At 44.0% G+C, this 144,179-nt stretch overlaps 3 protein-coding genes across 4 annotated transcripts; 2 read left to right on the forward strand and 1 right to left on the reverse strand.

Moving 5' to 3' along the window:
* Window positions 1–13,040: 13,040 nt before the first annotated feature.
* BAIAP2L1 (BAR/IMD domain containing adaptor protein 2 like 1) lies at window positions 13,041–74,540 on the forward strand. Of its 2 annotated transcripts, XM_079953861.1 has the most exons (14): window positions 13,041–13,488; window positions 30,327–30,402; window positions 35,537–35,623; window positions 52,172–52,233; window positions 52,351–52,422; window positions 55,280–55,417; window positions 56,076–56,228; window positions 56,707–56,874; window positions 57,659–57,809; window positions 58,130–58,337; window positions 59,147–59,224; window positions 60,405–60,582; window positions 66,381–66,421; window positions 70,568–74,540. In XM_079953861.1, exons 1-14 carry the CDS (start codon window positions 13,438–13,440, stop codon window positions 70,641–70,643), a joined length of 1,539 nt encoding a protein of 512 aa, XP_079809987.1. In that variant the 5' UTR covers window positions 13,041–13,437; the 3' UTR covers window positions 70,644–74,540. The 2 variants fall into 2 exon arrangements, with proteins under 2 accessions (XP_079809987.1, XP_079809988.1); XM_079953862.1 differs by lacking the exon at window positions 30,327–30,402 and having other exon boundaries at window positions 13,042–13,488.
* Window positions 74,541–74,677: 137 nt separating this feature from the next.
* Window positions 74,678–88,872, reverse strand: BRI3 (brain protein I3). Its single transcript, XM_079954092.1, has 3 exons — window positions 88,246–88,872; window positions 81,523–81,637; window positions 74,678–75,096 (listed from the first exon to the last, which is right to left on the reverse strand). The coding sequence occupies exons 1-3, from the start codon at window positions 88,415–88,417 to the stop codon at window positions 74,964–74,966; spliced, it is 420 nt and encodes a 139-aa protein (XP_079810218.1). The 5' UTR covers window positions 88,418–88,872; the 3' UTR covers window positions 74,678–74,963.
* A 4,549-nt stretch (window positions 88,873–93,421) lies between these two features.
* TECPR1 (tectonin beta-propeller repeat containing 1) lies at window positions 93,422–134,812 on the forward strand. The gene is made up of 25 exons (XM_079953681.1): window positions 93,422–93,912; window positions 97,704–97,936; window positions 99,547–99,729; window positions 101,955–102,077; window positions 102,764–102,889; window positions 103,490–103,664; window positions 105,437–105,537; window positions 106,133–106,234; window positions 107,188–107,333; window positions 107,691–108,196; window positions 109,723–109,868; window positions 111,391–111,546; window positions 113,301–113,450; window positions 114,489–114,646; window positions 115,184–115,311; window positions 116,706–116,808; window positions 119,236–119,332; window positions 120,323–120,402; window positions 121,617–121,673; window positions 123,327–123,501; window positions 125,141–125,276; window positions 126,407–126,499; window positions 127,336–127,442; window positions 128,925–129,044; window positions 131,317–134,812. The coding sequence occupies exons 2-25, from the start codon at window positions 97,706–97,708 to the stop codon at window positions 131,512–131,514; spliced, it is 3,597 nt and encodes a 1,198-aa protein (XP_079809807.1). The 5' UTR covers window positions 93,422–93,912; window positions 97,704–97,705; the 3' UTR covers window positions 131,515–134,812.
* Window positions 134,813–144,179: the final 9,367 nt, after the last annotated feature.

Below are 144,179 nucleotides of genomic sequence, written 5' to 3' on the forward strand. Positions count from 1 at the left end.
AGAGTGGTGGCAGTGGTAGTTGCTTCTTTTTACTTCTTCAGCGGCAGTGGCAGAGGTGGGCAGGGCACCGTCACTTGGGATTCCGCCACCAGAGGTGGCTGCCTCAGTCCACCTTATGGGCGGGCCGGCCATCCTAGTCTCAGAATGTTCTTCTGACTCAGCCATTTCACCAGTTTTTTGTTTTTTTCCTGAAGAGGAAGAGAATCCTAACCTGTTTCCCCACATACTCATTATTTTGGGTAGTAACCTCAGAAGAGCCAAGTCACTCTGCTTTTGCCAGTATATCATTAATCCACCTTCCACCCACCCAATGTAAACAGTCAAGCAGCAGATTATCCAGGTCCTTTTAACCCTCTTCAACTTAGATTGACCCCTTGGGCCTGTCGAAAGCTAAAAGGTTACTGCATGTGGATAACTGCATGCACAAGTTCTCAGAGTTAATAGTCTATTTTGCTGCAACTGCTGCCGGTTTGATTTGATCTGGAATAGTACATTTACATGAAAAGTTTGACACGTGTGTGTGCGTGCGGGCGTGCGTGCATGCATGTGTGCAATCTAATGATCACAATGCAGCTATTCATACTTTAAAGAGTTCAAGTGGAAACTCAAGGACATTCACAAATGCTTACATTGATTTGTGAGTTTATGAGTTGTCTTGCTATGAAGTACAGTGGTACCTCAGACGACGTAATTTCAGGTTGTGAACGTGGCATGTGCAGAAGTGCTCTATCGCGCTGTGCGCAAGTGCAGAAGCAGCACCTCTGGATACGGATTTTTCGGGGTAAGTACGGACCCCCGGGACAAATTAAATTCGTATCCGGAGGGTCCACTGTATTCAAATAAGCTGGGATGGGGGTGGGGAGGCTGTAATACCAATTATACCACTCTATTCCCATAAACTCTCACAACCTATGTAAAGGTAAAAGGTAAAGGACCCCTGGACGGTTAAGTCCAGTCAAAGGCGACTATGGAGTTGCAGCACTCATCTCGCTTTCAAGCCAAGGGAGCTGGTGTTTGTCCACAGACAGCTTTCCGGGTCATGTGGCCAGCATGACTAAATCGCTTCTGGAGCAACGGGACCCCATGATGGAAACCAGAGTGCATGGAGACGCCGTTTACCTTCCCGCCACAGTGGTACCTATTTATCTACTTGCACTGGCATGCTTTTGAGCCAGTGTGGTGTAGTGGTTAAGAGCGGTAGACTCGTAATCTGGGGAACCGGGTTCACGTCTCCACTCCTCCACATGCAGCTGCTGGGTGACCTTGGGCTAGTCACACTTCTCTGAAATCTCTCAGCCCCACTCACCTCACAGAGTGTTTGTTGTGGGGGAGGAAGGGAAAGGAGAATGCTAGCTGCTTTGAAACTCCTTTGGGTAGTGATAAAGTGGAATAGCAAATCCAAACTCTTATTCTTCTTCTTCTACAGGAGCTCACCCCGTCGCGGGGATTCGAACTGCCGACCTTCTGATTGGCAAGCCCAAGAGGCTCAGTGGTTTAGACCACAGCTCCACCTGCGTGTACAGTGGTGCCCCGCAAGACGAATGCCTCGCAAGACGAAAAACCCGCTAGACGAAAGGGTTTTCCGTTTTGGAGGTGCTTTGCAAAACGAATTTCCTATGCGCTTGCTTCGCAAGACGAAAATGTCTTGCGAGTTTTTCCGACTTTTTTTTTCCTTCCCCCCCCCCCGTTTTCTAAGCCGCTGAGCCGCTTATCTGCTTATCCGCTAAAAGCCGCTAAGCTGCTAATAGCGCTAATCCGCTAATGGGCTTGCTTCGCAAGACAAAAAAACCGCTAGACGAAGAGAATCGTGGAACGGATTCTTTTTGTCTTGCGAGGCACCACTGTACAACCTATGTACACAGACCCAGTTCATGTCCTACCCTGGTCCACATCCAGCATTCATATACTTGGGCTGCAATTCTATAACTGGTTTGGGAGTAAGCCCCCCTGAACTCATAATTTTAGTGTCAGGGAAGATGATAATTATTTTGCCGACTATTGACAATGTGTTTTTGCTGCGGTTTTGCTGGGTTTGCTTTAGAGGTTACAGGTTTGCTTTACAGGTTACAATGCAAAATAACCCTGCATTGTTATTTTTCTTAAAAATCTGCTCCTTTTCCCTTATGGGGTATCCAAGAGCCCGTATAGAGGCCTTAAGTGGGTTCCCTATCGGTAGGAGAAAATAACAGAGGCCAACCAGATAATATTGAGAAGCAAAGTAGCTAGTAAGCCTGATCTTTATTAAATTGTTGCAACAGGGTCCTCACTCACCACAAGCAGGAGGGAGGAGGAACCCAGACTTTTGAAATTGCCTGCCCTGGGGGGCCACTAGGGGGCGCATTGGAAGATGGCCGACAATACCATCTCTCCGACCCACACGGGGTAATTAAGAGGCTGTTATGGGAGTAGGCAGCCTCCCTTGTTGCCCCAAGGGAATGGGGAACACTGCCCTTGCCTGCTGTGCCCATAAATCACCCCCTAATTCGAAAGAAGGGGGTGAGGGCCCTAGGCAGAATGTCCCCGTGTGGACCTCGGCTCTCCTGGACGCTGTCTCTGATCGCGCACTAGTTGCAGCAATTTGGAATAATTAATTACAAAAGAAGCAAATGCACATATTTCAAGTGAAGAAGGGGAGTGAAGTCTGCTAATTTAAGTGACCTCTGTGAAAGAAGACGACGGGTTGGAGAAACAGGAATATTTTACGATGAAGATACACCAAAGGCTGGGTATGTTTGACAACGGGACTGAATGGGGGGGGGACTTTTTTACTTTCCTTCTATGTGATTTACAAGAACCCCTCCTCATTAGAATCGTCGGTTGAACTGACCCAAGCAGGATGATTAAGGTCTGTGTGGAGATAAACTTTAACCAAAAGTATGCTTTATGGAGATTGAGAAGCAATAAGAGCTTTTGGGAATGGCGCAGCAATTAATTCGGAGTCGCCATCTTGCCAAAGGATTTATAGCCCGGAGGAAGAACGGACTTGTTTTCAGACTGCATTCCTAGTCAGTCTCCTCAGAGGTTTTGAGAAAGGAGGCAGATTGGTGAAGATTAAGGACGCTAAGACTGTTTCGATGTATGGAAGTGATGTTATATGGAAAACGTCTGGATATGGCTACTGGATAAATAAATAAAAATATCCACGCAGGATTACAAACTGTTCTAACCAGCTTGCGGAGACTATCAGAGGTCACAAAGAGAAAGGGAAAATATATGAAAATAACAACAAGAGATGTGGAAAAACAATAAGAAAGGACTGGATAGTACTGTGAACATCATAAGGTTAGATTTGTGGACATTAAAACAGCAGTAAGAAGCAAGAAGTTGATTGGATCCCCTTCGGAACTTGAAATATGGGCACCCCCAACAAAAATTTAAAATTCGGCTGTGTAATTTGGAATTTATGTAATTTGGTTTGATTTGATGTGATTGGTCGGTTAATAAAAAAATTATTCTTAAAAAAAAGAAAGAAAAAGAAATTGCCTGCCCTGTAGCTCAAGACCACCCCCAAAAACATCATACATACCGGTACATCACAGAAGGAGGCGGTCTACAGCAGAAATCCTGTCTGCCAGGATACCTGACAATGGCCAGTGATTGCTTACTTGGGCAGCCCGGCCATTCTTTTGTGATGGTAAATACGTTAATTCCTGAAACCAGGTCACAGGCTCACCCTATTCATACACAAAAATGCGCTAAAGACAGGTAAGCAAAAGACAATGGAGAGGCTTTCCCATGTCCTTCCTCCTTATTGAAAAACATTTGAAGTCAATTTGGGAGAGTCAAAATGGTTTCAGGATTGTTCTCCTGTACTACTTCATACACATGGTTTACATACTTACGTGTTTGCCTTATAAATTTATGAACATTTAACTTATATATATATGACCTTAAATTCTTATAACACCACCCTTTATGCTTTTGAACTTTGTAAGATGCTTGGAGGCATATTATGTGTCAAGCAACTAATAGAACAAGAACTACTACTGTTGTTATTTATTAGTATTGACATGTATAGGATTAAACCGTCAATCTAACAATTTGCTAGAGGGCTGCCTCAACCTCCTCTGTAACACTTTCCACCAACTGCTCCATCCAGTTCCTTGGCTTTGAGTGCAATATTTTTTTATTTAAAAAATAGTAATTCTGAGCAGTTAGAATGTTCATAAATTTCCATACCACTTCAACAGCTGAGACCATGACTTAGGAATATCTAGCTATAGATTTAAGTGAAATCACTTGTAGCCAATAGCAGCAAAGGCTCAAGCTTTCATTTACTTCCATATTGTTTTCCTTTCTCAAGTTTATCTGATTTTGGTAGCAATTAAGCAAACACACTGTTTCCCCACAAGCCTATGATTTTGTACTTTACTTTTAACTGTCATCTCTCTGTGATCACAGTAGGGGAGTGCCCCGCAGATTACCCAGCACTGCCTTTGACTTCACAGATAGATGGATAGATAACCAAACACTTCTGTTCTGCTTCTTGCATCTTTTGTGTGAATTTGGGTTGTTCTCATGTTCAACAAAGCGTTGGACATTTAAAAACAAAATTAAAAGCCAAACTTTATTACTGCAGAAGCCATTAAACATAATCTGAGCAATACTATAAATGATGAGGAAAAAGAGCCCTCAAATAATGCAAGTATGGTTATAAATTGCTTCCATACTGCTCTACATAAAAGTATTCCTAGATCTAACTTTAATAGTCAACACTGCACACCCACACACGAAGCCACAAAATAAACATAATTTTCCCCTCTCGTGTCCAGACTGTATTTCAGCATATGAACACAAGCAATAAAACTCTTTTAACAGAACAACAGATTGTTTCGGTAAATTACTTCTGTGCCTTTAGCAAAGATTCCAAGACATGGGAGTAAACATTCCTTGGTCTTTCCATTTCTGAACTGAAGCCACTTGAAAGAAAACTCATTCTTAGTATTTTGTCAGTGTCTTGAGGGGAGTTTAACTTGGTACAATGGATTTATATTAATGTTGTTTACTCCCTTGCGACATGGATTTTCCACTGCCAGCTACCCTTGTTGCAATGTTCTCACCAAGTTAAATTTATGTTAATGAAGAACCGGTCTGGTCATTTCTCAGATATGAGTATTTACACTCTGCCTACCAAACATAATAATTTCATTTTTTTTCCTGATGAAAACTAACGGCCCTGTCTGTTCGGTAACTATGAGACCTGACTTCTCCCTGTTCATCATGGCCACTTCATTCTTGCTTGCTGCTTTGCTTTTTGTGAGGATGGGCCAGGCCAAGGCAGAGTGAAGCAGAAAACAGCAACATTGGAAAGGAAGCAAAATTGTCCATGGGTTCTGGTCCCCATGGGTTGTATGCAACTAAGCCCTACTCAGAGTAGACCCTTTGAAATAAGTTACCCTTCCATGTTGGCACAATGGGTCCGTGTGTCTGGCTGTTAACCAGAAGGTTAGTGGTTCGAGCCCACCCAGGGACAGCTGTGGGCAGGATTGCAGGGAGTTGGACCAGATGACTCTGGAGGTCCTTTCCAACTCTACAATTCTATGATCCTATGCATGTTTACGTGGGAGAAAGCACCAGTGAATTCAATGCTTTCTTTGGTGATCACTTGTAGCCGAGTAAGATTGTCTTCCATAAATACGGTTTTAACAATGAGTCCGTAAGTGACTGTGGAGGCCAATTCTGGATCCACATGTCCTTCCACAGTGGGGACATTGGTTTCCAGGCAGGAGTTGATCACGGTGTGGCTTCCTCTTAGCACGTTTCTCCCTTGCGTCCTGAGTTTGAGTGTCTTCAAAGCCCATGACACCTTTGGTAAAGGCTGGTCTCCAACTGGAGCGCTTGCAGGCCAGTGTTTCCCAGTTGACAGTGTTTATACTCCCAAGTAGATATGAATATGATCGTAGCCTCGGTTTTTAAAACTAGACGCGAAAAATCAGATCTGCGGGAAAGTGCATACCTAACAACCCACCACTACTACTCTATTTAGCCATGGGACTCATTTGTGTGAAGTAAAAGATGCAACTGTTCAAACTGGAGTGGCATTCGTCCATAACCAAGAGCAGATTAATTGCATTCACAGAACATGTCTTACCGTCAACCCCCATTGTTTATTGGGGAAACATGCTCTCTGTCCTAGCAGTCCCAGCCACTAATCCCAGATGGTGATAAAGGGTTAGTGGCAGTTACTTAAAGGTAAAGGTAAAGGTACCCCTGCCCGTACGGGCCAGTCTTGCCAGACTCTAGGGTTGTGCGCTCATCTCACTCTAGAGGCCGGGAGCCAGCGCTGTCCGCAGACACTTCTGGGTCACGTGGCCAGCGTGACAAGCTGCATCTGGCGAGCCAGCGCAGCACACGGAACGCCGTTTACCTTCCCGCTAGTAAGCGGTCCCTATTTATCTACTTGCACCCGGGGGTGCTTTCGAACTGCTAGGTTGGCAGGCGCTGGGACCGAAGGACGGGAGCGCACCCCGCCGCGGGGATTCGAACCGCCGACCATGCGATCGGCAAGTCCTAGGCGCTGAGGTTTTACCCACAGCACCACCCGCGTCACAGTTACTTAGTAATCTGCTATTAAGGACCTGCTTGCTTAGGGCATGTGAGCACATGCATGTGATGTCCTGTCCTGCCATCCCTCCTCATTTCCCTCAACTGTCTCCTTTTCCACCTCTTCCCTGAAAGTAATGGCTACCAACCTACCCTGTTGTCTGAACAAGGCCCTTGCGCTACTTTGTCCAGAAAAGGCAATGAGTAGTTTGTAATACGGAATAGCAATATGCTTGCCAAAGTAAAAGCATCAAAAATCCCCCAGAGCGTGTCTAAATACCTGAGCATGCTGAATGTAGCTCTTTGGAGCCTGGCCAGTTCATTAACTAATTTACTGTTTTGCTTGCATTGTCTCACTTGCCTTGTTGTTCTCTATTGCACTGCCTTATTTGCTAAAGGTTGTTCCATCTATTTGGACGTTTTATTAATGGGGAAACTAGTTAATAAATACACCCGTTTTTTAGGTGTTACTTTTTCTAAAAAGTACCATTAATCTCCACCAAGAAAAGCTGCATTTTGAAGTAGTACAGTGGTACCTCGGGTTAAGAACTTAATTTGTTCTGGAGGTCCATTCTTGACCTGAAACTGTTCTTAACCTGAAGCACCACTTTAGCTAATGGGGTCTCCTGCTGCTGCCACGCTGCCGGAGCACGATTTCTGTTCTCATCCTGAAGCAAAGTTCTTAACCTGAGGTACCATTTCTGGGTTAGTGGAGTCTGTAACCTGAAGCGTCTGTAACCCGAGGTACCACTGTATTGGAAAAGTAGCAAGAGCTTCATTGGTGGAAGAGAAGAATATATAAAAAGGCCCCAAAGATGAGGGAAAGGGTTATTTGCATTTGTTTCATTACCTGTGCCTCCTGGACCACCCATAGTGGATCAGCTGGCAATAATCAAACAGCTGTTTGCCTAAAGTGTTTTGCTTTTACCATAGTAATCTGTTCAGTTCTATGAACTTATACTTGTGGAGCTTTCAGTGGTAGAGATTTCTTTCAAGTGTTGATTATTTAGCTTCATTCTGAATACAAATTGTGCTCCGATCAACCAGAGAACTTTGTAAGGGGGTCCAGTTTTCAAGCAAACAATGAAAAAGCAGATGGTTGTCACTTGTCCCAAAAGGAGGAACATGATACACATCTAGTGCGGATGCCGAGCAAGTCTGGTTTTAAAAAGCATCCACGGAGAAAACTACCTAAGAGCCATACTTAAACTGCTTTTAGCCCTTCAAAGGAAATACTGAATACAAATTCAATTTTTAAAAGTTTGTAGAGTCCATGTGGTCTTACCTATGCCAGATGCTGTGCTCTATTTATCAAATGTGGTGGCCTTGAGCTACAAGCTATAAAATGCATACACCCACACTATATCATGTTGTGTACGATCAGGAGAATGCTCACATAGCAAGATATAAACACCTTCAAATCTACTGAAACAATCAAGTTTTACAGTTCCTGAAACCTGATATCAACCTGAGCCTCCTCCCTGGTGTGAAAGTCTTAAGTCCACTTCTTGTTTGTGTCTTATGACTCACTGCAGGAACCAGGGAAACAAAAAAGCATTTTAGACGGTGAAGACGGAAGTTATTTTATTAGTGTCTCAAAGCCAAACCATGCATAAATGGGTGCTGGTCACTTCCCCCGTGAACATTCCTGTTCTTCCAAGTGTGGGACAGTGAGCAAAAGGCCAATTTGGTGCTACCACACTCCCCTAATGCTTCCCATGCTCTCAAGTGCATTGGTAAACAACATGGTTTTATATATTATGTTGTTAGCTGCCCTGAGAGTTCCATGGACTCATCTCCGGTGGCTTTTAAATGTTAAATTAAAATGAATAATAGAAACCTTGCATATAGTGCACAGGTCATAGTCACCTGCAGCCACATGAGTATAGGCATTATGGCAGTAACCACACAAGAACATATATTACAACAAGGCATCTAGCTACTCCTGCACACAGGTCATTGAACACCAGCGTGCTACTTTTTCTTACAACTCAGTGAGCCAGAAAGCGAAAGGAATGAGCTTCAGGACAGGAGCTGTAGTGTGAGCACCTTTCGGGCTTGTTCCAGCCTAGTAAAACATTCATCAATTATCTCCAGCGTGAAGATAGGCGGAATCAGCAGAATTCCTCCATCCATGACAAGGACTTAAGTGGAACATTTCCCCTTGCATAGAAAGGAGGAGGGTTGAGGGAAAGAGTGACAGAACTTGAAAGCCACAGGTCCGGGAAGACCCATGGCAACGTTGTTGTACAAGGATCAGATGGCTGCAGTGCTGCAACCCCAGCATTAAGGTCTCATACATTTGCTCAATCAATCAATCAATCAATCAATCAATCAATGTGTATTATGGTAAACAGCCAACATACTGCTTAATCAGAATGCTGGAGAAATGGAGTGATTGGGTCAGTCCCTTTACTGGTGTAATGCAGCAACACTACCGGTATTTATTTTTTCTTCAGCTGCGCACATTGACCACAGAGTGTAAGTTATAAGGAAGTACTATTATTCTACATATTCATCCTCTGCCTGTGTTAGATCACTAGCACAGTTAGGTCATTTTAGACTCTGGACTGAATAGCCTTATGGAAAGATTCTTCAGATAGTCACTTACATCATTTCGTTTGCTTCAGAAATTTGATAAGCCAGTCTCTCCTACCATTGTAGCCCATTCTGCTGAGTGGGGTCCTGAATGTCTGGCCCTGAGGGCACCACTATGTTAGACTACAAACATATAAAACTTTTGACCAGCTTTGGAGCCGAACTAGGGAACATGCATTCATTCCCATGCACACCTTTACAGAAGAAACAGGAATATAAAGGCACTTACAGTGGATGAATAATTGGAGAGTTTGGTACTTCACTGCTCCCTCACTCAGAGGTTCTCCCTTGCTCACTTTCTGAATTCTAGCTGGAGGGGGAAATCAATTAAAATAGCCTGGGGGATTTAAAGGGGAGAATCTTGTCCTTGCAAAAGCATTCCTATCACCACTTTAGCAGTGTTAGGAATTCCATGTCCCATGGAATGCCAAGTTTTTTCCACAGTGCGCGCACGCGCGCACACACACACAGGAATAATGCTGTTATGTTAATGAAAACTATCACAGTTCTGTCCTTTACTGTATAATATCATGCCCATCTAATTTCTGTAGAGGCTTGTTATTGAGTGCTTTAAAAAATGAAGATAAAAGTTTAAGGAGAAAATAAAATACTTGCACATCATGGGTGGGTGTTTCCCACTACCCCACCCTTTGCCACTGGCAGCCTTATAAGCTGCTGCAGGAGACGGGCTGTGAGCAACATCATGGGATGTTTCTACTAAGATGAAACTGTGTTGCCCCCTTGTTATTCTTGCTCTTGGATACTGCACATTGTTTAAGTAATCTTGTTATATTTATAGTATTGGGACGTGGGTCGTTTTTGGTATGTTATTATATTTGCTATTGTTTTGCTATATTATAAAATTGCTATTGTTATCGTTTTGCTATGTTATTATGAAATTGTTTTCGTAGTGCTTGTTTGAAATGCGTCCCTGTTTCTTTGTTGTAAGCCACTTTGAGCATGATTTTTTTGTGTGTGGGAAAAGCAGCATACTGATAAAATGAATGAATCTCTGAAACTCTGTTAGAAAGAAAAACAGCAGAATGCCATAACTTGCCCTCTCTCCAGATCTATACATTTTACCTTGTTAGTAGAGTTTCAACATCCAACGTAAGCAAGCTGACAGCTGGGACTTAAAATTGACCTGGATTCCTCTACGCTCCACGTTTCTGGCCCTCCTGCTGCTGGTATGTTGGTGACAAAGCACAGGTGAAGATAGTCACAGCTATGGTAAACCATAGCTTAATATAACACAAATGAGTTTAGGTAATCCTTGGGCTGACTTGTTCTCTTTCCTACACAGCCAGGAGAAGTTTGGAAACTTTTGTTTCCACTTTTGCTTAGCTGCAGCTTGTAATGACTTAACTCAAAGACATGGGTTTTGGAACTGGTTTGTATAAACAAACCATAAGTCAACATTCATAATAGTTTAGGGTTCAGGCAAAATGCTGAACTGTAGTTAAGTAAAAGCAGAAGTATCACAGTCCGGGTTCAACAGTGACTAGGGCATTAAGTCAGAGGTTAAAAGGGCATTGAAGGGCTCGATTAGTTTCTTGGCCCCGAACCTGATACTGGTGATCAAGGGCTCACTGAGCTTGAGGCTGATAGAAAGCAATATAATCCACATGAGCTACAGGTGAGCAGGGATCAGGACCAGTTAGTAGTGCAGCTTGAGGAGGGGGAGGGGTTTGGACAGAGTCCTGAGGGCCAGATAGAGATGACAGGAGGGCTACATTCAGCCCCCAGGCCTGAAATTCTCACTCAGACTGTAATGGGTCATCCACACCTATGACCGACCCATTGACTGGTGATATTCCTAACCAAGGAGTAAAGCAACCACCCATTTTCCCATTTCCAACCTGGAGGCAAATTCAAGTTGCCATGTAGAGTACAACATGAATCTGCCTTCAGCAGCAGTAATAGTTGCTTTCCCCTTCACTTTTGGCAGCACACCATAAAGCAAGTCTGAGCAGGACCCAAGATTCTGCAACCACCTTTTCTGAGGGATGCTTTCAGTTCATAAGATTACCTCAGACAAACACGAGAAGTGTATTGTGGCATTTTGAAGACTTTCAGTAAAACCCTATGCACATTGACTATGAAGTAGGTTACACAGTGTGTTCAAGGGGGCTTACTCCCAAGGAAAGTGTGCATTACTGCAGTGCTAAATTACCCAGAAATAAGCTCCATTGAACTTAGTGGGATTAACTTCTGAGCAAATGAGTACTGTACAGAATTGCACTGCAACTGATTTGTCGTGGCATAAATTCCCAGGGAACTTTTAAAGCAAGCTCCGGCCCCTAAAAACTTCTGCAGCCACAAAATTTTTGTCCTTTAATGTGCTTTCTTTGTTTGCTGTTATAAACTTTTGCAGTGGTCACCACTCAGGAATCTGTAAACATTTGAGCTTTGTATAGAAATGTCAACAGACTTGATGCCTTTTGCACCATGATTGAAGCTATAAATTAAGTGCTAATAGTACTTTATGTACCTGCATAACTGAGCTCTAACCGATGAAAGCACATGACAAAATAAATCTGTTACAGCTAATCTGATGCTTGTTGACTCACCCATCATACATTTAAAGAACTCTAACAGTTGTGGCTCCTCCCACCCCAAGAATCCTGGAAACTGTAGTTTCTTAAGGGTGCTGAATTTCACAAAAGCTACAATTCCTGGCACACTTAGCAAACGACACTTCCCAGGATTGCATGTGACCGTTAAGGTGGCATAAGAGTGCTTTAAATGCATCTTGTGTATACTGCAGCTTTAGAGGAAGCCATACGTGTTTACTCAGAAGTCCTACTGAGTTCAATAGGGCTTACTCCCAGGTAAGTGTACACAGGATTGTAGAATGCAGATGGCAATCAGGGCAGGGGGAGGAAAAGGCTGGCTAATGGTGAATCATGCAGTCTGTATCTGGTTCATCTTCAGCCAACTTATTCCCTTCCTCCCCTTTCCCACCCAACTTGATAGAGTTCAGCAAAAACCAGTCAATTGTTTTGCGACATTTTTGTTTGGTCTAATAAAGGTATTGTAGGGGATTTCGGATGTATTTGTTTTCACAGGCCAACACGGCTACCTTTATTTTCCTGTACCTTGAGTAATAAGTTACCATGCCACTTTTATGTTTTAAAAGCAAAAGTTGTACAAAGTGATTTATACTGGGGGGATGGGGTGGAGAGTAGAATAGGATTCCAACCAAATCATAACATAATGAAATCCAAACAATTACACGTATACCCCCCCCCAATAAAAAGTGTCATTAGACAATAAAAATATTAAAGGTGAATATAAAAGGGGAGGGGAGCAAGGAAAAGTGGTGGTGGGGAGACTGGAGAAGAAAACAATAAACAAACAAACAAGTTAGCAATCCTATATAATCTGTGGTTAAAAAATAAATAAATCCACAAACCATCACTTTTTCCCCCTGCAACAGACTAACAGAATTGCGCTGTAGGGGCTGCTGCTACAACCCCGTCAGGGACTTTTACCTGAGAGTAAGCGCAACGGAACGCAATGGGGTTTACTTCTAAGTAGACCTTACTAAGCCCTCCTTTATCTCTCTTCTTTCTTTCTTTTTCTTTTCTTTTCTTTTTCTTTTTCGGCTGTGCGCGTGTTGCGGCATAATAAAAGGCCGCCCTTCTCCCTCTTCACTTCAAAACTTTCTCACTTTCTTAATATTGGTAATAACGAAGATATTTCTTGGTGAGGGGAAGGAGGCGGAGGCGGCCTGAAGCAGCTTATAGGCCTCCTACTCCCCCCGCAGCTCAGGTAAAGAGGCGGCCGGGCAACCTCGGCGACCTTCCTCCGCCTTGCCGCTCGGCCGGGCCCGCCTTGCGGCTGCCGCGTCAGGCCGAGAAGGCCCCACCTCGCCCGACTCCGCCTCGCCGCCGCCGCCGCCGCCGCCGGGGCCGCCTCCCGAAAGGGCTGAGCCGCTGAGCTGGCCGGTTCCACGAGTTTGACAGTTTGAGGAGGAGGAGGAGAAGGAGGAGGACGAGGGCGCCACGGCAGCCAGCGCCGCCGTCCCCGCCGGTTCACCTCAGCTGCGTGGAAGGAGAAGGCGGCTCAGAGGAGAGTTTTGTTTCTTTCTATCTCCGAGGGAGTTCTTGTCCTTTCCCGGCTGGAAAAAAAAGGCGCCTCAGGGGAAGGGAAAAAGCGCGCCGGTCGCCGCCGTCGTCGTCGTCCTGAGGGAAAGTTGTCTCGGCCGCCTCAGCCGCAGTTGCGCCTTCTTGCCTCTCCTCCCTTCCCGCTCCGAGCAGCAGCAGCAGCACCACCTCCTCCTCCACCACCACCATGTCTCGGGACCCAGAAGAGGTGAATAAGTTGACGGAAAGCACCTATAAAGTAAGTTGAGGCGAGGGAAACTCGAGCGGCTTCTTTCTCCGCGCTGGGAGCGGGAGGGCGGCAGACCCAGACACATGGGAAGAAGGGGGGGGGGAGGGAAATACTCATTATCATGAGGGGAAATAAATACTCGCGATCATGAATCGAACTTCTTCGTCCTATTTACTTATGGCATGTTTCTGTCCCATCCAAGGAGCTCAAGGTGGGGCGCCATGGTTCCCCTCCTCCCCGTGTTATCCCCACAACAACCCTGCGAGGTAGGTAAGGCTGACAGGCTGTGACTGCCACCCTCCCCCAGGACGCCCCTGTGAGCTGAGGGGATTTGAACCCAGGTCTCCCAGGTCTTGGTCTGGCACCCTTAACCACGAATGCCACCCTGTCTCTTCTTGGATTATTATTTCCTTCAGTGTTCCTCCTCACAAGAACCCTGCCAGGTAGACCAAGCCTGACAACGTGTGTGTGTGTGTGTGTGTGTGACTGGCCCAGGGTTACTCAGGGAGACAGATTTGGTCCTGTGCAAACTTAACCTGGGAGTAAAGCCCAGCGAACACGGTGGAGCCATCTTCTGAGTGTCATTGCACAGCCATGCGCTGTTGTAATGGGGCGGCTGTGGGGGGGGTTTGATGTTTCAGGGTGGGAGCGGATGTGAGGTTTGCCTTGGCTGCTACGCAGGTGAGGAGTTAAGGTTTGCCTTGGCAGCTACGCAGGTGAGGTTTGCCACTCCTTTATGAGTGTGCCACACCTGCCCTATTGCCTATAAACACACAAGAGAGCACACAGAGCCTTTCACGATGCCTTTCTGGTTCTCCAAGGTCAGGTACATACTCCTGAGTGCTTAATAGAGGGAGGGGGTGCTCCCTAGCAACACACTTGAAGGCCTAGAATGCATGTAATTTCCATACCCATCTGAGTTTTTCCATGTGTACAAATGCAGGTACAAGGTGGACGTTTGGTGTCTTATTCTGACTGGCAGCAGGTCTTTAAGGGTTTGTCAGGCATCTCCCCATCCTTGCTGGGAGATGCCAGGGATTGAACCAGGAGCAAAGCAGATGCAATGTCACTGAGCTAAGGCCCTCCTTCCCCATGCTTTTTCCTAAGACCTATCAGATTCATTTAAATGGAGATTCCACTGATTGGACCAGGGACCATTCCCTTGCAAAACACTACAACCTGAAAAAAGAGACAAGGCGTGTGCTTTTGTAAACCAATAAAATCTTTAATAAATAATAATAATAATAATAGTAATATAAACACTACAGTTCCACTCCCAAAGGCATAGCCCTTCTTTTTCCATGATAGCAGCTTGCTTAAGAATTGAAACCACCCATTCAGAGTGAAGAGCAAGCCTTATATGAACTATTCCTTTCTGTCTAGTCTGACTGACCTTGGCTGTCTGAGGTCTCAGACAGTGACTCTAGCCCTAGGATCTTTTCAGGTAGTTACACCAAGGATTGAACTTCAGCCCCTCCTGTGCTATGCAAGTTGATTCCTTTCAAATACATTGCTTAACATGTTTTCATGTAGAAAGGGCTGGCAATGGATGGCAGGTGTGCTTATATGAAACAGGGCTTGTGTGGGCTGTGGAAGTGCTTTCCCTGTGGCTACTGAATCAAATGCCTGTTATGATCTTGAAACCCTGTAACAAGTTTGTAAAAAGATGGATTTGATGTATGTTTGTAGATAGGGGTGGGGTTTTTCTAATCCATGGTAGTGATTATATGTAGACCTTCTAGAGCGGAAATTATTGCAGATTCAGGCTGAGTAGAAAGGCATATACTCAAGATCACATAATGCAAGTTAGGTACTCATTAATGTAATCCAGGAGTAGCCCTAGCTATTGTTGGACAGCACAGCAGCTCCCATCAACCCTAGCTAGTAGCATAGCCATTTGTTACTGATGATAATAGTTGTAGTCCAACAACATCTGGCACCATATTGGCTAGCCCTTGTGTATAGTAAGGATCAAATGCTTGGTGTTAATGCTGCCTTTGGGGTGAAGGTGGCTTCCAATCCATTTTTTGATTGCTGGGTGCCCAATAAGGTTTGGCGGTTTTACTAGATTGTTTAAAGAGGGATACAAAGAATTTCCCTTGTGGGTTTCAAAGCATCCATATTCCCAATCTGTTCAGAATAGGAAACAAAGTTGAGGTACTTTCTGGAGTAATGTATCTGAGAGGGCAAAGATATTGAGGCTAATGTGTCCTCACTGACAAGTTCACCTCAATATAGCAGAGGTAAAGGGGGGAATTCCCACAGATGTTCCTGTTAGATGTATGAGTATGGGCCTGCAGCTCTTAAAGTGCGGTTGACCATATGTACCATATGTAACTTTCCACATTAGAGTACCTTCCAATAAAATGGGTGCTATTCTGTCAGGTACCTGTTTGGTGTAAAGCATTGCGGATGCTTACAATTCAAGGATGCTTACAATTCAAGCTGGGCTTTTTGTTTTTTTTCCCAGAGAGGATTCCAGGGTCGATAATGGTAACAGTGCTTGGGCCAATCTCAGTAGGATCCTAGTACAAGGTTGTGTGGATATTGTACTTTCAAGTTCAAACTGCAGTGTTGTAGGTAGATGCTCGATGTAATTCTGTGGAGGACCCTGGCTCGGGTATATTTGTTTGGGAATCCAAGCTGTCCAGCAGACTGAATAACCCGTAAATGAGGAAAACATGAATGCAGGTACAGTGGTATCAGTTTAAGAACAATTTGGTTTACAAACTCTTCAAAACCGGAAATAGTGTCTTGGTTTGAGAACTTTACCTTGGTCTAAGAACGGAATCCAAATGGTGGAAGGGCACCAGCGGTGGGAGGCCTCATTAGGGAAAGTGCGCCTTGGTTTAAGAATGGTTTTGGTTTAAGAATGGACTTCTGGAACGGATTAAGTTTGTAAACTGAGGTACCACTGTATATTAGAGTGATAACCCTGCCATTTAGTATGGACCCCTTTGTGGACTTGGAAGGTTAATCCAGTTTTTAAATGAAAGGTGCTGAGGCTTCACAAGCAGAACTGCCTCTTGAATTAATAATAATAATAATAATAATTCCAATATTGTGTGAAACAGACATCCTGATTGGATAGTATATGCAGGATAATAAATACAGCCTTTTCTATTGATGTTGTATCCAACTTTTCAGAACATTTCTTTTCTTTTCTCAGAAATACATTAGGTAGGGATCACCCACCTTTGCATTCACTCAATATAAAGAACATTGAAACAGCCCTGAAAAATGCTGTTTGAAAGCTCTTGAAATGATGCATAGCATGAGTAATCTATTTATTATACAAATTTTCTGTATGATTTTAAAGTGTCTGATCAATTTGGAAAGTTAGTTGCATGCATTAGTTGTATACCTCATACGTTTGTAAAATACTTTAACCACCCAATGATTTCTAATTCTGTCTTGGTTTAGAAAAAATCCAAAATATTTTGGTATGTGCTATTTTAAACCTATAGTTGGGGTTTTTGCATACCTGCCATTGTAAAGTCATTTCTTTTTCCATGGTAAAAGCTTTTAATAATGCTGAGGTATGTCTGAATTGTTAACCTACTATGGAATGCATGCTTATGTGAGCCTATGGCCACATCAAAAAATTGTAGGGTAATCCACAAGTAGGTAATGTTGACTTACTAAAAAGAAATCTTTTAATTTTATTACAGCAGATGCAATTGTTTTATATAACCAGATTTCATGCACCTTGTTCCAACACTGGATTATTTCATCGCTGGTTTTAATAAACTTCAGCATTCTTTTAAAGTCTATGCTGCACCTTCTAGCTTGTTCCCAAAATAAACTTGAATGACTGATTCTTGCTAAATATTATTTTTAAGGTTTTGAGTTATAGCATACATTTCAGTGTGAATCTTGTGGCTACTCTAGTCCCAGCAACTTCCTCTCCTTGTGTCTTGTGCACTCCAGTTATTCCTTCTTACTGTTCTAATTAAAACCTTATCACCTCCCAACTCACAGTCAGAAACCTCCTGACTCCTCCATCCATTCATCCATCCATCCATCCATCCTGCCTGTGTCACCTCACTGAGTGGATGGGCTGGCTCTGTATATAAGATTTTTTTAATACGTGCCTAAACATCAGCTACCATACCTACCGGTAATCCTTTTTGCAAAGTTTTCATATCTTGCATCTGCCATTTGAGAAGAAGATTCTTTAACATCCACCCACACTTAATGTACAGTAGTATTTGCAGAAAATAACTTCTAGGAAGGATATAATCTCAGACTAACCAACCACAGGAAAGATGTGTCCTGGTTGCTAGGGGAAAGTGAAAAGAAAACTATAGAGATTACAGTGACTACTGGAAAATAAGACAGAAGCAAGAAAAGTACACTTTCCAGGGATTTCTTTTGCCTGGTGTCCAAGCAACTCACTTTATCAAGCACAGCTCTGATTTCATTCATTGACTAAAACACTGATAGGTAGGAGCAGCTAGACCTATTCATTTAACAGAAATTGCTTAGGAGGGGACCCACACATTTTGCTTCATACATTCCTTTCTAGGAGGGCCTTCCATGGTTCCTACAGGCATCAGACTGGCAACCCCCATTTGGGCTGTCTCTTAGTGTAGATCCAGGTTAACAAACCTGACCATGAGCTAGAGAATGCTGTTGCAAGACTTCACTTGTGCATTTGGTTATCCACTGTCAGGCTATATGCTAGGACTAAATAAGCCATTGGTCTGATCCATCAAATGGTCCTTATGTAAATTTAGCCTAAGCTATTAAGCAACCCCCAAGTTGTTTAATAAGACTCACATTTCTTGAGTACACATAAGAATCCTAGATATTGCAGTAGTCAGAAACTGTGTTGTTTCTGAGGCAAGCACATCTTGGACTATGCATTTTACTTAACTAATCCAGGCTTCAGACCTCCTGTGATATATTTACATAAGATTACAACTTGCCTTGGACAATATGCTAAAATTCTGAGAAGATAAATAGCTTGAGATGGATTTTGAGGCTCATAGAACACCACAAATATCTGACACAGACTGTATTTTGCCCAAAATATCTGAGAGGCAATATATCCAATGTATTAAGCCCTTTGCAAATGTGCAGAGAAGTAAAACTTATCATCAAGGCCATCTATTTGTGCTGAAGTCAAAATTCCACGCCCAGACCATCCCCCCCCCCCATATCTTTCACTATAGGTTATGCAAATTCCAGTTTTTCCACAAAGTTAGATCCGAATGCAAATACGAGCTGAGTGGAAAGATGAGATGCAGTAACCCAGGCCTTTCTAGTTGTTATGATAATAGGACTGTACAAATCTAGAAAAGTCAAGTAGCATGAAACTAAAGCTGCCCACTGAAAGGATGGGGAAATTGCTGTAGTTCCCAGTCTATCTACTGAGGAGAATAAGAACAGCGCAACAGCCCACTCTGTACGTTGTATGCATTCATTGGCCACATGTCAGTGAGGTTTTCAAACTGGGATAAAATATCCCGGGATAAAAGAGTGGAATAATAAATGCCTTCTGTAATATTAAATAAAAATGTAGCTGTTCAGTTTCTTTGCACATAGAGCTTCCCATCATATATCCATGGATCTTTTAGTCTTGTGATGGGGGCAGGGCACCCAAAACTCCTACAGAAAAAGCTCCTACCGAAAAGAAGTTTTAGAGGACAGAATTATTTGGCACAGTGTTGATTTCATGGCAATAAAGCATGCAAGATGATGCCGTCTATTGGACCAACTTCTGTTGATTCAGTGTTTGTTACATTAGCTACTATGCACATCTACTTCTCTAGCATCAGCTTAAAACCAGCTCTCTAAAAACTAAATATAGTGTGGCTAAATGGGAAGGCAAAGAGTTGTAAGGGGCAACTAAGAAGTTAAAGTTAACAGTGGGTTAATAGAGCAATTGATTTGGCAAAAATGTATATGCTATGTGACATGTAAAGTAAATTATGTATCTCAAATACATATACATGTAGTCTACCTACTGTGTATGCCATTATCAAACATTTGAAGCAGTTTTCCAAGGAGGAAATGTTCTTTTTCCAAAAAAAAAAAAAAAAAAAAAGGTTCATAAGGGAGGACATGACAGAACATTATAATATAGGTTTCCCCCCTCAAATTACTATTACCCAACTATTTCTTGAAATGCCTGTTTTGGTATCGTCATACCAAGAGGCCATTTTGGTATCGACATTTCCAGTGGAATTGGCATTTAATATTCTCATTACTAGAAAGACATAGCCCTTGTCTCCACTTTAGCTCCCAGGTTGTATAAGGAAATTAGCATACTGGTGAAACTTGCCAAGGTTCATGAGCCTTGTCAACAGCACCTGCTAGAACTGATGCCTTTCCTGTGCCCGCAGTGCCAGCCTTACACTTGCAGGCAGGCATCCCTAGAGACTGTGCTGTAATGGGCACTGTGTTTCTGGTGCTGTGTATGCTGGCAGTGCTGCCAGTGGGGTGATGGCAGTGTGCACTGAGGGGCAGTTGGGGTTAAGAGGGGCCCACTAAGGGCAATCTGCGCTCCAGTCCTGGAGCTGGACCTGATAATAAGTCATGGACAAACAGCATTGAATGATTTTCTGCAGAAGACTTACTATCTTACCTTGGACAAGTTATTTTCCATTAGCATGGGGGGTGCCGGATGGAAACAGCTGTTGTGGGTGAGGCATAGGTCAGAGCAAAGATGGAGCTATACACTCTTGCATTTGTTCGGGGCGCTAATCATGTGGCTTGCAAAATCAATAAATAAGCCCCTTAAATCCCAGGTATAAAATGGATTTGGAATAACTCTAAAAGAAAATAAGCTATGTTTGTTCTAGACCTCATGATTCCTTTTTCACATACAGTACACGGCCTGTTTGGCTAACATGGTATCCATTTATTGGATTCCCATCAAAACATATTTATACAAATTGCATAACATCCTTAAATATACTTTACACAAAGCTCAGAACACCCGATGGAAGAGTTTAAATCCTACCAGCAGAGTTTCTTGAGGTGTCATGGGCACGTTTTAAAAATATTATGAAATGAACACCCCAGGTATTTTCAAGTGATTCCATTATTATAAGAATAAGACACAAATTTATGCAGGAAAGAAAACAACTTGAAAATCATATTTAAAGCTAGTTTTCAAAGCTAGCTTTATAAGTCAGTTATTAACATAATTTTGTACATGGGCTTATATTAATGTACCAGGTAAACCACATACAGTACAGTTAACATACATGGTATTACAGCTTGCATGTGTTGTAGAATGTATATTTTTTCCCATGGATGATGTACCACATACAACTAGTTTCTCTTCTGGAACAGTTATGGGCCATTGTCATTCCACACCCCCATTTAGGGCTATAGTAATTAAAGTGATCCATGAATGCTTCTTTCTGGTAATCATATGGTTAGCCATGTCAGCAAATAAGTGTTTAAATGGTGTACATTGAAGTACATCAGCATAAAGGAATGATAAAGCATAATTGTATGCAGCTTCTTCAGGCAGATACTCCACCACATATGTTTATGGTTTGACTGCTAGTTGGATATTACAATATTTAATGATATTACCAAGATGGAGATTTCATATGATTAAATACCTTTTATATAAAAAAATACCTAATGACATTGCTGTGAATTTCCTTGCAAACCAATGATTGGCAAGTTTGTTTAAGGTGTCATTGTTAGCTTGAGGATCTGACTATATCGGCAGGATATAAGCCTCAACTTTGTAAACTGCTGGGTCTTTATGCATTGTTGATCTGTGTCAATACATGCTGAGCTATTGTGTTCTTGGAAGGTGTGTCCTGCATAAGAGCAAAGCTGAACATGTATAGGAAATTAGAAAAGCTTTCATTTGATTGGAAAGTGAAAATGTTTTTGTAGTACTTATAGAGGACAGTGTATCTAGCATATAACTACACTTTGACATTCTTTTCACATGTGTGTATATAAAATCCACAGCAGGAGTGAAAGCACAAGGTCGGTTTCTATCAGCCTGGTTTTTGCACAGTACTTGCTACTTGTGCTTCTGATTAGGAGTACAAGGTGCTTGATAAGATAAATCTTTTCAAGTGGTTCTCTTGTGTCTGCCATGAGTCTTACTCTTAGTCTTAAAAAGACTAGTGGAGAATGTCCAGTGCTGCCCAGGAATTTTTAGAAACTAAAAAATACTGTGATTTTTAAAACGCATAATGTAATTTGTGAGTTTGGACCCATCACTCCCAAAATCAGGTGAAGTCACACCAAAGTTTCATTTTCGTCTGCCATCAAAATGGCACCCAGCAACCAAACAATGACCAAGTCTGCCATCCCCACCTCGAGAAGCCTCATGCTGAGTTTTGAGGCAATATCTTTAGAGGTGGCCAAACCTATGCCAAAAAATAGTGAAGTCATGCTAGCTTCACATTTCCAAATGTCAACCAAGACTGCCAGTCACACTTCAGGAAGCCTCCTACCAAGGTTGGTGACCATATCTCAAGCGGTGGCCAAACCTATGCCAAATAATAGGTGCAGTCATTTCAAAGTCATGTTTTGGTCTGTCTTCTTGGTTCAAAATGGCAGCTGACACCCAAATATTAAGATCTTCGCCTCAGGAAACCTTGTACCAAGTTTGGCTCTGTTGCTTTTCACAGTGCAGGGGGTTGGACTAGATGACCCTCATGGTTCCTTTTAACTCTACAATTCTATGATCTCAAGAGGCAGCCAAACCTATAGAGAACAGACTGAAAGATAGGCAAAGCACTTTCCAAAATATATAGTAGATGAGGGCCTATTTATTACATTTTTATTTCACTCTTCTAAAGAATGCAGCATCCATTGTCATTTCTTCACCCCAGTGTATCCTGACAACAGCCCTGTGAAATATATTTGGCTGAGAGGAGATAACTATCCCAAGCACCATTTAAGCATTATGCTTAAGTGGGGATTTGAATCTACATCTTCCCATAGCCCAACATTCTAATACTGTAATTACACTGCATCAAACTCCAGCTTTCAATCGTGGCTTGTAAGGCAGGCAAAAACTGTAGTTTGTTTGAGTCAAACAGTGCGGTGGTTTGCTACAAATTAGGGAGAGAGGCGCTCATAACGCATGAGGGGAGGACATAGGTGGAGCAGAATGCGCACAACCCCAGGACTATTCTCACAATGTCAAAAACCATGGCTTGGCCCAACATACAGTATGGCTTGAGCCATTAAATCTATATGACCATGTCTCTACTTATTTATGTGTCTAGTTTCTTAAAAACATCTACTGTATTTAGCTTCCTTATTGATTGTGTTGCTATTGTGTAAGATATCAGTTACCTTTTTAAACAGATCAGTGAGAGATCACAAATGTTTGTTTGCTGTTGTTTCAGTTCTTTCAATTTAAGGAAGGAAATCTGAAATGATGTGATTGTTTCAAAAAGGAATGTACTGAGTGTTTTTCTTTTGGTGCTGTCTGGGAGTATTTATTCTGCAGAAAGCTATAAAAAGCAGTTATTAATCTGAAATCTTGGCAATGCAACTTCCAACTGATGGAAAATATTCTAATAATATTCGTATTGGGCTGGTGCAGGCATAATGTTGACTTCCTGCTAACTGTGGTTAGCAAGTTGGGAGCAAGCCTGGGGAACGCTTGCTCACCAGCTCAATCCTCCCTCCCTCTTTGTGGTCTTTCTTTTGCCTGATGTAAATATTCCCAATTGCTGTTAACCAGTTTGTCAGCACCAGTGTTAACTGTGGTGTACACTTGCTAGGGTAAGCCTCAGCTACAGTTAATACAGACAAATTGCTTAACATGAAATTATATATGTGGGTGGGGGATCTGTTTCAGGAAGAAGGATTGCGGAAAAGCAGCATAATGTTATATAAGATAAATAATTCATTCTTATGATTATTTTGTATTGCTTTATGGTATCTTATGTTTTACTGTGTTTGGCTATATTGTTGTTAGGGGTGTTAAGGGAGGGGTAGTACTTCTGGTGAGGGACACTTCCTTCTCTTTCCATCCTGCACTCAACTCTCCCCTGTGTTAGCATGTGACAGTGGCCACAGCCCGGGAAATGGCTTCAACTGGCTGGTTAAATCAGGTGAGGTGTAGTCTATGGATCTCAAACTCTCAGTGAGTTAGGGACTTCCCCTGCATATGAAGACAAGCTCTGGTGGGTTGAGCAGATGAGACCAATAGTGGGTCCAAAGGTAATGAAGGAGGTTACTACATGTGCTGTAGAGGGAAGTGAGGGGTAGATGGGGCTCGTCAACCTGGGAAGGTAGCCCATCTAGGAGAAAGAAAATAATCTTAAACCTCTGCTGCTTTGTGGCTATGCTCATTTGTGAGAAAGGCTTTGGGAGTAAACACTGAGGGAAAATCCATATCCACTGCCTTGTTGGACATCTTCAGGAGAAGAAAAGACTTAGTAGTAAGCCCTACACAAATCTGGAGTCCCTGATGTGGTTGGATGGTATCTTGTACATCTCCTTCTGGCAACATCTGCAGCCAATCTGATGCCAAAGGTATTGTTCTGCTTTCCTTTGGACCTCATCAGTGAGGCCGAGAGGGGAGTCTTGTCATCTGGGCAGCCCAGGACCTCCAGACACACTGCCCAGGCTTGCACTAGTGAGGCCACTTCGGTGCAGCTAACACAGCAAAAACAGTGCGGGAGGCAGCAGTTACATGTTACCAGTCTCTGTGCATGCTGTAATTCTCCAGCAATTTGGCTTCACCCCAGAAGGTGCAGACAGATGCCAACAAACAAACAAAAAGTACACCACCTTGATATTTTATATGTGGGTGCTATATAAATAAAGGTAAAGGTAAAGGTACCCCTGCCCGTAGGGGCCAGTCTTGACAGACTCTGGGGTTGTGCGCCCATCTCACTTAAGAGGCCAGGGGCCAGCGCTGTCCGGAGACACTTCCGGGTCACGTGGCCAGCGTGACATCGCTGCTCTGGCCAGAGCCAGAGCCAGAGCCGCACACGGAAACGCCGTTTACCTTCCCGCTGGTAAGCGGTCCCTATTTATCTACTTGCACCCGGAGGTGCTTTCGAACTGCTAGGTTGGCTATATAAATAAATGATGGTAAATATCTGCATTGGATTGTTGTTCAAGCTTCATGGTGTGAGTCACATAAGAATTATTTTTAAAGAAAACAGTCTAAAAATAATATTTCTTACATGCCATGCATTCTAACACTGTAACAAACAGTGGCCTAATGAGTTCTTAGCACTATCTGGGATGAAGCACTGATCTGGTAATAAAAGAAATTGCACAAAGTGATTTGACACCTTTGATTCACCTTAGTCACAGAGATAAAACTTACCGTATATCTAAACATTCCTCCAGAAGAGGAGGATTGGATTATACTTCTGTTGCTTTTCAAACTGAGCACCATAGCATTTCGCCATCCTAACTTGTCTGCACTTGTTATAAATGACTGAGATGCTATTAAAGCACTGTAATCACGGAAAACCAATGCTGGCTAAAGAATCAACATGAAAGGAGGAAGGTCAGAAGTATGTGACCATTCAAAATCACTACATAGTGAAGATAAGTAAATATGGAACATTCTAGAGACAAATATTGTCTCTACTTATTTTGCCTTTCCCCACAGGAAATATTTAAATAACACAGCAGAACAAATTGCAGCAAATTAGATTAGTTGAAGATTGCCATGGGTGTATATCTGAAAGATGTTTGGGATCTGTTGCTGAAGAAGTGGATCAGGACAAGAAGCTTAGAACAGTAGTTGACAGCAGTACGGTAAATTTATTTAAATTATCAGAAAATCAATTGTTGTAGGTAAGAGTTCAGCATACTGATAATGAATAAAAAAAGGTATCAGAAGATATATCCCAGTCAAGGGTAATACAGCCAGTCTTCCAACCACATACATTCTAAAAACCCAGTGGGTCATAAGGGGGAAACTCTTTTCTAATGTGAGCTATGATAAACAATCAGTTGGAAAGCATGTGTGATGAGCTTTATGTATTGTATTTCTATCACGTGCATCTAGCCAACTAAAACAATTTAAAAGAGCTGCAACTCATTTCAATTTATGCAACAATATAACCTAAATTTATAGAAGTTGTCCAAGCAAAAGAAAACACAAAATTATTCAAGCAAAAGAAAAGCACATCTTCATAAGTAGAAAGTAGTGTAAAACAATTTCAAGCTATTTTCAGTGAAAAAGTTACTTTGTTTTTGGCAGTGTAAGCCTTCCTAGACAGGCACTGAAACCCAACAGGGAAGATCATTCACCACCTAGAACTGCTGCTGCTGCCACCACTGCATAGTAACTCAGATAAGATCAGTGTCATGATGCATCAGACTTGGCATAAATTGACTGATTATTATTCTGCTGGCCTCAGAACTGGATGCATTCAAAAGTAGGTATCTGCAAAAGATAAAACCTATTGAGGTGGGAAATTTTCATAGCATTCTATTCATCAATCCTACTTTAATGTTAGTCCCAGTCAAATTTAGTCCTCACCATCGCATAGTCAGGTCTCCCTGGTACAAATGAGGTTGGCTGTGTTGTATGGAATTAAATTACAGATTGTGGGTATTTTTATTAAAATTTCTACTGCAACATTTAATACATGGAGTCAGCCGAGTTTACTCAGAGTAGGCGCACTGAAATGAATGAACACGACTAAGTTAAGTCTATTAATTTCAACAGATGTACTTTGAGTAAAACTTAGTAGAATATCACACATGGATTTTAGCATGCAGAGTTCTTGGATGAATTCCTGTGCCATTTGTGTTAGTTGGTCAGTTGATGTTCCAGCCAATCATTTAAGAACATAAGAAGGACCTGCTAGATCAGTCCAAATGCTCATCTAGACAAATATCCTGTTCTCACAGTGGTCAGCCAGATGCCTGTGGGAAATCTGCCAACAGCACCCAAGCACAAGAGCTCTCTTCTCCTCCCATGGTTTCCGGCAACTGGTATTCCAAAGTATTAATGCCTACAACCATTGGAAGCTATCCAGGTTGGTGGTCATCACTGCCTCCTGTGGGAGTGAGATGCATTTGATCTCAGTTCACGTCTGTATAATGATCATTTAAATAGTTATTGCCCTGGTCTCTAGTAAGAAAGAGGCTCCCAGAGCACCTTACAAATATAAATAATAACAATATGCTATAACACAAACACTATTCCATCTCGTAGAGTTCTGTGGGAGGGACCATAAGAAAGGAATAAAAAAAAATTATTCCAGTTCAAATACCGTACATACAGTCATACCTCGGGTTGAAGTAACTTTGGGTTGAGCGTTTTCGGGTTGCGCTCCACTGCGACCCGGAAGTAACGGAACATGTTACTTCCGGGTTTCGCTGCTCACGTATGCACAGACGCTCAAAATGACATCATGTGCGGAAGCGGCAATCACGGCACGCGCAGGTGCGGGTTGCGTTCACTTCAGGATGCAAACAGGGCTCCGGAACGGATCCCGTTCGCATCCAGAGGTACCACTGTATTCATTATTTCCCAAATATTGCTCACCTTACATAAAGATCTGAGCCCATATGACAGTAAATATACAGTATGTACTGGTTCTGAGGTTCTTACTGTATTCTATGGAGAAGGTATATAGAAGAAAGCAGTTTTGAGTCATTTTGTTTTTAATGTGATGATCAAAGTCCTGATTCCTAATATAATACATCCAAATGTTTGTGTGACCATGAAGAAAAGTTGAAGGGAAAGATCAAGCGCACTGCAAGATAGCTGTGAGATACTGGAAAACTTCAGCTGTTCTTTCCCTCTGACAGACTTAAGGTTGTAAACTAGTATGTAGTGAGGGAGAGCTATGACAGGGCAAAGGCATTGTCTGGACATTACAGTATTATCTTGTATCAACAAGGCGTGTGTGGTATGAAGCAGTATTCCCAGAATAGTTAACTATTTCAAATGTAGACAAAAGGTCAATTTACCACATGCACTTACTGTAAATAGGTTATACCTATTGTGATGTGAACTGCTCAGGTAATCTAACTAAATACATTTATTTTATATCGTTCTATGTGTATTGTCATTGGGTATGTTTAAACATGCATACATAATTTTATTTGTATGCTGTTTTCCCATAGTTAAAACCATGCTCAAGGCGGCTTACTGCAGGAAAAAAAATACAGAATTATAAACAACAAAAGCAGTCATAAACAATAAATAAAATATCAAATAGTACATGACCAAATTGAAACAATTTCCACATAAATCATAATAAGATCTAAAATAAAGATACAGAAAAATAATATCAGTAACAACAACAGCTCTGTCCCACCACCCCAAGCAGCGGCGTAGCTAGCCACTTGGGCACCTGGAGTGGCACACATGCCGTGCACCCAGGGTGGGGTGAGCCTGCCATGGAGGCAGGCGGGGCAGCGATCCCCACCCAGGGGAGCGATGAGCTCAGCGATACCCGCCCAGGGGGATTTTGTCACCCCCCTCAGAGATGACACCCGGGGTAGACCTTACCCACCGCCACCCCTTTCTACGCCCCTGACGCCAAGGCCCCCTAAACAATACCCCAGCCCCAAAGTCTGTCCAGCAGCTTCAGCTGAAGTTGTCAGGGTCCTGTCCTCCCAGGCTAGATGGGAAAGGAGCAGGTCTTCCAGGACTCACAGCCTTGATGGTCTCATTTTTAATGTTTTTATCAATTGTTCAGATAACAGGAACAACCTATAGTATATTGCCATTGTCAGTGTTTCTCCTGCCCAATTAGTTTCACATTTTTGGCCTTTGACATAGGTAAAGAAAAGCTATGAACATGAACTTTTAATAACAGCTTTTTCCATAACTTTGGCAAGTTTAATATTTGAATTTAAAAGTTGGGTTCAAGTAAGTTGGGTCCAGTTAATGTTATTAATATTTCATTAGGGCCATAAAATCACACACACACACAAAATAGTATTTGAAATCTACTGTTGCCTTCATTCATTCTTTCTAAAGTGAGTGCTTTAGACTTTATCCCAGTGTTCCAGTCTGATACAATGGTTAGTTTTTCAGAACACAAATATTTCATATTTGGAATAAGTGAATTGTTTCGGTCAAAGAGTGAGTAGATAAAAAGAATACTTCAAAATTCTGGTCAGGATCCAAAGAACTGTGAAACTATTTCTGTAAGATGTACTTTTCTAAGAGCAGTCCTGCCCCCATGCTGCAAGGCAAGCTGCTTTTCAGTCTGAGGAAAGATATTGCATAGGGAGGTTGGCTGTTAGAGGGGGAAAGCCAAGTTACATTCTACCACTGCATACCCCTTGCATAAGATTGAGCTGGCTTTCAGATGCTGTTTTTTAAACCTTATTTTGGTGTTATTGAGGGTTTCAATTTCTCTGCGTAAGCTTTTGAGTTCAGGAAGAGAAATCTTTTCCGTGCATAGTGTATTAGGAAATTGTATGGTCAAAATAGGATAGATTTCCCTTATTAGGAACAGAATGCTTTTTGCACCAATGAAACATGTTCAGTGGTACCTCGGGTTACATACACTTCAGGTTACATACGCTTCAGGTTACAGACTCCGCTAACCCAGAAATATTACCTCGGGTTAAGAACTTTGCTTCAGGGTGAGAACAGAAATCGTGCAGTGGCGATGCAGCGGCAGCAGGAGGCCCCATTAGCTATAGTGGTGCTTCAGGTTAAGAACAGTTTCAGGTTAAGAACAGACCTCCAGAACCAATTAAGTTCTTAACCTAAGGTACCACTGTACTTATTATCTTATTAAAATAAAATAAATGACATTGGGTGACACTTAACAGCTGCAGTGTATTTTCACTACATAAGCCAAAATTCAGCACTGGAAATCAATTTGGCTTTTACTTAGGTGATCAAGGTTAAGGTCAACATCTCAGAGCTCCAGAGAGGGTGGGAAGTATGAAATACCTGGTGTTATATAGTTTTCATGAGAAAATTCATCATTAAGATCATGGTGCTATTGAGTTACAGTACACTGCACAGACCTGGCCAACATCCCCTTCCCTGGCAGCCCCCATCAGTACCTACCTGAGCCACAACACCCTACAACATGCTTGAGACAAGGTTTGTTGTTAGATCTTTGTTTCAGATAAGAAACAGCACTGGCTTCCTTTATTTTTCTTTATTTGCTCGTTGCAGGTCACTGGTCACTTCTGAAAAGTGTGGTTTGCAGAAACTGGCTTTGGTTTCATTTGCTGTTGCCTGGATGGTGGGGTTTTTGTGATCAAACATATAATGGTAGACCACAGTTTAATTCCGTTTGTGGTCAGTCCCATTTTCTGTCTTGCGACATTGGTTTCAAAAACCATAAAAACTTGAAATAGGTTTTTACTCTAGGTACTGGCACCAGAGTTCTAGCATCAAACTTGCAGAGGCCAGAAGAAATGAGGCACAAATATCAACACAAATAATCGGGAATGTGGGTATAAGATATATGTCCCCTATTTGGTTATGGGTGTTTGTTACTTCTGTCATTGTTTTTCTTGTAAGAAGATATTTGAGGAAATGATGGTTTCATTTTGGCTTATAAATATGTGAAGCCTTACAGAATCAATGAACATTGCACTGCTCTGATCTTAGGTCAAACCTTCTCTCAGACATACTAAAACACATGTTCAAGGTGTGAAGCAATCCTCCCGCCCCCGAAACTGAAGTCATTATTGTAAATTGCTTAGAAGTTTTATTGTAACCAAGCAGGATATACATTTTGTTAAATAAATAAAAATGTCAGGCCACTTCAAAGGCCTGTAGATGGAAAAGCAATGTATATTTTAAAATGATTTCCATGCAGTTGAGCTAGAAATGTGACTCAATTTAAGTGACATGCATTGCTAAAAAATGTTCTAGACACTTTAAACTACATTTTTATGCCAGTTTAATGATATCTCTGATTTTGTTGTTTCACCAGAATGTTATGGAACAGTTCAATCCAGGGCTGCGGAATTTAATAAACCTGGGGAAAAACTATGAAAAAGCTGTTAATGGTAAGCCTCCTGACTTTTAAATCAATGCACTAATTTAACATAATATCCGGTGTTTTAATTCTACAGTATTAAAGTCTAATGAATGTCTCGCAACAAAGTCCTCTCCAAAAGTTATTAGCCTTTACACAGATTACTTGCAAGAAAGCAAGATCAAGGCTATAATCCTGTGTAGTCTTAAAAGAGCTCAAACCCACTAATTTCAAAGGGGCTGAGCACACCATTTACTGTTTTTGGATTGTTGTAAATCAAAACTACTGCCTAGTTTATTCCAATTATTTATGTAAGAGAAAAACATTCTGATTTTGTTTTTCAGTCTGTTCTGACCCTTCATCTCATTTCCCTAAGTATCTGTCATGCCCCTGGGATTGGATCAGGCAGATGGAAGCCTGAAGGGGACTTGCACACATGACCAGAAGCACATCCACAAGATGAGCACATGGTCTAGTGGCCCTTCAGCCTCAGGATGCCATATTGCTATCCTCTGACTCAGAGGACCTTGTCACAGAAGCCCTGATACAATCAGCATTTTCCTCCACTTTGTCAGAGTAGAAGACTTGCTAGAATGGGCTGAGTGAAGGCATCTTTCAGGAAAGGTGGAACTTGCAATTGGGACAGAATGGTGCTCATGTAGGAGGCTCAGTCTAAGGCTGACTTTTACTGAAACAACTTCAGAGAACTGTTCTCTTATAGCATTTATTCTGAGCCACCCACAAGGCCTTGCCTCTGCTAAGATCAGCACTTTCATCATAACAGTATCTCAGGTCATAGCTTAAGTTGGAACAGTTCCCTGGCTGATGAATTTCTGACCCATGGGCCTGACAGAAAACCAGGCTGAAGTGAGCCTTTGACTGATGGTGACTGGGAATTGACATTATTTCACCCAAGGATTTCTCCTTCCCAGTTTTCCTCCCAAAGGATGTAATGGTGGTGATAGCACATTTAAAGTGAAGGTCAAGAACAATCAAAGAAAGGCAAGAACAATCAAAGAAAGAAATTCTAAATCTTCCACAATTTCCCATTTTGTTTTATTGTATGAAAAATATTATAACATTGATCCTAATAACCTTGCATTCCATAGGAGTTTAGGTCAGAAGGACCTTGTTTCTGTGACTCTTATTTAGAATGGCGATCTTGTACATGTTTTAAAGAGCTCTTAAAGATAATAATCTTCTGAGTACTTTTTGTGACTAAGTATTGCACAATATTTATCTGCATGTGAATTGTTTTTGTTTTAAATTGAGTCCGATTGAGCTTTGGGGGATTAAGCTTTGCAATCCTTGCAGGTACTTCTTCATCTGCACTACCTTTTTTTACCATAACCTTTGCCCTGACATATTAGCCTATAGTGGCACAATAGCATCCTGCCATGCTGATAAACAACTTTAGGATAATAATAATAATAAATAATAATTTTTTATTTATATCCAGCCCTCCCCAGCCGAAGCCGGGCTCAGGGCGGCTGTAGAAGCGAAATCAGGTTTGTAAGTAAACGCTCAATGACTCACCTGTGATAATAACTTTCTCTAGGTGACCAGGCCTGAAAGCTTTGCAAAACCTGGTTTTGTTTTATTTTAAAGAAATAATATAAGTATGTGCAGGCAGCTACTTAAATACTTGATGGGTTATTAAAGTATGTCCTTATTTACAAGCCTGGATAAACCCATTCTCAAGAGTGGTTTGCTGGTGCAGCAAGTGTTGGGCTGTATCAGTGCTGATTTTAGTGAAACTAAATATGAAATATTTTTGGAAAATGAAATTGTGCATTGGAGATTTTATCAGAAGGCCTTACACTCATACCACACAATTTATTACCACAAACGGCACTTCAGGTGCTAGAGTGATAACTTTGATTAAGCCATTCACTTCCCTTTGACTTGCCTCAGTACCATATTTCCACTTCATTTATGCAAATCAATTTGGCACCATCTCAAGGGGATGTTCCTCCTTAGAGATGATTTCCTTGTTTGGTATATCTGTGACTTTGGATCACATTTCTTTTCTCATGGTTACAATCCAGAGTGTTGAGAAGACTTGTCAGAAGTAATACATGTGGCTTTCTTCCAGTAAGCCTGTGGAACATATTTTTCTGCTAAAACTGCTTTTTGGAAACTAATAAATTAAAACATGATGGAAACAGAGGAGAGAACCCTGTTTGTCTGAAAAATGCCCATTTATATTCCATTGGTTTCAAATTGTTGTGTTTGTTTGCTCTTTAAAAATGACAAAACTATACTGAGAGACATCTTTAAAATCTTTTCAGTAAACATGGTATTGACCATTTTTGTGCTGTCCTTTAATGGGTTGTTTAGTATGAGATGTCCACTGTAAATTTAGCATAGTCATCAGTACTTTAACTGGTTTGTGTGTAACACTAAGTCCGCATAGCTCTAAGCCAAATAATGGCTTCATGTGCATGAGCAAACGTGAGTTCATGGAGTGAGGGAACATGGGTGACGCTATGGTCTAAACCTCAGGATTATATCTAACTAAACTCAGAATAGATCCAATGCATTGCATTCAGCTAAATTTTACTCAGAGATGACCCATTGAAATTAATGAAACTTAGATAGTCATGCCCATTCATTTCAATGGATTTACTTGTGAGTAGGACTAGCATTGGATACAACCCACTGTGTACAATTTTCTCAGTACACATTACAGCTGACTAAGTGAAACCACTGTTTGCTCTGCTACCCACCCACTGTTCATCATTTGAGATGAGTAATATTTTTCCATGTGCCACCTTTCCTTGTGCTTTCTTTCAGCATAAAGGAAAACCCAGCATTTCACCATGAGACCAGTGACAGCATACCTTGGATTTCCATGACATTACTACAATCTGAGGGCCGATATTTGGTCACATGAACCAGACACTAGCTTCTTGCTTACTTGTTCAGACTTTGAAGGTGTATCCCCTCAAAGCACTGCAAAATCTACATGCCCCCAAGCAAGCTAATTAGAAGGCATCTAAGACATGCAGTATGTTCCTAGAAATGGTGACTCAGAAGTAAGTTCCACTGTGATCAGAGGAACTTATAGGTATTCATACATACAGCCTTAAGCTTTTTAGAACATACTGAATTTTTTTCCATTTTGCCTGGGTCATAGGCTATTTTCTATACTGGTTTCCTTAAAGCAAAATTGAATTTAGATTTTCTGACTCGATAGTAGCGGCAAGCATTTGATCCTCTCACTGAGGCTGGTTTGCTGAAACTGTAAACAGAGTTCAAAGCTATTGTGTTGGTATAGGCTGGATCTCGTCTGGATTGTTTCAGTGCATATCAGTGACTTCATGATGACAAACATTGTTCAGAAACATATTACCATGGAATAAGAGACATGAAAATGACAGTGGTGGCTTTTCTTGACTTGGTACAAAGCTACTTATATTCTAAGGTTGCTGTTAATAAAACAAGGAGTGACATTACCAATGGCACTTAAGAACTGTAGTAATTACAGCTTTGTAGGCTTAATCTTGTTGCCTTTTATAATATTCTTCCTTCTAAAGCTTGCTACATCGCTTGTCTCTGATTTGTTCTTTTTCTCCTCCCCCAATGCCACTTTGCTTGAACTTATACTATGCAGCACCTTAAAGTGATTCCCTCTTAAAATTGTCTGAAATAACTTATCCAAGCTCATTAACAAAATATATATAATCATCTTAATGAACCAGTTAACATTTGTAACATTTCCTTCATTGCATTCCCTTCATTACAAAGATCACTGGTGTAGAACAAGCACCAGTTTATATAATAGTATTTGTTATGCAACCAGTACTTTCATGATTTAAAAGGAGAAACTCTCCTAGCTCAGAAACTTCCTGTTCTCATAGAACCAGGCAGGGAGAGGAAGGCAAGTTCACTTTTTTACTGCCATAACAATGTGGTCCACCAAATTAGTTCATCTTTCCTAAATGAAACAATAACATACAACAGGTATCATGGGCTTGATTATTCTCTGCTAATGATTTTCATGTTATTTATATATCTATAATTTGAATAACAAGGTCTGTTCTGCCGGATGGGTCACAGAATCAATATTCATGCTAGAGAGCACTCAGAAGGCGATTACACATGTTAAAGTAGCTTTATATATATGAAAATCTGGTTTCCCAGATCTTAAGGGCACTTGGAACAGATACAGTACATGTATCATGAGCATGAAGAGCAACTGCAAGATGTAGCAAGTTACTTTGCAATGAACAAAATAGGTAGTTGCCTCACGTTACCTTTTCAAGATAAGGGTGATCCAAGGCACATACATTTGAAGATGTATGAACTCTGTCTTTGGAAAAGTAATACATACTTGTGTTTTTTTATTGTTTTTATGTATTTAGCGGCTTCATATATGTTTTTGTAAATCACTTTGGGATGGGAGGTGATTCATAAGTGAAATTATTTATTTAGTTATTTTCTTACATTTATGTCCCACTTTCCTTCTGCCATTGAACTCTAGACAGTGTAGCCTCTGGCCGTGCTGCACCCTCCATTTGGTGTGGGCCATGCCTGTCAGGCCAATCGGGGGGAGTGGCAGGGGGGCTCTGCCCTGCCTGCCCCTGACATATTTAAGGTGGCACCCAGGTGCAGGCCGCCCTCTTTGCTCACCCCTTTTCACTTCTTACACATATCTGAAGATATTTACTACTCAAAGGCCTCCTCTGACTTCTGAAGCAGCTATGTGAGTTAATTGACAACAAGCTTCCTATTAGATAAAAAGTGAAAGACTCTTTAGCTTCATAATTGATTTATTTGTAATTATTATAGCATAGCTGCAACTTGAAACACAGATTCCCCATGCTTGGGGTAAGGGAAAGAGTTTTTAAGTTTTTTGCTTTGCGTGCATTTAATTTGTATGAGTGCAGCTGACCAGCCACCCAGAATATAAAGCTGTAATTGTGCAGGTTAAATGTGTGCAAGTTGTGAGTTGACTGCATACACTTTGTACCACTGTTACTAACACTCTTTCCCCTCCTTGGGGTGGCAGAGAATGAAACCGTAAGACACAGAATCATAGAATTATAGAGTTGGAAGGCATCCTGAGGGTCATCTGGTCCAACATATATAGCTGATCAATAAATCTGCTCATTTAGATTACAACTCATAATATATTTGCTTTACTCCTTTTGTCTCTTTAGGTATGATTCTTGCTGGCAGAGCCTACTATGATGGTGTTGCTAAGATAGGAGACATTGCAGTTGCATCACCTGTTTCTAAAGAATTGGGTAAGTATATTAGATTATTCAGATGCACACTCTTGATACATAGAACAAATGTGGGAGTTTATAAGTTTTTTTTGGGGGGGGCAAACCTAGGTTCTCAGTTGATTATTGAGCCTATGAGAATATTTGTGAATGCCTTTACATTCCATATATAGTTCTCCTTCTAGATTCTGTGAGGGCTGGATTGAATGGTGTTCCCTTCCCGCCACCCTGGGCCATCCAGCCCCATTAGGTGGAGGGGAATGGGAGCACACCTATCTGCCCTGGCTGCCTAGTGCATCTGCCCTGCCTAAGATTTCCACATTTTTTTCTTGGGAACCGGCCACACTGTTTTGGCATATGTGCATTGATTTTTGCACACATTTTTAAGTGTCCTGCTTAGATGTGCAGGGGTGTCTTCTAAGAGTTGGGGAAGACAAGTTGAGTTGAGTGGGTGAGAAGAGCAGTCGTCATCTCCATGTGATGGTCCAGATCTCGGAAATTGTCTAATCCCTCCCTCAGCTAAGTAATTCAAACAATGAATTCCCTAATGTACTTTAAGACTGAAATGTGTGCTTCTTGTCAGTTAGACCAAGTAGTGCTGCAGCATTGGGTACATCCTGTATTTTCTTTCTTGTGAAGTTTGAAATGAAGCATGCAACTTGTTGGCAGAAAAATTAGCAGAAAAACAACATTTGCTTTTCATCATGCCTTTCCTGCCGTCTTTTCTATTGATCGTACTTTGAATGGGATAATTCAAGATTGTGTTCTCCATATTCTTTCTTCTCCTGATCTACCAACTAATCTGTTCAAAATTCCTTGCACAGAATAAATTTGAGGAGGAGAGATTTGCCTAATGTAAAAGAGAAAAACAACAGCTCATGTAGAATACAGAGAGCTGTTGAAAAGGGGATTGTAGCTCTACAGTCTATGGATTTTTTCTAATTTACAAAAGAAAACAGGGCTTAGGGACTCCTCATATTCTCTTCCCATCCTTTGATTATCAAAGGTGAGTTCAAGAATATATTGATATCATCTTCAACTGGCTAGATTAAAGTTTGCTCCTGAATAATGCTGACTCCTTTGCAATTGCTTATCTTTTTTGGTTTCCTTCTGAAAGCCATCATTGTGTGATTTGACATTCTGAATTCAGTCAAAGGGAGTGGCAGAACAGCAAACAGTAAAAGGCAAATAATTCATAATGTAGTCACCTTATTTGCTTTACGAGTTAATTTAGCAAGACCTGGATAAATATGACTATAGAAAAAAACCCAGGTACTTGAATACACTTATGTGTCTGAGATGTATCAAGCCTTCTAAGTTACAAGAATAACAATGTAATGAATGACAACTATTTATTATCAATATACATGGGGTTTTGCATAACCACATAAGCAGGAAAAGGAACCTGCAGTCTAAATTTGACAACTGGCAAAGCAACAAAAGTAGATGAAGGGCTGACAAGGGAAGAAGGAGAATAACTAAAGTTATTTCTATTCTGTTCTTTCCACAAAGACTTTGTTTGTGGGCATAGAAATCTTGCTTCCATGGCATACCGTGGGACCAGAAGATTCAGACAAATGATTATGTGAGATGTGTAATGTCTAGCTAGCTACCTATATTTTTGTTGGTGATTGTACTTCTTTTGTAGGTAATAAGTACGAAAAAAATAAAGGTCTTCAGTATGAATACTGAACAGCTTTTAACTAAATCTCATGAGGCCCATCGCTGGGCATGTGTACTGTGAAACAAATGGCACTGTGTTCAGTGGGATATGCTCCTAAGTAAGTGTGCACAGGACTGTAACCTTACATTAAATTTGCACATGCCTTCAACGTGCTAAGGTCCTGCCACTTTAAAAATGCATACTGTCCCCAATACAGATGAATGTGAACAGAAGAAATTTCCGTATTTTTGAGTAACATAGTTGTGGGGGTGGGTGGGATAATGGTGTGGTATATCTGTCCATTTTGCGAAAAGGTTATTTTGCTTATGCACTTGTATTTTGGAAAAGGAGGGGAACTATGCATATGAAGTCCTGTAAACTATAGCATATTAAGCACGAGTCATTTACAATTTTAATGTGTCACTTGAAGAGCAGTGAATAATACTAGCATGGCTGAGTATTGTTCATGCCTTCTGCCCTTGCATGGCTGATAATTTATTTATTTCTATAAGCGGTTAGGGGAGCAAGGTGGAATGAGACCTTGGCAGGAGGGAAGGACTTTAATTCTTCGTCCCCTCTGTTCTCTACCTGAGTTGCAGGGTATTGGGGGAGACACACGCATCAGCAATGGAAGGAAAGCTCTCATTGATGTCAACGGGAATTTTTCTCCCATTAAAAATAGCAGATATGTGACTTTATTTAGAATAGGACCATCACAGAGCTAAAGAATTAAAGCCCACCCCCCTCACTCATACCATATTCCTGATCCAGTTTCCACTCCAACTATTTATAAAGGAAGAGGGTTGAATCGGCTACACAAGGGCTATATATATTTTTGCAGGCCACCCCAGTCTCCCAAGTGGTGCAATATTCCAAGGGTTTCAGGTGCTTACCCAGAGTTTGATTTCCTTGGAATGAGGAACAGTGGAGATGACTGGTGTCTTTAGGATATATTGTTTATTTGCACATATATACCACCTGAGACTGAAGGGATGCGGGTGGCGCTGTGGGTAAAAGCCTCAGCGCCTAGGGCTTGCCGATTGAAAGGTCGGCGGTTCGAATCCCCGCGGCAGGGTGCGCTCCCGCTGCTCGGTCCCAGCGCCTGCCAACCTAGCAGTTCAAAAGCACCCCCGGGTGCAAGTAGATAAATAGGGACCGCTTACCAGCGGGAAGGTAAACGGCGTTTCCGTGTGCGGCTCTGGCTCTGGCCAGAGCAGCGATGTCACGCTGGCCACGTGACCCGGAAGTGTCTCCGGACAGCGCTGGCCCCTGGCCTCTTAAGTGAGATGGGCGCACAACCCCAGAGTCTGTCAAGACTGGCCCGTACGGGCAGGGGTACCTTTACCTTTACCTTTACCACCTGAGACTACGATGGGGCCGGGGCTCACAGCATTAGCACTCAAGAAGATCTTGATTCTCTCACAGCCACAGCCTTGGGTTCAAACAAAAATCTAGCATGTCTCTCCCTCTCTGGCTTTTGCCTCTTCCTAGGCCAGCTCCCTCTCGCACCCAACTCTGGCTTTTTCCTTCTCACTACCAGCCAGGTGAGGGAGGAGGGTCCACATCATTGCCCTCTGCCATACAGAGCAGGTTCTTTTCTTATTCTTAGGGTTGTTACCAAGAAGCTGTTGGCTATTCCAACAACTGAATCCTCCATTAGAGTTTAACCCTTGCTGGCTTGAGGAATTAGAAGGGACTCAGGCATACAGCCTAACACCCCGCCCCCCCCCCAAAGCTCACAACACTATGAATTATGCTGCATCTAAGTTTGGCTCTCATCCACATCAGTCTCCACTACTTTCCTAAAAATGTGCAACTTATATTTTGGATGCTCATGTATGATTTTCTAACTGAGAACTTAAACTATCCCATAGGAGATCCTGTGCACCATTTTTATGTTAGTTGAAAATATGGTTTTGGACTACCTCCAGTTTCATCTCAAATAAAGTGCTTACTGTAGAAATACAAAAGGTCAGAGAACTCTGGACAAAGCACTGTAATATTTTTAGGCATGTGGAAGTAAGCCCTTGAAACACCAGTGATGCAGTAATCAAAATTCAGCACTTCCAAAGCAAGGAATAGATTCAATATTTAAAGTAGAGATGCTTGAAGAATTTGCCCTCTGCAAATTCCTCTAGAAAATGACCTGATCCAAACCTCTCAAATGACCATAGCTGTCCAACAGATTTTCCACTTTTCTGAGTGTTGTGCTGCAATTTAAAAGTGTAAAAATACATATTGTGATATATGTTTTGAGGTTGTTGTTTTTTAATCACTGCTTAATGTGGAAACAATGGAATTATGGGTAAAACATATGACAGCGACACAAACCAGAAATAGAAAGGTTCTTCCATCTCTATTTTAAAGCAGTCTTGAAAGGGATAGAGTGCTCTGTTCCTCTGCACACAGCATAGAAATTTGGTTCTCAGTCGTTTCTCTGCCAGCACCCATCATATAATTTCTTTTCTTTTCTTTTGCAGGCTACTAATTTTGGGGGCTGTATTAGCCTAATTTTTTTATCTCTAAACTAAGTCACTGCCAGATATGCTGCAATAAGGGAGACTTTTCTATGTAAATGACAGATGTGATAATTTCTCAGAAATGAATATTTGCACTTCCACCTACCAAAAATAAACTGTCCTAGTCAACCCAGTAGCAATCAACCCTGCTTTGCCCTAACAGTCTTGAGCCCCTCATTTTTGTTTTCCCCTCTCTTTTTTGTAAAGGTTAATTAAGGGAAGCAAAAAGGAGCAGCACGGGATTGGAAGACAAAATTGTGCAGCGCATAGTTTTCTATACTCTCCTACTTAGGCGGCAATCTTATACCCACTTCCTTGGTAGAAAGCCACATTAAATCCAAAAGGGTTTACTTCTGAGTTGATAAGGTTGTTCTGTTCATCTTGCAAGCTGCTATGGGTTCTGGTCTAATTAAAGGACCTATGTGGGAATATTTTTAAGATATTCCCTATATATGTAAAAAAGGAAAAGATGCAAAATGTATACAGTGCAACTAAGAAATGCAAGGCTTAATTGTAAGAATGAAGCAAAGTTTAGTTGTAAACCAACATAAGAGGTTTGATTTAAATCAATGATCGAGACCTGCCTTTTTTCTTGCTGAATTAAAGGACTTATTTAAACCAGGTATGAGGAACCTCAGGCCTGGGGGCTGAATGTGGCCCTGCAGGTATCTCTTACTGGCCCTGCTCCCTGAGTGCTTTTGTCTGGATAGGGAGGGGTATGGGTGGGTAGAATCTTCTGACTTTTGCATGGATGGAATGTAGCCTACTCTGCTAAGTTGAGTCACACCTGATGCTGTACCTGCTTTCACCTCTTGCCCGTACCACTTCTGGCATGTGGCCCCTGAAAGATTTTCCATGACAAAGTGGCCCTTGGACTGAAAAAGTTCCGCACCCCTGATTTAAACCCTGACTTGAAGAGTCAGGATAAATTTCTACTTGATTCATAGTACATGTTTTCTTTCTGACCAGGCTGAACCTCCTCCCTTGAGATCCCTAGAAATGGAAAAAAACATTCTCTGCTAATGATATGGAAGCTGTGTCATGTGCACACTGTCTGCTTAGGAATCTCAGAATTTGTTACAAATGGGATCAAAGGTCAATTGTCGTGTACTGAAAAATTTTAAAAACGAAGGAAAAACTTGGACCTGACCGTATGGGAAACTAAATTGATTGTTTGTAATTTAAATGCTGATCCAAATGGAAACTTCTTTTATGTGATTAGCTCAGTACATGGTGGTAGCTTGAAATAAAAGGTCAAAAGACTGAAGTGAATGTTACATTTGCTATGGAGTGCTGCTTGGTACTGGATGATTAAGAGCTGAAACTGCACTGCAATTTACTTGCAGTCATATAGCAAATCTCTAGTCTGCGATTTGCGTCCTATGACTTGTCTATACATCTGACCATAGCCAATGCTTAGTCTACCAGTGGTGCATTAAAGGCTGAATCAACTAATGGTTCAGCTTAGACTTGGAGTCCTGGGGACTTGTGCCAGGATGGACATGCCACAGTTAAATAGGAATTGTATACTGTACTACCAAGCAGGTGTGACAGCATTTTCCACACTCAAATGAGGCAAACTCAGTTTTTGATTATGTTTTTGATAATAAGCCTATGAATAGACAAGGCCTAGGTTTTTCTGAGAAGAATAGAATTAAAGTCTCTGACTGCTGCATCCCCAGTTATCTCAGTAAAGCTTCAAAGATGGAAGAAAAGGTGAGGTATGGGAAGTTGGATGTAGGAGTTGCTTTGTGGAGGCAGGGGGATATAATAAATGGAGAAGACATAAGATGCCGGGTTGGTATACCCAGTGGGCAAGTGAAATACCTAATTTTTTTTAGAAGTGGAGAGCAATTTAGTAAAGGTTGAGAACTACTGAATTATAAGATGACAGCACATAACTACTTACCGTCAAACAAAAGGTATACTACTAGTTTGTATTAGATTTAGTCAAGCATTCATAGAATGTTGATGTGTAGGATAGCCTGAAAAGAAAATGGGTATCCCAGAAAGGGAAGCATTAAATAAACTCAGTTACAAAATAGGAAGCTAAACTTAAGACAGAGTACTAGTGAAAAGGGAGAATGGAATGTATTTTGTATGGAACTACGGTTTCTGAACTGAATATTAGCATTTTTTCAAATAGAGAAAATGGAGTTTGGTTATCTTCCTTATCTTACTATATTCACCACTTAATATTTATTTATTTAAAAGCATGTATAAATCACTTAATATTTCAAAACCATTAAGCAGTGGTGAATATGGTAGCCAACAATAGCACAAGATGTATTTTAATGTAACACAACAGATTAGTATTTCAAGCTTCCTCTTCCTAAAGTAACGATCCAGTCTCCATTCTCCCAGTGGATTATACAGTATTTCTTGTTTAACCAGTTGACAGATTTAAGATTTCAGTTCCAATCCTGTAGCATTTTGAAAAATAATATGTATAGCCCTGAGCATATGTACTCGGTGTGTGTGATACTGCTCTTGAAAAACTAAAAACGTGTGTAAGTGGTTGGCAACATCCAGTAAGAATGCAGTACCTTAAACTTGCTGTCCTAGTACATTTGCACTGAATGCCTACTCTGAATAAATATTTTCTAAACAACATGAGCTGTTTCCCTTCCAGGTATGAAATATGATAAAAACTTCCTGGTTGCTTGTCCTCTGAGTACTGTAAGAAAGCTAACACTTCTAGTACATTAATACCAAGTTGCATAATTGTTTGCATTTGCATTTTAAATAAAGTTCCTCATAGTCTTTTGGGATGGTAGATTATGCTTTTGGCCACAACATTATGCTGGTTATACTAGTCAGTAAAAATCTGAGGTCTATAAAACACGATTGCCGAGACATGAAGCTTTTCTGCTCAGGACTTGTCTACAGAGTTGTTTTGCTTTGTTTTCCTTTGTTTGCTTTTGATGGAACTTATGCAGGCCACCCATGTCACTCTGTCCATAGATCTTGCATGATCGGAACAGCTGATATTCTTCATATGAATTAATTTTGCAGCAAGGATTTATTTACACATACAAACAATCTGTATCTTTATCAAGGGGCAGCGCTACAGGACAGAGAAATATTTGAAATTATATTGGAAAACATGGCCATTTGTTTTTCAAAATAACTTTGGAAAAGGCTTTCTCCATATTTCTCTATTAATTCCCCCATAACACACTATAACCCTGAGCTAAAAAGATCTTACTGTATGTGTTGGTCAAGTACACATGTATACAAGGCATATTGGCATGCATGTGCGATCAAAGACAAATAATCATGGAGATAAATAACCATAGGGCAAATATTCCAGAACTATTTAAATTATTCGGACATCTTCCTTTCCTCTGTAACAAGGATGGGGAACCTGTGTTATCCTCAAACCAGGGACAGCCTCCCATCAGACAGTGAGGCACTGAGGAAGTCACCCCAACCAGGCAGCAAACCTGGGCCTGGGGAGCATGCCTCCACCACCTCTTCCACTGCCAGCACCATGCTAAGGCTTCCCCGGGCTACTGCTAGACAGCTGGAGGAGGGAGGGGCAGGGTGGCAGGGGTTTGCCTCAAACAGCAAAATGTATTAGGACTACCCTGCCTGAAGCCCTTCATAGTATATAGGCAAGCTTTGAGAAACAGTTGAGAGAGACGGTGTCCTACATAACACTTGGGTGTACTGTCCTCTTGACTTTCCAAGCACAGGAAGAACAGTCTCGCCATAGAATTCACATTCTGAGGCCTGGAACAATTTCAAGGACCTGACACCTGTGAGCATCTGGTCCAATTGAGCATTATATCTGATTTCTTCCATCACCCTTCTAAAACAGATTAGGACTTTAAATCTAAAATAGTTTCCCCCCAGGGCTGTTTATGAGCTTTCAGAATAATCTGCAGCTGAAAGAAGACATTTAACTTCTGTCAAAAAGAATAAGCAGTGTGAGTTTATCAGTTTTCCATTAAGCCAGAATTAAGGTCAATTTTAAAAAATACTACGTACTTTTTATCACTTTTTAATCAATCCACAGTATTGATGTTTTTGGATAATACACACCAGCATTACAAGAGAATCCTGTTTGCAGATCATACAATATTTTGCAATGGCCACTTTACATAGGACTACCATGAAGGCAGTTTGGAAGCTGTAGCTGGTACAAAATGTGACCACTCAGTTATTGGGTGGGGGGCAATAAAGAAAATGTCCTCATTTTGTATTGGTTGTACTGACTATGGGTGTATTTCTGGGTCCAATGCAAAGTGCTGGTTAATACTTTTAAAGCCCTGAACAGCTTGGGGCCAAGTTACTTAATGGACAGCCTATGCCCAATATCTTAAGAACTGGCTCAGCCCTGCTTCACTACTTAGATTGACGAATGTGTGTAATAGGGCCTTATCAAAGGTAGCTCTGCAATTATGGAATACAATTCCTGCAGAAATTAAGAAGGCCAAATTTCTTGAGCTCTTCAAGATGGCTTGAGAATCCTTTTTCCCCTTCAAAAGTTTTTGTTGCCGGAGATGTGAGTGAATGTAGCTAACTGGGATGTGACTAAGTTATAATTGTGCTATGCTTGTGATTGCAGTATTATTTTGTTGCTGACTGTGTTTTCAGACTTCATGAAATTTGTATTTTAAAATATAGTAAGCCATTTTATGGAGGATTTCCTCAAAGCAGAATATAAATCTCTTAAAGCAAGCAAGTGTGCTCAGCACTGAATGTTCAAAAAACGATGACTCTCATGAAGGAGATGCTTACCCATTGCAACCCATCCTTAGAATTGCAGTTGCGATGGGCTCCGGAGTTCATTCCCTGACATTGTGTTGGATGCCTTGGTGGCAGAGTATGAGAATGCTGTTCTGTTTCTTTTATACTTGGAAAGGATGCACCTCTGATTTATTACCTATGCTCCTATTCTGATCATTACCTTCTCTTGACAAGTCCATTGTGTGTGACAGGAACAAAATAATATTTTTAAACCCTGCATTTTAGAGCTTTGTCATTGGGGGCCCTAGTGAAAGAAGGAATGTGGCAGAACAACCTACTGGAGACCCAGGAGACATGTTCATCCCCTCTCACCACTGCCTGTGAGAATTATTCTATAGGCTCACTTTCATGGGGCTCAGTTTCACCACCAAGATTCAGAGCTTATCTTAAGTTCCTTATTGTGATGTTCACGAACAAGGAATTCCAAGTTTCCAACCACATCCTGTTGCTGATTATCTTTGATCACTGAAATGTCACTGTCTTTTTAGGATTTAGAATTCTACTAACAACCATCCTTGTGTCTTCTATCTTGTTTCTTAAGAAACAACCTTCTGGAAAAGTGGTGCACTGGTCTTTCGACTCACTCCAAAATCATATTCACTTCTTAAACATATATATAAACTAGACCGATGTCTTCGTGAATAAAGAGGAAGTTTTCCTGTATTAATAGATGTTCTAGATAATGCAGTGAATAATGCACATTAATACTGTATATTTTTGCTTGGGGATCTGTATTCCAGTCCAACCTCGAATTAGCACTTAATCTAGGGTCAAAGTGGGTGCACATGACATTAAACTCTCCTTTGTATCCCGCGCTTGAAACTGACCTCTTTTTTGGAAGAAAAAAAATAGCAGACATTGTGAACAATGTCCCTGCACTAGCTTTTTTCCACCCACCCACCCCTGTCCTGTAATATGTAGACGTCAAAGGCACCACATTAATATGGGGGGGAGTCCTTGCTGAATGCAAGCCTAAATATGATATCCATGAAGCTATATTAGGAAGACAACAGAGCTGAAATGTCTCAATCAACATGAGAAATGGTTATAGCATAGCTGTGTATTAACATTAAAAATTGCACATGTTTGGCAGAAGGGCGGAGGCATTGTGCAAAGTAAAGTTGGCAATACGCAAATTCAGGCATTACTGGCAAATACACTCTGACCCTTCTGGTTTGCTTTCTGCAGCCACACCCACACACACAGCACTGGCAGCTGCTTATAAACACAAAACACACACACCACTGTAGAATGCATTTGCAGTCATATGTGCAATGATGCACCCTCTGGGGACAAAGAGTTGACATTATCTGCCATAGGTGTGTTCTAACTTAATATTTACATGCCATGTATCTCTTCACCTCGTAGGTGTTTCCTCTCATTGACATTTCTGTTGAGTGCTAGTGTGGCTCTGTTGAATAAAATACGTAGTTTGACAACTATTTCAGCTCTTTATTTTTACCTGGCATTTCTTACTTTTTCTTCTTCCTCAGGGGAGGGTTTATATATTCTTAAAGGTTTCTGAAAACGTTGTCTTTCTATGAGTTTTTATATTTGAATGTGCCTAACCACCATCTGAATAGTGGTTGAATTTAATGTAAAGGGGTCAGGTGTGTTTTGCCTGTAAAGGTAAAGGTAAAGGTACCCCTGCCCGTATGGGCCAGTCTTGACAGACTCTAGGGTTGTGCGCTCATCTCACTCTAGAGGCCGGGAGCCAGCGCTGTCCGCAGACACTTCCGGGTCACGTGGCCAGCATGACGAAGCTGCTCTGGCGAGCCGGCACCAGCGCAGCACACGGAAACGCCTTTTACCTTCCTGTTATAAAGCGGTACCTATTTATCTGCTTGCACTTAAGGGTGCTTTCGAACTGCTAGGTGGGCAGGAGCTGGGACCGAATGACGGGAACTCACCCCGCTGCAGGGATTTGAACCGCCGACCATGCGACCGGCAAGTCCTAGGCGCTGAGGTTTTACCCACAGCGCCACCCGCGTCCCTGCCGTGTTTTGCCTGTACTGACTATTATTGCACAAACAGAGACCTGTCTGCTCTGGAGATCCTCTCATACCTACTTGCTTAAACAATGTCAGACTCTTGGGCATGTTCAGACCTGTGATTGAGCAGTATTAGATTTTCTTTTGTACTTGCAGTCCTTGCAGTTTTGAAGTCCACACAAGCAGTCTATTCATTCAGGCTTTGAAAAGATAAGACTGCCCTCTGTAGTTGGGTAGTAGATGCTATTCTATATAGTGGTTTGGTGAAATGTCACAAGAGTGAGCAAAAGACACTTTCTCATTAAGAAGGAAGTTATCATCAATTTCTCCCCCCCTTCGCCCCTTACCCTCCCCCCAGCTGCAGTCCCCTGTGTAACATGCCATGTTGTTTCATAGGATGATCTCAGGATTTGCTGTGGGAAGGCTCAAAGAGTTGCAGTGTATATGCAGTTCTTTGGATCAAAGCTTATATATCAGAGTTCTTTAATTATAAATATGCATCAATTAGTATAAAACCATGCCTTGAACAAAAAAGGCCCAGAGAACAGATATTGCAACTACCTTGCCAAGTAGAAAAACAAATGCTGTGTTTTATTCATACATTATTAACAATGCACCTGCTTGGTTTTTATTGTTTTTTAATACCAAAATTACTCACAGTAATGTGCCTATCAATTTTAAATGAGGCAGAGGGATATGTTATTTATATTTACTCGTATATTGCACCAATCATAAGCTTTTAATATCCATGGATTAAAATATATATAAATATGTTAAATCCTGGGGGAAATATTAAGTGAATAGGTTTATAGAAATTATCTGAATTTTTTTTGCTGTTGGATGTGCAAATGATAATGGGCTTTATAAGCTGCATATCTGACATGCACATATGACTGATATTAAAGTCCGATTTTCAGAGAGGACTGGGTTGTTGTTGTTGTTTAAAAAAGTATATTCTGATATACATAAAGAAAGGGGGTATGTTTTCTGTTGTCTATTGTGGTGTGGATTTTTAAAAAAAAAAAAAAAAAAAAAAACATTAAGTCTCCTTACCCTAGTATGAAGGGCAGTCTGAATCTGAAATGAACTTTTGGTCATGCTAATGAAATGTGGAAAGGGTATTAAGAGAGAAAGCTTTCCACCAGATGCACTACATTCAGAAGACACAACCTAACAACCAGTACTTTTATATTTTCCCGTCTGCCACACTTGAGACAGATTTCCTGCCTGCAATTCTGCACACCTGTTATAAACAGACTTAACATGCTTCACAATGCTTTGTTGTGTCACATTATAAAGCACAGCTGAGGCTTAATAATATGACTTTAAAATTCTCTGAATCTGCTAACTGTGGGCATTTACATAAAGGAGCACAACTTGTCCTACCATTTGCGCTTTACTAAGCTCTCTGACATTACTATGGTTTCACTGTAAAAATATTGACTCATGACACAAGAGGAAATAGGTTAGCCAGTGCATGCGTCTGCATGGTGACAATGAGGCTCTTAGAAGGATGTTGTAGATTAGAAGAAGAAATGAGACAGGTGTCTAAAATGACAGTCTTAAACACTTGCTTTAATTTCCCAGTTATATTAGTCCTTCAAATTGTTTTGAAGTGTAAAAAAAAAAAAAAAAGTTTTCAGGAATAGCACCGTAACACACTGTTTCTCTGAGATGTTCAGTCAGGCTGAGTGCTACTGAGACTAGAATAACAACATCTGAAAGTCAGGTTTTCCAGTCTTGACCTGCCAGGTAAATGAGTTGTTTTATTGAACATTTACACGGTGGTGGCAGGAAAAGCCAAAGGAAGGGAGTGTACAGGGGTGGGGAGGGTTGAGCCAGCACACAACCTTGTTGGATTACTGTCAGTACTTTGAGTTCCAGGTTCTACTGCATTAATTTTTGCAAAAGTGCCAGCCTTTGGTCAGCTGTGTTGCTGTGGCAGCAAATTCTCAAAAGCATGTACTGTATGAGCGAAGCTGAAAAAAGCAGGCCCTGAACTTTATTCATTAAACGTAGTTGAAATTAACCAGTCTGTTTTACATTGTAAATTAGATTCCTTTATTATTTCATTATGTCTACAAATATGCATTCTTAAGGCCAAGTAGTCTAATGTCCTCCTCTGCAGTCCTGCCTATAGTACTTAAGTCCCATTTAAGTAGGTGGGACTTGCGCATGCATAGCTAAGGACAGGATTATGCTCTGCCTTATCCATAACATCATTTGCAAAACAGGTTATAAGTATTCTTGTTTTTTCAGGTGGAGGAGCTGAGGCAGAGACAGAGTGCTACTAATATGGCAGAAGAGGAAGGGCATATATAAATTAGACCTCCCAACCCTTTGCTGTTGTAATAGTTAATGTGGAAGGAGGACACATAAGGATGAGGGTTCAATAACCTGCTGAATCCTTATTCCTGTTGCCATAAGCAGAAGGAAGTGGTTTTGACAGACTGTGTTGCTCTTTAGCCATAGTTGCACTGCCACCCAGCTATGGTCCATTCAGAATCTCTGTGGCATGATGCAAGCAAACGACAAAGATCTCAAGTAGAGGTTGGGCAGCAGAACGCTAGCAGGGGGACAGGTTAATAGCAAAAGAGTTTGTAGATCTTCTTGCATATGTGTTTAGACTGAACACATGAACGGGCAACAGGATCACACCTGCTGTCCCTGCCCTCCATTGCAGAAAGAACCCCTTATTGAGATAACCAGCACTAGCAGTGGAGCAATCTTTTCTCTGATGAGGGCCATATTTCCTTGGGAGTAATCCATCAAGAGCCACGTACCAGTGGTTGATGGGATCAGAGTCAAAAAGGTGGGTGGGCCACCTCTTTTCTCTGTCACCACATTTTCTCTTTCCACCTCTGCAATTCCTTTCTTCCTCTTTTTCCGTTATTCCCTTATCCCCATTTCCCCCCTTCCTGCCACTTGCATGAAATTAGGCTGAGGGCTACATGAGACGCACTCCTGACCAACTCCCACAGAAGTGTAGACTATGTTTGTTCTAAGCCAAATAGTGCACTGAAGTTGTGGACAGGGACAGCACGCATGGTTCCACTTGCCTCTGAGTGTGTTCAGATAGAGCATATAAAATCATAGAATTGTAGAGTTGGAATGGATCCCAAGGCCTATCTTGTCCAACCCCCTGCAATGCAGGAATCTCAACTAAAGGTGGCCATCCAGCCTCTACTTAAAAACCTCCAAGGAAGGAGAGTCCACCACCTTCCAAGGGAGTCTGTTCCACTCTCAAACAGCTCTTACCATCAGAAAGTTCTTTCTGATGTTTAGTCAAAATCTCCTTTCTTGTAACTTGAAGCCATTGGTTTAGGTCCTAGCCTCCTGAGCAGAAGAAAACAAGCTTGCTCCATCCTCAAACCTTCCTCATAAGGCTTGGTTTCCAGACCCTTGATCATCTTGATTGCCCTCCTCCACACATTTCATCTTGTCAATATCTTTCATAAATTGTGGCACCCAGAACTGGATACAGTACTCCAAGTGTGGTCTGACCAAGGCAGACTTGTGCAGTACTATTACTTCCCTTGATCTGTACACTATACTTCTGCACAGATATTCTTCTTCTTCTTCTCCTTATTTGCTGCTGTGTCACACTGTTGACTCATTTTAAGCTTGTGGTCTACTAAGACTCCTAGATCTTTTTCACATGTACTACTGGCAAACCAGATGCAACCCATTTTATACTTGTGCAGCTGGTTATTCCTGCCTAAGTGTAGAAGCTTACATTTGTCCCTGTTGAAATTTATTTTGTTACTTTTGGCCCAATTCGCCAATCTATTAAGGTACCGTATTTTTCGCACCATAGGGCGCACCGGACCATAGGGCGCACCCAGTTTTTTGGGGGGAAAATAAAGGGGAAAAAATTATTTCCCCCCCAGGCGTAGGGCTGGGACGGGGGAAGCTCGAGCTTCCCCCGACCCCAGGCCCAAAACAGGCAAGTCTCCGCAAGCCGTGGGAGCGCTCCCGCTGCTTGCGGAAAGGTCCGCGAAGCCTGGACGCGCTGAGCTCAGCGCGCGCAGGCTTCAGCATGCAGGCAAGTCTCCGCAAGCAGCGGGAGCCCAGCGCTGTCCCCCTAGTCTGCGAGGCTGGCGACGGGGAGGAGCAGGCTTCTCCCCCCGCCAGCCTTCTAGCCAAGTCGGGGGACAGCAGGAAGGGCGCGCTGCGCCTCTCCCCTGTCCCCCGAGTTTGCGGGGCTGGCGACGGGGAGGAGCTGGCTTCTCCCCCCGCCAGCCTTCTAAACAAGTTGGGGGACAGCGGGATGGCGGCGTTCCGCCTCCCCGCTGTCCCCCAAGCTTGTGGGGCTGGCGGTGGGGCTCTCCTGAAGCCTGGAGAGCGAGAGGGGTAGGTGCGCACCGACCCCTCTCGCTCTCCAGGCTTCAGCGAAAGCCTGCATTCACACCATAGGACGCACACACATTTCCCCTTCATTTGTGGAGGGGGAAAAGTGCGTCCTATGGTGCGAAAAATACGGTAATATTGAATCCCGATTCTGTCTTCTGCAGCATTAGCTAGCCCTCCCAGTTTCATGTCATCTGCAAATTTGATGAGCATTCCCTCAATTCCTTCATCCAAGTTGTTTATAAAGATGAACAATAATGAACCCAGGACAGAACCCTTCAGCACCCCACTTGTCCTTTTTTTCCAGGATGATGAGCAACCATTAGTGAGCACTCTTTGGGTTCGGTCAGAAAACCAGCTACAAATCCACCTAAGTTACCTTGTTCAACCCACATTTTACCAGCTTCTCTGTAAGAATATCATAGGGGACTTTCTCAAAAGCCTTACTGAAGTCAAGATACACTACGTCCATAACATTACCCTGATCCACCAAGCTTATAGCTCTATAAAAGAAAGAAATGCAATGTAATGTTTATAAGGTAGTATTGTAAAATATATTGGTGTCAATTAGCAGTTGTGAGTAACTGTGGCCATGTATAATTTTACTCTAAAATTTGTTTTGCTTTTTGTGGCAAGGGCTCGAAAAAGAATATCCAGATATACTATGTACTTTTGAATGCTTCTATTTACTGTCTTTCATCATAAAAGTTACCAGAACAGAAAAAAATGTTAACTGCACTCCCCGTGAAGGAGCAGTGTGTAGTCTGGGCTAGTTCTTGATCCAGCTAAGTAGATGCTCAAAAGGTACCTTTTTCCAGCTATGGCTGCTGCTCCAGCTGTCACCATATCTGGATCAAGATAGCCTTGCCAAAGTTATCCATGCACTAGTAACCTCCTGATTAGATTATTATAATGCATTCTACATGGGCCTGATTTTGAAGATGTAACAGAAGCTGCCACAAGTACAGAATACAGCCACCAATGTTGAGCAGAGCAGTTAATTGAAATATTGTGATACTGACTTTACAAGCATTGGTTGCCAATACTCCACTGAGTCCACTTCAGCTGAACACCTACCTCTTCACCTGGTATTTTGGGGGTGGCTGGTTTGTTTTGGCCAACTGTAATTGAGGAATCACCATCTGTTGTATGTTTTGATGTGTTTTGATTCAGTTTTATCTGGTTTAATTTGTCATACCATGCTTTAATCTATAAGTAGCCACGTTTGTAACATAGGGATCACAAATGATGAAGAACAGTATAAAAATTAATTAATTGTGTTTGTCAACAGGGCATGTTCTCATAGAGATTTCTATTGCACAGAAGAAACTGAATGACAGCTTAGAAGAAAGTGTAAGTAAATACCCATGCAATATTTTAACTTTTTTAAAAAAAAAAAACCTATGGAGGGGGGAACCTTTGTGTGTAAACTAACCCTTTGACTACACGGTTATCCATTTACTCTTGCAGTTCAAGAAATTCCATAAAGAGATTATATCTGAGCTGGAGAAGAAGACTGAACTAGATGTAAAATACATGAATGTAAGTATATTGTTTTTCAGTGCCAGAGAAGATTAATCATTTATATGATTATCTTATCGTATGTGCTACTTAGTGTTGGCAAATAGCACAAGAAATGACTTTCCCGAAGCAGGTTGGGAAGGTTTTACACGTGGAGCAGAGCCCCTGTGCTTACAGCAATTTTTATGATTTAGGGCTCTAAGTCCAGTCCTTAATATCTCTGTTGATGTTTGTAGTATATCAACTTTGCCAATCTACATGTGTTGTCTTCAAGGCTGAAACGTTAAGAATTCCAAAAATACTAAAGTACATTTATCCTGATTTGTACGTATAGCTATAACTAAGGTGTTTTGGGTTCCTAGATGTTATATATTCAGATTTTACCTATTTTTATATCTGATGAAGATATTAATCATTGGCAAAAATGTCTTAAAAATTAAAGCAAGGATTAAAGCTAAGATATTAACTAGTCAAAGGAAGGCTGATAATGGCATATTTATTGTTATATTATGCAGTGGCTCAGTTATTCAATTTCTGTAGTGGAGAATAACTGACAGTCAGACACTATGAGTCAAACAGTCAAGGGCCTGATCATGCATCTCAAGCAGCAGATTTGTGGACGTATATGAAAGTGCTGCAATATTCAGAATCCTGACGTTAAGCTTTCATCTTTTGAATACTTTCACATTGGTAATTGTCTTACCAAAACCAACTTGATCAAAGTAAAATGAATCCCACCTTCACAGAAATAGTCTTGGATATCCTGCAGACTGATGGAAGGCTTTTCAAATGTCTCCTTAGATACATTTAAGATGCAAAAATACACGAGAGCAAATCCTTGATCGGCCAATTTTATTTATTTTATTAAACATATTTGTGATCTGTCCTACACTTAAAGGTCCCAGGATGGAATTACATACACTTAAAACCAAAAGATTAAACAAAAGCATTAAAGCACATAAAACCAAATGCAAATACCCAGTTACTAGTTAAAACAGAAACAGCAACAAAAATTCAATTAGCGCATATATCCCTATCCCAAATCTTGGCAAAGAGGTGCTTCTTCACCTGACAGTGAAAAGGCATCAATGTCATAGTGAGACACACCACAAAGGGGAGGTTGTTCCAAAGGCATGGGGCCACTGCAGGAAAAAAAACTGACCCATGGGTCTCCACCCTGCAAATCTCATTATGCATGAGGACCACAAGCAAGGTTCCCCCTGTAGATCTCAAAGCCCAGGCTTCTCAGTGGGAATATAATCTCTCAATTATTTGAATACATACACCAGCCAGTTCCTATGTGTTTTTTAAAATAACTAATTAAAATAGTAGCATCTGGACATCTGCTGGGATAAAAACAGTGGTGTCGGCCTATAAATCAGGAACTTAACTACACTTGTCTTGTCTGAAAGTTCAGCAGGTGTGGGCACAGATACTGGGTAGAACAAAACTAAATCACTGACTATCAACTTAATTTGCATCTTCTTAATAGTTTTGTTTGTGCTTATCAACAAAGATAGAATTACAAGTATGAAACATTCTCATGGCTGGATTACCTTAGCATATTGCTAGAAAAATATAAATCCGCCACAAACTGAGGACTGAATATATAAACTGTGTGATATCTTGATGAATTTTCCCAAGAAACCCATACTGAGTATGGCAGATAAGGTATTTTTGTGGCAAATAGTGGCCTGTTACAGAACTCTTGTGAATTGGATTAAGGGCTGGATATGAGTCTCTGACTTAAACAGAATATTCTAGGATAATAGTCAGCTTTTATGACATAGCTGAATGACACAGGGAATTAGGTAGAGAGAAGTTTCTATTAGGAAAACCTGTTGGGGAGGGTTTCATGTATTTGTATTTGGAATATAAACATTTTTAATGAACCATGTCAACAGGCATGTATCATGTGTAACATGTGAAATGATTAGATACCTGCTTTAAATGTCACTTTGAGGAAGACGTTCCATGCCAGTCAGTCAGATATTCCATTGCGTCAACCCAAGGTCACCAGAGTTCCTGAGAGCACAGGGAGATATTTGCATACATAAGCAAGAGGCATTTTTAAAAGACCAGGATTATATACATTTTGCTCCAAATCAAGAAACATCAATCTTCCTCTTTTTATTTTGAAGATCCTTGGCAGGTTTAGCAACTGTTCCGTGTGTTGTCTATAAGAAGATGACAGCAATACATATGAAATCTTGAACAAATACAGCTCAGAATATTTTCATTCTCAAGTTTCTTTTGAAAAACTATTTATTTATGTTTGGCTGCTCTAATGTTTTCCACGTGAAAGTTGCTGATACTAGATGGAGGAAACAAACTGCAGCACATTCTTATTCTTATTTATTTAATTTGCATACCACCCTTCATCCGTAGATCTCAGGGCAGTTCACAGCATAAAATACAATATAAAAACACAAAATCCATGATAAAAACAAAAAACAAACAAACCAATAAACCTCCTTTCCCCCTCCCACAAACATATTTAAAAGGGGTAGAAGATGCTAATCAGCCAAAGGTCGGGTTGAAGAGGAACGTTTTTGCCTGGTACCTAAAGGTATATAATGAAGGCACCAGCTGAACCTCCCTGGGAAGAACATTTCACAAACAGGGAGCCACTGCAGAAACGGCCCATTCTCATGTTGCCACCCTCCAGACCTCTTGTGAGGGAGGCACACAGTCATTGTACTGCTAATTTTTCTTTTGCTACTATAGCAAAATGATACTTGTTTTATATTATTATGCTGGCATTGGTTGCATATGTATATCCTAAAAAAATTGCTTGCTGTAACAGGGAGCTGAGCTTCCAACGTCATCAGCTAATTATTGTATTCTAATATAAGATTTCTGAATGCTTTGTTTGCAGGCTACTTTGAAGAGATACCAGAATGAACACAGAAGCAAATTGGATTCTTTGGAAAAATCTCAGGCTGAACTGAAGAAAATCCGAAGGAAAAGTCAAGGAGGAAGGAATGCAACAAAATATGAGCATAAAGAAACTGAGGTTAGTGCACTCCCCAGGTGCCTTCCAATTTCAACCCCTTGTACCACATCTAACTATGATGGGAAGGTGGAGAATGGGAAAACCCGCCGAGTGAATGGCTTTAACTCATGAAATTCTAGATCCAAGCCATTCTATCTCCAATTTGAAAACAGTCATACCTCAGAGGTCGAATGGAATCCATTCCAGAAGTCTGTTTCACTTCCAAAACATTCAGAAACCAAAGTGCAGCTTCGGATTGGCTGCAGGAAGCTCCTGCAGCCAATCAGAAGCTATGGAAGCCCCGTCAAACGTTCGGCTTCCAAAAATAGATCACAAATTTGGAACACCCTTTCCGGGTTTGCGGCGTTCGGGAGCCAAAATATTCAAGAACTAAGCTGTTCGAAAACCAAGGTACAACTGTATCTTAGACTTGATTATGTTCAAAGGGTGTGATGTTCCTTGTATCTCTTGGAAGTGTTGCATTGATTTGCAGGTGTAGCATTTAGATAAATGCATTTATAGGTGATAAATTTATTGCTAGATCAGAGAACGGCAACCACGTTGTTTATTTCTGTTTGAGATTGGATTAAGACATTAAGGTTGCTTTTGGATCCGAGTTGTGTAAGAAGAATGTGTCAAGTTTTCTCTGTTGTGATCTATTATTTATTAATTTATTTAGTATTTGGAAACAGTGACTTCTCGACAGAGTGATATTCAAAGATTTATTGCTGAAGGTTGCAGAGAAGCTCTACTTGAAGAGAAAAAAAGATTCTGTTTTCTGGTTGACAAGCACTGCAGTTTTGCTCAACACATGCAGTATTACCATGTAGAGGTTAGTATGAGAGGAGACGCTAAGTTGTCAGAAAAACTTGGTTTTGTGGGGATGCTGAGGTTTTCCACAACACAGAGTACACTCTAAAGGCATTCATTTTAGGCTCCATTTTCTTTGATTGTGACACAAGACATTTAAATTATTGGAAAAACTGTACCTGTAAATGAAAATTCAAGCCACAACACAGAGCCTGTGGTGGTTTATTGTTTGTGACTACATCACTATAAAGTAAGCATGTTTCATACAGAATTTTATATTTTTATTTTCTGTAGGAGATAATACATAAAGCGCTGCTTTTCTGTGATGGGGAAGTATATTTTTTCCAAACAAGCTATATGCAGATGCTACAGTATGTTATAGTTCACATTGCCAATAGAATTTGGCAAGAACCTTGCATTAAAGATATATGTACACACAGATAAGATTTTAATCTGAAAAGCATATATTCTTATTTTTAACTCACTCATATTTTTTGTAGTGCTCAGAGTTACTTAACGCCAAGTTGCCTAATTGGTTAGAAACTTGCAGTGATGCTACCAAAGTGCCGGAGAAAATCATGACCATGATAGAAGAGATAAAGACCCCTGGCTCCACTCCAATATCAGGAACTCCTTTGCCTTCGCCAATGATAGAAAGAAGCAGTATGGTGAGGAATTCTCTGTTGATTACAAGCTCCTTCCTGAGAGCAACAGCTGGGTAGGGAAAAGGAGAAATGTGTTAAAATGATTCCAGGTTCCATACATGGGGCAGTATTCAACTAAATAGTTGCAAGAACCACAGAACAGACTTAGGACTCAGCTATACAGCAAACATTTTAAGTCTGTTTTAAGTGCAATATACACTAGATGGCGGCGGTGAATCTTATGGAAAATTCAATGTATTTTTTTAAACGCTTAAAAACAAAGCATTTTCAGAACGGTTTTTATATGCGTGTAGATTCCACCCTAGCGGATGCAGAGGGAGAAACAAGAGAGATTTCTCCTTGCACAACAAAACAATCAGTTAGTTGAATGCTGTGTTGAATACAACCTATGACTTCTAAAGCAGCAACTAAGTTACATTCTCAGAGCTTTATGTTCCTGCTGATGGGGGCAAATGGTATTAGAGCTCTGATCTTCAACTGGTGCGCCATATGGAAGGGTAGAAATCTAGATCTCCCCCATCCACATGCTTTTTATCATGCCTTATACTGGATAAAGTTTTTTAACCCAGCTGCTGAAATATTCAAAGAAAAATGACAGGTTGTCTCCAACAGAGTTCTGTTCAGAATAGACCCATATTAGTTGTGCCAATTAATTTCAATGGATCTGCACTGAGTTGATACCCAGTGTTTTTCAACCTTCTACTCCTGTTTGCATGTGTGGATAAAATTGTTGATATATGACATTATATCATTGTACTGATGCTTAATGTTAATTTTGTGTCACTAGCTTGGAAACAATTATGACTCGCTTCATAGAAGTTCCCCCAGAGTACCCCCTGCACCCACAGGGAGAGCCTATACTAGTCCTTTAGTTGACATGTTTAACAACCCGTCAATGGCCCCAAAGGCACCTTCAGAGAGATTAAATAATTCAACAGGTAAGCAGTGTGTGTGTGTGTGTGTGTGTGTGTGTGTGTGTAGGTGTGTTGAAAAGGCATATTGTTGTGAAAATGACTATTTTAGTTAATGTATTTGTTTCATAAAATGTATACACCACTTGATTGTAAAAAAACCTGCAAAGCAGTTTACAAAAGGTAAAAGTTAAAATACAAAAACTTAATTTAATTTGTGCACTTAACCCCATAGTTAATTGGAAGTTTGAGTGAGGATAGGAAAAGTGTTCATTGTTGTTATTCAATTCCATTTTAACTTGTTTTTGTTTGATCCAGTTCTATGTTGCTGTTTTTTTGTTAATCAGATCACGCGGATGATTCCAGTTTATCACGATCAACCTCTGTTGCCACAGGACTAAATATAATGAAACGGCCAAAAGTTAAAACAATATTTCCTCACACCGCTGAGAGTAACAAGACTCTACTTAGTTTTGCACAGGGAGATATCATCACACTACTTATATCTGAAGAAAGGGATGGCTGGCTGTACGGAGAACATGATGTGACTAAAGCGTAAGTTAATCCACATGTCTCCTGATTCCAAGATGAGAAGAGAGTTTTAAAGCAGTGGAGCTCCTCATCCCCCACCCTCGGTTTATTGTTAATGATGCTTAAATGTTCTGGATGCTGTCAGCTGTAGGAATGCCAGATGGACCTACAGAGAAATTTTGATGCAGGAGCAGTTTTGTAATTTTAAAATCAGAATTAAGAACCCCTAGCATATTTGAAGGACCACCTGACTCTATACATACCTGCCATGATTTTATTATCTTCAGTAGAAGGTGTACTGTAGGTCTTCAGAGTATCTGAGATGAAGATAGTAAGAGATACCAGAGAGAGGCCTAATGGATGGTGGGAGCCCAGTTACGTATTTCTGTCCCCATGCAGGTTTGCCTGCCACTTACAGTATTGCCCTTTTGGCACCAGGCAAGGTGCATTTTTATTTTCCAGAGCTTTTTAGCTACAGCTTCAATCCAATTGACTGCATTATACTGCTTTTTATGCCCTTTTCATTTAAGTTTCTGCATTTACGTTTTAATGTCATTGCCTTTTTTAAATAAACCATCCTGGGAATCTGATGGAAGCATCCTGTGTCTCACAGTGGCACAGTAGATGCTTCCAGAAAGCCCACAATCAGGACATGAGCTCCCTTCCCCTGCTGTTCTCCAGCAACTGGAACTCAGCTGCATCCTGCTCTGAACCTAGAGGGAGCATGGAGCAATCCTGGCGTGTCTACTGCTATTCCAAACCGTGCAGTTGCTTTAAAGGATAGGATTTGGAGCTTCCATAAGGTGGTAATTTATTATTATGTTCCATTCTAGAAAAGGATGGTTCCCATCATCATACACAAAGCCTCTGGAAGAACCAGTAGAGGAGGCGATTCGTGTGCCAGTGCCAAGGTAATACTATTTCCCCTAGGATTTATATAGCACATTTTAACACTTTCAAGGGATGTGCTTTTAAAACAAAAGATAAAAGCAGTCTCCCTAAATATAACTCAGCTGTATAGACTCAGCTGTACAGCTGCAAATAAAATGTTTTAAATGTGTTGAAAGGTGCAGTATACAAATGTGACACTAGGTGGCGACAGTGAGCTATGCCAAATTCAATGTATTTTTCAAAACGCTTTTTAAAAAAGCATTTTCACAGCATTTTTTATATGTGTGTAGATTCCATCTATGATCTTGCTTAAACGTTATTACTTACTTTTATACCTTTATTTATGTCCCATCTTGTCATACTTGGACCACTCTAACCAACCCCAAATAAGTAGCTCCGTTGAAATTAATAGAACTACCCCATGCTACATTAGTTATTATATTTTTATCCCATCCTTTCTCCCCTGAATTCATAGTGGCATACATGGTTCTTCTCCCATGCTTCAGACTTACAGCAACCCTGTGGGTGGAGTTAGGTTGAGAGACAGCAATTAGCCCAAAGCTACTCAGTAAAGTTGAGCAGATATTAGAACTAAGCCCACCCCAGTTTAGTCTAACACTACCATACCAGGCCTCACATAGTGCTAAGCAAACACAATCTATATTCAGTACAAGTTTACACCTGCTGTACTGGGTGCACAGTAGCTTGTCAAACAGGGCAAAACTGTATGTCAGACCCAATGGGTAATTTCCCACTTGTATGCTCTGTTTAATCTATCTGTAAGTGTGTGCAAGCATTAACAGACACAGTGGATTTTGGCAAACATAGGCTTCTTTCTTGGAAGGCACAGGACAGTCTGTAATAGTACACTCATCTCTTTCTGCCCATTGCGGTTTTCTGAGCATAAACAAAGTTTTAAGGAGCACAGATGCGCAGTAGTTTTGACCCTTGGACACATTCTTCTGCCTGTCATTCTTCTTGAGTTGGGTATATGTCTTGCTAGATTAGCTATGCTTCACATTCCTAATTCCAAATGGGAAGACAGGGTTTCTGCCCCTCAGAAAAATATAATATCTGAAGGCTCTATCTATAAAAATCAACTACTCTAACCCCAAGGAGCAAAAAGGAAATTCACAGTGAGCTGGAACTGCCCTGTTCATTGTTTCTATTAGTTTTAATGGTTGGTTTTCTTTCCTTTAGTCCTGCACATATCCGAAGCATCAGCTCAGTAAACTTAGCAGAGAGAGGTACGGTTATCCTTCCCCCACCAGATTACTTGGTACCTGGACAAACAAGAGCAACTTCAGAAGCAAGGCTGGAATCTTCTAAAAGTTCTACTCTTAAAGCACCAGTAGCCAAACCAGAAAGTACCTCTCTTGTGAGTATACCTGTGAATTTGCATGCTGCATTCTGAAGCGTTGTTTAGTTTTGTGCAAATCTCAATGAACATGGAAATATCCTCATGAAATATGAGATTATATCCACGTCTCTTTCATATATTTGACTCCATAATAGCAACCAGTAAGTAGCATTTCTCTGGAACATAGTCTTCAAAAATATTTGGAGAAAATGCATATTGCATATTTATTTTTAATCTTCCTTGAAAGGTTTCATGTGCTTTCCTGTAACAGGTTTGTTTAGAGCTAAAGCACACACAATGGGACAGATTACTTACAAGTCCTAAATGTATGTAATTCCATAGCAAATTTTCTCTTGATTCCAGATGTACCTCTTTCCATCAAATTAATTGCTAGACAGGGTTCTCAGCTAGTTACTGTACCTGAATTAAATGGAGAACCAGTAGGACAGAATTAAATATTTAATAGCTACAGTAACTTTAATTAGCATTTCAGGTGTCAGGTGTTTGAACTGGATAAGAGATCAAGTGGAATGCATCCTACCTTCTTATTGATCAAATCGCATGCCACTAAAATCCTGGTATAAAATTGGAATCTGCAACATAGTCTGAGTACTCTTGTCAATATGTAGCTTTTTAAAATTAGTGACAAAAGTGTGCAATCAAAATGTGGAAGGTATTTAAAGGCAAATGCATAGACAGGCATTTTTAAGTCACTTTTCAAAATAGATTAATCATCTATAAAACATTATTCGATTATATTCAATATTAGTCCTATGCAGAGAAGACCCACTAAAGTTAATGTAAATGTCCGGCTTAGATCCATTAATTTAAATGGGTTTACTCTGAGTAAAGCTTAGTTGGATGCAACCTATTATTAATTTCATTTTTGTATCCCTCCTTTCCTCCTGAAGGAGCCCAGGATAGCTAAGAATAACCATACAGAGTAAATCAATACAAACAATGATTAAAACCAAAATCAGCAACTAAAGCAAAATGTAGCAGGCAGCATTTTTTTTTTTTAAACTGCGCTCCAGCTATGCAGCAAAGACATGAGGGAACCAATATGTTTTCAGTTGTTATCTGAAAGATGGCAATGTGAAGGAAAACTGAATCTCCACCAAGAAGAGTTCCACAAATGGGGTACTGCCACTGAGCAGGCCCTTCTTCACCATTCCTTCTGGCTTACAGCATCCAAAAACCTGATAATTATATAATGCTTTTCTCTCAGTCTTATATGCTGCTTTCCCTGAAAATCATAAATACACAGAAAATGCAGAAGACATCAAATGTATCTGCATTCCAGTTACAAGCATAATGACTTGTGACTAGAAACAGTTCAAATAAGTACCCCGAAAACATCAGCAAATCTCTAAAGGCTTTCTTAAAAGAGGGAGACCTTGCAGGCTGAAGAAAGGTATTCTGGATCATCAAATTCCAGACTTTCATAGTGATCACTTTTTGTATACAGAGAGTCACACTTGCAGGGAGAAATACAAACAGCTTGAGTTGTTTCATTCCAGTTGTTGGGCGTTATGTGAAAGCACATTCTCCAGAGCGCATCCCATTGGAAGCAATTAGAGCCGTGCAGATCCAGAGCAGTGCTCTTACTGATACCCCATTTACTCCAGAAAGCTTGTTCAAGAGAACATCCTTGTGGATTGTGCCTACTGTTTTGTTTAACCCAGGAGGAAAAAGAGGCTGACTTTTTTCATCCTAGTCAGTGCGGCTAAAGTACTTAACATTGACTTAGTCTCTGATACAGTATAAAATAGTGGTTGTTCACCTTTTTTTGGATCACATTCTCCCGTGGTCAATCCTCCAGGGGGGCAAACTGTAAATGTGGGTGTTACTAATTTAAAAAATATATATATATATTTGGGGGGTTCTTGGAAGGGTCATATTAACCCTTTCACATTACAGAATCACAGCAGGGAACCCACAGGAATGGTCAGTAATAAGAATATATTTTTTTGATGACATATGGGTGAGTGAGGGGCTTGGATGGCCACAAAAAGACCTTTTGGCAACACAGTATCTAACTGGGGTGCCTATAGGAGTATCAATAAGCTTATTTTTTAATTTTAAAAAGATAAATTTGAGTTATAAGGTGTTTGAAGGGTCACAAAAAAACCTTTGGCAGGAGTGAAACAATGACATGATTCCTACTCTTACCCAGTCAGCAAGAGTTTTCACATGGCAGAAGAACAGTTAAATGTCCACTTATACTATGCTTTAGTATTACAAGAATAAGCCTCACAGTGTCTAAGGCATGTATGTTCCATACACAGTCTTTCCTCTCTGGTGCAGCAGCAAAATCAAAGCTTCTGTCTTAGTTAAACCGCAGCTTGGCATGAACCCTAAACCATCACCATTCTTAATTCTGCTTAGTTGAAACAATACATTTTTGAACCAAAGTTCATGAAGCTTGTTTATTTCAATTAGCCACCATTAAGATTAATCACACTTTTTTCCAAACTCCTCCTTGTGGCCATGTTGGAAGGGGTGGGGAGTGTCTGAGGCTCACTGCAGCTCATTCTCCTAACACTGAACTATGGCAGTGTTTCCCAACCTTGGGCCTCCAGATGTTTTTTGGCCTACAGCTCCCATCATCCCTAGCTAGCAAGACCAGTGGTCAGGGATGATGGGAATTGTAGTTCAAAAACAGCTGGAGGCCCAAGGTTGGGAAACACTGAACTATGGGATACTGTTAAATCTCAGCTGGCCCATATTTTGTCATGCTTTGCAGTCTTAGCTTCTTTTGGATAAAAGAAAAAGTCTTAACCATCGTACAGTGTCAGAATTCTATATTGACTCACTTAGGTCTGCGGTCAGCTAGTGAGACTAATTTGATCAACAAATAGTCCTTTAACAGCAATTATGAGAGCAAGAGTTTTACAGATTTATTAGACTGGAGAAAGTTGCTAAGCAAGCAGTACAGGGAGTTCTTTGTGATTTGTTTGACAAGCAAAGAGGTGACTAGAGCCCAGCTAAATTACTGTATGAATTGAGCATCACTGGACTGTATTTCTTGCCATTAATTTACCCCAGTACATTCTGGAGGGACTCATCTTTGGAAAAGCATTTTATGAGGACATAGAAAAATTAACAGGCCATTCTAAGCTGTGTAACTTGAATATGGAACCAAATGCTGTTGTGCAAATTAGAGTACTGGTGGCGGGAGAGGTGGTCAGGCAGTCCCTTTCGTTTTTAAAATTATATCCGCTGATTAATAAAACAACTTCCATTAAATTAAAGGAACACTGAAGTAAAACAATAGAACAGCATTCATTAAAACTACAATCAAGCAACACAAGAGTTCAATTAAAATGAGCCTGTATGAGCTGGCCCTACTACTGTCATATGACATCAGTGGGCCTAGTTTGGGCCTGATCCGCATGCCACACCTTCATTTTGTAAGCTGCCTTTTATGAAAGGGCTGCAGGTGGGATCATGCCTTGCCACTCTGTTCAGCTGCTTCCCCGCCTTTCCCCCCTCTGGGGACTCAAGGTGAGTTACAGATAAGCTATGTGATGTATATCAACATAGTTGAGTGAGTGCTGGCATAATTCATGTTTCATTAAATATGTCGTTTTTAGACTGCTCATTTCTCTCAGGTATTTTAACACTCAAATAATGGGATTGCTTGCAGGGAAACATATTGACATCTTCTCTTTTTTTGCATTGATTTATAGAGTTAATTTATTCTATCTCTTTGTGTACCATAGGTAATAATAAAATGAAACCTATATTAGCATATGTTTGTGTGAGAAGATGATACATTCTGTTGAAATGGCAGGATTACTCTTACATTGTCCTTGCTGTGAAACTGACTACATTTGTAGCCTTGTGAGAGAACTGCAGTGCCACCTTCTGGGTACAGAGGGTTGTTGCACTACCTCTCTTTCAAATCAGAACCAGTGAAGGCGGTGAAGGTCCTGTGTGAGTGCCTGGAGGCGGTTGGAGGTTGGATGGCGGCTAACAGATTGAGGTTGAATCCTGACAAGACAGAAGTACTGTTTTGGGGGGACAGGAGGCGGGCAGGTGTGGAGGATTCCCTGGTCCCGAATGGGGTAACTGTGCCCCTGAAGGACCAGGTGCGCAGCCTGGGAGTCATTTTGGACTCACAGCTGTCCATGGAGGCACAGGTCAAATCTGTGTCCAGGGCAGCTGCTTACCAGCTCCATCTGGTACGCAGGCTGAGACCCTGTCTGCCTGCGGACTGTCTCGCCAGAGTGATGCATGCTCTGGTTATCTCCCGCTTGGACTACTGCAATGCGCTCTACGTGGGGCTACGTTTGAAGGTGACCCGGAAACTACAACTAATCCAGAACACGGCAGCTAGACTGGTGACTGGGAGCAGCCGCCGAGACCACATAACACCGGTCTTAAAAGACCTACATTGGCTCCCAGTACGTTTCCGAGCACAATTCAAAGTATTGGTGCTGACCTTTAAAGCCCTAAACGGCCTTGATCCAGTATATCTGAATGAGCGTCTCCACCCCCATCGTTCTACCCGGACACTGAGATCCAGTGCCGAGGGCCATCTGGCAGTTCCCTCACTGCGAGAAGCCAAGATACAGGGAACCAGGCAGAGGGCCTTCTTGGTAGTGGCACCTGCCCTGTGGAACGCCCTCCCACCAGATGTCAAAGAGAACAACAACTACCAGACTTTTAGAAGACATCTGAAGGCACCCCTGTTTAGGGAAACTTTTAATAGTGGCTGGGGAAGCCCAGCCAGATGGGCGGGGTATAAATAATAATTTTTATTATTATTATTATTATTATTATTATTATTATTATTATTATTATATTCCTCCCAAGGGAGCCCGGGGCCACATCAGTGTTAAAAACAATACCAGTAAAAACAAATTAACAACGTATTTAAAACATCTGAAAACTATCACCTGCTTTCACAGCAATAATTCCAAGGTTGCCAGGAACAACAGCTTTCAGCCGCCTAACACCTCGGTAAACAGGAGTGTTTTAAAACTCTTCCTGGAAGGTAACAAAGAGGAAAACAGACACACCTCACCCAATATGTCATTCCAGGCACCCTAAGGCAGGCCTGCACAACAATGTGTGGCCACACATCCTCCCAGAGGACTTGGTAAACTTGATAAATGTTTTTGCTGCTTGCCTGAGTTTTTAGAAACTAGGATGGCGGTTGTCAAGCAGTTGGCAGGACACAATGCATGTCTTGTGGGCAGGGTCGTCTTTAGCATATGTGCCGCCAGGGTGCAAAGATCCTCCCAGCACCCCCAAATTTAGTTTAGCCACCCCCAAATTAGCTTTTATTTGGGAGGGGGGAGGCCAAAGTTGTTGACCTCTCGCCAATTGAGAGGTATGCATTTGGCGCACCCCTTGCACCCCTGGGTAAAGACGGCCCTGCTTGTGGGCTGCTTTCAGCTGGGGAAGTTACAGGTCATACAGCTCTGCCCCAGGGAATCCACAGAACACTTGGCTTCTGACAACTGCATTGCTTGTTAAGGTGCTGGTCCTATTTTATGTTGTTTGGCTTCAGCAGCTAGTAAGCAAATCTTCCCCAGTGAAACTGTGGTTTTAACCACAATGGCTATGGTTGAAAGATCCAGATGAAAGCCTGGTGAAATTGTTACTGCGAATGTGTTTCTGCCATCCGCTTTGGCACCAGTCAATGCAGCTTTCTTGAAAGCCTTGATCTACTGCTAACAGTCACATTGAAATGGCAGCAACAGGAAGAAGTAGTAAATAATACTCACAAACCTATCTTCTTACCTGAATATCATATAATTCCTGGTATTAAGTGCTTCATATTATGACTTTCTTTCCATTTTCAGAAACCTGACATGAATGGCATTATAAAACCACCTTTCCTAAGGTAAGGGTTTTATTTATTTTTTAAACATAATTAAGAGCATGAACCAATGTATAAGTCTTGAAAGGGGGGAATTGGATTTCTTGGGGATGGCTTCCCCCCCCCCCCATAGACTCTAGCGAATGATTCAGATTACCCTACTGGCTTTTCAGGAAATGAGTTGAAATTATCTAAGTTGCCATATTGCTTCTGGAAGAGCAAAAAATGACAGGTGAATTGATTCAGCAGCAAACCTCAGTCCTATAGTGCAGGCAAATGCAGTGCTAGATCTGACTCTCATGATGTCTGCTCAGATTTTTCCTGGGTAGTATTTTATGCTGAAAGTAGAGTGGGGGCTGAAAACGGGTAAGATTAAATAAGCAGCAGTGAGAGCTGTTATGCAGAACAGTATGGGGAGCTTGCTTTCTTGTTCTATGTAAATGAGCCCTCCCTGTTGACCTGTTATCAGTTCCATTTTAAACTAAAACAAATTATAATTGAGATTCTACAATCTCAATTTATACTTCAGACAAGCAGTTATGAAAGAGAAGTGCGTGGCCAGTAATGATTTTTAAAAGTTTAACTGGGTCATCCTATTTTATTTTTACTTTATGTATTTAAGAAACTCTGTAAAGCCAGCTAGAAAGTTGTTTTGAGGACAAAGCACCAGGCTGTGGCTCAAGGTCAGCAGTGCCAGCGTGGCTAACCAGATTCCTGAACCATACATGCAATGATGCTGGTACCATGGAGCCAGTGTGGTAGTGTAGTTAGCATGTTAAGCTGTGGTCAAGGAGCCCCATATTCTAATCCCTGTTGGCTCATGAAGCTTTCTGCATTATCTTGGGAGTCATTCCCTCTCAACCTAACCTACCCCACAGAGCTTACTTGTTGTAAGCGGGAGAGAAGGAAAGAACCAAGCCCACTGCCTTATGCTCCCCTAGCTCCTTGGAGGAGGTGGCATTTGATATAATAAACACAAATACTCAAGTGGTTTTATCACCTCCTGTGAGGCTAGACTGGAGTATACATTTATGGGAGGAGAATGAAAGTTGGCCCTTAGATCATTCCTCCTTGATAAGTACCTTGTTGAGTTCCACAATAAAGTGTTACAATATACTTTCAGCGTGTTTATACTGCCTTTTAGGCAAGCCTTATAAAGTGGTTTACATAAAATTATTAAGGCATCAGTGAACTGTGTTGTTCGCTTCCTTCCCAGGCTTCTCTAAATAAAATGATCACTTCGCCTCTGGCATTCTACTCCACTACCCCCAATAACTACCACCACTTTGCAAAAAAACAGTCACCTGGAGAACCTTAGGATCATATAATTGCAGAGCTGGAAGGGGCCACAAGGGTCATTCAGTCCAAACACCTACAAAGCAGGAACCTTTTGCCCAGCATGGGGCTGGAACCCACAACCCTGAGATTAAGTGTCTCAGGCTATACTAGCTGAGCTATCCTTTCTAGCTGATGAAAAGTGGAGAGAGACAGGGCTTCTCCTTTGCTGGGTCACAACTGAATGTGTGGTCCCCAGCTGCCATCTCTTCTTCCCAGCAGCAGGTCCAAGTGGAAAGGGTAGGGGGATTGGGCATTAGACGGCAATAATCTGCAGTCAAACCCAGGAGTTTTGACTTCTGCTGTTTTTTTTTTTTTAATATAAATATTTATTGAGATTTTTTTAAATACAAAATGCAAAAATAATAAACAATATAACATGTATCATAACACATTTTTCAGAACTTCTTTGGACTCCCTCACGTCTCCCACTCCCACTTACATCATTATAAATTTTTTCCAGCAATTTAGCATCTTATTTATGTTCTTAAATCTTGTTCAGTTAATTTAATCTAATCTCCAAAAATTTTGTGTTTCCCTCAATCTCACTTATCGTCAAATTCAAATCTAATTCAATGGTAGGCAATTATTTATGATCTAGCATCCTTCTTAGCATTCAACCAAATTACAATACTTGAATTTCTTCCAGTCTTCTTCAACCCTCTCTTCTCCCAGGTCTCGAATTCTGCCAGTCATCTCGGCCAGTTGCATATAGTCCATCAGCTGCATCTGCCACTCTTCCAGTGTGGGTAGATCTTGAGTTTTCCAGCTCTTAGCGATGAGTATCCTTGCTGCCGTTGTTGCATACATAAAAAATGTTCGGTCCTTCTTTAACACCTTCTGGCCGACAATGCCCAGAAGGAAGGCCTCTGGTTTCTTAGTGAAGGTATACTTAAATACCTTTTTCAACTCATTATATATCATTTCCCAGAAGGCCTTCACTCTAGGGCAAGTCCACCAGAGGTGAAAGAATGTTCCTTCGTGTTCTTTACATTTCCAACATTTATTATCAGACAAATGGTATATTTTGGCAAGTTTAACTGGGGTCATGTACCATCTATATATCATTTTCATTACATTTTCCTTCAAAGCATTACATGCAGTGAAGTTCAGCCCAGTGGTCCACAACCTTTCCCAGTCCTCAAACATAATATTATGCCCAATATCCTGAGCCCACTTTATCATAACCGATTTAACCATTTCGTCTTGTGTATTCCATTTCAGCAGCAAGTTATACATTCTTGATAATACCTTAGTTTTTGGTTCTAACAATTCTGTTTCCAACTTCGATTTCTCCACCTGGAACCCTACCTTTTTGTCATTTTTAAAAACTTCTTTAATCTGAGCGTAATGTAACCAGTCTCGCACTTTATCCTTCATTTTCTCCAAACTCTGCAATTTCCAATTATCTCCGTCTTTTTCTAATATTTCCCAATATTTTGGCCATTTGGCCTCCATATTGGGTCTTTTTCGGGCCTTAGCTTCCAGAGGTGAAAGCCACCTCGGAGTTTTGTTTTCCAGTAAGTCTTTGTATTTTGTCCAGACATTAAAGACTGCTTTCCTGACAATATGGTTCTTGAAGACCTTATTGATCTTAACCTTATCGTACCATAGATATGCATGCCAACCAAAAGCATTGTTAAACCCTTCCAAATCCAATACGTCAGTGTCTTCGAGAAGTAGCCAGTCTTTTAGCCAGCAAAAGGCTGCGGCTTCATAGTACAACTTTAAGTCCGGCAGGGCAAAGCCCCCTCTTTCTTTCGCATCAGTTAGTATCTTAAACTTAATTCTGGGCTTTTTGCCCTGCCAGACAAATTTAGATATATCTCTCTGCCACTTCCGGAAGCACTCTGTTTTATCCACAATCTGCAATGTTTGAAACAAAAACAACATCCTTGGCAATACATTCATCTTAACAGCAGCAATTCGGCCTAGCAAAGAAAGCTTCAATTTTGTCCAACTATCCAAATCTCTCTTGATTTCAAACCAACATTTTTCATAATTATCCTTAAATAGACTCAGATTTTTTGCTGTTATGTTTACCCCTAGGTACTTTACTTTTTTAACCATAGTTAGTTCTGTTTCTCTCTGAAACTGTTCCGACTCTACATCTGTCAGATTTTTCCCCAACACCTTAGTTTTCTGTTTATTTAGTTTAAATCCCGCCACCCGACCAAAATCTTGGATCAGTTGTAATACTCTTTTTGTACTAGATTCTGGCTCCTGCAGGGTCAGAACTAGGTCATCTGCAAAAGCTTTAAGTTTATATTGTTTCGCTCCGACCTGAATCCCTTCCACCAACCGGTCCCCTCTAATCATATTCAAGAGCACCTCCAGAACTGATATAAATAACAAAGGGGAAATCGGGCAGCCTTGTCGTGTTCCTTTTTCAATTTTAAACTCTTCAGTGACCACATTGTTTACTATCAATTTAGCCTTTTGTTCTGAATATATTGCATCAATCCCATTCTCAAAACCCCGACCCACTCCCATTTCTTTTAAATTTCCCTTCATAAATTTCCAAGAGATATTATCAAAGGCCTTCTCCGCATCTATAAAGATTAGCACTGCTTTTGTATTTATATCAGTTTGCAAAAGTTCCAAAATGTCAATAATGTTCCTTGTATTGGCAAACATGTGTCTACCTGGGAGAAAGCCTGCCTGGTCTTTATGAATTACTTCGTGACTTCTGCTGTTTTTAAAAGCTGCAACAGGTCTTTTCTAAATGCCTGCCCCCTCACCCCCCAATTTTGTCAAAATTATAAGCTTCCTAACTACATATTTTGTATGGTTCCAAATATTGTAGTTAAAATTCTTGTGGATTTTTTATTACAGTGGAGAAAATCCGTTTGCTACCGTGAAACTCCGACCAACAGTAACAAATGACCGATCCGCGCCAATACTTCGATGAACAACAGTAACCCTTTTTTACCCTTCCTTGTTAAACACTGTCTTCAGCAATATGATTTTCAAATGCTATCTGAAGTTGTTGTTTTTAAACATTATTTAAATGTAATTAATGTGTACAGTAGCACTGGAATGCTGACTTTTAAAAAATATTTTTGCTTCCTATATCAGCTAATTATTGATGGGTTAAGATGCTTGAAAAATCTCTCCATATTACAGTGTGCCTTGTTTAGGAAGACAGAATTGTCAAAATAGGGATGAGGTTTGAGTAAAATGTAATTACCAGCATAATTGATCATTTATTGCTCTGTGCAAGTTGTATTGATAGTCCTATGGGTAAGTTCCAATTATTATTTAAGTTTGCTTGTACCGTTTACTTAGATACATGAATACACTTAGCCGATTTTTAAATAGACAAGCCATTTTAAGGATTGCCTTAACATACGATAGAATACTATGTAAAGCAATAGTCTTTGTTTCTGCTGGGTAAGATAAATGTCTTAGAATAAAGTAAGAATAAATATTGATCTTCTGAATGTTCAGAGAAGTGTAATATCCTTAACATGGTTTGCAATATGCCAAAGCACAATATTATACTGTCTTCCTTTTAGCAAGATTCTATTGAATAGGACTGATTGATACAAATTCTTTCAGTGATAAATAACTACAATTAGGAATCCTGGCTATTCCTTTGCTGTGTTGTCCCTTTTTCAGGAGCATGACCCTCAGACGTTGTCTCTAAAGACAGGGTGGTACTTACGTAATGAAATACGGCTCATTACTGTATAAAGAATAATACTTCCAACACTACATATAAAAAGTACATGGATATATTTACATTTTACCTTTTTGATTATTACAGAATAACCAGGTAGCTATAAGCCAATGTCTTAAAAAGTGGCTAAGGGAATTTTACAGAAAACGAATGTAGATTGACATTCCTCCACCATTTTCAGATGAACATAGAGACATTCTTGTGTGTACATACAAATATTTAAGTGAGGTTGGGAGCACGGCCTGAGAGGCTATTGTGGGTCAGGGAGTTGAACACACAGGGCCCAAGAGATTCAGTCAACAATTTTGGCAAGTGTTTGACATGGTAAAAAAATGAGGGTTATCTAGCCACAAGGTGATCTTAAGTACTTAGCAGATACGTCTACCCTCTCTCTGCTTCTAGATCATCTTGTATTTACATTTCATCCCAGATTGTTGATAATGTAGGGCAAACCACTATTTTCAAAAGTGCAAGGTAGAAAATGCATTTGTATATCATTGGATCCTTTCTTGCACTTTCAGCATTATAGGTGCTTCTGAGCTTTACACAGAACTTTTCATGCCATGATTCTGATGAACAGTTCTGAAGACTTCATGTTGTTTTGCCTATAAAAGTTGCTCAGTTAAATACCTTGCCTGTTACACATACAAACTATGGAACAAATGCAGTTTTTAAGAAGGGGGCTCTTTTTTTTAGCTCAAACCTATGTTTAATTTTTAATCAAAACTTAAATCAAAATCTCTGACAAATTGTTTACAAGCTGGGAGGGGACACACACTAGAAGTCATTGTTTTTTATTAAGTTTCATCTTTGAAAATAGCACACCTATTAGAAGTGGAATGCTGTGCTGAGCACCTCTAAGTAAACGCACATAACGTGAGCAGGACAACATGCTTAACTTTCCATCAATCTGCAAAGTCTGCTACTCTAAGATACCATTTCTTTGCCTCTCTATTTGTGGAGGTATTTAGTTACTTACTGGCCTCTTCTACAAGCTTTTAGCAACCACAACAGACAGGGAATGTGCCAAAACAACTGACCTGAACAATAAAGGGAAAGAGAGTTAATGACTATAACAAAACATGACTTGAGATTTCAAACTGGTCTATTCCACTCTTCAGCTCTGCAAGATTCTGCAAAGCTCTGTTTTGGGGTGACTGGTAAAGGGAGGGTGGAAAACAATCTCTCTTATCTCAGCATAAATGTTCCATGCCAGCTATTTTGCTTCCTAAAGTCAGACGTTATGTGATCAATTAATTTTTGGCGTTGCCATTTGTATCACATACACAAGAGTTTTATAGGCAACTTTGGTAGTCAGCTGTTCTCAGGGTTTCAGCTTTAACTATTTTGGACAGGGCAGGGCTCTAAAAAGTGTGGCTGACAATTTAAATCAGAACAGCTGGAGGCTAAGTGGGGATGGGTGAGTGATGTAAAACATCTGAGAGGTACTAGGTTGGTAAAACAGTTAAAATAGGACCCTGATTTAGAATCAACTCTCCCCATAGCCCTAAAGCTCACCATGTGACTCTGAAACAATAACTATCTCTTGGTGTTAACCTACCTCACAGAACTGTTGTAAAGAGAAATGGGAGTGGGGTAGAATCATATGCTGCTGTGTACTTTGGAAGATAGGATGTAAATATAACTACCAGTGACAACTACATAGAAAAAGTACTATGAAATATACTCTGTCACATCAAAGATTGGGGAACTTGTGGCCTCCAGATTTTTATCCACAAAATATAGTGTGTTTGGTTTTTGGATGCCCAAAGGGGAGTTAATAACTATTTCTTAAAACAGCAGCAACACACAAATAGCTTTTGAATCTTTCAGAAGGAATTTTAGATGGTGCAGGTGAACTCTGATTTCAGTGTTCAATAAGACTAGGTATGTGCAGCCCCTTTGTGTATAAGCAAGTAGTTGTTTGGACTCCAGTGTCTTGTGAAAACATTTAAAAATTACTTTGGTGCACAAGAAGTTACCTAAGCGAATGGTCTTTTTTGCTAAACCAAATGCAGATGATTTAGGTTGCTTGGGAGCAATCATGTATTTGATCTTAAATACTAGAAGAAGCATCCCAGCAGGTACTGGAGGCCTTCTGTTCATAGTTGTGGAATAACTTCCAGCTGTAGTTCATGTCCAGTTTTGCTCCTGGTACGGGGGTAGCCATTCAGAGCAGGGCTAGCCAACAAGGTGCTTTCCAGAAGTTGTTAGCCAGCCATCAGGGTTTGTAAGAGTTGTAGTTTATGCTGGCTGAGGCTGATAGGCTCTGGAAAGCATCACATTGGCTGCTTGATTGAGGGCAAGCAGCTTTTATATCTGCAAGGACTAACTAAATCTCTCAGTTTTAGAGCAGAACCAGCAGTCCACAAGCATTAATGTGCGTGCATGTATTTTTCACTGCCCTGAGCTTCCATGCTTAACTCTACAACCTTCATTGGCATAGACATTAGGGTTTTTATTAAATATTAAGAGTGCAAAGCACACCCGGTCCCCTTTCCAGAAGCCAAGCTCTGAGCTGGCAGATCTTAACCTAGATTTAGAAAGGGGATGTGTGTCCTCTGGAATATGTGTAGCGCTGATAACATCACAAGCAATGGGGTACATATAAGGCTGGACATCTAAGAAGCAGTGTTTGGAGCAAGGCAGTTGCTTAAGATAATGTGCTGGTCAAATAAATGTAACTAGTGGTACCTTGTGACAAGTTCTGTCAAGTATATCCAAAGATGTGGCACATGTCAAGCATTGTGTTAGAACTTGTAGTGCATTTCATATGTGAATTAAGGGCAAACCAGCTGACTCCTAGCTCACAGCATACCTGACACACTTCACACATTAAACCAGTTTGCAGGATTTGGAGGCTGTTGGTTCAAAGAGGGGCAGAGCCTAATCAAGGGGCAGACAGAGTACTTGCCCCCCTGTATTCCCAGAAGTAGCTTTTTAGGTATGATGATGCTGAGACACAAATGTATGTGTGTAATGCATAAACTGTGTGTTGTATTCATGCTATATTTTTCATAAAAAAACAAGTTGCAGGAAACAAATTTGTGTTTTAATTGTAACCTGCTTTGGGAACAACTGAAGAGCCAACTATAAATTTCAAATTAAATAAAGGTGGAGATGAAATTGGTGGCTTGGTGGTGAGTTCACACTGCATTTATTAGGCAAAGATGCCTAATGGAGCAAGCCTACCTTAGCTTGTGGTGGTTTGCACTGGCGTTACTAAATTTTAATTCTCTTTAGAAGAAAGAGCTGGGCCCCAGTGAAGTTGCAAAAACCCACTTTTATTTAAATTTCCAAAAGGTGCATTTTAAACAGAAAGCAGGGGGTGGGGGTGGATTTGTGTCTTACACACACACACACACACACACACACACACATGCTCATAGATCAATTTCGCATGCAAGAGAAGAGAAAGAGACAGACTAATTTTATCACACTTTTACAAAATCATCTCTGAAGCATAAACTTGATTGTACATGACATTTACATTTAAAAAAAGGTACTACAATAGTTACAGCTTCCAAAAAGCCTATTTGTGTTGATCCCTTAACCAAACGTTGCACCGCAGTTAGGACATCTTCGTTGCCTCAATGCAAGACAGAAGAGAATTCCAATAGGAAAGAATACGATGGCACAAAAGACACCGAGACAGGTAAATGTGTCTTCCAATACACCAACTCTGCAAGAGAGAGAAAAAGTAAGTTGCTATAATTGCTCTTTAAAAAGAAAATGTATAAAATGAGCACCAAGCTTGACAGAATGACAAACTTTCTGAAGATTAGCCTCTTGCAGCAATACAGTCTATAAAGCTTCCATGCACTTTTTAAATGTCTCTTAGATGAAAGAAATATGTTTTCAAATAAACTATCCCAACAAGTTGCTTTCCACACACTCATCTTCAAAGCTAGCTCACAACTTAATTTTTGAATTTTTAGCTACACGAAGACCTTTGCTTAACAAATACCATCGTACTTTGGTTCTCAAATGTAATCCGTTCCGGAGGTCCATTCGACTTTCAAAAACCAAAGCGCAGCTTCCAATTGGCTGCAGGAGCTTCCTGCACTCAATTGGAAGCAGCTTCGGACATTCGGCTTCCAAAAAATGTTCGCAAACCAGAACACTTCCGGTTTTGCGCTGTTCGGGAGCCAAAACGTACAAGTACCGAGGCGTTCGAGAACCAAGGTACAATTCTAACTTAAAACAGCGCTACTCAAAGTGGTGGTCCCCAAACAACCACTAGCTACTAGTCCCTGACAACTCCACCGCAGCCCAGGTTGGCTGGGATGCTTCAGAGACCAAATATGGTACCAGTCCATGGGACATTGGGGGGTGGGGAATTTGCCAGTCCACCACATTGGCTAGCTTTGAAAAGCACTGACTTACAGCACATTTTAAAACAGATAAAACCTTCAATACAAATCAAAATAAAACCTAAAGAATCAAGTTTTTAAAAATATGTGTTTAAACCCTTTGGTTTAAAATGTTATTTCTTGGAGTCAGAAACGTTAATGGACTACAGTAATGCAGCACTTTTTAAAAACTGCTTTTGAATTCCCATGCTCCCTCCCCTTACGAAACAACACTGTATTTTAGCCAAGAGGCCCTGTGATGACTTAGCATTCAATAGCTTTCGAAACTGAGATAAAAGGTCTCCCTTGTTTTGGTGAAGAGGCGGGCGCTTCTGCTGCCAGACCAGATGTTTTGAAGAAACGCCCTTCCAGACATGACTAGAAGCAATTCATGGGCAGTCAGACATTACCAAGGCTTACTCTGCATGTTTAACTTTAGGATGGGAGACGGAGAAGAAAAGAGATGTGGCAATTGTCCCCAAATAGCCCATTACGTAATATGTGCGACAAACGGGGAGAGAGGCTTCTCATCTGCACCAACAAATGAGCTTATTTCCTTTGGCAACTTCTTCGCTTGCTTCCCAGTCCAACAGAGGTCACCTCTCCTAGAGAGAGTTTTTCCAAAGCTGTTCTTAAGAGCCGTGTGAGATTCCTTCAGTCACACAGAAAGCTCACCCTTCACTGATGTCTCAGGAGAAGAAACAGATCCCTCTGGGGGGGCGGGTTGTTGGATTTTCATAGTGGGGGGCAGGGGAGAGTTCTAGGCACTCAGAATCCGCTCAGATGGGGAAAGAGATAGCCTCAGCATTTTTACTCTGAGTAAAAGTCACAAGTTTTCTGCCAAGTTTTCTCAAGAGCAGAAGTGGAGCAGTGTTGATTTCATGAAAACAGTAGGCGTCCTTTGGCAATCACATGTGCAATAAAAGCCAAAGAGAAAAAGAAAGGGAACTGGAGTGACCTTGAAATGCAGATGCAAATGTGTTTCAGCAGGAGCCAGTTGCCAGCAATGGACTCTTGCCATTTCTCCAGTGATGAAAAGAGCAAGCTACACAGAACAATGGCACACAGTTGACAAAAGAGACACTGGGAGAACGAGCGGCAGGTGGAAGGTCCATGGTGTCCAAACCTTTTTCAAAGAGGGCCAGATTTGATGAAGTGAAGGGCTGTGAGGGCCAACCAAAGTTGTTATCCTTTTTTAGGATTAAAGTTGTGAGCCTTTTTTAGGATTTTACCCCAGGTTAGGTTTCGGAAAAGGGAAAGCTTATCTGCTCTACCCACTTTTGTCTCAAGCTCTGCCTACCATAGGGACGTGGCCCCCCAGAAGACTACCTAGAAGGGAATGCGGCCCTCAGGCTGAAAAAGGATCCCTGCCCTTGTCCTAGACCCTAACAGGCTGCATTGCTCCTTTGCTGCTAAAGTAGGGCAGCCATTTATGCATCACACCAAAAAAGGGGGACACAGATTCATATAAAATCTGCCCATGGGTGCAGATGTGCCCAGAGAGGCCTTCCCTGATGCCCATGAGGTCCCCTTCCCCTCACTGACTTAAAGTATGTACTGGAAACCAGGCTTTTAGTGTTGCAGCACCAGCTCTCTGGACTCAACTGCAAGCCAAAATCAGACAGAAGCCTAGTGTGATTATGTTTCGGTGCCTACCGGATACATTTTTGTTTAAGAAAGCTTTTCTTGTGGTGTAACCCAGTCATTTTGTGGTTTTTCAAAGTTTCAAGTATGGGTATTTTAGACTTTGTGAAACCAATTGAATTATTCTTACAATTCCCACCAGCCCCAACCCAGCAGCTCCAGCATCCCACAACCAGGCTAGCCAGGGCTCACTGGATTTGCAGACCAAATATCTGGAGCACATCAGGTTGCCAAGGGCTAGACATGAAGCCTGAGGGTGCTGCCCAATGAACACTGTGTTTGGTAGTTGTTTGCAGCGTTCCCACTGCTTAATTGTAGGCTGAACATTTCCTCCCCACTCCTTGTCCTGCCTGTCTTGAGTCTCAAGGTGCCACCAGTAGAGAAGCGGACTGAGACGGGTAAGGAGAGGATACAGGAGGAAGCATAAAGAAGGGGGCTGAGTCCCAAGAACAGAGGCTGGAGGAGGTGGGTACCTCCCCCTTCCAGGATGTGGCTCTGCCAGCTGGAGAAACAGAACTCCCATCTCCCTGTTGCACAGCAACAGGATCCAGGAAAGGCATTGGCCCATCATTTGAGGTGGAGGGACCACAGTCCGAAGAGGAGGACTCTGCCAACTCACCCAGGACCCGGAGAAGCTTCTGCCGCTGGGAACAGTTGCATTCTCCCCAATGCAATGAGCATCTGCACGCTGCAGGAGTAAACACACTTTTCTCATCTTCAAATGCTGGGTGTGTGGGTGTGCCAACCCATTGGGACTGCTCTGCTGCTTCCATGCAGTTCTGACCTCCTTGCCCTGATCTTGGACTCTTTCAACTCAAGACCACTGCTTCCAGTCCAGCTAGCCTCGCTTTTCCTGCCAACTAGCCTGAGCACAGCAGCTGCCGTGACTCATTACCTATTGCTGAGCATGCATCTTTTGTCTGCCTCAATGGAGATTTCTGTCTTGCACAAGAAGAGCCCTGCTGGATCTGGTCCAGCATAATGTTCTCATTGGCCAACAAGACGTCCCTCAAGCAGGATCTGAGCACAAGAACCCTCCCTCCTCTGACTGTGGAGGCAGAGCCTATAGCCAACATGGCTAGTAGCCCTTGATAGCCTTATGCTCCACGTTAGTGCCTGTTTCCATGGGCAGGGCAGGAGTCAGGATACTGCCTTAGCTCACTGCTACCCATATAGAGTTTTGGAAACACCAATAGCACACCGTTTCCTTCATGGGAGTTGCCTCTTAAGATCAGATAATGAAGGAAGGGGAAGCTAGGAAGGGGACAGTAACAGGCTTCATTTAAAGACCGGCTAATCTTAGCTATAAAGTAAGAGTTTGCCTGGAGAACTTAAGCAGCTTTCCTGTGGCTTAAAGCCACGCCACTCCCAGAGGCTCTAAAAATAGGCAGCGTTTATTTATACCACAAGCAGGGGCCCTCACTTAAGCTGCCTGGCTGCTGCTGCTGCTTGGTGAACTATTAGGATTTATTAAATAGTTGTCCGCAACACCTTTGGTCAAATGTTACTGCCCCTTTGCCAAGCCAGTGACAAAGTTCTCAGAGTTAGCATCTCCCACACCGAAAGAGCGGAATCTTTTCTATCAAGAACTATATTCGGGGAGGGGGGGGGAGATCCGTCAGGGGCCACATGCTGGTGGCCAGGGAGGATGATGCCGAAAGAGACTGGCAGGACATAAGGCAAGGAGCCCAAGCAAAGCCAATAGAAGGCAGAGGCAACTAATTCTAGTTCTGTCCATGATGAATTCCACAATAGCAACACTAAGAAGGAGTGCCACTTCTTGGACAAGAAGTAGGTAAAGCAGCAGACAGGTGGGGGGGTTGGCAGCGCCCCACTTGCCCCAATGGGCCAGCTTCCTCCGGCTGGCAGTGGGGGGGGGGGCTACTCCCTTTCCCCTCTTTCTTCAATCACTCCATCTGTTTCAGGTTTCCTTCCTTCTGCTGTCCCTGTGGGCTGGGGAGCAGCTGTGGCTCTGAGGCAGAACATCGGCTTTGCATTTAGAAAGTCCTAGGTTCAGTTTTGAGCATCTCCAGGGAGCACCTGGGACAGAACCTTGTCTGAAATCCTGCCACCTGTCCGTGTTGACAGTGCTGAGCTAGATGGACCAATGGTCTGACTCTGTATAAAGCAGCTTCCAATGGCCTATCTGGTTAGTCTAGCATCCTGTTCTCAGCCATCATGGCTAGTAGTCACCAACAGCCCTCTCCTCTTCACCTCTTTACTCCATACAGCCACAAGGGAAAAAGAGATGCCTTCTCTCTACAACAGGGGTGAGAAATCTGTTTCCCAGCTTGTGCTGTTGGAAGCAAACTCCCATCATCAGGCCCAGCCAGCATGTCCAAAAGCCCCAGATGATGGGAGTCTGAGTCCAGCAATATCTGAGGGGTAAACAAGTTCCCCACCCTCTGGCTCCACAAAGTTCATCTCATGACACTTGTGATTCCCTCCTATCCTTTGCAAAAACAACAACACCCTCTTGATACTTCCCGACAAAGATCATTCAACATTTTGTGTTCCTCTCCAAATTCCCTTTTACTTTGAACTGAAGAATTATAAAACAATGTCAGCGGCGAGTCTGTCCCCACAGAATATTTCACGGCCAGTCAGGCATTTTGCACCTATGGCACATTAAGACATAGGGAAATATTGTGTTCGTTTTCCTGATTATAATGCTAGCACCTCTGTCCTGTTTCTAATGTTCTTTTCACACTGCACTACCTGTTGTGTTATGGGACTGTGGCTTTCTGACCAAGACACTGGCATTTCATTCACGCCAGTGGGCATGGTATGACAGAACAATAAACTTCATTGGGCAATGTTGGGCATTCATTTCCACACATGTCTGCTTCTGCTCCCCAACAAAAATGGCACAGAAGAACTTCTGTCCAGGATGCTGCCTTGAATTTTGCCATTTTCTGGGTTAAGGAGATGCAAAAGATTTTTTTCCCCCCTGGAAACTAATAACACATCCTTCAGTGGACAACATAAAGTCAGAAGGTAGGTTTGAAAAAAAGTAATAATACAATAAAAAACAAAGTGGTCAGTTTATCACTAGGGTGGATACTCCAGGCGTGCTTGGCCTTTTGCCTCTGGTCTCGAAAAACACCCTGACCTTGCTTTTCAACGCTGCTAACAAATAAGCCAATTAAAGTCATGATCTTTGCAACGTGGAATCCGCTGGCTAAGGACTTGACTGGTGCAAGCTGCTCCTTGCTTAGCAGCTTCGACATGTTGGTCCAGGGGGGACTTGTGAGTGCTGGGATAAAACTCCCACCAGCCCCAGTCAATTTGGCCAATGGTTGGGGAAGCATCAAAGTCTAGTTACATACTTGCCTGGTCTGAGACATTTCGCTCCCCCGAGAGAAAGGATTATTTGGTGTCTGGAGCAAAACGAACTACTGTTATAATAATACAACATCACTATTGCACTTAGCACTTGTATTTATTAAAACAGTTCATTATGATCACAACTGGAGTGGGTCCAAAAAATATACATCTCAGGTGCCAAAGGCCAGCATAAAGAGGCACAAACTTCAGCTGTATAGTGAGAGTGCCAGGCACACCTCGGGGTGAGGAAGAGAAATTCAAGAACAAGGGGCTGCCGCAGAGAATGCCTTCTCTCAGATCACCACCTACCAAACGTCTGAGGGAGATAAGAACTACCAAGAGGGTCCACTTTGCTGATCTTAACTCCCAAAAGGGTCTCTGCAGGAGGAGGTCTTTCAGAAACCTGGGGTCTACGACACATATAGAAGCAGACTGGGTGGGCTGTTGAATCACTGGTGAAAAGCAAAAATCTTCCACTGCCACCTGAGGGCAGGAGGCTAGTTACTGGAAAACAGGACAAGCCACACAAGTCTGTTGTCCAATAGAAGGATCTGTCCAAGGAACCCTGGAAGCAGCCATTTTGTGTTCTGCCACACCCACACAGCAGCCATTTCCTGACAAGAAGAATGCTACTTTTTTCATTTTAAAAAAAATGAAGGGGAAGAGACTCTAATCTCTCTTGCTGCAAGCCTCCCCACCCCTCATTCCAGTTTCACATGGATTTTTAAGAGGCCGGACTTAAAAAGAGAGAAGGTGTGTAACAGAAATGAGAACGGTCATAATACCTGCAAGCTGGGCAGCCGCCAACGACAACGACGGATGTGGTGGGAGGTTGTTGGATTATCGTGTACGTCGTATTGGGGTAGTTATGCGCAGGTGGACCCGAAGGCACAACATATCCTGGTGGGGGAAGAAGCAGAAAAGGAGCACGTTAAGTTGCTTTAAAAACATTTTGGAAATGTAAGAGGCGAGGCCATAGTTGTCGACATCTGTCTCCCTTGAGAGACAATGGAGTGTGTCTCCGGGGGTGAAGTCAAACCGCTGTGTTAGCAGCACCAAAGCGACCTCTCTGGGGTGCAAACCTGGGCAATATGTATGGAGGTCCTGGGCTGCTCAGATGGCAAGACCCACCCACCCCTCTGAGCCTCGCTGATGTGGTCCAAAGGGAAGCAGAGCAAGACATTTGGCACCAGCTTGGCTGCCAGAGTTGCCAGGAGGAGGCACACAAGGTGCCATCCAACCATCGTAGACACCCCACTCTGGATCTGTGTAGGGTTTACACTCCCAAGCGTAATGCTGCTGGTCAACAAAAGAGGTTTAAAGACTCTCTCAAGGCAAATCTTAAAAATGTAGTATAAACACCAACAGAGAACAGCCTTTACCAAAGGTGTCATGGGCTCTGAAGACACTCAAACTCAGGACGCAAGGGAGAAACATACTAAGTAAGAGGAGGGCACGCTTGGCAAATCCACACCGTGATCAACTCCTGCCTGGAAACCAATGTCCCCACTGTGGAAGGACATGTGGATCCAGAATTGGCCTCCACAGTCACTTGTGGACTCATTGTTAAAACCATGTTTATGGAAGACAATCTTACTTGGCTATGAGTGATCGCCAAAGAAGATGACACTCCCTAGACTTGTCTTCTCCTGAAGATACTCCACCAAGGCAGTGGAGATTTAGGATCAGAGTTTTCCTTCTCCTAGATGGGCTGCCTTCCCAGGTAGACGAGTTCCATCTTCCCCCCTACACAGCACGTGCGGAAACTGCCTTCTTGACCACTGGACCCACTATTGATCTCATCCACTCAATCCACCTGCGCATGTCTTCGCATGCAGGCGACGCCCCTAACTCACTGAGGGTTTGGGACCCATCAGATGGCTACCCTCACTATAGTGTTGCCAGACACAGGGAGCACTAGTGTTGTGGTTGCAAAAGTTAAAGGAGAATCCTCTTTTTTTCTTGGGAACATTACTCTTCCAGAGTCTGGATTCGGGTCAAGTCACATTTTTGTTTCCTCAGTGGAGAAGTCAGTCAGCTGATGTTTTTTTATGGGGGGGGGAGCATGCAAAAAGAGACTTTTCAGAGACTTTAAGCAAACAGAAACTGTTTGCATGTAGAGACATACCTCTCCTGAATTCTCTTATCTATTAGTTACAGAAATTGATAAGCATTTTCTGAATGCTGCTCTACAGTTTGCCCCATGCCTTCCGAACACCAACGCTTTCCAATACATAATTCTTTCTTTTGTTCTACTGACTTCCCGCCCCATTTTCAGTGGTAGTTTGTTTTTTGTTTTGTTTTTAAATTCATCCCGTTGCTGCACCCAATCTTCACTCTTTTACTGTATTTCATAACCATAATTAATTTCCCCCTGCGTTCCCACTATCCAATGAAATAAAAATGAAATAAAAATATTTATATAAACTGACGCTGTATATTACATAAATTAAATAAGGTAACTTATAACATGTGAGAAGTACTGCACATTGTGTTTAATTATTACTAGTAATATTTAATATTACTGTCAAAAAATAAACTATGGTTCGGTGTGATGTCTGAACGCAGAGTGTTTTTATTATTGAAAAACACTATTTATTTCAGGCATTCCTATCTATTGAATAAAGGCAGCTTTCCAAAATGATTAAATGAGCCAAGGGTGGGAGAAGTGAAGGACAGATCTGTGTTAGCGGGGTCTTCCCCCTGCCTTGCTTCCAAGTGACCACATAGCTGATAAATCTTTATGGATTGGTATTTTTGTGGATTCATTCTTTCTCTCTCTTTCTCTCTCTCTCACGTGCTTCCTGGCACTCACTCACGCTCTCATGCATTCATCAAGATGGAACTGGGACAAAGTCTTCCAGATAAGACTTAATATTCACCATATGCAATAGCAAACTGTTCCTAGGTTTCAGTTTTCCTCAGTTTTCAGGCCTACGGACGTACACTCGGCTAATTATTAACTTCAAAGAGCATACTTTAGCACCACGGAAATGGCAAAAGAAAACCTAGAGTCTGAGAACTCAGCCAAGGGTCCCAGTTCCCAGCCAAGAAAATGGATAAGTGCTTTATAATAATTAAAAAAACAGCCCACCTCCTCCTGCTTAAAAAACATCACGCACCCAGGATCTCACAGGCAAGATGGCTGTGCCACAGGTGTCACTACTCAAAGCCCTCTCTGTGTGTGTTTTCACACCCAGCCCTGGGGCTTGTCACGTGGCCATCAGACATTGCCATCGACATGTGGGGCTACCTGGAATTAAACTCGTTTACCCACTGTGACCCCCAAATAACACCCCCCATGGAGGTTCATTATCAGCATCGCTCTACATTGGGAGCCAAGATCTGTGGCCCTCCAGATGTTTGCTGGACTACAACTCCCATCTTGCTTGACCACCAGGCATGCCGGCTGGGGTGGCTTGGAGTATGGAGCCCAACAACATCCAGAGGGCACCAGGTTGGGGAAGCCTGCTCTGCCCTCCATGGGCATGGCACATGCTCAGTCCTTACTGTGGTGTTAATGGAGTGTTTATTAAATTCGTATACCGCCCTTCATGCCCTCTTTGGAATTTCTTTTTAAAAGTAGGTTTTTGAAAGCCTCAGGATTCCCTCAAGCCTCTTTGCCAGCTCCCCTCAGTTTTGACTACCACACCACCCAAGTTCCCTATTAGAAAGATTTATTTTATTTAAAGGAGGGGTGAGGAACCTTCAATCCACAGGCCTAACTAGGCCCACCAGTGAGGTCCATTTGGCCAGCGAGGCTGCTTTGTCCCCGTCTGCCTGTCAAATATGGCAGAGTGGCAATACAGTGGTATGTTGGTTTTCAAACAGCTTAGTTCTCGAACAACTTGGAACCTGAATGCTGCAAACCCACAAGTGACTGTTCTGGTTTGAGAACTTTTTTTCGGAAGCCGAACGTGTTCCATTTTTGGTCCTCCGTTTCTGATTAGAGTATTCCTCTTCCTGTTTGAGTTTTCCGCTTCTGATTTGAGTACCCTGCTTCCGATTAGATATTTGGAGCTTATATTTGATGCTTTTGTTTTTGCTTTTTTTGCATTTTTGTGGCTTTTTTGTTCAATTTTGTTTTAGTGACAAACCCAGTTTCATAGCATAGAACCCAGTTGAGCTACTGATTAACTGATTGTGTGACTGCAGAAATGGATAAAAGCTGCAAAGCCAAGAGAGCCATTAACAGAACAACCATCGAGGTAGTAAAATTCATGTTAAATTTCTGTTTTAGGGGCTGTTTTTAAAAGTCTGGAACGGATTAATCCCTTTTGCATTACTTTCTATGGGAAAGCGCACTTTGGTTTTAGAACGGACTTCCAGAACAGATTAAGTTTGAGAAGCAAGGTACCACTGTACTCAAAATGGTTTAACAGTCGCTCTCTTCTCTCTCTCCACAGAGATCGCTCCAAGCCATTCTGGCCTTCAGGTCACTTTGCCTGACTGGACTGTGCCCCCTATACTCTGGTAATTCCTCTTCCTTGCCTGTACAAAGGTGGACATTCGTTGCTCAACCCACTCTTGCCCCTCACCCCACCCACAGTAGCATGCGACCCCCCAGAAGGGAGTGGGCAGCCCTCAGTTCTCAGGTCACTCAGATTTCAGAACGTTTTTCCCATCCATCCATCCTCCTTAACCGCAAGCTGAACTTCCCACAGGATTACTAAAGAAGCATGAGCTCATCACCCTTTGAACTCGAACTGGAATTTTTGTCCCAAAGCACCCTTTCCTGGGCTATTTTTTACTGTGGCTATGAGTTGTTGCAAGGGAACAAGATAACCTTCCCTTGAAGCTGATGTTTCCATCAAGGAAAAAATGCTTCTTACAGGCACACAAGTCTCAGATATGTTGTGCTTTGGGATGAGGGGTTGGGGCTGAATACATTCCCCACTCCCCCAGCAAGTACAGTAGAACCTCGGCTTACGCTCGGGTAACGTAAACTTCGGGTTGCGAAAGCAGCAAACCTTCTGGGTTTTGCCGCATGCACAGAAGCGCTCTACACACTATGCGCATGCGCAGAAGCGGCACCTCCAGTTGCGGAAACCTCGGGATCCGACCGGAGCTCCGGAATGCAGAACTATGCAGAAATGGCAAAACTTACCGGAAGAATAAAAAAATCAAAATAATAAACTTTTTGTAAAAGAATGGAAATGGTTTATTGAATATTTTACAAACAAGTTGTAAACAGATAAAGACATTGGCAGGATTACTGTAATATATAATTAAAATAGATGAATAAAACAGTAAGTTAATTTAGAATGTGCAGGAAATGATAAAAATAAATTTAAGGAACCACAGAAAGAGGAGGACGTCAAGGTTTGAAATGTTACAACTGTTGTTAAACTATTGAAATGTATATAAACGGAAACTATAAATAAAATTATAAAAAGGGAAAAAATGCAAGCCAGCTAAATAGCCCGCTCCACACCAAACTATATTATCTCTGCCATTTTAGGGACTTTTAAAAACCAGTGGCCCTCCAGACATTGTAGACTACAACTCCCTCTTCTCCCTCTGACCACTCATTGCTGTCCCACCACCATGCCCTGGGCTCTGAGCCGCTTTCCCTTGGTGATTCCTCCCACCATTCCTCTGTGTCCAACCCAGTCCGCGACAGGCTGGGAAGGCCGCATTTGGCCCCTGGACCTGAGGTTCCCCGTCCCTGCTAAAAATAAAAAATATGCTGCCTCTGAACCCAGAGTTTCAGTGCAGCCATCATGACCAGGAACCAATGGTAAGGGGGATCAGAGGTAGTGGGAACCTGTGAGCCTGTTAAGATTCCCACTCCCATCAACCTCAACCAGTATGGCCAATGGACAGGGCTGGTGGGAGCTCTAGTCCAGCGGAATCTGGACCCCCAGAAGATTCTAGAATTCTGAGAGTTCTCTAGAATTGTTGGACGAATAAACCATAACAAGGCCTTGCTGAGAGAGGGCGAGTGGAATTCTACCACCATAGAAAAGACAATTGTAATTCGGAACCTGACCTAAACAACGCAGGTTCTTAGGAAGACTCAACACTCAATTCTGGGAGACTCAAGTTCAATTCACAACCTTCCAACTCTGGTTCCTTTTGTTTAACAAGTCTCATCAACTTACAAGGCTCTGGCATATGTGCAATGTAAAGAGCTACAAACAAAACATTTCTCTCGTACGGGGGTGGGGGGTGGGAGGTATCTAAATTACATATATTTTGTACCTACTATTCCCCCAGACGGTATTAAACTTTTTATTCAAAAAAATCATATTAAATGTTTAAACTGTTTTGGAAGCCTTTTCAATCAGCGTAGCCAGGCTGGCTGAATTTTTGCACTGTCCAATTTTTAACAGGGAAAACAGAAAGGGAAAGCAGACAAGACTTTCTGAGCTGCCATTTTTAAGGTAGGAAATACAGCTTGCTTTTTTTTAATATAAAAACATCCCTTGGAATGTTTAGCTTGGGAGCTCTAACAGTAACTGGAAGAAATCCTACTTCTCGTGTAACAGCTTCTGGACTGTTTAAAATCTTAAATTTGAAGCCTTAAAATTATTATCTAGGAAAGTATGTTATTGTGAAATAACTGGCACTTTTTACTGTATTGTTTTAAGGTTGATGTGTTTGCCACACTGAGCTCCTTTGGGAGGGAGGGCGGAATATTACTTTTAATAAATAAATCTTTCTACAGAAAACTACCATTCCTGGGAACCAGTATACGAGTCCCCACTCTTGCATACAGTGGTACCTCAGGTTATATACGCTTCAGGTTACAGTCACTTCAGGTTACAGACTCTGCTAACCCAGAAATAGTACCTCGGGTTAAGAACTTTGCTTCAGAATGAGAAGAGAAATCGCGTGGCGGCGGCACGGCGGCAGTGGGAGGCCCCATTAGCTAAAGTGGTGTTTCAGGGTAAGAACAGTTTCAGGATAAGAACGGACCTCTGGAACGAATTAAGTACTTAACCTGAAGTAACACTGTACTTTTATTTTTAAATAAGGTGTAACTGATCCAAGAATAAGAAAAATATTTCCTAACCCAAACTTTTCATTATTATTTTTTTAAGGCAGGAAACTTCCTCAAGTGTAGGGCTTGATGATTTGCATAACCCTGAAATCCCGTTTCCCCTTCTCGACATTGCAAAAGTTCTCCTGCTTGACAGCTGACAACATGCAACAAGAGCCGCGTTTCCTATCGCAAGAACTACCCACTTAGCCTGACTTGGGCGCCCAGCACCTGGGACTCATTTCCCAACACCCAGGGGCGCGGGAGGGTCAAATCTGTCTCCTGCCCCGACCACGTGACCCTCCTTCACCCACACCCCTCCCACCCCAAACCTCTGTCTGCTGCGGATGGAGACAGGCGAGCCCCCGGCGCCTTGTGGGGCTGCAGCCCCCCATCTCCCAGTGCTCTGAAACCTGCCTCACTCCTACAGGTTCAGGAGTGGGGGTGATCCTCTCCATTCAACGCCCCTCCCGCAGAATCCACACCCAGATCCTCCTTGCCCGCCCCCCTTCTCCCGGCTTACCAGCTCCAGGACCGGTGGGGTAGGTGTAGGGCGGCGGCGGCGGCGGCTGGAAGCCGGGCTGGGGCGCCGGGATGGCCCCGTAGCTGTTCGGCCCGTACTCGTAGCCGGCGCCCGCTTGGCTAGCGGGGCTGTAAGCCGGGGGTCTATCCTGGAGGAGGGGCTTGCTGTCCATGATCCTCGAAGGGGAGGGCGGCGGCGGCGGAGGAGGAGGAGGCTGCTCCTGGCCGCCCCCGCCGGGGGATCAGCCGCGAGGAGAAGCCCGCAAGGCAGGCGGGAGAGCGCGGAGGGGCGCGCAACTCTCCGAGCCCGAGTAGAGGCGGAGAGCGCACGGCAGGAGGGTGGAGAGGGAGGGCGGGGAGGGAAGGCAGCCTCGCCCCGCTAAGCCGGCAGCTCCAGCAGCAGCAGCAAGCCGCCTTCGCCCCCTGGGCATGGACGGATCCTGCCCACCCGCGCCAGGAACGCACCCGCGCAACTCCGGAGCTGCACGGCACGCCCGCCGCGGCAATGTGCTTCGCTCCTCGCAGGCCAGTCACAAGACTCGGGCTCACGTGACGCCGAGGAAGAGGAGGAGGAGGAGGGAAGAGGAGGCTCCCCCGGCGGAGACACGGCGGAGACTCCGGCCGGCGCAGGGAAACCCCCTCTTAAAGGAGACGCCCCGGCGCGCATGCATGTGTGTGTGTGTGTGCGCGCACTCTCTCTCTTTACGCAGTTGGCCGAGGGGGTTCCAGGGCCGGGTGAGAGCCAGGCGGGGGCCGCCCCGCTCAGGGGCAGGAGGAGGGCGGAGGTGGGGCAAGGGCTGGCAGGCCGCCACGTTTTGAAATAAGCGAGAGGAGGCGCATTCACCCTCGCCAGTCTTAACTAGATCAGAGGTTAAGGCCTATTTGATGCAGTGGGACTCATGGGCCTAGCCTGCCCCCCCCCCATGTCCTCTTTATGGGGTGGTTTCATTAAAAAAAAAATCTCAACAACTATGATTCCCTAAAAAAAAAAAAAAAGCAAAAGCTGCCCCCCCCCAACAAAATTCCTGGCTACGCCCATGTGGGACTGCTTACTCCTAGCATAGCCAGGATTTATGTGGGGGTGGGACACAGGACACTGTGAGAAGCCATGTTACAGGGAACCAGGCAGAGGGCCTTCTCTGTAGTGGCGCCCGCCCTGTGGAACGCCCTCCCACCAGATGTCAAGGAAATACAGTAGTACCTCGGGTTAAGTACTTAATTCGTTCTGAAGGTCCATTCTTAACCTGAAACTGTTCTTAACCTGTAGCACCATTTTAGCTAATGGGGCCTCCTGCTGCCGCTGCGCCGCCAGAGCGCGATTTCTGTTCTCGTCCTGAAGCAAAGTTCTTAACCTGAAGCACTATTTCTGGGTTAGCAGAGTCTGTAACCTGAAGCGTATGTAACCTGAGGTACCACTGTAAACAACTCTCTGACTTTTTAAAGACATCTGAAGGCAGCCCTGTTTAGGGAAGTTTTTCATGTTTGATGTTTTATCATGTTTTTAATATTCTGTTGGGAGCTGCCTAGAGTGGCTGGGGAAACTCAGCCAGATGGGCAGGGTATAAATATTATTATTATTATTATTATTATTATTATTATTAAAACCACAGTACAGTTCTTCAAGGAGAGGTTCAGGTCTCTCTGTTGTCCCCTGCTGGGGAAGTGGGTACCTTTTCAGGTCTGTCACCGTCTTTCGTTTCTCTCCATTTTCCCGGTAAGTCTTCTGTGCCTTTGCAAAACAGGGTGAAATTCAACAGGTGCAGCTTCAAAACTGCATCTTCAGATGAAGAGAATTGCTGCACCTTGCTGATTTGTAACTCTCTGTAGCAAGAACAGGAAACACCCCCCCTTTGCTCTGCTGCCTAGGCGCCGATGGGTGGGGCACCACATTCATATTAGCCGCTCCCCCCATCATTCCTGACAGAGTCTGGACCTTTGTCTGACAGGTTGACATTCAACTGGTGAAGTCCTCTGTCACTGGAACTCCAGGCTGGCACAAGGCTACACCTGCTTTGTTTCTGTATTGTGATTATCCCAAGAAGCTGGGGGTGGGGAAAGGCCTCTTCAGGGGGGGGTGCTGACCCCACTTATGCCTGGGAGCCCCCACCATTGGCAGTTTCTTTCTGCCCTCTCCATATATTCCAGAAGAGCACACAGTGTCCTATTCCCCAAGGTTAAAGAACAATTAGCTCCCTATTAACTCAGTGCCTCTGCCCCCCCCCCCACTTACATTTCCTTTCCTTCTCAAATGGCTTTTATAAAGAGCTGTATCAAGGTCTGTCTCTCGCTTTCAGACAATTCACCCATGGGAGTTTTATACTTTATTTATTTATTCCTAGGGGTAGTTGTCAACTTCCAGCTCGTAAATAAAATATCGCAGAATGGTTTTCATTCCAAGTGAGTTGTAATCAATGAAACTTCTATAAATTTGTGCACAAGTAAATTCACTTTTTTTAAAAAAAGATTTCTATTTATTTAACAACTCAGTAGCAGGGGCATTTGGAGGGGTGTTCTAGGAGGGAGTCCCCATCTCAAAAGAGGCATTCTGTCCATTGTGATTAACTAAAACCACAAATTAATTAAAAAATAATGTTCGGTTAATTAACGCCGCCCTTTTTAACTGAACAGAAAATAATGGATTAATCTTAGCCAATTGATCTACTGATGTTGCAGTCCAATAGAGAGACAGAACGTAACAGCTCAGTGGTGCAACAGAGCCAGTGTGGTGCAACAGATTAGGACCTGGGAGACCAGGGTTCAAATCTCCACTCAACTATGGAGCTTGCTGGCTCTCAGCTTAACCTACCTCACTGGGTTGTTGTGGGACTCGGAAGGGGAAAACCTTGTAGCTCCTTGGAGAAAAAGGTGGGCTATAAATGCAATTAGCAAACAAGTAATGGCTTATATTACTAGTGCCACATTATATAGCTCAGTTGGTTAGAGTGCGGTGCTGATCACACAAAGGTTGCAGGTTCGATCCCCCGTAAGGGACAGCTGCATATTCCTGCATTGCAAGGGGTTGGTCTAGATGATCCTCAGGGTCCCTTCCAACTATGATCCTTTCATTCTTTTGAGTCAGAAGGGGTAGCACCTACCATCCTCCCTATTGGCTAGAACCAATGTGAGCTGCAGTCTGCAAAATTGTGCTGATGTGGTTTGAGTTGAGAAAGTGGCCTTTCACAGGACAAAAGCAGATGTGATTAAGAGAGCAACATTTGCTCATTCAAGTGTCTGCCCCATTCACATATAAACTGAGCATCTGGAGTCCATTTGTATAGTCACACGAGGGAAAAGAGCTGAACCCCCTCCCTTTATCCCCTTGCAGTCCAAGTTTTCACACATATTTTGGGGGGCGCTCACAAGCAGGCCCAAATGCAAGACTCCCCGTTATACGTGCCTAGAATATGTTGTTCAGATATACAGCCTCTGAGCGTGTAGGCTCTATTTAGTTCTCATGACTAATAGTCCTTGCTGGACCTGTTCTCTGTAAGTTTGTTCTTAAAGCCCGAATTAGAGCACTGAGAAACCAGAATCGGCATGCTTGGCAGAACCCTAAGTTCTGCAGAAGTACAATAAATATTTGGGACCGCGAGGGCCATTTAGTACCAACTCCCTGCAATGCACGGAGCCCCATATTGTCTGTTCTGACTGGCAGCCTTCCAGAGCAACAGGAAAATGAATTTTTGCTCCCACCTACTGCTTGATCTGTTTTAAGTGGATGTATCGCTGGATTCAACCTTCAGCATACAAAGCATATGCTCTCCTGCTGAGTTATGGGTCTCTCCTTAAGCCCATCACACACACATACCCTTTTCAGACAGGCTCGTCCTTTGTCATCTTTCATCAGCAGGAAATATTCTCATTTCAAGGAAAGCAGCCTTGTCTGCTTAGAAAGGAAAGGGCGGGGAGACAGTATCAATTCTGCTTTCAGAGGCGGCTGCCATCTGGTCACATGCCGATGGATTATCAAATGGAATCCTTCCCCCCCCCCCCCTTATTAAACCTTGCGTGAAGTTAAATTACTTGGCAGTCACATAGAACAGTGTAGGGCGGTGTGTGGAGGTGGAAAACAGTGACTGGGATGTTATGAACAGGGCGAACAGGGGGCTATGAGCAGGAACCAAAGTGCATTTAATTTTCCCCAGACTTCGAGATGCCTCTCTCAACAAAGCTTGTGAGATGCGGCCTCTCTCACTTCTTCCAAATCCTGCCCAAGAACCCAACTTTTCCACAAAGACTTGGAGACACCTCCCTAGTTCAAAAGCCCTAAGTGAGAGGTGGGGAAACAGTAACCCTCCAGATGTTGTCAGACTACAACTCCCATCATCCTTGACTGGGGTAGGGAAACCTGGTTCAGCCCAGGGACCTCCTCTTCTAGGCAACCTTGCGAGGTACACTCCAGGGCCAATAACTTTGCCTTTGTACACTGGACTTGTTTCTACGTGCCTTCTCTATCCCACTCCCTGCAGGCCAACAAAAGAGGTGTTATTAGAAAGCAAAGACGCATTCACACTGGGCAGAATCAAAGCAAAACCTCAGAGAGAGTGCCAGAGAAAGCCAATGAGGGGTATGGCTTTACTGGCTGAGGGAGCCGGCGTACAGCTTCCGGGTCATGTGGCCAGCATGACTAAGCCGCTTCTGGCGAACCAGAGCAGCACACAGAAACACCGTTTACCTTCCCGCTGGAGAGGTACCTATTTACTTGCACTTTGACATGTTTTCGAACTGCTAGGTTCGCAGGAGCAGGGACCGAGCAACGGGAGCTTACCCCATCGTGGGGATTCGAACTGCCGACCTTCTGTTCGGCAAATCCTAGGCTCTGTGGTTTAACCCACACTGCCACCACGTCCCGAATCATAGTATTGTGGAGTTGGGTGGTCATCAAATCCGACCCCTTGCAACGCAGGAATTGTTTTTCCCAATATGGGACTCGAACTCACGACCCTGGGTCCCATGCTCTACCATCTAAGGGAGATCAGGGTTCGAATCCCCACTCAGCCATGAAGCTCATTGGGTGGCCATGGGGTCCAGTACACTGCCTCCCACAGCCTAACCTACCATGCAGGGTGGATGGGTGCAAGGATAACTGCAATAAGCAGTCATTTTTTCATTTATTCAGTTTCTATACCGCCTTTCATCCCAGGATCGCGAGGCGGTTTACAACATAAGAGCACAAAACAAAGCACGCAACATATTCGCAGGCAAAAGCAATAAGCTCTCCCAGCCAACTCCTTCCTACTTCTCTTTTTATTCTAGCTGCAGAAACTGGAAAGAGAAAGTGAGGAAAAAACCCGAGAGCCAGATGGCCCACCACAAACCCTTCTTGCGCACACCCCTTGGCGTCATACGGGAGCAGCCGGTCGTGGGAGGGCGGACGGCTCGCCTTACGACGCGGGGGGGAGATAGAACACCGTGCAGGAAAATAGAACGCCATGTATCCATCTGATTCCGCCCGCAGCCAATAGCAGCGGAGGGCTTCGCGCTCTCGGCCAATGAGCGGGCGGCTCCTGTGGGCCCGGATTTCCTCGCCCTCCATCCAGCTTGCGGTTGCTGGTGGAGGCAGCGGCCGGAGCTGCGCGCGTCTCCTGCTGCTGCCGCCGCCGCTGCCGCTCCCGGTGCGCAAGACGTGGAGGAAAAGCCCAAAGCGGCCGTCCTGCTGGACGTTCAGGTAAGGAGATTAGAGCCCGAGCGGGTCTAATAGGCGAGCTTCTCGGGTTTGGCTGGGATGTTCCATCGTAGGTCGCAGTTCGTATCGGGCCCCTTCGCGGCCATAACTTTCGGTTTTCTTATGGTGGTCGCTGAGCTTTGCTTTTTCAGAGATGCAATGGCACATGACCTCTCCGACGGCTCGTTTGCTGTGGCAGCTGACAGCGCCGCCCGATGCGTGCCTTCTCAGCAGCAGGGTCTGGCCTGAAGGCTCCAGGGTTGCTTCGCCACCTCCAGGCGGCAGGTGGAGGGGCTTGAATCTCCAGGTGGGCGGGGACGCGATTGATGATGATGATGATGATGATAATAAATTAATAAAAATCAAGAAGGCCGTCCATGAAGCTTGCAAGCTTCAGACTGGCAGGAGCCGGTTGCAAATTGAAGCATAGACATTGGGGAGGGTTGTTGGGTTTTTTTGGCTACCCTCTTTCCCAATTAACCCCCATCTCCAGGTCCCACCTCCCCATGACATCACCCGGGGCTGCCCCTCGATCTCAGGTTTGGTCCCTGCAATCTCAGGGTCTGGGATGCTCCTGACCTGGCTACCTGTTCAGTGGAGTGTGGCTTATCTCCAAGCAGGTGTGTGTACAGAATTACAGAGTAGGCTTGCTCCTTCTGCATCCGGCTTCAGAACTGAGCTTTGCTGATCTCTGTTTCCCTGTGCCAACGCAGCGCCCCTCTTCTCCCTACACCCTCTGGGCATTCTTTCTCCAAAGGTTATTGAGGTGCGTACATTGCAGAGGGCCAGTCCAGCCAATAAGAAGGACCCTTCTGGATCAGGCCAAAGGCCCATCGAGTCCAGCATTCTGTTCTCACAGCGGCCAACCAGATGCCCATGGGGAGCCCAAAGCAGAAGCCCACAGATAGATTTGATTCCATTTTATAGAGTCATCAAATTGTAGAGTTGGACCCTGAGGGTCATCTGGTGCAATGCAGGAATCTCAACTAGATCATAAATGACAGGTGGCCATCCAATTTCTGCTTAAAAACATTCAAGGAAGGAGAGTCCACCTTCCACTGTCTTAACAGCTCTTACGGTCAGAAAGTTCTTCCTGATGTTGAGTCAGAATCTGATTTCTTGTTACTTGAATCAAATGGGTATTAAATACAGTGTCAAAGTTTCCTGGTTAGAAAGGTGGAGCTCTCCGTCACTGGAGGTATTTAAACAAAGGCTTGATAACCAATCTGTCAAGGATCCTGGAATTGCAACCTTCATTATGGATTCTACACAGTGTAGATGGCTGAACAAAATGGTAGCTTGCAACATTTTCAGACCCCTTGCATTTGGGGATCCATTTATTAATGTTTATCATATACAGTGGTACTTTGGTTTAAGAACAGCTTAGTTTATGAACAACTTGGATTAACAATTCTGCAAACCCGGAAGTAGGTGTTTTGGTTTGTGAACTTTGCCTTGGAAGCAGAACATGTTCCGCTTCCTGTTCAGCATGTTCCTTTTGTAAACTGAGTCCCCCATTGCTATGGGAAAGCATGCCTTTGGTTTAAGAACGGACTTCCGGAACGGATTAAGTTCGTAAACCAATGTACCACTGTATTTGTATTGTGTTAGTGCTACTGTTGTGACCTACTTCTTTATTATTTATTATTATTTATTAAATTTATTGAATTTATTTAATTCCCATACTGCCATTCATCCAAAGATCAGAGGATGGTTTACGATATAAGAACAAAAAAACACATGGTTGTTGGCATCTGCCTGTCTCGAGAGACAATGGGATGCACCTCCTGGGGTGAAGCCAGATCTCTGTGTTGGCAGCTCTGAAGTCACCTCCCTGGGGCGCAGGCCTGGGCAGTGTATATGGGGGTCCTGGGCTGCCCAGATGACGAGACCCCCCTCTTGGTCTGGCTGATGCCGTCCACAGGAAAACAGAGCAAGACGTTTGGCAACAGCTTGTCTGCAGGAGTTGCTGAAAGGAGGCATATAAGGCATCCTCCAACTTTCACGTAACAAACAGAAACAGTACCGCCACACACACACAGTTTAAAAGGCCATAGATTGCTTAATTAGCCAAAGGCCTGGGAGAATAGGGACATTTTTGCCTGGCACCTAAAGAAATATAACAAAGGCCTCTTTGGGGAGAGCATTCCACAAGAGGGAGAATCCTTGGGTCAGACCATGGGGCAGTAGGTCCAAACCTGACAGTTGAAAACCAGTGAGCTAGATGAACTCCAACTTATCGTTTTCCCTGTAGGACCAAAAATAAGGCTGCAAATCTTAAATGCACTTCCAAGGGCCCATGGATTTCTGTATGAATGTCTTTATCTGTCAGCACGCTTAGGACTGCGTTGTAAAGGACATTTATTAATTTATTGCATTTGTTTCTTCGATCTTCTTGAGCTGCAATCCGATATGCAGCGCTATTTTTCTAGAAAAAGAGGTGCTGGTACTCACCACGAACGCCTCCCTCCTTGTCTTAGAATGGCAATGGCACCCATCTGAGAGGTGCTGGAACTGAGTTCCTGTGAGTTCCCGCTGAAATAAAAAAGCCCTGCCTATACATATTGAAATTAGACTTGGTCTAATTTTAAAAAGTCACTGTAAGTAGTCAGGCCAGACCTTGGGCAGTCTGACCCTCCCCTGATAGTCTGTTGGGTGTGGAAAGAGAGGGGGGGGCTGAGAGAAAAGGTGGGGCCCAACCAGTGTCAGCATGTAGCACTGTACAGCGTTGCCCTGCAAGGAGAGAGTCTCTTCCTTTAAATTCCTAGGAGTTTATCTCCGTGAAGACCTTACTTGGAAAATCAATACAACCCAAGTGGTTAAGGAAGCCCAACAGAGACTCCATCTCCTCAGAGTCTTGCGGAAGAACAATGTCAATCAACATTTGATGATCTCCTTCTACCGGTGCACAATAGAAAGTGTCCTTTCCTACTGCATCACGGTGTGGTACGCTGGTTTGACATCATCTGATAGGAAATGCCTACAGAGGGTGGTGAATACAGCACAAGATATTATGGGCTGTCCCGTGAATCCGCTGGATGAAATAGTGGAAGAACGTTGCCTCAGGAGTGTGAGGAAAATTCTCAGGGATGATTCACACCCTGGCCGGCATTTTCTGGATCTCCTGCCCTTGGGCAGAAGATATAGAGGCATGATTAGTTGCACCAACAGGGTAAAGAACAGCTTCTATCTGTGGGCTGTTAGGCTGCTGAATGAAAAAGATAACAACAGGGCAACTGACTTTTGGGTTGGGTGGGTGTGCGTCAGTAAACGAGGGGAATTAAGACTAAGAGAGCTGAGTGGGGGGTGTTCGTGTAATCTCACTGTATACAAGTTGTAGAAGTGACAATAAAGTACCGTATTTTTTGCTCTTTAAGACTCACTTTTTCCCTCCTAAAAAGTAAAGGGAAATGTGTGTGTGTCTTATGGGGCGAATGCTTTCGCTGTGCAGTGATCTCTTGCTGTTCTGGCTTCTGGGATTCAGAATATTTTTTTTCTTGTTTCCTCCTCCAAAAACTAGGTGCATCTTGTGGTCTGGTGCTGGTGCGTCTTACAGAGCAAAAAATACGGTATTTCAATATTTCAATTTCAATACCTGCCTACTCAAAAAGTAAGTCCCACTGGGTTCAGTGAGACTTACTCCCAGGTTAAGTAGGTATGGGATTTTACCCTTAAGCCTTTTGCATTACAAGCCGCAGCCTTCAACGGTCAGCCTGAAGCAAGGGGCAGACTTCAGAGAAACTGGATCCGGCCTCCATGCTTGTGCTTCCTACCCTCTCCCTTTGCCTTCCCAGCCATGAGCACGTCCGGTTCTCTCCTGTGGGCGGTCGATATCTTCGGCCGCGTCTACACGCTCTCCACTGCCGGCCAGTACTGGGAACTCTGCAGAGATGGGGAGCTGGAGTTCAAGAGGGTTTCTGCCGTCAAGCAGTGCTGCTGGGGAATTGCGTGCGACCACCAGGTCTACGTTTACATCCACTCCAACGACGTCCCCATCCGGTACCAGGAAGAAACCTACGAGAATCAGGTATGCAAAGGAAAGGACTGAGCCCACAATAGAAGCCGGCGGTTAAAGCTAAGAAGCGCCCAGATGGATCTGACCCAAACCCTGTCTATTCCAGCATCCTGTGACCAGTCAGAGAGCCAGTGTGGTGTAGTGGTTAAGAGCGGTAATCTCGTAATCTGGTGAACCAGGTTCGCGTCTCCGCTCCTCCACATGCAGCTGCTGGGTGACCTTGGGCCAGTCACACTTCTCTGAAGTCTCTCAGCCCCACTCACCTCACAGAGTGGTTGTTGTGGGGGAGGAAGGGAAAGGAGAATGATAGCCGCTTTGAGACTCCTTCGGGTAGTGATAAAGCGGGATATCAAATCCAAACTCTTCTTCTCTGGGAAGCCCAAAAGCATGGGGGCAATAAGCCTGTTGCTTCCCAGCAGAATTAGGTGGAGCCACCGTGTAAATATTACTATCTTCAGTAAAGTAGGCTACTTTCCACACACCCACTGTTACTCACGCTATTCTTCTCTGTCCTCTGTCCAAACAATGCATTATCAGAGTTCAAGGACACATTCCAGCCAGGCAGAAACATTCAAGTAGGGTCAGTGGGTCTGGAGATGCCTGCCCTATATCTAACAGAGCTTCTCATTCATGCTTTGTTCCATACAGTAACATCTGAGTGCAGAATGTGTTGGGTTTTAATTTGGCATTCCTTCAATGTTTTCCTGTTGTTGTTTTTTGTTGCAGTTTGTCTTTAAGTGCTATTTGAAAGTTTATCAGAAACCACAGGCGGCCTCGTGTAACTATGGTATCTATAGTGGGTTTCCTCCCCGGGTGTAGATCCACCCTTATGTAATTTTGGAGTCTTCACTCAAGCTTTTACTTTTAAAGGCCTATTCAGTTTGTGCGCATATATCCTGGAAATCTGTTGGCTGACTAATGGGGTACTTTTTATTTTTTTATTGTTATTTCTTAAATTTATATATTCATCTCAGGGTGGTTCACAAGATAAAAATTCAGGATAAAAGCACAAATAAATAGTTAAAACAGAAACAAAGCAAAACAATACCCCCCCCCAAAAAAAAAAAAAACAATTTTAAAAGGCTGTGGAATATTAATCAGCCAATGGTCTGGTTGAAGAGGAATGTTTTCCCCTAGTGCCTAAAAATGTTTAATGAAGGTGCCAGGCGAACCTTCCTGGAGTATATCTTTGCATTCCACAAATGGGGAGCCACTGCAAAAAAGGCCCAGTCTCGTGATGCCATCCTCCACACCTCACATGGAAGAGGCACACAAAGGAGGACCTCATATGATAATTGCAGAATCCGGGTTGGTTTATATGGGGAGAGGAGGTCCTTGAGGTATTGCAGTCCTGAGCCATTCAACTTGTTCAGCTGAACAAATGATTTCTTAATTGATTTAATCTGTTGAATATTGGAGCCCCAAAATGTACTCTCCAGGCAGAGGCAATCTAAGTCAAACATCTGTGGCCCTCCAGATGTCGCTGGACTACAACTCCCATCGTCCATTAGCCGTTAGCCACACCAGCAGAGGACAATGGGATTTGTGTTCAGCAATGCCTGGGGACCTGAGGTTAAGAGAGTGTACAATATGTGATTGTTTTCTTGTTCACTCCCTGGCAGCGCTGGAATCCCGTGATTGGCTTCTGCGAGAAGTTATTGCCCAGTGACCGCTGGCAGTGGAGCGATGTGAGTGGGCTGAAGCATCAGATGCTCGAAAGCTTTGAGTTGCCGTCGCCTCACTGGGAATGGGAAGCTGACTGGTATGTGGATGAAAATTTTGGAGGGGACCCCACAGAGAAAGGGGTAGGTGCAAAATATCAAAAAGGGATCCACATCCTCTTGCGAGGAGGGAGGGAGGGAGCAATGTTGAAGGGGAGGGGTTACTGTCTTGCTTCCAGAATACATTTCTGCATTCATACTTGCTACCCAGGGGGCGTTGAGCTGGGGCTGCTGTTTGTAGTAGAAAGCAGGGACCACTAGGTCAAAGGCCTTCAGGGCATCTCCAAAGGCTAGGTTTACCCAGGAACTGTGAGTATACAAGCAAGTTGACTCGGCAGTTGCACTGTTATATAGGCGCCTATTGGATAGTGTCTGTGACGTCACGGCAAGGTTGTTTCTCCTAGTACTACTTATTCCATTTTGGGAATATTACAGCTACCATTCCAGTTATCTTTTCTTGTAACCCTTCTGCACTCTTTATGCTGATGCTGAGCGCACATCAAATTAATAACTGATTAACCCTCCAGTCACAGGAATGGTGGGTGTTGGAATCCAACAGCACCGGGAGGTCCTTAGATATGGGTAGCAACACATGGCTCGTTAGCTTTAGTAGACAAATTTAATAAATAATAACAAAAAGATTCTTGTACCTGCAAATCATATTGACGTCAAGCAACCTTCATTATGGTGTTATTCTTCTTGCGATAGTTCTGTGCATTGCTGTTATTAATAGATAAAATGTGCAGAGTTTGTTAACTGCGGTTGTTTGGAAGTTGCACTGATTTCAGAGGGACTTGGTCCCTGCGAAATATAGTGAGTAATCTGTCTCCACTGATTTGAGTGGAGTTTACACCCAAGTGAGCATGTCTAGGATTGTAGCCTTAGAGGACAGGCCACAAAAATTGTGTCCGTGGGCATCATTGTGGCCACCGACATCACCTAGGAGGCCAACGAAAGGTCCCCGTAAATACCCTCTTCAAAATCTGCAATGCACAAGAGACTATTTGGTCTCAGCTGCTGCTCAGTTCACCTTTGCCCTGGCTGGGCCTATCCTATGTTGAAGCTGTCATGCTACGTCAGCTGTTTTGTGACTGGCACCCACAGCACTGGGCTTTGACCCACCAGGCCAAAGCTATTGTTGCCCCTTGCCTTAGGCAGCGGTTCTCAACCTGTGGGTCCCCAGATGTTGTTGAACTACAACTCCCATCATTCCTGAGCTCTGGCATTGCTAGCTAGGGGTGATGGGAGTTGTAGTTCAACAACATCTAGGGACCCACAGGTTGAGAAAGGCTGCCTTAGAGGGATAGTATTGCTATTGCAGAGGTTATTCTTTATAAGTGTTAGAAGCCCAGCTTCAACATCGAGCAGCCTCTCCCTAGCCCAGTTTATGTGCAAACCGGCACTCGTGGTTTCCTAGTAAACCATGGTTTGTTCTTACCATCATGATTTGCCAGGAGACAGACAAACCATAAGCAGTGGTTCACATGTAACGGCAAGTCAACCTCTAGTTTATTTCCTCTCTGGGGGCACTGAAGTTAAGAGCAGTGGAGGAGCAAAGTACAAGCTCACATTAAGCCCTAGTTTACTTTAACCTATCATTTAAAACTGGGGCAGGGAACCTTTTTCAGAACAAAAGACGTGTGTTTCCTTCTTGGCAATCTTCCCAGGGCCACATGCCACTGCTGTGCAGGGTGAGGTGCAAAAGTTGGGCAATGGGTATAATTTTTTCCTTTGTACAGTATGCACTGACTCGCACACCCCTCTCTGTCCTCCATCCAGGCAAGGAAGAGGAATGATGAGAGTTGAAGGGCAAATTCCAGCCAGGCAAAACATACTCAAGGGCAGTGCAAAGTCAAGCTAGTGAAGGGTGTTGGCCTGGGGAGAAAGTGTAGGCTGGAGAGAGGGCCAGATAGCGAGACTTGGAGGGCCACATGTGCAGCCCAAGCCTGAAGTTCCTGGTCCCTGATTGAATATGTCACGAGAACCAGGCTAGGTTGATTAGTGGTTCTTATTAGGCTGGGCAGGCAATCGGATCGCAACATGCTTTAGCTAAATATTCCTACACTGCAGGGGGTTGGACTAGATGACCCACGGGGTCCCTTCCAACTCTACAATTCTGTGATTATGTATTGGTGGATTAAAAGCTGCTTTATAAGAGCAGCGTTGCTAATTTTGCCAGAGGTTGGTGCTTAGTTCGTGCCTAGAGTATATTGAGCTTTATTTTTTTTCTGGTAAACTCAATACTTGACAAAAATATTTTTCTGATTGCTCTCTCCCCCTTCCTTCTTTTTTCCTTTTTCCTTTTTCAGGGCTGGACATACGCTATAGATTTCCCAGCCACCTATACCAAAGACAAGAGGTGGAATTCCTGTGTGCGACGGAGGCGGTGGATTCGGTACCGGAGATACAAGTCGCGAGATACATGGGCAAAGGTGTCTCTCCCCCTTCCCCCTCCTCCCCCAAACATCAATTTTTCAAATTTGCAGTGTGTCTAGAGGTGGTCAGGGTTGGCTCAAGGCCTTTCACAGTGGCTATGCTGCACAACCTAAGATCAAACCCCGGATTCCTTGCAGCAGGGCCTTTTCAGTGGTGTCCACCTGATTGTGTTGATGCCGGGCAAAGGTGATTTTATTCTTCCAGGCTCTTGAGGGATGCTGTTTCCGGGTTTTTCCTTTGCCTTCCATCTGGGTTGAGGCATTTAGTGTTTCTGAACTGCCCTGCGAGTTTTGGCAGAAAGCATATATTTTTAAAATTTAACGTCGCAGCCAGTGGGACTTGCAACAAGATGTTTCAGTGTGGAGGGTTCCAGCAACTTCACCTCTAATCCATCCTTTCATTCCATTCACATCCATTACATTTACCCCTGCATCCCATTGGCCAATTTTGTAGTGACATGCCCCGCCCCGCCCCCAAAGGGAAGGATAGTTGTAATATTATTTATATTATTTTTCAAGCTTGGGACCCCATATGTTGTTAGGGGGCATATTGTAACACCAACTGCAAGCAATTTCTGAATGAGCTGCTCTTAATAAGAAACAATAAGTTCACCTGGGAAGAATGTCGAATCTGTACCCACAGGAAAGTAATTCAAAGCATGTTTTCTGACCTTCTGCTGTAGATTCCATCCCAACAGGATCCCACACAGTTGCCGGATCCTTTCAATGATCTTTCCGTTGGAGGATGGGAGATTACAGACGAGCCAGTGGGAAGGTTGTCAGTCTGGGCTGTGTCTTTGCAAGGAAAGGTAACTCCTCTTTGCCTTCGGGATTCTTGCGTATGGCAAAAGAGTGTTGGTCCATCAGCTGGTTTATATCAGGAATGCAGAAGGCTCTAGCCAGTGCTGGCCTTACTCAGCGTAGACCCATTGAAACTAATGAACACAACTCATTTTAGGTTCATTAATTTCAGTGTGCCTACTCGAGTTGGAGTAGTATTGGATACAATCTAGAACAGTTGTTTCCCAACCTTTGGGTCTCCATTTGTTTTCCGACTACAATTCCCATCACCTCTGACCACTGGTCTTGCTAGCTAGGGATGATGGGAGTTGTAGTTCAAAAACAGCTGAAGAAGCACTGATCTAGAACTTTTTTTCATCCCTCCCCAAGAGATACATACCCATGAGGGCAACTTTGCAGCAGTAGCCTCTGGCAGGCAGGGGCAGGCAGAATACTTTAAATACGTTTTTGTTTTATTTTTTAAATTACAGGTGTTATTTGCTGCTCTGGGCTCCCATTTGGGAGGAAGGGCACGGTGGAAATTTATATAAAATACAAAATTAAATAGACAAACATATAAAATCAACAGTTGCCATTCCTGAAGGATACACGTTTCCCCCTCACTTCAGGTCTGGTACAGGGAAGACGTCTGCCATCACAATCCGGAAGGTTCTTCGTGGTCTTTAATTGCTACCCCTGGCGAAGCTGTCCAGATCAGCTGCGGGCCGTACGACCTTCTCTGGGGAACTCTTTGGGAAGGGCAGGCGATTGTGAGGGAAGGGATTGACAGGAACAACCCTCAAGGTAAGCTTCATTTTGTGGGAATGTTCAGGGTGTCAGGAGAGGATATATTGTTTATTAATATCCTTCCTAACTTGCTCCAGCAAGTTCCTTTACTTAGCAGAGTTTATATTCCCCTTCTCACGCACAGCAGAAAACTCATTGCAAACTCGTGTGAGTTTCTTAAGACAATACGCAATTCAAGCTGGCTTGTCCAGATTGAAATGTGTTCTCATATTTTCCTGGTAAGACCCCTTGAATCCCTCCTAAAATAATAAAGACACCACAGTCTTAAGGTAAAAGTAAAGGGACCCCTGACCATTAGGTCCAGTCGTGACTGACTCTGGGGTTGCGGCACTCATCTCGCTTTATTGGCCAAGGGAGCCAGCGTACAGTTTCCGGGTCATTTGGCCAGCATGACTAAGCCGCTTCTGGCGAACCAGAACAGCGCACAGAAACACCGTTTTCCTTCCCGCCGGAGCGGTACCTATTTATCTACTTGCACTTTGACGTGCTTTTGAACTGCTAGGTTGGCAGGAGCAGGGACCGAGCAATGGGAGCTCACCCCGTCTCGGGGATTCGAACCGCCAACCTTCTGATCGGCAAGTCCTAGGCTCTGTGTTTTAACCCACAGCACCACCCGCGTCCCAGCACAGTCTTATTCATAAGCAATAAAAAGAAAGTTTACTCATGATCAGGCAGAGCACAGTGTGATCCCTGAAGGCAGGCTTAAGGCTTAATGTTACAAGCATATACAAACAGGTTTACCCCATATGTGGGTTGACTTAGTGGCTGCAGTTAGCAGTCCGGGAAGTTCGCAGGACGAAAGGAAGATGGAAAATAAGAGAGAGTGGCAGCATGCCTTGTCCTTTTACCAAGTCTGGAAAGGTCACGCCCACCCACTAGTCACATGCGAGGAAGGATGCTCCAGGCCAGGAGGAACAGGAAGTTTTGACTGGCTGGACCAAACATCCCCTTGCATGTCCACTCTAGCAAAACAAGGAATGTTGTATTTGACTGCTCCCAGTGGATTACATCCCACACATTTGCAGTCACGGGAGGCTTTTGACCGTGACCTTCAAGCGCTGAACTGTTTAGGATCAGCTGACTTAAAGGCTGCAGCAGCGTTCGTTGCTCACCTGGCTTCCCAGCGCCACACATCTGTCAGTTACCAGGAGGGTGAGGAGCCAATCAGGTGCTCCGTTGCTGCGCATGAACCTTGCCAAGCTCCCTGCCGCCTCACCCTCCCGGTGCCATCTGCTTTTAAGTCCATAGCTTAAGATCTGCTTCAGAGACCCTGATTAGGTGCTGTCCTGGAAAGACAGTCTGCCTGGGGAACAGGGCCTTTTTGCTGGTGGCTCCAATGTTGTGGTATTTAATCCCACGCCAAGTGAGGCAGACACCATCCATTGGTAGCTCCAAAGAGGCCTTTAAAACCCACGGACTGAGGTGTAGAAACAATAGTTTGCTCTGGGTTTTGTGTGCTTAACTTATGATGGGTTATTGTTGCCTTTGTGCCAGCTTATTACTATGATTATGAAGGAGATGTCTTTAAGCGGTTTTGATTTGCAGGTGTTTATTTTATTTTGTTAAGTTTATATCCTGCCCTTCTTCCCAAGGGAGCACAAGATTCACATTTTGTTGATGGTTTGATGTGTATTTCGTATCCCTTGCTTTCCAAAGCGCGTTTTTCTTGAGGGCATAAATTTAAAAAGTAAATAAAAGCATCATATTTTTCTTCTTGTTTGGGACTCAACTAGGGTTTCAAATTGTTCTCTTGCTTTTTCCTCTGACAGGAATTTCTTGGACGATTGTGGAGCCTCCAGTCCCAGAGAATGGAATCTTACATGTGTCAGTGGGTGTGAATGTTGTTTGGGCAGTTACCAAAGACCGAAAAGTAAGAAGCTTTGAGACACAATGGCGGTTTAAGGTTTCCTTTCATTTAGTGCTGGCTATGTTTCAAGTCCTCGTGACAGAAGAGAAGAATTGAAAACAACAATTTAGGATAACAGTCAGCCACTCCCCATCACCCAGGGCAGTATCTTTGTACCTTAAAAAATTGTCCTGTCCCCTATTCCACTTTTAAAAAGACTGGGGAATCTTCATTATATGTTGCTGTGATTTATTAATCCAGTTCCCTTGGTTTCCTGGGAAAAGGAAATAATTGTTAAAACACTCCGGCAATTCTAACTCTTTGTGGGGAACGGGGGTCTCCTAACAACTCTCAGCACCCTTAACAAACTACAGTTCCCAGGATTTTGCGGGAAAGCCATGACTTTTTAAAGTGGTATGATTACTCCCTTAAATGCGTATTGCAAACAGAGCCCGTTGCCATTTTCTGTGTAACCTATAAAGTAATTCAGGAATGTGAGTATTGCTGTATTGCTACTCTGCATAATTTATTCCAGTTTCAGAGTTCGATTGGGGAGGGGAACAGAGTTGGTAGACAAATCCGGAGCCACCAAGCAGTAATTTGGATATTCTCCCCTCAGGTCTGGTTCAGAAGAGGTGTGAACTCTCACAATCCTTGCGGCACCAGCTGGATCGAGATGGTTGGCGAGATGGTGATGGTAAACGTCGGCTTAAATGACCAGGTGAGGCTCCCTTGAAGACAGGCATAGGCAAACTCCGGCCCTCCAGATGTTTGGGACTACAATTCCCATCATCCCTCACCACTGGTCATGTTAGCTAGGGATGATGGGAATTGTAGTCCCAAACATCTGGAGGGCCGGAGTTTGCCTGTGCCTGCTTTAGAAGCAGCAGAGCAAGTATCCAAGCAGGTCTGGAACATTAACCCCATTGGAAGTTGAACCAGGCCTGCAAAAAGAAAAAAAGAAAAAAACTTTGAACCCGTTCATAGGATTGACTCTTCTACAACTGAACCGGGATGAGCAGAACCATAGCTCACTGGCAGAACACAAGCCTTGCATCTCAGGTTAAAAGGGTGAGGTCGTAGGTGGTTGGGTGTGTAGGAAAAACAATCCCCTCAACTTAGTTTAGGGTTAAAATCTGTAGAGATTTTATTCAAAGCATTTGCTAAGGAGAGGTGCAGAGGTTTCATTAGTCTGGTTTATTTCTATTTTATTTTTAATTATCTTTGCATTTTCTATTTTACATATCATCTTTTGGGGTACCTGTCAACTCAAACATTTTTCTCGGCCTGAGTCTCCTGTTTTAATTGCTGCGTGGTTTTAATGGGATCGTTTCACTGTGTATTTTAATTGTGGTTGTTTATATTTCACTGTTCAAATGGGGCTGTTTTATTCCATGTTTTGGTTTTATATTCTGATTATGGCTGCTTTGTTTTCATGCTCGCATTTTCATACCTGCAAACTGCTTTGAAGCTTACTTTGGCATTAGGCAGTACATAAATATATCAGATAAATAAATATTATTGTGTCAAATAATAAAGTTGCTCTTACTTGCTACAGAGCAATGACTGGGAGCCACTTCTTTTCTGATGTCAGCCACAAGGGAGTTGAAAATCTATTTTTCTTACTCTCGCACACATTTCTGCTTTATCTTCTCTCTCTCTCTCGCTGTCTAGGTCTGGGGGATCAGCTGTGAGGACAGAGCCATTTATTTCCGTCAAGGCGTCACCCCAAGTGAGCTGAGTGGGAAAACGTGGAAAGCGATTGTTTGCAGCCGAGATAGTGACCGATCGCAGACTGGCAGCTCAACAAGTCTCCTCAGGTAACTTAGAAACCCTGAGAATGTGCTTTTAACAACAACGAAAACCGTAATCTTCCACTACAGTGGTACCTCAGGTTACAGGCGCTTCAGGTTACAGACTCTGCTAACCCAGAAATAGTACCTCAAGAACTTTGCTTCAGGATGAGAACAGAAATCACGTGGCGGCAGCGGGAGGCCCCATTAGCTAAAGTGGTACCTCAGGTTAAGAACAGTTTCAGGTTAAGAACGGACCTCCAGAACGAATTAAGCTCATAACCCAAGGTACCACTGTATATATAATTGGCTTGGCAAGCTTGCTACTGAATGATAACGGACTTGGATCCGGTGCAATCTCTTTCTCTTCTCCCTTTCCCCAAGTGCTGGCTGTTTCTTCACGGATGACATCAAGGAACAAACCAATTCCATATTCCGAAGTGATGGAGATCTCCCATCCGATATCGAGGCACCTCTGGTTCTGGAAAACGTTTGCCTGCCTGGGTGTGCGGCAGGTGACAACAAGCCCCAGCAGGCCCCGGAATCGGACGCAGGCCCGGCTGTGAATCTTGTCCCATCACCTCTTGACGAAGCCAACCCTGTGGCACATAAAGGGCTGGCGGATGTTCCAGAAGAACCTGCCTTGGGTCCAGAGTCTCAACCCGCCGAATTGCAGTGGACAAACATTGACCTGAAGGAGGCCAAGAAGCCAGCTGCGGCCTCTGCAAGCGCCTCGGCTGAGGCATCCAGCCTGTCCTCTTTTGGCACGTTGTCTGTTGGCATAGAGGATCATTTGGAGGCCGATGAACATCCGTTGTGGGCCTGGGTCTGTGGCGGAGGCTGCTTTGTGGATTCACACAGCTCCCTCAAGTGGTTCACGGTGCAGTCAGGTGGGGGAGATTTCCAGTGTTTGAACCACCTCCATGTCCCCTTCTGAATGTGTACACTTCCCCTATGGTCCTTCCTTCCCATTGATCCAGCCCTGTAAGATCCCACTTTTAAATCTCTATCCTTTCGTCACAGACTTAACGTTGAGACACACCTAAGTTTCATGTGCAGCGGTGTCTGGTAAACCTGTGTCTGGCCTGTACTACTTGAGATGGCAGATGGGAATTCACATGACTGTTCAGTACAAAATAGTTCAGTATACAAGGAAAACTATCCAGATGTTGCTGGAGATGGATTCTAGGCAACCTTTCCCTGACCTGCTGGTGGTGTGTTCTTTTCTTTTTGTGAAGGAATATTGAACCCTCACAAGTGGCCTGAAAGTGTATATTCCAGACATGGGTCTGTTGTCTCATTCATTTATAAGAACTAGGCCTGAAGCCTGGACAAGTCTCTAGGAAGAAGGCTGACCCCTTTCCCTCAGATTTGCAAGACTCCTGGCATTTGTGCGACTATCTCTTTGCTTTAAGTTAGCCTTCTCCAGAGCTGAGTCCATTGATGGTGTTGGACTACAGCTCCCATCATCCCTGATAGTTAGGCATGGTGGTAGAGGCTGATGGGAGTTGTAGTCCAGCAACATCTGGAGGTGGGGTCAGCAGACTTTTTCAGCAGGGGGCCGGTCCACTGTCCTTCAGACCTTGTGGGGGGCCGGACTATTTTTTTTTGGGGGGGGGGGATGAACAAATTCCTGTGCCCCACAAGTAACCCAGAGATGCATTTTAAATAAAAGCACACATTCTGCTCATGTAAAAACACACTGTTTCCCGGACCGTGTGCGGGATTTAGATCTGGAGAGACAACACAGTGGCTTCTGATAAAACACAGTGCTATGTTTTTTCTCTTCTTCTTAGTAATTGGCCTTGGAACCCTACCTCAAACTTTGGTACTTACCTAGGGCAATGAAGTCTGTGTGTGGTGGTGGGATGTATGACGTTGCCTCACATCCATGCCAAACATATAAAGCACTTGGCTTCCCCTAGAGAATCCTGGGAACTGTAGTTTACCTCTCAGGTAGCTACAGTTCCTGGCACCTTTCACAAACTACAGTTCCCAGAAACCCATGTGCTTTAAATATGTGGTGTGGAACATAGGAAGCCGCCTTATACTGAGTCAGACTCGGTGGTCCATCTAGCCCCATACTGCCTACACTGACAGGCAGCAGTTCCCCTGGGTTCCTGATAGGGAACAGTGCCAGCTGTACCTGGGCATTGAACCTGGGACCTCCTGCATGCAGGGCAGTTGCTCTAACACTGAGGTGCTCTCCTTCCCCAGGTAGAAGCAATGGCTTACCTGTCTAAGCCAGTGTTGTCTCTCCGGACTTCCGGTGGCTCTCTCAGGTCTCAGGCAGAAGTTATCACATCACCAACTTCCTGGTCCTTTTTGAACCAAAAGTGACAGGGATTGAACTTGAGGCCTTCTGGTTGTTCTGTTGCCTAGTCCTTAATTATGTGCTCCTCCTTTTCTGCCGTAGCCTTATCCTCTTCTGGGCAGTCCCTCTCTCTCTCCATCACCCCCGCACAGACTGCCGTGTGGCGGAAGCAGATCTTTCAGCAGCTCACGGAAAGGACTCGGCGGGAGGTGGAGAACTTCCGACACTACGAACAGGCTGTCGAGCAGGTAAGCGTGGAGAGGGGCTGCCATCTTTTCCTGCATTTTGACCTTCAAAATGAGCAAGCTGAGGGACTCTGAAGGACCTCGGAGATGAGCAGAAAACTCTCCAAACTACATTTTTCATGCAGTTTTGACATTATGTATTAAGAGCTTTATGGTTAAGTTCCTAATACAGTGGTAGCTCTGGATGCGAACGGGATCTGTTCTGAGCCCCGTTCGCATCCTGAAGCGAACGTAACGCGTGTGCGCAGGTCGCGTTTCGCCGCTTCCACGCATGCATGTGACGTCATTTTGAGCGTCTGCGCATGCGCGAGCGGCGAAACCCAGAAGTAACGCGTTCTGTTACTTCCGGGTCGCCGCAGAGCACAACCCGAAAACGCTTAACCTGAAGCGTATTCATCCTGAGGTATGGCTGTAACAGTACAGTGGTACCTCAGGTTACATACGCTTCAGGTTACAGACTCCGCTAACCCAGAAATAGTACCTCGGGTTGAGAACTTTGCTTGAGGATGAGAACAGAAATCGTGCGGTGGCAGTGGGAGGCCCCATTAACTAAAGTGGTACCTCCGGTTAAGAACAGTTTCAGGTTAAGAACGGACCTCCAGAACGAATTAAGTTCTTAACCCGAGGTACCACTGTAGTAAACATGACTATACCACTATACCTCTGTTATGGGGGCATGTCTTGGAGGAGGGGAGAAGCAGGTAGAAGTCCCTTTAGGGCCAGAAAAAAATGGATTGGAGGCCACATGAGGTTCTAGGACCTATGTGTTTGCCACCCCTACCATACAGAGTGAGGCCAGGGGGGGATCAGGTTCCATGCCTCAAGATGCTTACAACCTACAATTCTGACAATGGGTGCGCCGAAAGGAATTTGACCTGTCTAACCTACTTTTAAAGTTGTGTAAGTCGATCACTATCACCACATCCTGTAGCAAGAAATTCCATCGTTCAGGAGCATAAATAAGTACTTTTGTCTGGAACCTTCCACCCAGCAGCTTCGCTGGATGGCCCCAGAGAAGGGGGGGAAATCTCTGTCTGCTTTCTCTGCACAACCACTATAGTATAACCTTCTGCCCGCTACTGTCTGTAGTAGAGAGAAGGAGCAATGGAGGGAAGGGGAGCAGAGGTATTTGGCCCCCCTGTGGTCTTCACCTAAATGCTGCTGTTGGGTGGTGTTATTGCTGTTTAGTCGTGACCCCCTGGACCAGAGCACGCCAGGCACTCCTGTCTTCCACTGCCTCCCGCAGTTTGGTCAAACTCATGCTGGTAGCTTCGAGAACACTATCCAACCATCTCGTCCTCTGTCGTCCCCTTCTCCTTGTGCCCTCCATCTTTCCCAACATCAGGGTCTTTTCCAGGGAGTCTTCTCTTCTCATGAGGTGGCCAAAGTATTGGAGTCTCAGCTTCAGGATCTGTCCTTCCAGTGAGCACTCAGGGCTGATTTCCTTCAGAATGGAGAGGTTTGGGGTAGTTGTGGTTTTATTCCATTGCATTGCTTTCATTTCATTTCATTTTTGCCTCTCCAGTCTGTCTGGGTCAAAACTGGAACCTTGCAGTGGTGGAGAAGCTGGAAGCCCTACAGATGGGTTGATGTGCGGGTGGCCCTTGAGCAGTTCACCGGGAACGATGGCACACGGGACAGCATCCTCTTCATCTATTACATGCACTACGAGGAGAAGAAGGTACTGGCGCGCGGCCATATTCTCTAGAGAAACCACACCGAGCTCTCTGCACCGTGTCCGTATTTTATGCACTGATTTGCTTTGTAAATTTATAACGCGATGTGAGATGAATTTCCCACCCACCCCAGAAAACTTTTCAGTACTTTCCATTTCTGTGAAAGTGTCCGAAAAATGCGTTGTTTGCTTCATATGATTAATGAGCAGCATAATAAGCAGATGCAATACCTTTCAAATGGGTCATTTACCAAATTCTTAATTTCTCCTCCATGAATCATTTGCGCCTCTATAACATATACAGTGGTACCTCTGGTTGTGAACGGGATCCGTTCTGGAAGCCCGTTCGCAACCTGAAAAGAACGCAGCCCACGTCTGCGCGTGCGTGGATCGCAATTTGCTGCTTCTGTGCATGCGCATGACGTCATTTTGCGTGTCTGTGCATGCATGAGTGGCAAAACCCGGAAGTAACCCTTTCCGGTACTTCTGGGTCACCGTGGGACGCAACCTGAAAATGCACAACCTGAAGCAAACGTAACATGAGGTATGACTGTATATGAATATCTCTTCCATTGTGCTAAAATTAGCATTTAGCATTTTTAAGTACAGTTGTACATTGGAAGTTGAACGGAATCCGTTCCGGAAGTCCGTTCAACTTCCAAAATGTTCAGAAACAAAAGCATGGCTTCTGATTGGCTGCAGGAAGCTCCTGCAGCCAATCGGGAGCCCCGTCGGACATTCAACTTCCAAAAAAAGTTCGGAAACCAGAATAGTCACTTCCAGTTTTTGGTCTTTTGTGAGCTGAAACATTCAGCAACTAAGCCGTTCAAAATCCAAGGTACGACTGTATATGACAAAACTGTTTGGAAAGGGGAGGATACTTTTATTTCTAATTAGCCAAATACATGTTGGAGTACAAGGCACCATCTTAGATGATGGCCTCCTATGTGATGAACGTGGGAATGTGCCTTACACTGGCAGATTCCTGACCACAGGCCCATCTAGTTCAGTATTGTCTACACTGGCAGGCAGTGGCTCCCCAAGATTCCAGACTGCAGACTTTTCCAGCCCTACCTGGAGATGCCACAGAATGAACCTGGGACCTTCTGTGTGCAGAGCAGGTGCTCTACCACTGTGCGAGGACTCTTCACCCAGTGCTTTCCACCAGATTCTTTAAAAATTCCCAGATTCAGTTATTATTACCGTATTTTTCGCTCTATAGGAAGCACTTTTTCCCTTCCAAAAATTAAGGGGAAATGTGTGTGCGTCCTATGGAGCGACTCCTTGGCTTCAGCGATAGCAACACGAAGCCTCCAAAGCGCAGAGGGAGCGCTCCCTCCGTGCTCCAGAGGCTACGCGTTGCTTTCGCTGAAGCCTGGAGAGTGAGAGGGGTCGGTGCGCACTGACCCCTCTCACTCTCCAGGCTTCAGGGATAGCCGCCTGAAGCCTTTGAAGCGCAACAGGAACTCGTGCTGCGCTCCGAAGGCTTCGGGTTCCTTTTGCTGAAGCCAGGAGAGCAAGACTCTCCCGGCGTCAGCAGAGAGGGAGAGCTGCGCAGCGCCCCTTCAGCCAAGCGGGAGGAGAAATGGAAGGGGCTCCATTTCTCCTGCCGCTTCGCTGAAGGGGCGTTGAGCAGAGAGGGGTGTGTGTTTTTTTTCCTTGTTCTCCTCCTCTAAAACAAGGTGCGTCCTATGGTCAGGTAAATGCGCTCCTCAGTTAAAAAAAGCTTGTATATTGTGTGTGTGTGTGTGTTTTCCCAGTACATCCATGTGTTCCTCAATGAAGTCACCATCCTGGTTGAGATCCTGAACGAGGCCAAACATTCCTTCGCTCTGTATACGCCGGAAAAAACCAAGCAGCGCTGGCCCATCCGACTAGCAGCTGCCACCGAACAGGAGATGCACGACTGGGTGAGCTCAAAGACCAAATTCATGCTGAAATCAACAGGGCATGTTTTGAAATTCATCCCTTGTGTACAAGATTCGAATATTGTCTTTTTTAAAAAAAGCTCCCGTCTGCACTATACATTTAAAGCAGTCTGATACCACTTTATCACTCATGGCTTCCCTCAGAAAATCCCAAGAAACGTAGTTCAGTGAGGCTGCTGAGAGGTGTTTAGACCTTTCCTTCCCACAATTCCCAGAGTTCTCTAGGGAAAGGGATAGACTGTTAAATCATTCTGAGAACTTTACAGTTCCCAGTAGTTTAGCCATCCATCCCTCTTCCCCAAGAAACTCTGGGAATTGCGGCTCTGTGAGGGGGAATAGGGGGTCTCCTAACAACTCACAGCACCCTTAGCAAACTACACTTCCCATGATTCTTTAGGCAAAGCCATGACTGATAACATAGTAAAAAGGTAAAGGGACCCCTGACCATTAGGTCCAGTCATGGCTGACTCTGGGGTTGCAGCACTCATCTCGCTTTATTGGCCAAGGGAGCTGATGTACAGCTTCCGGGTCATGTGGCCAGCATGACTAAACCGCTTCGGGTGAACCAGAGCAGCACATGGAAACGCCATTTACTTTCCCGCCAGAGTGGTACCTATTTTTCTACTTTCACTGGTGTGCTTTCGAACTGCTAGGTTGGCAGGAGCAGGGACCGAGCAACAGGAGCTCACCCCGTCACAGGGATTCGAACCGCCGACCTTCTGATCGGCAAGTCCTAGGTGCTGTGGTTTAACCCACAGCGCCACCCGCGTCCCAAGAACATAGTAGGATGCTTTAAATCAGGGGTGGCCAACTTCCAAGAGACTGCGATCGACTCCCACTATAAATAAACTGGCAGTGATTTACCCATTTTATTGACCAGCGTTGTTGAGCTTTTTCTGGTTGGACAGGCTTGCTTTAAATGTATAGTGTCATCTCTGGGTTCGTATTTTAAAGGAGCTGCAATGCTCAAACTGCTCGTGTTCCCCGTGACTAATTGTTTCCTCCTGTCATGCCTCCCAGCTGGCTCTCCTGAGCATGTCCTGCTGCGAAAGCCGGCAGATCCAGGGCCCCCCCTCCCATCAGGCCATCTGGTCCGTGACCTGCAAAGGGGACATCTTCGCTAGTGAGCCAAGTCCTGACATGGAGGCAGCGACACACCCAACGCCGTGTGACCAAATGTAAGAAAGCTTTAATAAGTCTCCCTTGCTAATGGATTATATGTGTGGCTGCAAATTTGCCATTTTTTGCCGGGTTTGGGGGGCGGGGATCAAACATGGAAATTTCGATTGACCAGCAGAGGACAGGCCCAAACCTGTTCCAACAAACTCAGAGGTCTCTACTGGGGTTGTTTCCTAGCCAGTTTAAGGGCTCTCTCTCTCTCCTTAGCCTACCTTAAAGGGGGGTTTTACGGCTATTGAGGGAGCCAGGTGTGCTTCCCCGAACTCGTTGGAGGAGGGATGGGCTAAAATTGCAAAAATAAAATAAAATAAAAGTTCATTTATGGAATAGGTGGGTTGGTTTCAGTGGTTCTAAACTTGTGGGTCCCCAGATGTTGTTGGACTACAACTGCCATCATCCCTGAGCTCTGACCTTGCTAGCTAGGGGGGATGGGAGTTGTAGTCCAACAGTATCTGGGGACCCACAGGTTGAGAAAGGCCGGTTTAGATGGTTCTGTATCCTGGGGGAATGCTGAGCAGATTTTTTTTGTCCTGCAGGTTCTGGCGCCAGATAGGTGGACATCTCCGAATGATTGAATGCAACAGCCGCGGCATAGTCTGGGGTGTGGGGTACGACCACACCGCCTGGGTTTACACCGGTGGCTACGGAGGAAGTTTCTTCTCTGGTAAGAAATATATTTTCATTTTGATCCATGTACTTGCAGGGGGGCCCTAGATGGCGCCCTGGGTGGGACATCCCTCCTGCCAACTACCTGGCATTATAATTGACAGGCGGGATATCTTACTATATAATAATATCTTTATGACTGCCATCACGCTGGTGACCCAAGTGCACATGCGCAGCAACCCCTTGCAATTCAGGAATTTCTACTAGATCATACATGACAGAGGGCCATCCAACTTCTGCTGAAAAACCTCCAAGGAAGGAGAGTCCATCACCTCCCAAGGCAGCCCGTCCCACTGTCAAGCAGCTCTTAGTGTCGGAAAGTTCTTCCTGACGTTTAGTCAGAATCTCCTTTCTTGGAGCTTGGAGCCACTGTTTTGGGTCTACCCTCCTGAAAACAATCTTGCTCTGTCCTACATGAGACAGCCCTTGAGATATTTGAAGATGGCTACAGTGGTGCCCCGCAAGACGAACGCCTCGCAAGACGGAAAACCCGCTAGACGAAAGGGTTTTCCGTTTTGGAGGTGCTTCGCAAAACGAATTTCCTATGGGCTTGCTTCGCAAGACGAAAATGTCTTGCGAGTTCCTGCAGGGGTTTTTTCCTCCCCCCCCCCTTTTTCTAAGCCGCTAAGCCGCTTATCTGCTTATCCGCTAAGCCGATAAGCTGCTAAAAGCCGCTAATAGCGCTAATCCTCCAAGCCGTCAATGGGCTTGCTTCGCAAGACGAAAAAACCGCTAGACGAAGAGACTCGCGGAACGGATTAATTTCGTCTTGCGAGGCACCACTGTATCATAGCTCCTCTCGATCTGCACTTTTCCAGGCTAAACATACCCAAGTCCCACAACCATTCCTCGTAAGGCTTGGTTTCCAGACCCTTTATGAATCGCTTCCCATAAAATATCACAGTAAAGGTAAAGGACCCCTGACAGCCATGACTGATAACATAGTAAAAAGGTAAAGGGACCCCTGACAGTTAAGTCCAGTCATGAACGACTCTGGGGTTGCGGCGCTCATCTCACTTTACTGGCTGAAGGAGCCGGCGTTTGTCCGCAGACAGTTTTTCTGGGTCATGTGGCCAGCATGACTAAGCCGCTTCTGGCAAACCAGAGCAGCGCACAGAAACGTTGTTTACCTTTCTGCCGTAGCGGAACCTATTTATTGCCTTGCACTTTGACAGCAGTAAAAACAATTCCATATGTAGAAACAATTTCAAATCTAATACAGATACAGACTGGTATTATACACAGTATTATATTTTGTGTGTGTGTATTTATAGACACACATGCATATACATTCATACACATTCCTGTATAAATTAAGGGAAGGATATCACTATTTAAAATGGGAAATGGATGTACAATATTAGGGTGTGATTAATGGTCTGGGTCTTGTAGGTCTAGCAAGCAGCGCAGATAACATTTACTCGCAGTCGGATGTGAAGTGTGTCTACATTTATGAGAATCAGCGGTGGAATCCTGTCACTGGATACAGCAGCAGGTACGGGGTGCTGAGGGGCAAACTTCAGAGTGAATCTCTTGGGGGACGTCCATTGGAGTCTACTGGTCTTACTTGGCTGACTCTATTCGGTTTTTTAGTTGTTGTTTTTAACAGCAAGCAAGCAACCATTTCTATTTGCTCTGCCCACTAGTGTCAAAACCTGGTTTTGATTCTGGATTGCGGTCCTTGCAAGATGACTTGCCCACATCTGTGTGTATTGAACATTTCTAGTAGTAGTAGTAGTAGTAATAATAATAATAATAATAATAATATAATTAATTTGTTTATTTTTACCCCGCCCATCTGGCTGGGTTTCCCCAGCCACTTTGGGCAGCTCCCAACAGTATATTAAAAACACGATAAAACATCAAACATTAAATGCTTCCCTAAACAGGGCTGCCTTCAGATGTCTTCTAAAAGTCAGATAGTTGTTTATTTCCTTGACATCTGATGGGAGGACGTTCCACAGAGTGGGCGTCACTCCTGAGAAGACCCTCTGCCTGGTTTCCTGTAGCTTTTCTTCTCGCAGTGAGGGAACCGCCAGAAGGCCCTCAGCGCTGGACCTCAATGTCTGGGCTGAATGATGGGGGTGAAGATGCTCCTTCAGGTATACTGGGCCGAGGCCATTGAGGGCTTTAAAGGTCAACACCAACACTTTGAATTGTGCTTGGAAATGTACTGGGAGCTAATGTAGGTCTTTCAGGACCTTTCAAACTCTTAGGTCTGATAGTTCACCAAGCTTGGGAGGCCTAAGAATTTCTCTGCACTGGGTAAATACTAGATTTCACCACTTGAGGGTGTATTTGCCCAAAACTTTTTAGCATGGGTGCCGGGACCAGGTGGTTGGGTGGAAGAAAGCGTGCCTAGGACTTGCTTTGTGGAAACTGCACGGCTCAATTTTGTTGTCAAGACAAACAAATCTTCTGCTTATATATTTGTCAAGAAATGTAACTTCGGAATGAGATAAATCTGCTTATTGATTTGATGTTTTTATATCTTGCCTGTCCCCCAAGTTGGGATTCAAGGTGGCTTAGCAACACTTTAAAGACATCATTATAAAATACACAGTAATAGAAACTGTTTAAAAACGGTACCTAAAATACAGTAAAACACATTTAGAAGCAGCATTAACACCAACAAAGTTGATGGACTGCCAAAATGGCAAAATTAAGTGGGAAGCTCAGGAATCAAGAAGACAAGAAATTTAAAAAAGAATGGGAAAAGTTTATAATGTATATACAAAATCATTGTAAATAGGTCAAAACATTAGCAGGGTTTTAAATACACTTGTAATGTAAAAACGTATAGATGACTAAGGAAGATGAAAAATGGGAGAAGTACTGATATGCAGTTGAAAATAGAATTAAAAGGACCCATGGAAGAGATGGGCAGGGGGAGTCAGGAGACTCAGAGTAATCTCAGTATTTGGATTTTGTACTGTTTTATGTTGTATGTTTATATCCTTGAAAATCAATAAAAAAGATTTTTTTAAAAAAAACAAAAACCAACATAATCTGTGCCTAGTTTTCAAAGGATAGGAAGGTCTTAGACTGCTGGCAGAAAAATGATAATCATCATAATAATAATCGTAATTTATTACTTATACACCGCCCATCTGGCTGGGCCTCCCAGCCACTCTGGGTGGCTTCCAACAGAATATTAAAAACACAATAAAACATCAAAGATAGTGAGGGAGCCAGTCCAACCTCTTTTGGGAGGGAATTCCGCAATCTTGGGGCAGCCACCGAAAAGGCCCTGTCTCATGTCACCACCAACTGTGCCTCCGATGTTGATGAAACCGAGAGAAGGTGGGCTTGGAACTAGGTTTTGTGCAAGAACTCTCATCGGTGACCTGGGAATTGACCACAGCTTCCTTCATTTTCCTGCCACGTAATGTAAGGGAGGGCCTGGATTCCAGCTCTGAAAATCACACTGGGAAATAGCAGAGGGGCAGAAGGGAGCCCAAAAGCTCAAGCACCGCTAAACCATGGTTGGATGTTACATGTGGACCCAACTCAGCAGAATCTCAAAGGCTGCTCCCTAATACAGTCATACCTCATGTTGCATCTGCTTCATGTTGTGTCTTTTCACGTTACGTCCTGCAGCAACCTGGAAGTACCGGAACGGGTTACTTCCGGGTTTTGCCGCATGTGCAGAAGTGCTAAATTGCGGCGTGCGCCTGCGCAGATACAACACTTTGAGTTGCGGGCATTTCATGTTACGGACGGGCCCCCAGAACGGATCCTGGCCATAACACGAGGTACCACTGTACCCTGTTATGAAAGGAAGGCATTTCTGGTGTGAAGTGGTTTCTTTTAGTCTGCAACACACAGGACTGAACTCCACTGAACAGAGCGGGACTTAACTAACTGAGTCAGCACACAGAAGATCAGGCACTGAGCGTCCTGTGTGTGTTTTGTCTTACAGGGGCCTCCCCACGGATCGGTATATGTGGAGCGATGCCTCCGGCTTGCAGGAGTGTACGAAGACCAACACCAAGCCCCCGTCGCCACAATGGTCTTGGGTAAGTGGACTGGACCTTTCTGGACATTGTCCTGTTGCAAGGGTGAACTGACTTGCAGCAGTAGATTTTCTAGAGTTGCATCCTTCCCTGTCCCAGCTAGGTGCCTTTGGACAAGTCACAAGTCTGTACGCCATGTACGGAGTCAGATGATTGATCCACCTAGCTCAGTATTGTCTACACTGACTGGCAGCAGCTCTCCAGGGCTTCAGGCAGCGTAGTCTCTCCCTTCCATATCTGGCAATGCTGGGGATTGAACCCAGGACTTCTTGCATCCGAGGCAGATTCTCTACCACTGAGCTACAGACAGGGAAGGTTCATAGAACCATAGAATTTTCAAGCTGGAAGGGACCCCGCATCATCTAGTCCAACCCTCTGTGATACAGGAATCTCAGCTATAGCATCCATGAGAGATGGCCACCTCTGCTTAAAAACCTCCAAGGAAGGAGATTCCCCCATCTCTTTGTGAGAGTCTGTTCCACTGTCGAACAGCTCTTACTGATATTTTGTTGGACTCTCCTTTCTTGTAACTTGAATCCATTAGTTTGGGTCCCACCGCTCTATTTGCTGCCTACTCCAGTTTCGAAAAGGATATTGGAAAATCCTGTGTGACAACTAGTTTTCCCCTAAACTAGGTTTTTTTCTGTTTTGCACTGGGATTTTTTCGGTTGGGGGTGTATGGATAGGATCAGTGTGAGAACCCTTGGCTGCTGGTGTAGAACTGCCTTGGCCCACCCCCTCGCCTGTTCCCACATCCCATTTTTTAATTTCCCACAATTCCCCCAAAGGACCCAACCATAGCTTTGCTCCAGGTCATTGTGGTGACTTTAACCTGGATGAGTGGCTTTCCAGACCCAACTGCTGCTACTGGAGGAAGCCACCAGGAGGCAGCCTGCTAGGAGCTTTCTCAAAATTTATGTTGCTGGTCCTGGATAGGGATTCTCCTTCTGAATTCTCCTTCTGAATTCTTGACTCTCTCTCCACTCAATCCAGGTTTCTGACTGGTACATCGATTTTAGCGTTTCGGGTGGCACTGATCGGGAAGGGTGGCAATACGCAGCTGACTTTCCAGCGTAAGGCTTATTGTTTTCTTTACTACTGCTAAATGGTTTGGCTTGCATAAGTTACCTCCCCTGTCTCTGCTTTGAAGTGTGAGCATGAAGTCTTAAGAATGGCAACAGGAGCAGAAGCTTTTGAGAAAAACACAGGAAGAAAAAATTAGGTTGTACATCCAAGGTTACTTCCACACCATACATCTAAAAAGTTCTTATTAAACCTCTGTTGCCCTCACAGAGGAACAGTTCTCAGAGTGGTTTAACAATCTAATCCCTCTTCAGAGGGAACTCATGAAATTAAAGGATCTCCTAACAACTCTCAGCACTCTTAACAAACTTCAGCTCCCAGAATTCTTCGGGGGAAGCCATGACTGCTTAAAGCTGTATCATAGTGCTTCAAATGTGTACAGTATGAATGTGGCCCAAGATTCTCGTTTCTGCATTTATTGGGTTAAAAATTATTTTTACCTAACGTTCAGGCAGGGCCTGCTGCTGTCTGGGTACTGCCATTTTCATTTCCCACAGAGTGTTGCTCCAGGGGATTGTGGGAAATTAAAATGGCATCTCTGAGAATGGTTGTCCGCAGGAAGCATTCCAGTGGTGGGAGAAGTAAAAAGCTAAATGGAGAAGATTGGGGCTTGTACATTTTGCCTCGTATCTCAGGTCCTACAAATGCTAAAATCTTGCTTATAAAAAAATTAGGACCATCTTGGGGGTGGAGAACAGCCCCCTCGCTCTCTAGGCACCCGTATGTCCAAGTAGCCCAGCACTGATTACAGCACATCCGCTGCTGCCGCCACCAGATTAATCCCACCAAGGCCTCCTTCAAATCTGGAGCTGGACCTCACTGCAGGCTTGTTGTGAAGAGGAAAGGGACCAAGTTTGTGCACCTTAGAGGGAAATGGGGAGGATCAAAGTAAATGCAAAATCTAGTGCTCTTTGTGCCTGTATCAGTTCATGGAACCAACAGCAAGAAGATCTGAATTTGTTTCATGTCCCATTAGATTGTACAGAGCTCCATAAGCTCCATTTATACGAAAAATAAATCTGGCACCGGGGTGCTGCTTTGCTCTTTAGCAAAAGTTCACTCGTGACAAGTGGCTGACCCCCAACATGGGAGCCTGGCTGGCCCGACAAACCACCCTTTGTCTGAGAGGAGCGAAGGGCCAGGGCCTCGTTATCTTTTTGCCGGTGGACAGCATTAAAAAACAGTGCGTCTCTCCTTCCTGCAGGTCTTATCATGGGCACAAGACAATGAAGGACTTTGTGCGGCGAAGGCGCTGGGCCAGGTAAAGCACATCACACTCCAAAATAGTTTAGGTACCTCTCAGGTATATTGCAGGAGGGAGAAAGAATTTTCCCTTCCTTTGCACGTACATTGGCCTGCTTCCCTTACCACACACTTTGTCGATTTTTAAAACCTGATTCTATTCTATACTGCTTTAAGTATAGTTAACGGCCTTACTACGGAGTCATTGGCAGCTGTTAAAGGATGGTTCATAAGAATCTACGAATAGCCCTGCCATCCTGTTCTCACATTGACCGACCAGATCAGGGGTCGGCAAGGCTTACCGGGCATGGGCCAGGTCACTCCCGCGGAGATCCTCCACGGGCTGGACTGGCGCAGCGCGATGCCAGAAATCGCTTCTGCACAAGCCCAGATGCCGAAATCACGCCTGCGCAGGAGCGATTTCCAACATCTGGGCATGTGCAGAAGCGATTTCCGGAGCCATGGAAGAAAGTACCCACGCTGCGCCTGTTTAGTGCAGCGCACGGGGACTCACCAAGCGGGCAGCTCGTGGGCCAGTTAAACAGCTTCCGTCGGCCGCTTCTGGCCCATAGGCCTTAGATTGCTGACCCCTGGACCAGATGCTCATGGGAAGCTTGCAAACTGGACGTGATGAGTGCTCAACATCACTCCTGCCCCACTTGCAGTTCCCAACAACTCCTATTCAAAGTTATAATGGTGAATATGCAATCTCCCTGATCTCTCTGGTCTTGGTGAGTTTCAGTATGAACGGACCCCCAGCCCCTGACCCCTGGACTAGTGCAAGGATTGGGGCCATCGCTCGCCACCGACCTGGCGAAATGCACCTGGCCATCAAGGGCTTTTAAAGTCAACACCAACACGTTGAATTGTGCTCGGATACGTACTGGGAGCCAGTGTAGATCCTTTTGGACCGGCCATCCAATCTCCACTCAACCCCCCCCCCCCAATAAAGCAAAGCAAATGTAGGAGGAACGAGTTGGGTAGTTTTTTTATTTCCGTGCCAAGGTGGAAGGCATCAGTGCCCTGACCATTCTTCCTGCCCTTTGACCTCCTGACCACCACACAGTGGTGCCCTTATTAGCTTGGCTTTCTAAATATCTTCTTGTGCTGAACTGCTGTTCATCCAGGCCCAACATTGCATCATGCTCATTTGGCTAACCGGTAAAACACACATGCCTTCGTTAGCTTCTGTAAACCTACAACTTGAATTGCTGCCCACCACAGTTTTTTGCCTCCCGTTGGCTGCAGGTTCAGGTTTTTCTGGGCCCTGAAGCGCCAGTTCCTGGTGCTTAGCAGGGCTCCCTCGGGTCTCAAACCGTTGTATATCCTGCAGCTGCAAATGGGGAAAAGAAGGGGTTGTTTGGCCCTCGGAAGTTCAGCCACGTTCCCTGCAGCAATTCCCTGCGTCAGGTTTTGAAAGTGTTTGTACCCTGCCACCCACGATCCTTCTCACGGTGCTTCATAGCATCATAAATGTTCATGCATTTGTAAGAAATTGATCTTCAGTATTGTCTGCTCTGGCTGGCAGCAGTCCCAATAATTTCAGGCAGAGAGTCTCTCCCAGAGCTACCTGCAGATGCTGGGGATTGAACCTTGGACTTCCTGTGTGCAAGGCAGGTGCCCTGCCATTGCCCTTTTACTCACCTCCTTTCTCTCTCCCTGGTCTTTCCAGGAAATGCAGATACGTCACCAGTGGTCCTTGGCTGGAAGTCCCCCCTATAGCCCTGTGGGACGTTTCCATCATTCCTGAATCTCTGGCTGCTGAGGACGAGTTTGTGGCTCTTTGGGCTATCAGCGACAAGGGGGATGTGCTTTGTCGACTATGCATCACGCCCCAAAACCCAGCTGTGAGCCTTTGATTTTCTTGTGTGTTTGTGCAAACTCAGCACCTGAAATGAATCTAAATAACGTCACTTGTGCACTTTGCTAGTTTGTATGCTCTTGTGTGAGCTCCTGTTGCTTGGTCCCAGCTCCTGCCAACCTAGGAGTTCAAAAGCACGTCAGAGTGCAAGTAGATAAATAGGTACCACTCCGGCGGGAAGGTAAATGACGTTTCCGTGCGCTGCTCTGTTTCGCCAGAAGGGGCTTTGTCATGCTGCCCACATGACCCGGAAGCTGTACGCCGGCTCCCTCGGCCAATAAAGCGAGATGAGCGCCGCAACCCCAGAGTTGTCCATGACTGGACCTAATGGTCAGGGGTCCCTTTACCTTTATGCTCTTGGGTAATCAGTTATAAATGTTGTTTTTTTAATGGGGCATGTTAGGGTCAATCTTCATTTAGTTCAGGCCTGGGGGAACTGTGGCCTTCCAGGTGTTAGGATCACATCATAGAATTTTACAGTTTCAAGGGACCATGGGGTCATCTGAGTCCATTCTCTTGCAATGCAGGAATCTTTCGCTCAACATGGGGCTCAAACCCAAAACCCTGAGATTAAAAGTCTCATGCTCTGCCAACTGTGCTTGGGCTCCAACTCCCATCAGTCCCAGCCATAACTTCATGCATCTGATAGATGACTGTAGCCCATAAATGCTTCTACTACTAATAAGGCGGCTACCCCCTTGGAAACTGTGTCAGCTGTGCAAGTGTCACTTCAGACATATCTAGGGGGACCCGTGGAGTTTTATCTTCTTGCTAGCTATCTTTCTATTCAAGTACCATTTCTATACTCTGGATCCCACCTCTTTTTTGCCATTGTGTTCCATTTAAATCTAATAGACACGACACAAAAGGAAAGGGGGAAGGGGAGGGCCGATGAAAATAAGCGAAGCCAGGAGCCAATGCTTAACATTACACAATTGTAGCAATGGCAAGGTGGAACGACCACTGAAGGGAGGCAGTGGTGGGATGGGGGGAGCCAAGCGGCAAATGACCCCCCACTGAACTTACTAAACAAGGCCTTGCTGTCTTGCCTCTGATGGAGACAGTTCTGGAAAGTGGCAAGGGGTTTGGGGAAAGGAAGGATTCCAGCAGCAGATGGAAGCAGAGCCAACGATGGCCATATTTATAGCTTTGTCCCCATTCCCCCACATAGTTTTACAAGGGCAGCACTGAGGCTGAGGAGGAAGCAGAACAGACAGAGCCACCTTCTGGACCCATTAGAAAGTAGAAAGGCTGAGGTTGGTGGGGCAGTGCCCCATTGCCCTAACTGACCCCAACCAGGTCAACAAAGGGGGTCTGACTGGGTCCCCTCTTCCCCCAGCAGCAGCCTGAGACCACATCTAGCGTTGGAGTTTTGAACTTCAGTGCTTGTAGCCAGCCTACCTTGCATCTAGAAGCAAGTGCTTCTTTGAAGAAGTCCTCTTGCATTTTTAGTAGGCCGTTCCAATCTCAGGACGCAGTCATGCAACTTTGCTTGCCCTAGGAATTGCTTTGCAGAAGGGTGAAATCCTCTGTTATTGTTACCTGGCTTACAAGTTCAGGAACCACTGAGATTGGGTAGCCAGTGCATTCTCTCTCTTCCCCTCCCATGCCCCCCCCCCAATTAGGGAACATCCTGGCTCCACGTGGGAACAGATCAGCCCTTCGTTTCGGTTTCCATCGGAGCATTTCACCAGGTTTGGGCCGTGGCCCGTGATGGCTCCATCTTCTATCGCGGTTCAGTATCGCCAAAGAAACCTGAAGGTAAGCCTGTGGCCACTCGCCACATGTTAATTTTTTTAGTTAACAAAACTTAAACCCTGCTTTGATTGAAGTAAAACCACTAAGTGGTTTGCAAGAAACATTTAAACCACAGCGGTACCTCGTGTTACATACTGCCCCCCTTACGAATGCTGCGGGTTATTGCGCTCCGCTAACCCAGAAGTAGATGCCCCTTGTTGCCCAGGGATGCAAGCGGAAATCATGCTCCAGCGGCACGGCAGCAGTGGGAGGCGCCATCAGAGAAAGCACGCCTCATGTTATGAGCGGTTTCCTGTTACAAATGGACCTCCGGAATGGATTAAGTACGTAACACGAGGTATTAATAATAATAATAATAATTTATTATTTGTACCCCGCCCATCTGGCTGGGTTTCCCCAACCACTCTGGGCGGCTTCCAACAAGGATGAAAAATACACTAAAATGTCACATATTAAAAACTTCCCTGAACAGGGCTGCCTTCAGATGTCTTCTGAATGTCAGGTAGTTGTTTATTGCTTTGACATCTGATGGGAGGGCATTCCACAGGGTGGGCGCCACTACCGAGAAGGCCCTCTGCCTGGTTCCCTGTAATATTAAAACGATTAGAAATATATATTTTTTAAAAAATATTATTTTATCATTCAAAACAGTTAAGAGCCATTAAAAACATTTGAAGATAATTAAAATTAACAGTAAAAAGAAAAAAGATTGTAGCACGTCAACACCTTCATCCCTGCACCTACAAAATTAGCATGTCAAGGAGAAGAGTTTTAGGCTTGTTTTCCTGTGTGCATGGACCCAGATCACTTTGCCCTCCCTGGAGTGATATGGATTAGGTCTTGCAGAAGAAGGTGAGCAGATGGACCATGGCAAAAAGGTGAATCCACTCTGGGAGGGGGTCCCACTGGGGGAATCCTGTTCAAGCCCAGATCTAGAGCCACCACTGAGTATGGTGAAGATAACATGAGAAGCCAAAGTATAGCTGCCCCATTGGAAAAGGGCCAGAACAGGCTCTCTGCTGTGTTGATACCTGCATGCGGGTATTTCTGAAGGTTCTGGGTTTTGCATCACTGAATTCAAATCATGCTATATTTATTAGTGTTGTTTCATGGCTGTCTCTGTCATTGTACAGGTGACTGCTGGTACCATATTCCTTCTCCCCCGAAGCAGAAGATAAAGCAAGTCTCTGTTGGACGAACCTCTGTCTTTGTTGTGGATAAAAATGGTGAGCTGCTTGCTTTGTGTTTCCAGAGGGGTGTAGTCCACAGTTGTCTTAAATCTGTTGCACCAAAACACAGCCAGGAATCTTATGGCACCTTAAAAGATAAGGGGTGTCTGCAACCAGTATTGAATAATTATTTGTCAGGAACTGAGATTGTGCAGTAGCACCAGGTGTGTTTTGATTATGAAGTTGGAAGGGAGCAAGAGGAAGTACATGCAGGTCCCACTTTCGGAACTCTCAGTAGCTGTAATCTCGGTTATCCAAACACAATGAATTGTACCCGAATCTTGCTACACAAACAGCTGATTCAGATATCCAAACATTTGGAGTTTGCCACTTACTTACTCGTTTGTGTTTTGATGGTCATCCACAACCATTTCAGAGGAAAAACAGGGAGGGAGGGAGAGAAATCAGACAAATCACGGATTAGAAATGTTCCCATAGGAAATAATGGAAATCATCGGCTCATTATGTGAAGATTCGCCTAATGATTGATTTCCTGGGAGTGCATGGTGTTCAGAAAGTGGGATCTGTGTGTAATTTTGTTCCCAACCCAGGGAGTGAGAGCCAGGGGTTTCTGCAGGCATTGGCTGCCAGTGGGAATTTTCTTGCATGTGGCCAATGTTCGCAAAATGCAGGCTTCTTCTCCCCCTTCCCATCAGTTGGTGGGAAGGGGGGAAATAAGATTTTGGCAGCTCAGTGATCAGCACTTCGGGAACCAAAAAAAGTTCACCACTTCTGCATTACAGGATTGTCTTTCGACTTTTAAAGTATGATGCTCACAAATGCAAGAACAGGGCAGATCTCCTCATGCCCATGCCAAACTTTTCCTTTTATAGGTAATCTGTGGTATCGCCAGGGAATAACACCAAGCTACCCTCAAGGCTCCAGCTGGGACCACATTTCAAACAATGTCCGCAAAGTGTCCGTTGGGCCTTTGGACCAGGTCTGAGTGCGCCGTCAATGTATCTCTTTGGAACTTGTTTTGTAAAGGATTGTTGACTAAGGTTGTTTATTTACCTAAGGAAATGGCATAGAGCACCCTGGTCTGTGGTGACTAGTGCCTCTAATTAGGGAGGTCCAACAGTAGGTGGCGCCAGAGCCAATGGCTGTCAGAGCCAACTCATTCTGGTTTTGCCCCCATCCTCTTCCTTGCTGAGTTCTACAAGGGCAGCAGTAAGGAGGATGAAGGTGACAACCAGGGCCCACCCCCTGGGCTGATAAAAGTAGGCAAGTGGGGGCCAACTGAGAGCAGCCTAGGGTTGGTGGGGCAGGGGCACACTTAATAATAATAAATTTATTATTTTTATGATGACCATCTGACTGGGTTGCCCCAGGCACTCTGGGCGGCTTCCAGCAAAATATAATAACAACATCAACCATTAAAAGATTCCCTATACAGGGCTGCCTTCAGATGTCCTCCAAAAGTCAGCTAGCTGTTTATTTCCTTGGCATCTGACGGGAGGGCGTTCCACAGGGCAGGTGCCACTACCGAGAAGGCCCTCTGCCTGGTTCCCTGTAACTTGGCTTCTCGCAGCGAGGGAACCACCAGACTTAACCCTCATGGACCAACTTCCACTGATCCTGGCCCAGCCTTTGAGAGAGAGAAAGAGAGAGAGAGAGAGAGAGAGAGAGAGAGAGAGAGAGAGAGAGAGAAGGGGGTTGTGGAGAATTGTAGTGTGGCTCCTTCCACTTCTTTCTGCTGGTTTTCGCAAGTAATAAAGCAAGATTTAATTGCTTGGTGCTTCTCATTCATTCTGCTCTGTTGTGACATTGGAATGGTCCCCTTGATGCGATACATCTACATCAGAGTGTATTTGTTTGGTGCCCGCCAGATCTTTTGGACTGTAATTCCCATCAGCTCCAACCAGCATGGAGAATGGTCAGAAATGAGGGGAGCAGAGTTGGTTTTAGGGTAGGGTGAATCGTGCATTTGGACTGGGTGCCACACTGAAAAATGCTGTAGAACAGAATGAGAGAGGCGAACCTTTGTGTCGCACAGGGTGCTGCTGAAATTTGGGGTGGGAGTTGTAGTCCAACAGCATCTGGAAGGTCAGAGTTTCCCCATCCCCAGTTTAAAGCCACTTCATATTTTCAACCCAGCCTGAACGAAGATCATCGAGTTTGCAACATGCAAGTTTCTCTCTTCTGTTTCTGTTTGCATGTTTTGGAAGCTGGCTGCAGCTTGCCAGCTCCCAAGCTGCACCCAGAATGAAACACCTTTCCACATGCATAGCTGACTGCACCTGGGAAGCATGTAAATTGCTACATGGATGTGCCCTCCTTTTGCACAGGGATTTTGGTAATGGGCAAAGCACACACACACACACACACCCCTTGTCTGGTTGTTTTTAGTATTGGTAATCAATGGTGGAGGAAGAAATAACATGCTGTGCGTGGCATCATCAGCCCTATTCCTGTTTTCTAGGTCTGGGTGATAGCTGACAAAGTACAAGGGAGCCATAGCTTGAGCTGTGGAACGGTCTGTCATCGGACGGGAGTCCAGCCAATGGAGCCAAAAGGCCATTCCTGGGACTACGGCATTGGGGTGAGTACCTTCAATGGCACAGGACCACAGTTCCTCAAGGATTGCCTCTCTCCATATGAAGCTACCCAGACCCTGGGATCAACTTCTGAGACCCTTCTGAGAGCCAGTGTGGTGTAGTGGTTAAGAGAGGAGGACTCGTAATCTGGTGAACCAGGTTCGCTTCCCCGCTCCTCCACATGCAGCGCTGGGTGACCTTGGGCCAGTCACACTTCTTTGAAGTCTCTCAGCCCCACTCACTGCACAGTGTTTGTTGTGGGGGAGGAAGGGAAAGGAGATTGTTAGCCACTTTGAGACTCCTTCGGGTAGTGATAAAGCAGGATATCAAATCCAGACTCTCTTCTTCTTCTTTGTGTTGCTCCTCCACAAGAGGTCCGGAGGTCCAGAGGGTGGCAACCCAAGAACCTTTTCTGCAGTTGGAGAAAACTCTCCCCAGGGAGACTCGCCTGGTGCCTTCATTATACACCTTTAGGCACCAGGCAAAAATGTTCCTCTTCAGCCAGGTCTTTGGTTGATCAACATCCAGTGGCCTTTTAAATGTGTTGTGGAAGTGGGGGGGTGATTGGTTTGTTTCTGTTCTCATTTCTGTTATGGGTTTTGCATTTTTTTTTATACTGTAATTTTATGTTGTGATCGGGCCTAAGATCTACAGCAGGGGTCAGCAAACTTTTTCAGCAGGGGGCCGGTCCACTGTCCCTCAGACCTTGTGGGGGGCCAGACTATATTTTGAAAAAAATAATAAAAATGAACGAATTCCTATGCCCCACAAATAACCCAGAGATGCATTTTAAATAAAAGGACACATCTACTCATGTAAAAACACGCTGATTCCCGGACCGTCCGCAGGCCGGATTTAGAAGGCGATTGGGCGGATTCAGCCCCCGGGCCTTAGGTTGCCTACCCATGATCTACAGGTATAGGGGCTAATAATAATAATATCTACAGGTATAGGGGCTAACTACTACTAATAATAAAAGACACAAACAGCTGGAATTTGTTATGGGCCCCATTTGGAGAAAATTTGTAAGCAGAGCCGGGTAGAATAGCCACATGTATGGTTGGCAGCTGCCTAGACTGTATACACACTCACACACCCTGCACCAGGGCAGTGGCGTAGCGTGGGGGGTGCAGGGGGTGCCAGCCGCACCAGGCGCAACATTGGGGGGGCGCACTCGCAGCTCTCTGCCCCTACCTGGCTCACTCACTCTCTCTCACTGCAGTGCTGGCTGTGCGAATCCGATCCGAGCTGCCGGGTCGCCGCCCACTGTGGAGGGGGAGGGTGCCAGGCGTGCATTGCAGTGCGGAGCGGAGAGAGAGTGAGGGAGGGACTATCTGGGGGAGGGACAGTGCAGCGGCCGCCCAGCACAGCACTGAGCGCGGGAGAGAACCACACCCGACCAGCCCAGGCAGCAGCAAGAAGAAGCTGGCAGCGGCGGCAGGTTAGGGGTTAGGGGCACAAATTACTTGCCTTGCCCCGGGTTAGGGGGCGCAAATTACTTGCCTTGCCCCGGGTGCTGACAACCCACGCTACGCCGCTGCACCAGGGGTTGCCAGTATGGTGCCTACAGGTACACATGTGCCCACAAAAACATTCCCCTGGTCCCCTTCTCCACCTGCTGAAATTAGGACTGAAAGAAGCATTCCATTATAGCAATAGAGCAGGTTGCTTGGCTGCAAGTATGTGCGATGCCCGTGATATTTTCCTCTTTTTTAATATATATAATTTTTAATGTTTTTTTCTGTTTTACAATTTAGAATATTCGTTTAGACAACCTTAAACTATCAATGACTTCCCTCCATCACTTTCCATGGTTCATTTTGCATACTATTCAGTATTCCATTATTACTTCCATCAAAACTAATTTACACTGTTGGATTTATCTTAATGCTGCCAGAGTTTTCAAGTGTATACAATTCCCCACCCGCCATATATTCAATAAACATTTCCCAATCTTCTTTAAACGAATGTTCTTCTTTGTTCTCTTATTCTACAAGTTAGATCCACAAGCTGCGCATATTCCATCAGTTTTAAGTTGCCATTCTTCTTTGGTTGGAACCTTGCTCGTTTTCCGGATATTTTCCCTGGCTTGTAAATCTGCCCACGGGTCCATTTACAAGAGAAAAGGGTGCTGGACTTAAGTGGACCATTGGCCTTTATCCAGGAAGGCTCTTCTTGTATTCTTAAAGAGGCTTTTCTTGTCCATGTCTGGTAGCTGCTGCACAGCAGACTCTTCTCCAAACATGTGGCTGATTTTTCCCTTTTCTTCTTCGGCAGGGAGGATGGGAGCACATCACAGTAAGAGCGAACGCCATGGAGAGCACCAAGGCCATAGCCCAGGAAGCATCTGCAGGGCATCCCACTGAGCCCAACGAAACTGAAACTGGAGAGAGCGAAGGAAGAGGAGACCCTCTCCAAAACACCGTCTTGGTGGACACGGCTCAGGGCTTGGACCGGCATGCTGTGCAATGTTAATGCGCTCCATTCTCTAGAGACGTGGGTGTAGCATTTTGCTCCCTCTCCACTCACTTCACACACTCCCAATTGGTGTAAAGTTTCAGTGGATCTGTGCCTGTTTCCGAACACTTTAGTCTCGCCTGGATGGAAGAGGGAGTTGTGTATACGTGAAGGCTTACGGAGTCCAAATCTGCCTAGTTCTGTGGTTGGTTGTAGACCTTTTGTTTATTTCAGTGGGTTTTGGGAGACTATAATAGAAGACCCCCCCCCATGCAAACCCCCCTTGAAACACTGAGGAGTTTGCACAGCCACAAGCCTCTGCAGATCAGAACCATGGATCCAGGGAATCAAACCTGGTCCTCTTTGAATACTACGGGACTCCAGCTCCCATCAGTCCCAGTCAACATAGCCAGTAGTTGTTGGTGATGGGAGCTGTAGTCTATCAACAACAACAGCAGAAGAGTCCCAACTTTCCGTCCTTTAGATGCGTTGTTCATTAGAACTGGATTTTTCTAAGTGAACCTTTTTTATGTTTGTTTTTGTGGGAAGGCGTTGTTGTTGGGTCTTTTTTTGTAATTAATTTATTCTCTTCGTAATATTTATTATGCACAACACTGCCGAATAGGCTACGATGATGCCAGATCTTCCCAATTAAGCTGAGCCCTTTTTTTAGGCAGCTGCTATGAAAACTGAGACGAATGTAAATAGGACTCGTGACGTCCTGGTTCCCCAACCCCCCTTTCATCAAACCTGTGAAATGATGATCCCACTAATTTCATTGGATCTGCTGTGTGAGGTCAAGTTCTTGACCGGTGAAAATCCCTCTCCCTTTTCGGAGGTGATTTGCTGAAACTGAAACTCTTAGGGTTAATCCTGTGTAACGTGCTACGGCTTTCTTCTTTTCTTTTGCAGTACCAGTTAGATCTGTTCTAAAATAATAGTGAAAGTTAAGTCAGCTGCACTGGTTGGCAACTGGCTGCCCCGTGTCAGTTGGTGCCCATGAAAAATCACCAGCACATCTTCTAACAACTGCAAGTGGGGCAAGCATAGATAGAAAGCACATTGGATGCTCCTGCACCTTACAGCTCCTTGCCACCACTCACCCACTTTAGATAGTGCATCCTTTGCCCACCTGGCACCCTCCAGATATAGTCCAATAACATATGGAGGTCACCATATTGTTGAGGGCTGGGATGGTGAAACCTGGCTTGTAATTGAGGCAGAGAGCCAAAGCAGCCTGACTCCTTGCCCCTTTTGAATTGCCCTACCAGCCAATCTAGTTGCTGATCACAATCACTCACCTGTCTTTCAATATTGGAGGTCAGGCTGGTCTGTAATGGTGGGGGGAAGAGGAAGGTATATTACAGGAGTGAGGAACCTGTGGCTCTCCATCTGTTGCTGAACTACAACTCACCTTAGCCCCAGCGAGCTTGGCCCAGGGATGATGGGAGTTGTAGTTCAGCACCATCTGGTTGGGCCAAAGGTTGCCAACACTTGGTTTACTGCCTTCTTTTTTAAAAGAAAAAAAGGACATTTCCTCATGTATGCAGTTTAATAAAAGAAAAATGTAGATCAACTAATAACAACAAATATTGACACAACTTCACTTCTCAAAGCATTAGTCACTTACACCAGGTGTGGATAAACTTGGAGCGTTCTTGTTCTTTGCTGCTTATTTTACCTCTAGCTCTTCTCAAGATGCACTTTAAAATTAGACCTTCCTTTTCGGAGAGATAAAAGATGCACGCTTTGTTCCTTGTTTGCTGCTGCAGCAAAGCAGTTCGCAGGAGCCATTTGGGCATGAACCATTGCGCTGCCACACCATTTAGTGCTCCCAGTCCAGGTTTGATCTTTTGCAGAGCTTGGGAGATTTGTATTGCCACGAGTGAGGGACCTTGCCAGCCGCATAGAGCACCCCACAGAATCATCTACAGTTGCCCCTAGAGCAGAACGTGTTTACTAATTTCTGCTTGATCCGGACAATCAGTTCCATGTTCTGCTGGGCCCTAAATCAGTTCTGGTAGAAGCCTTCCTAGACGATACCACTTCAAAATGCAGGAGGGGGATGTATATGACCAGGATATGGTTGTTTTTTTTTAATGGCACATTTAGAGAGGGAGAAAAACCTATATCCTCACTTCCCACAATGGCATTTCTGACATGTTGGAGCCTTTCAAAGCAAACCTATGATTGCCTCCATGCATATGCCAAAGTGGTGCAGTTGAGGCACAGTTGCGCCATGCAATATTTTTGATGTATGGTTCAACACGGACAGCCCAATCTTGTGTTTGCTAAAAGGGTCTCGCGGGGGCTTCTTCATTAAAGCTTTCTCCAACGTGTGGCTGCCCTGGGCTACATGCTGGATGCAAGTCAGAATCGAAAGCAGGAAAATGATCTAAAGTTCACTACTGGGACTTTGCAGGTTGCAACTCTTGTACTTTTTCTTTTTTAGAAAAAACAAACACACAAGAACTGTGTTGCTAAGAATGTGGAAGGCACAGATTTTTGCCATCACAGAAGCCTCATCAGAGCAACTATTAAAGGCACAGCAGCTTTGATCAGAAAAGGAGCTGTTTGCTGGACATCTGAGCCAGGTAGAGTCTAGAACAGGCTTCCTCAACCTCGGCCCTCCAGATGTTTTTTTGGCCTACAACTCCCATGATCCCTAGCTAGCAGGACCAGTGGCCAGGGATGATGGGAATTGTAGTCTCAAAACATCTGGAGGGCCAAGGTTGAGGAAGCCTGGTCTAGAAGAATGTAATAGCTGTGAGAGGTTGATGGGAGGCATCTGAGTTGAAAACTATGCCTTCCAATTATCTCAGGAGTGGGAAACCTTTCAACCCTCCAGATGTTGCCGAATTGCGACTCCCATCACCCCTTTTGGGCCATGCTTGTTGGAGCTGATGGGAGTTGTAGTTCAGCAACACAGGGAGCGGCAAAGGTTCCCCACCCCTGAATTACTCGGCCAGTGGATTTAAGCTGGTCTAAGAAAAGACCTTGGTTTAAGAGAGAGCTGCGTTGCTGAAAGGCCTATTCTGCACCCCAGGAATCCTGGGATTAATTTCATTGACTCCATCGTTCTGAGCCAGGAGGATACTTTGCGAGGGTGAGGTTTACGTTCTGCGTCTTTCTCAGTCCCGTGTGATGGCATGCGGAGAGGGAGGGAGGGAGCGAATTTGCACTGTGGCATGGTTTTAGAGCAATTCTATATTTGAAGTAAAATCAGTTCATGTCGCATGTCCTTCCATTTTAGAGAGCTTCTATATGTAAACGTATTTGATGCCAAGTAAAAAAAAAGCGACGTTTCACAATCAAAGGTGAAGACTGCAGCCTGCCTCTTTCTTTCTCTCGTGCTCCCCTGTCAACCTTGCCCACTTTGGAGCAGTGTTATTTTTGATAGCCCCCCACTCCAGTTTGGGGTGGGATCCAAAGTTGTTGTTTCACGGTGTTACTTTAGCCCTATGGTTGTTGTTTTTTCGCTCTGCGGTTATAAAGAAATATCTATGGCAATTGCACAAATCTCCGGTTAACGTGATGCGTTTAGATCGGCGGTGGGAAACCTCAAATGCAGCCCTCGAGACCTCTCCAACTGGCCCTCGCAACTCTCCTGAACCCCTCACTACCCCTGCCTTTGCACCCTGAGTGTTTTTGGCCTGGCTTGAACTTTGATAATGCCTCTTGCCTGTCTGGGTGGAAGACAGAGAGGGAAGGGTGTTGAAAATGGGCCTACAGTACCAAGACAAAATCTGCCCTCTGCCCATTTTTGCCTCTGGCCCAGTTGGTGGGAATTGATCGATTATTTATGTACAATGGAACCTCTGTTTTCGAATGTAAGCCGTTCCGGAAGTCCGTTCGACTTCTGAAACATTCAAAAACCAAGGATCAAATGCCTGTCGGCAAGTTCAATGGGGAAAATTGAGCTGTTCAACTTCCGAGGCGCATTTGAAAACAGAAGCATTCAGTTCCAGGTTTTTGGCGTTCGGCTTCCGAAACATTAGGCAGCCAGGGCGTTCAAGAAACGAGGTTTGACTGTATTGGATTTACCGTATGTATATTCCGCCTTTCTGTCAAGGCACCTAAGGCAACTGTTTACAGTTTGAAATCAATAGAAACAAATACCTTATTTTTCCTTTTATAACACCCCCCAAGTATAAGACGCCCCCTATTTGGGGGCACTCAAAATTAATTAATTGGGGGGAGATTGCCCCCATGTATAAGACTATCCCCCCCTTTTTTTAACATTATTTTTTAGTAAAAAAAAAGTATGCTGCATTATATATGAGTGACAGACAGTGTCCTTTCAGGTTCCCCAGAATACAGTCATACCTCGGGTTACAGACGCTTCAGTTTGTGTTTTTTCAGGTTACGGACCCGCTGAAACCCGGAAGTACCAGAACGGGTCACTTCCGGGTTTCGGGGGTTGCGCATGCGCAGAAGTGCTAAATCAAGCTTTGCGCATGCGCACAAGCAACAAATCGCAACCCATACATGCGCAGACGCAGCGCTGCGGGTTGCGAAATTGCATCCCGGAATGGATCACGTTCGCAACCTGAGCGTCCCCTGTAGTTTGGAAAAGTCCTCTTCGTATTTATTTATTTATTTATTTTAAATTGGCACTCCGGGGTTCTTTAATTGCATAAATATTTCCCTCCAAAGTTGGCGTTCTTAAAAGTAAACCAACCTCAGAGTGCCAACTTCCCCTCCAGCATTTTTCTCCCTCCAGTGCCATTAAGAAGCAGAGCCTAACAAAGGCAAAGCTGATATTTACTCAAGGTAGGTATACACTTTAAGCAGTACGCTCTGTACCACTTGCTAAACTGTTAGTCTAGTGATCGCTTTGCCAAAAGCATTAATAACTTTGTCTTCCCCGTACACAAGGACACTGTTATAAAGTAGGTAAGGTGATATCTTTCCCCCCCTTCTTTTTTGGTTCTCTTGGGTTAAATTCCTGCCTGTGAGAATGAGTCAATCGCTCAAGTTTCACAAAGCTGTATTTTTTAAAATTATTTTTTTAAAGGAAAGAACGTCTAGATTTTGTGAAAGGTAAGCTTTGGAAACCAACCTTCAAGCTAGACTTGCAGGTACTGAGTTCGAGTGCCATGTCAGCTCTCGTATGAAAGGAGGACTCCATATTGACTATGCTTGCCTTAGGACCCCTGACCATTAGGTCCAGTCGTGACCGACTCTGAGGTTGCGGCACTCATCTCGCTTTATTGGCTGAGGGAGCCGGCGTACAGCTTCCGGGTCATGTGGCCAGCATGACTAAGCCGCTTCTGGCGAACCAGAGCAGCACACGGAAACACCGTTTACCTTCCCGCCGGAGCGGTACCTATTTATCTACTTGCACTTTGATGTGCTTTCAAACTGCTAGGTTGGCAGGAGCAGGGACCGAGCAACAGGAGCTCACCCCGTCGCAGGGATTCGAACCGCTGACCTTCCATTCGGCAAGCCCTAGGCTCTGTGGTTTAACCCACAGCGCCACCTGCGTCCCTCTGTTCCTAATGCTTAGCTTTCATAAAATCATAGATTTGTAGAGTTGGAAGGCATCACAAGGGCCACATCATAATAATAATTTAATATTTATACCCCGCCCATCTGGCTGGGTCTCCCCAGCCACCCTGGTTGGCTTCCAACAAAGCATTAAAATACAGTGTATTAAATACAAAGTATTAAAATACAAGCCCCAACGTGGGGCTTGAACCCACAACCCTGAGATTTAAGAGTTTCATGCTCTCCCGACTGAGCTTTTCCAGCCTGTCAAGCATACAGAACAACTCGGTATTTTCCCCATGTGCCTTCTCCAGTGTAACCCTAGGAGCCAATCCTTAGCAGCTGAATCACCTCATTTCACTCTCATTGGCTCCAATCTGTTACTAAAAAAAACCTGATTGGTTGGCTCTAAGACACTGGAGTCTGAGGATGGATCTACATACATTGGGGAAACGCTATGATTAAGTCAGAAATTAAATCATCATAGCTAAAGAAAAAAACAATATGGAAAATCACAGTTGTTGTTTTTTTTACTCTCCAGTGCCATCTGGTGTTGCATGTTTATAACACATTCAAAATGCTGTGTTTTGACTAATGTGTCTGAGTCCTGAGACACTGCTGCAGGAATAAAAAGGTAAAGGGAGCCCTGACCATTAGGTCCAGTCGTGGTCGAATCTGGGGTTCTGGCGCTCATCTTGCTTTATTGGCCGAGGGAGCCGGTGTACAGCTTCTGGGTCATGTGGCCAGCATGACTAAGCCAGAGAACCAGAGCAGCGCACAGAAACGCCGTTTACCTTCCCGCCAGAGCGGTACCTATTTATCTACTTGCACTTTGACGTGCTTTCGAACTGCTAGGTTGGCAGGAGCAGGGACCGAGCAACGGGAGCTCACCCCATCGCGGGGATTTGAACCGCCGACCTTCTGATCGGCAAGTCCTAGGCTCTGTGGTTTAACCCACAGCGCCAGCCCTTCCCTGTGATCCTGGCCACTACACCTCTGTTGACCACGCATTAGCCTGCCACAGAGCTACTTCCGCCCTGTGGATTGCAGTGGGTGGCAACCACACCTTTGCATAAGCTTACAAGGGCTATGCATGTACAGAGGATATAAGTGAGATACAAACCCAGCCACATGCTTCCAGGGAAAGCCTTTTAAAATGACCCAGACCACAATCGAGCAAAAGCGAGACAAAGTGCAAATCTGTGGGCACGACTTCTCAGATACAGACTTCCATTGACTTCAGTGGGGCTGGTCGAGTCCCGAGAAAGTCCTATTGAAAGCAACAGAGAGGAATTCCTTAGCTGCTGCTCAGCGGTTTAATGTTCTGTCACATCCAGTTAGACATTAGCTCTGGCTTTCTTTCTCTCTCTCTCTCTCCTTGGCTCGCGTCCAGGGTTATGTTAGCCAATCAGATGTGACATTTGAACTTAAAATGCCACTCGAATACAATCCAGGGTTCTGTATGTGCGTGAATATAGACGAGAGATTGTCTATAGGAAAGGATCAAACACTTGGTGGCAGATCAAGTTCCCTGCAGATCCTATTAGAACCATTTTGCCCGCAGTGAGGGCTGCATTGTTCATGCTCATTTTGCAGCCTAATAGCCCTTTTCCTGTTCTTCCTAAATGATGCAGATGATTTGACTTTTAGCAAAGGTGCCTTTTCCATAATCTCTTGGGAGCAAACAATGGTGACCTTTCTCAACAATTCTTCCTGCTGTTCTTTCTCTCTTGCCTGGTGTGTGTGTGTGTGTGTGTGTGTTTGGTCTTCTGCAGCAGCAGAAGTAATTTTCAAGCCACAGTTAACAATGTAGTGCCCCTAGAAGTTGTTCTACTACTACAACCCCCATCCAGTAGTGTAGTGGCAAATTCAGGGTCCCTTTGTGCAAGTTACAGCCCTGCCCTCTAAGGGTATGCAAGAATTCTATAATTATACAAAAGTGATAATTAGGGGTGCATTGCAACAACCAATGCAGATCTCCATGTGTTGCCTGTCCACTAGGTCCACTATGTTCCATGAATGTACTTGGCCAAATAATTTGGAGTGCTCCGACATCTTTCGGAATGGTTTACGTTGTGTTTTGCGTGAAGGTCCATTGTGCATAACAGAACTTGCTCACCATTCTCTTGAAACCGAAATGCCCTGTGTTTTCAGTGTTCCTAAATACTTAGCATTCAAGCATATAGAAACAACAACTCTTTGGTGTTTTCGTTACAATTCCTGCTCCGTGATTGCAGTCATGGGATTTTTGTCTATCACATGATGGTGTATGTTTTGACTCCACAGAGTGGGAAGTGATGTAGACAAGATGTTTGTGTTACTGTGTTCCGTGAAGTGGGACTATTGTCCTTTGTTCTTTCTCTTTGCTGTCCGGTGCTAGAGAGAGAGGGAGCCATGTTGCAGTGCTCCATGTGTGTTTATATGTAAATAAAGTAGAGAAGAGAAGAGAAGACTCCCTGGAAAAGACCCTGATGCTGGGAAAGATTGAGGGCACAAGGAGAAGGGAACGACAGAGGACGAGATGGTTGGACAGTGTTCTCGAAGCTACCAACATGAGTTTAACCAAACTGTAGGAGGCAGTGGAAGACAGTAGTGCCTGAAATGCTCTGGTCCATGGGGTCATGAAGAGTCAGACACGACTAAACGACTAAACAACAACAAAGGTAGATTAGCCAAAACGCTGAGTTGCTGAGGTCTGTTATGCAAGCTGCGAAGACTGCGGATCCCTAAGTGTGCCAATGTCTGTTGACATCGGTTACTGTGATGTTCGGGCTGAAGCAAGTTTTGAAGCTCCCGAACAAACGACCAGGAGGGAGAGGACGTGTGTATCTGCCAGGGTCCTACTCGAGTGTAGGACAAGCTCCTGACAGTTTTAAGCATGCACCTTCTCCAGAGTGACCCAATGAGCCAATCCTCAGTGGCTGACTTACCTCACTTCACTCTGATTGGCTCTAATCAGCACAAAGGGTGAGAAGCCTTCTCAGTGGCCGAAAGCTCCTCTTCCATGCTGGTGGGGTGGCTATAGGATGCTGCAGACTGGGACCCTGCTGCAGAAATAGTAATGGGTTTCCCGCAACCCCAGACCACAACATCAGACGTAGCCAGCGTGGCCAATAATTGGGAGTGATGGAAGTTGTGGTTCTAAAACGGGTTACCCCATGGGTAGGCAAACTAAGGCCCAGGGACCAGATCCGGCCCAGTTGCCTTCTCAATCCGGCCTGCGGACGGTCCGGGAATCAGCGTGTTTTTACATGAGTAGAATGTGTCCTTTTATTTAAAATGCATCTCTGGGTTATTTGTGGAGCATAGGAATTCATTCATTTCCCCCCCCCCCAAAAAAAAAAAAATAGTCCGACCCCCTACAAGGTATGAGGGACAGTGGACTGGCTGACAGTGGACTGCTGAAAAAGTTTGCTGACCCCTGGACCCTGTTTTAGACTCCAGGTGTAATGGTGTTTTTATTCATGAGGTTGTAGCCAACTGCCAGGGAATGGTCTGAAGACAAGGACTGGGGAATGCATTCCATGGCAAACCAGCTTCTCTCTGATGGGGAGCTGGAGGGCGGAAGGTTGCTCCCTTGTCCACAGCGTTCAGAAGCCAGAGAGAGAGAGAGAGAGAGAGAGAGAGAGAAGCTGAACAGCTAAAGGAGGAGTTACCCAGTTATGAGATAATGACAGCAGAACCAGAAGGGAGGGGGCAGCTAGTTGAGATGGCACTTGAGAGCATGGGGGACCCCATCCCCAGAGGTCTGAACACATCAGAGAGCAGAGGAGTCAGAGGGAAGGAGGAACTTCCCATTGGCGCCCAAAATGCTACAGAAGCCGAAAGGAGGATTAGACCAGCCAACTGGCCTCCTTGCGAAGAGCTGAGTATTTGTGTTTGCAACATGACGCTGTAATAAAAGGACTATAAATCTATCAACTGCTCGTTAATTCTTACTTTGGAAGTTACGGAAGGGAAGGGAGGACTCTCCACGACTGACACCAACTGACTTCTACTCAGAGATAGACCCACTGTAGTTCATGGCACTAAGCTCGTTGTGTCAATTCCAATGGGTGGGCTCTGAGTTGGACCAGCATTGGAGACTGGGCCAGGCCAATGGCCCATCTACTCCAGCATCCTCTTCTCACGATGGCCGGCCAGAAGCCTATGGGGAACCCACAAGCAAGACCCAAATGCAAGGGCACTTTCCCCGCCTGCAGTTTCCAGCAACTCGTGGAGGCAGACCATAGCCGTTGTGGCTCACAGTCACTGATAACATTCTCCTCCGCAAATCTGTCAAATCTTTTAAATCCATCCAAGTTAGGGGCCTTCGCTGCCTCCAGTGGGTGTGAGTTCCATAGTTTAACTAAGCACTGCATGAAGAAGTACGTTCTTTTGGCTGTCCCGACTCAATGTTCAACTTTACTGGGTGTTCACATGTTATGGTGTTATGGGACAAGGAGAAAAAAACCTGCCTCTATCCTCTTTCACCATGCAATGCATAATATCATACATGTCGATTGAGAGCATTTGCTCTAAATCAAAAAGTCCTAAATGCTTCAAGCATTTATTGTTCCTCCTGGCCTTTGGCTTAGAATCAATTTGACTCCCTCTCCTTCTTTCTTTCTTTTTTCCTTTCTCCTCCTGTGATGAGGCTGCATTTTAATGTTTTAATGTTGTATTTCAATCTTGTTTTTTAAGTTGTATTTCAATCAACCTGTTTTTATTATTGGTTGTTAGCCGCCCTGAGCCTGGTCCTGGCTGGGGAGGGCGGGGTATAAATAAAATTTATTCATCATCATCATCATCATCATCATCATCATCATCATCTCCTGGGTCATCTTAATCTCTGGGGTCATTTTCACTGTGCTTTGCTGGACATTTCCCCAACTCCATGTGAAAAGGATCTAGGAGTCTTGGTTGACCACAAACTTGACATGAGCCAACAGTGTGACGCGACAGCTAAAAAAGCCAATGCAATTCTGGGCTGCATCAATAGGAGTATAGCATCTAGATCAAGGGAAGTAATAGTGCCGCTGTATTCTGCTCTGGTCAGACCCCACCTGGAGTACTGTGTCCAGTTCTGGGCACCACAGTTCAAGAAGGACACGGACAAACTGGAACGTGTCCAGAGGAGGGCAACCAAAATGGTCAAAGGCCTGGAAACGATGCCTTATGAAGAACGGCTAAGGGAGCTGGGCATGTTTAGCCTGGAGAAGAGGAGGTTAAGGGGTGATATGATAGCCATGTTCAAATATATAAAAGGATGTCACATAGAGGAGGGAGAAAGGTTGTTTTCTGCTGCTCCAGAGAAGCGGACACGGAGCAATGGTTCCAAACTACAAGAAAATAGATTCCACCTAAACATTAGGAAGAACTTCCTGACAGTAAGGGCTGTTCGACAGTGGAATTTGCTGCCAAGGAGTGTGGTGGAGTCTCCTTCTTTGGAGGTCTTTAAGCAGAGGCTTGACAACCATATGTCAGGAGTGCTCTGATGGTGTTTCCTGCTTGGCAGGGGGTTGGACTCGATGGCCCTTGTGGTCTCTTCCAACTCTATGATTCTATGATTCCACAATACCCATTTTTGAGGTGTGGTGACCAGAAATATACACCCTGTTCCCAACGCAGTCACCCCAAAGATTTGTATAACGGCATTAGGAAAGCGGCAGTTTTACCTGCAATTCCTAATAATCCCTAGCAGGGAATACGCCTTTTTCACAATTTCCTTTTCCTTCGCAGTGGAGCAAGCGTTGTGTCTCTCCAAACTTCTGGTTCTCATAAGCGGCATTGGTGAAGGATGTGACAAACGGCATTTTAAAGGCAGCGTGATAATGGTGATTTATATTAGCAAAGATAAGAATAACTTCAGATATTCAGTGCAACAAAAAGGTGTGCAGGGGTGTGCCAGAGATTCTTCGTATTATGCAAATAGGGGCGTCAGTGCACAGATCTATGCCTGGTATATCTTATTTATGTTCAAAACAATATCTGATAGGCTAAAGAGGTCCTTCAAAATTAACTGAGCAGCAGAATTTTTTAGAGGCGGGAAGATGGTATTAATGGAAGTGCTAAGGAAAAGCTCCAGCAGCTATTGATGGTAAGGTATTGCAGAAGGTTGGACTAGACCAGGGGTCAGCAACCTTTTTCAGCCTTGGGCTGGTCCACTGTCCCTCAGACCTTGTGGGGGAGCCAGACTATAATTTGGGGGGGGGGGAATGAACAAATTCCTATGCCCCACAAATAACCCAGAGATGCATTTTAAATAAAAGCACAACTTCTTCTCATGTAAAAACACGCTGATTCCCGGACCATCCGCGAGCCAGATTTAGAAGGCGATTGGGCCACATCCGGCCCACAGGCCTTAGGTTGCCTACCCCTGGACTAGACAATCCTTGGTGGGCCACTGGTTCCCCACCGCTGGGATGCATTAATGTATGACTGTGACAAACCCATTCACAAAGTCATATAATGAGGCAGAGAGCTAGGGTAAATGTAACAGGCTGTAGGCTCAACCGCAGCTCCAATTCCAGTTTGGTTTTCAACCGAGGAGCTTTCATGGCTTTCATGTCAAAATAACAGCTGCATGCAGAGCTGCCCCCCCCCCCTTCCTCAAAAGAAGCCCATGTTTGTTTACTTTGCAATTAAAGTATTTCAGAATTGGTTTAGCCTTGTGTTTGACTTTCCATGGACTGCAGTAAAATGTGTGTGTTTGTACGTGTATGTGCGTGTGCGCATGTTTGCATTCCGTACTTTCCCGCAAGGCATCTTTACAATATATTGGTTTGCACCAAATGAAAAATGTAAAAATCCTGCAGATGTGCTTGGTGTCACTAAGGGTCGTTCCGGATGGTACTCTGTGCCCCTTTCAAACCTGCAGCAGCTAAAGCTAAGTGGTGGAGAGCAATAGACCAAAGGAGACTGGGCTGCAGGGTTGTCTGAGAGCTGGAAACTTGAACGTGAGAAGCTCGAGACACAGAGAGATGTTTAGTTCTGTGCTGCTCTGCACTGGACTTTGGGGGAGCAAGAACTGTTGGGGGGATAATGCTGTTTGTTAGCCCACCCACCCCTCATGCTCATATAGAAATAGAACCATATGTTCCAAAGACTCCACAGTCTCACTGACCTTCATTCCAAAGAAACAGAGCCCTGGCTAAATGCAGGAACCTTTGGAGAGAGACTCATCACTTAAGAGGTCAGGGTGTAACAATAGC

Source organism: Podarcis cretensis, assembly GCF_951804945.1.
Source record: "Podarcis cretensis genome assembly, chromosome: 14".
NCBI classification, from domain to species: Eukaryota; Metazoa; Chordata; class Lepidosauria; order Squamata; family Lacertidae; genus Podarcis; species Podarcis cretensis.

Coding starts and splice junctions, on each gene's coding strand:
- TECPR1 (XM_079953681.1), top strand. CDS start 97,706: ATGAGCACGTCCGGTTCTCTCCTGTGGGCGGTCGATATCTTCGGCCGC. Junction 99,730..101,954: donor GGGACCCCACAGAGAAAGGG/GTAGGTGCAAAA, acceptor TTCCTTTTTCAG/GGCTGGACATACGCTATAGA. Junction 126,500..127,335: donor CTTTGTTGTGGATAAAAATG/GTGAGCTGCTTG, acceptor TTCCTTTTATAG/GTAATCTGTGGTATCGCCAG.
- BRI3 (XM_079954092.1), bottom strand. CDS start 88,417: ATGGACAGCAAGCCCCTCCTCCAGGATAGACCCCCGGCTTACAGCCCC. Junction 81,638..88,245: donor CCCCACCGGTCCTGGAGCTG/GTAAGCCGGGAG, acceptor TTCCCCCACCAG/GATATGTTGTGCCTTCGGGT. Junction 75,097..81,522: donor GGCGGCTGCCCAGCTTGCAG/GTATTATGACCG, acceptor TCTCTCTTGCAG/AGTTGGTGTATTGGAAGACA.
- BAIAP2L1 (XM_079953861.1), top strand. CDS start 13,438: ATGTCTCGGGACCCAGAAGAGGTGAATAAGTTGACGGAAAGCACCTAT. Junction 52,423..55,279: donor TAGATGTAAAATACATGAAT/GTAAGTATATTG, acceptor CTTTGTTTGCAG/GCTACTTTGAAGAGATACCA. Junction 66,422..70,567: donor ATAAAACCACCTTTCCTAAG/GTAAGGGTTTTA, acceptor TTTTTATTACAG/TGGAGAAAATCCGTTTGCTA.